Here is a 133,573-nt window from a genome sequence, read left to right on the forward strand (position 1 = left end):
TGACAGTTGGGACCTGCAGGATCCTACCCACAGGTTGCACCAACTCCATCTTGGTCCAAGGGTCCATGCCTGATCATGCTCATTTGAAATTACCATCAAAGAGGGCAATATTCCAAAGTTAATACGCATACTTTGCACCTTCTTCAAAGCAGATCATTTCCCCTGCCAGGCTTGAATTTTCAAAGAGAAACTCCATGGGGAGCTTACAGACTCCCAGGTATACAGATTCTCAATATCAAATACCCAAGTCTTGTGACACTTATTTACAGGATACAGGTGAACCTACTACATTCCACTTGCATGCAAATCCAGTGAGAGCATTATTTTTACTTTTTTGTCTTAAAAACAATAGCACTAAATATTTAAAGCAAGGAAAACAAAAACCCAGAGTCTAGAGTTCTCAATCGAGGTATTTCATCTTCCTATCCTGCTCTCCTCCAGTCACATTAGAAATGAATTAATTAGATTCATATTCATCCATGAAGCTGGAATAACCAGTGCATAGGAACAAAAAGTAGAGAAACACAACAGGGAACATAAGTCAGTCTCTGCAGAAACTGGTACCCTTCAGTTCTCTTTATCTCACTTCTGGAAAACATTGTAACTTCAACATCAGTTTAAACTGCAGAAACAAAACAGGTCAGTTTATGTGCCATGATCTCTGAGTCACAGCTTACAACTCACAGGTAAACCCAGTGGGAGGGGTTTGATTTCTCAACCTCTTGCCCATTTGGCAAAGTTCTGGTATCTGTCTGATGCAAACATTTTCCCTCCATCAGGCATTGTGTAAATGACTTTGCTTGTAAATGCTTCTTCCCACTTCTCAGGCTTTTATAGTTTTCTTCACATCCTGACTGAACATGGGATTTTCTACTGTAAGGAATCTCCAGGAAGCATCCTTTTTCAATGAGGTAATCACAGCATCTCTTACTCAATTATTTCTGTTTGCTTCAATGACTTCCGTACACCATACAGAGGTATAATGAAGGAGCAACGCTGAAGTATTTTCTCCGTCACTATCTAGTCAGCCTGGCTCAGTCTGGTTAATTGGTAAAGTATGGATAACCTGGTTGAAACCAAGGAGTCTCATCTCACAGAGATTTATTTATTTTATTTATTTATTTTTAACTTTTATATACCGAGGTTCCTGTATGAAGTACAAATCACCCCGGTTTACATACAACTGCAACTTCGCACAAAGGCAGTACATAAAACAAATGAAAACAAGAACTGGTACAAGGAACACGAACTGAATATTCTATAATATCAATAGGTCCAGGAGATCGCAACAGTGAATTAATAGGAGAGTAGATACTGGTATAGTTTTATTTATAGCTTTGTAGCTGTAAATACATTTGTAGCTTTGGCCACCCCTTGTATACTGAGTTAACATGCTTTGCGAGAATACCGTATTATTTTATTTATTTATTTAACAACTTTTCTATACCGACATTAAAATACACATCATATCGGTTTACATTGTAACAAAAGGTAGAAAATACAAATAACAGGGGGTGGGGTGGGGTGGGGGGAAAACTAAGAACGTGGGGTCAGAGGGGAGACCCCAAACTAAGATAGGAAAGGGGAGAAGGCGAGAGGAACAGTAACAGGTTAATTAAATGCAAAGGAGCACAAGATATACTATAAATAATATACATAATATACAAATGGAGCCAGGAATCGAAAGGGTGGAGGCAGTTATACGATTAAATGAATATACCGTTATACACATATGCAATTATACAAAGGGGGCGGGGAGAGGGTTACCGGGGGTCTGTAGGGGTGAGGGGGTGAGAATGTTAATCTGGGAAGGCTTGATGAAAGAGTATTAGAGAAGGACAACTAGGAAAACTAGGTCTGAATAAGGGGTAGTAGAGCTATTCTAATGAATCTTTTAGATATTCATCCTCTTCTATCCAGGTGATAATTCTGTTAGAATCTCCTTCAATTCCTTACAGACACATAACTGAACTATTAGATGGACATGCATGTGCAACTGAAATGTTGAGTCCTAAATAATATTACTGCATACATATAAGAACATAAGAACATAAGAAAATGCCATACTGGGTCAGACCAAGGGTCCATGAAGCCCAGCATCCTGTTTTCAACAGTGGCCAATCCAGGCCATAAGAACCTGGCAATTACCCAAAAACTAAGTATATTCCATGTTACCATTGCTAATGGCAGTGGCTATTCTCTAAGTGAACTTAATAGCAGGTAATGGACTTCTCCTCCAAGAACTTATCCAATCCTTTTTTAAACACAGCTATACTAACTGCATTAACCACATCCTCTGGCAACAAATTCCAGAGTTTAATTGTGCATTGAGTAAAAAAGAACTTTCTCCGATTAGTTTTAAATGTGCCCCATGCTAACTTCATGGAGTGCCCCCTAGTCTTTCTATTATCCGAAAGAGTAAATAACCGATTCACATCTACCCATTCTAGACCTCTCATGATTTTAAACACCTCTATCATATCCCCCCTTAGCCGTCTCTTCTCCAAGCTGAAAAGTCCTAACCTCTTTAGTCTTTCCTCATAGGGGAGCTGTTCCATGTCCCTTATCATTTTGGTAGCCCTTCTCTGTATCTTCTCCATCGCAATTATATCTTTTTTGAGATACGGCGACCAGAATTGTACACAGTATTCAAGGTGCGGTCTCACCATGGAGCGATACAGAGGCATTATGACATTTTCTGTTTTATTCACCATTCCCTTTCTAATAATTCCTAACATTCTGTTTGCTTTTTTGACTGCCGCAGCACACTGAACCGACGATTTCAATGTGTTATCCACTATGATACCTAGATCTCTTTCTTGGGTTGTAGCACCTAATATGGAACCCAACATTATGTAATTATAGCATGGGTTATTTTTTCCTATATGCATCACCTTGCACTTATCCACATTAAATTTCATCTGCCATTTGGATGCCCAATTTTCCAGTCTCACAAGGTCTTCCTGCAATTTATCACAATCTGCTTATGATTTAACTACTCTGAACAATTTTGTGTAATCTGCAAATTTGATTATCTCACTCGTCGTATTTCTTTCCAGATCATTTATAAATATATTGAAAAGTAAGGGTCCCAATACAGATCCCTGAGGCACTCCACTGTCCACTCCCTTCCACTGAGAAAATTGCCCATTTAATCCTACTGTCTGTTTCCTGTCTTTTAGCCAGTTTGCAATCCACGAAAGGACATCGCCACCTATCCCATGACTTTTTACTTTTCCTAGAAGCCTCTCATGAGGAACTTTGTCAAACGCCTTCTGAAAATCCAAGTATACTGTATCTACCGGTTCACCTTTATCCACATGCTTATTAACTCCTTCAAAAAAGTGAAGCAGATTTGTGAGGCAAGACTTGCCTTGGGTAAAGCCCTGCTGACTTTGTTCCATTAAACCATGTCTTTCTATATGTTCTGTGATTCTGATGTTTAGAACACTTTCCACTATTTTTCCTGGCACTGAAGTCAGGCTAACTGGTCTGTAGTTTCCCGGATCGCCCCTGGAGCCCTTTTTAAATATTGGGGTTACATTTGCTATCCTCGAGTCTTCAGGTACAATGGATGATTTTAATGATGTTACAAATTTTTACTAATAGGTCTGAAATTTCATTTTTTAGCTCCTTCAGAACTCTGGGGTGTATACCATCCGGTCCAGGTGATTTACTGCTCTTCAGTTTGTCAATCAGGCCTACCACATCTTCTAGGTTCACCGTGATTTGATTCAGTCCATCTGAATCATTGCCCATGAAAACCTTCTCCATTACGGGTACCTCCCCAACATCCTCTTCAGTAAATACCGAAGCAAAGAAATCATTTAATCTTTCAGCAATGGCCTTATCTTCTCTAAGTGCCCCTTTAACCCCTCGATCATCTAACGGTCCAACTGACTCCCTCACAGGCTTTCTGCTTCGGATATATTTTTAAAAGTTTTTACTGTGAGTTTTTGCCTCTACAGCCAACTTCTTTTCAAATTCTCTCTTAGCCTGTCTTATCAATGTCTTACATTTAACTTGCCAATGTTTATGCTTTACCCTATTTTCTTCTGTTGGATCCTTCTTCCAATTTTTGAATGAAGATCTTTTGGCTAAAATAGCTTCTTTCACCTCCCCTTTTAACCATGCCGGTAATCGTTTTGCCTTCTTTCCACCTTTCTTAATGTGTGGAATACATTTGGACTGTGCTTCTAGAATGGTATTTTTTAACAATGAGAACGTCTCTTGGACATTTTTTACTTTTGTAGCTGCTCCTTTCAGTTTTTTTCTAACAATTTTTCTCATTTTATCAAAGTTTCCCTTTTGAAAGTTTAGCACAAGAGCCTTGGATTTGCACACTGTTCCTTTTCCAGTCATTAAATCAAATTTGATCATATTATGATCACTATTGCCAAGCGGCCCCACCACCGTTACCTCTCTCACCAAGTCCTGTGCTCCACTAAAAATGCTCCCTCCACTAAAAATGCTCCCTCTCTCGTCGGTTCCTGAACCAATTGCTCCATAAAGCTATCATTTATTCCATCCAGGAACATTATCTCTCTAGCGTGACCCGATGATACATTTACCCAGTCTATATTGGGGTAATTGAAGTCTCACATCAGACAGAAAGTGCAGGTGGAGGGTCAATCCTGACGAAAGACTCCAAATGGATTTCAAAGTTAATAAGTATTTTTATTCATTTATTAGGCAACTCCACTGATTTAAATCCCAAGCAATGCTTTATGGCGGCCCCCGACACGGTCCCGTGTTTCGCCTAGGGCTGCATCGGGAGGGTAGCGCCAACAGGGTTTCTCAATAGGAAAGCTGACAGCTTGATGTGCTGAATTCTGACAGGGAGCGCTCCCTGTCAGAATTCAGCACATCAAGCTGTCAGCTTTCCTATTGAGAAACCCTGTTGGCGCTACCCTCCCGATGCAGCCCTAGGCGAAACACGGGACCGTGTCGGGGGCCGCCATAAAGCATTGCTTGGGATTTAAATCAGTGGAGTTGCCTAATAAATGAATAAAAATACTTATTAACTTTGAAATCCATTTGGAGTCTTTCGTCAGGATTGACCCTCCACCTGCACTTTCTGTCTGATGTGAGATTATTTCAAAGTGCAGTTTGCTCTGATATATTTTTGGTAATTGAAGTCTCCCATTATTACTGCACTACCAATTTGGTTAGCTTCCCTAATTTCTCTTAGCATTTCACTGTCCGTCTCACCATCTTGACCAGGCGGACGGTAGTATACCCCTATCACTATAGTCTTCCCCGACACACAAGGAATTTCTACCCATAAGGATTCAATTTTGTATTTAGTCTCATGCAGGATGTTTATCCTGTTGGACTCATAGAAACATAGAAACATAGTAATGATGGCAGAAGAAGACCAAACGGCCCATCAAGTCTGCCCAGCAAGCTACGCACTTTATCCATTTTTTTTCCCTTTTTCTCTCTCCCACCTGTTACTATTGGCTTTCAGTACCCTCCAGCCCTAATTCCCCTCCACCCTACCACCAATTTAGAGAGCAGCTCCATATCTGCATCCAAGTGACATCCAGCTCAATTAGGGGTAGCAACCGCTGTAACAAGCAGGCCACCCCCTTGCCCCATACTCTTACCCACCCCTGTTTTTATTTTTTTGTTTGTTTTTTTATTTTCTTTTTTTTTTGGAGATAGCAGCCCTCCATCCTTCCGCTCCGTTAAGGTGGAACACCAACTACTGGCCACTGGCATCCCGCTCCGTGAATGCCTCTGTGGCTACTGCCGCTCCGTGCAGTGTTTGAATGCCTCCACTTTATTCACGCCCTCTAGACTTGATGGATCCACAGTGTTTATCCCACGCCCCTTTGAAGTCGTTCCCAGTTTTAAACACCACTTCCTCTGGAAGGGCATTCCAGGCATCCACCACCCTTTCCGTGAGGAAATACTTCCTGACATTGGTTCTTAGTCTTCCTCCCTGGAGCCTCAGCTCGTGACCTCTGGTTCTGCTGATTTTTTTCTGACAGAAAATGTTTGTCGTTGTCTTTGGATCATTAAAGTTTTTCAAGTATCTGAAAGTCTGAATCATATCACCCCTGCTCCTCCTTTCCTCCAGGGAGTACATATTTAGATTCTTCAATCTCTCCTCGTATGTCATCCTATGAAGACCCTCCACCTTCCTGGTCGCCCTTCTCTGTACCGCTTCCATCTTGTCCTTGTCTCTTTGTAGATACGGTCTCCAGAACTGAACACAGTACTCCAGGTGAGGCCTCACCAAGGACCTGTACAAGGGGATAATCACTTCCCTTTTCTTACTCGATATTCCTCTCTCTATGCATCCCAGCATTCTTCTGGCTTTTGCTATCGCCTTGTCGCATTGTTTCGCAGACTTCATATCATTAGACACTATCACCCCAAGGTCTCTCTCCTGCTCCGTGCACATCAGCCTTTCCCCCCCATCGAATACGGTTCATTCGGATTTCCACTCCCCATATGCATGACTTTGCACTTCTTGGCATTGAATCTCAGCTGCCATATCTTCGACCACTCTTCCAGTTTCCTTAAATCCCGTCTCATTCTCTCCACTCCTTCCGGCGTGTCCACTCTGTTGCAGATCTTAGTGTCATCCGCAAAAAGACAAACCTTACCTTCTATCCCGTCCGCAATGTCACTCACAAAGATATTGAACAGGACCGGTCCCAACACCGATCCTTGCGGTACACCACTTAAAACCGCTCTCTCTTCAGAGAAAGTTCCATTTACCATCACGCATTGTCTTCTGTCCGTCAACCAGTTTTCAATCCAGGTCACCACCTTGGCACTCACTCCTAAGCTTCTCGTTTTATTCACCAGTCTCCTGTGCGGAACCGTATCAAAAGACTCTATGCCATCTTGGAGATAAAGTGCCACACCTCCTCCCGAGTGCTCCTCTCTGTCATTGCGATATAATTTGTACCCCGGTATAGCAGTGTCCCATTGGTTATCCTCTTTCCACCATGTCTCTGAGATGCGAATTAAGTCTATGTCATCATTTACTGCTATACATTCTAATTCTCCCATCTTACTTCTTGCATTAGCATACAAACATTTCAAAGTTTGTTTTTTGTTTGTATTTTCATTCTGCTTTTTAATTGATAGGGATAAGTTAGAATTTTTTAGCTCAGGTGAGTTTTTAGTTACAGGCACTTGGACTACTTTTCTAATTATTGGAACCTCACTGTCGGGATGTTCTAATTCTAATGCATCATTAGTATCCTTTAAAGATACCTCTCTCCGAACCATGCGCTGCTGAGCGACTGTCGGCTTTCCCCTTTGTTCTAGTTTAAAAGCTGCTCTATCTCATTTTTAAAGGTTAGCGCCAGCAGTCTGGTTCCACCCTGGTTAAGGTGCAGCCCATCCCTTCGGAAGAGACTCCCCCTTCCCCAAAAGGTTCCCCAGTTCCTAACAAAACTGAATCCCTCTTCCTTGCACCATTGTCTCATCCACGCATTGAGACTCCGGAGCTCTGCCTGCCTCTGGTGACCTGTGTGTGGAACAGGGAGCATTTCAGAGAATGCTACCCTGGAGGTTCTGGATTTAAGCTTTCTACCTAAGATCCTAAATTTGGCTTCCAGAACCTCCCTCCCACATTTTCCTATGTCGTTGGTGCCCACATGTACCACGACAGCCGGCTCCTCCCCAGCACTGTCTAAAATCTTATCTAGGTGACGCGTGAGGTCCGCCACCTTCGCACCAGGTAGGCATGTTACCAGGCGATCCTCACGCCCACCAGCCACCCAGCTATCTACATTCCTAATAATCGAATCACCAACTATGACGGCCGACCTAACCCTTCCCTCCTGGGCAGTAGGCCTTGGGGAGATATCCTCAGTGCGAAAGGATAATGCATCACCTGGAGAGCAGGTCCTTGCTACAGGATCCTTTCCTGCTACACCTGGTTGGTGCTCTCCCATCATGAGACCTTCTTCCTCCAAGGCAGCACCAAGGCTGCCAGTCTGAAGTTGGGACTTGACTACTATGTCCCTGAAGGTCTCATCTATATACCTCTCTGTCTGCCTCAGCTCTTCCAGGTCTGCCACTCTAGCCTCCAGAGATCGGAGTCGTTCTCTGAGAGCCAGGAGCTCTTTGCATCGCATGCACATGTGCAACTTCTCACCGGTGGGTAAAAATCATACATGTGACACTCGATGCAAAAGACTGGGAAGCCCCCCTCTTGCTGCTGGACTGCTGCCTTCATCTCAATTTTGATCAGTTCCTAGTTAAGTTTTAGGTTGCTATGGGAGTAGGAATGTGTCTAACTTCCTTTAAATGTATTAGTGAATTCACTATGGGGGTCATTTTCAAAGGAGTTACGCATGTAAATGTGACATACTATCGTAGCAATTTTCAAAAGCTATTTACTCGAGTAAAGTGCACTTACTTGAGTAAATCCTATGGACAATTCAATGGCATATATTGTAGCAATTTTGAAAAGCCCACTTACTCAAGTAAAGTGCATTTACTCGAGTAAAACCCTGTTTTACTCGAGTAAATGCTTTTTAAAATCAGGCCCTATGTGTCTGGTAGTGGCCTACCGGGGTCTGATCGAATTCTCAATAAAGTTTTTGTTGATGCTTCTTTTTTTTTTTTTTGTGAAAGTGGCACCTGCCTATAAATTAAGGGATGAGCTAGGGGTGGGTAGGAGGGTTGGGAAATACAAACAGTCTAACTTCAGTTAGTCAGCCTGAGTGACTCACTGCTCCCTTGATTAACAAATGTTGGTCCCTATTCAAACCCAATCACACTACCTCAACACCTTTCCAAGGTGAGTAACTGAGCTGAACTATTCAACTTTTTTACTTTGGTATACACTGCTCCTAGCTTATTTCTAGCTTCTGGCTACTTTTTGGGTTGGTTTTTTTTTTTTTGGTGGTTTTTTTTTTTTTCAATACAAGCACTCAGTTAGTATTAAATACAAACACTCAGCTCTTTAAAAGTCTGGAGAACACTCAGTTCTGCAGACTTTTTAAAAATAAACACACTACCTACTGCTACCTTATTGACTGACTAAAAATACAAACAGTCTAACTTGTTTATTCAATGCCTTTCTGACTATTAAAGGCACAAACACACAAACACACTAAATAATATCCCCAAATAGTTAACTTTGCCCGAATACTTTTAAAAAAGACAATGTCCCAAGCAAAAACTTACTGATTCCTTTCAGCCACCAGCAAGGTGATCCTCTCCTCTCGGTGTTCCCACTGGAATATCTTTCTGGTGCCCAAGAATAAGTTTGTTTTCTGCCAAATTCAGATGCATCTGGACTTTAACTATCTTAACTACCAGCTTAGTGTGGCATGATCACCATTTGTGTCCCTATATAATGTAATATTTCAAGGAATTTTGGGTGAGTAAGACCCTGGACTGTCCTTGATCTTAAGTTCTACAAGAAAAAGTGTTGATTGGGCATGCAGTACTGTTAGATAGCCACTTTATTGCACCAAGCATAGTGATAAACTGTGGAATGTACTATGTTTATTTAGATATTTTAACCTGAAGTTCCAAGAAATTTTTCTGGTGTGGGCTTCCCCTTAAAAGGATTAGGGGAGATGATTCTTTTGGAAGTAGCCTAGGAGAGTATAAAGGATGGATAACTTTGGTGGGAGCTCTCATTTTTCCTAGAGTTGCTACCAATGAACAGAGGGACCTCCAGGATGTAGAGATCCTGGAGAGGCCAGCCTGTGGATGGTGGGCCCAATAGCATCCCCACCCCCAGTGAGGAGTGGGCTCTGCTGGGGGCGCTTCCCTTCATGGAGAGAGGCCCAAGGCCAAGGATTGGAAGAGGAGTTTTCTCCCTGAGCAGAGAGAGAGATGAAAGAGATGGGAGTCTTCCAATATGAGGAATGCCTCCCAGAGGACTTCAATGTGGAAGAGACTGTGGAAATCTCTCCACTGTGGGAAGGAGGGACACAGGACCAATGAGGAGTGTTATCTGTTGGTTCAGGAACCGTGAGTAAAAGCAAGGGATGGAGTTGGTGGGGTGCGCTGAGTGATTCCAGAGGAATTTTGGGATGTGAGCCCCATCTCCCATGCAGGAATTTGTGGAAGATTTAAAAGGTGATCCTCATTTTTCTACAGGTGAGTTGAAATAGAAAAGATACAGAATAGTAGTCTCGAAACTGGTATAAGGATAAGAACATAAGAAACTGCCTTACTGGGTCAGACCAAGAGTCCATCAAGCCCAGCATTATGTTTCCAATAGTGGCGAATCCAGGTTACAAGCATCTGGCGCAAGTATTCAAACATTAAATAGATCATATGATACTGATGCCAGTAACAAGCCCTAAGTCAACATGAATAATGGTTTATGGATTTCTCCACCAAGAACTTATCCAAATTTTTTTTAACACAGCTATACTAACTGCTTTAACCACATCCTCTGGCAATGAGTTTAATTGTGCATTGAGTGAAAAAAGAATTTTCTCTGATTTGTTTTAGATGTGCTACTTGCTAACTTAATAGAGTGCCCCCTAGTTCTTGTATTATCTGAAAGAGTAAATAACCAATTCACTTTACCCATTCTAGACCTCTCATGATTTTATAGAGAACTATCATATCCCACCTCAGCCATCTCTTCTCCAAACTGAAAATCCCTAACCTCTTTAGCTTTTGCTCATTGGGGAACTATTCCATTCCCTTTATAGTTTTTGTTACTCTTCTCTGTATCTTCTCCAGTGCAACTATATCTTTTTTACGATGTGGAAAGCAGAATTGCACATAGTATTCAAGGTGCAGTCTCACTATGGAGTGATGCAGAGGCAATATGGCATTCTCTGTTTTATTCACAATTCCTTTTCTAATAATTCCTAACACTGAGTCAATGATTTCAAAGTATTAACTCCTATGAAGCCTACAACTTTTTCTTGGATGGTAATTCCTAATATGGAACCTAATATCATGTTATCGTAAGCCTTGTGATACAATATAATCAACATTTGTATTTCATACCTTGAACAAGGAGCCAATAGACTCTGAATTATTTAGCAATATTGTCTACCCTCTATATTTTGTATGTAGTTGCTGGTTTATGTTGTGGGAGTGGATCCTTGAGCCAAGGGGGAGTTGGCACAACCTGCAGGGAGAAGACTGCAGGCCCCCATAGTCAGCAGGCAGAGTTGGTTGAAAGGGGAAAGCAGACAGTCGCTCAGCAGCACATGGTTCGGAGAGAGGTATTTTCAAAGGATACTAATGATGCATTAGAATTAGGGCATCCCGACAGTGAGGTTCCAATTATAAGAAAAGTAGTCCAAGTGCCTGTAACTAAAAACTCAGCTGAGCTAAAAAATTCTAACTTATCCCTATCAATTAAAAAGCAGAATGAAAATACAAACAAAAAACAAACTTTGAAATGTTTGTATGCTAATGCCAGAAGTCTAAGAAGTAAGATAGGAGAATTAGAACGTATAGCAGTGAATGATGACAGACTTAATTGTCATCTCAGAGACATGGTGGAAGGAAGACAACCAATGGGACAGTGCTATACCGGGGTACAAATTATGTCGCAATGACAGAGAGGAGCACTCGGGAAGCGGTGTGGTGCTTTATGTCCGGGATGGCATAGAGTCCAATAGGATAAACATCCTGCATGAGACTCCAAATACTACACCTCTCAAGTCAGGCGAGAATCCCCAGTCTCATACTAGACCCAAATTTGACAGTTTCGAATCAATCTCCACTAAAGAGATGGAATCCCTTCTAAAAAGACAGAAACCATCAAGCCATCCGGCGGATAACATCCCATCGAGACTTCTGCTTCTCATCCCAAATGCGATCTCAGGACCTCTGACCAGTATCATAAACAGCCTTCTAACGCAGGGAAGCTACCCAGACAGTCTAAAAACCGCCTCACTCAAGCCCCTCCTCAAGAAACACAACTTAGACCCTAATGTATTAGCTAATTTCAGACCCATCTCTAACCTCCCATTTGTTGCCAAACTAACGGAGAAACTGGTAAACACCCAGCTCTCCGAATATCTTGAAGACCACAAGATCCTATACCCCTCGCAATATGGTTTCCGTAAATCACGCAACACGGAAACCCTCCTCATTTCACTTACTGACCACATCATCATGGGGTTAGACAAAGGACACTCCTTTTTGTTAGTCCTGTTAGACATCTCGGCGGCATTTGACACCGTCAACCATACCATCTTGCTGGATCGCCTAGCAGATATCGGCATTTCCGGATCTGCCCACAATTGGTTCAAGTCCTTCCTCAGCAATAGGACTTTTAAAGTCAAAATCAACAATAAAGAGTCACCCCTAACAAAATCAACTCTTGGTGTACCTCAGGGTTCCTCCTTATCTCCAACCCTCTTTAACATATACCTCCTCCCCCTCTGCCAACTGTTAACAGACCTCAACCTAATTCATTATCTGTACGCTGACGATGTGCAGATTCTAATCCCGATAACAGAATCAATCTCAAAAGCGCTCACCCATTGGAATAACTGCCTTCTATCCATCACTAATCTGCTCAACAGCTTAAACCTGGTTCTCAACGCCTCTAAGACAGAGCTGCTCCACATCTCCTCAAATGAAAACAATATCTCCCCACCATCACCACACATCTCTCTCATTACCTGTAAGCAGGTTAGAGACCTTGGGGTAATACTAGACAACCGACCAAACCTTAAGAAAATGGTCAACACAACCTCCAAAGACTGTTTCTTCAGATTACAGGTTCTAAAACGACTTAAACCACTCTTATTCTTCCATGACTTCAGGACAGTCCTCCAAGCGCTACTGTTCGCCAAAATAGACTACTGCAGTGCCCTTTTCCTAGGCCTACCCAAAGCTACTACCAAACCACTGCAGATGATACAAAATGCGGCTGCGAGATTGCTGACCAGTACCAGACGCTGCGAACACATCTCACCCATCCTCAGGAACCTACACTGGTTGCCAGTTAATTTCAGAATTCTATACAAATCAATCACCATAATTCATAAAACCATCCATCAGCATCTTCAACTCGACCTGGAAATCCCATTCAAACTCCACTCCTCTAACAGACCAACTAAAGATATTCTCAAAGGCACTCTGAATTTTCCCCCTACTAAAGCCTCACGCCTCTCGACGACCAAAGACAGAGCTTTTTCGATAGCTGGCCCATCTATCTGGAACAGCATCCCTTCAAATCTTAGATTGGAGCCTTGCCTTTTAACTTTTAGAAAAAGACTTAAAACCTGGCTCTTTCACCAAGCCTTCGCCGACCCTCCAGACAATCACTAGTTGTCCTTCACACTTACCCGCTCTGGCATGTATACTCTCGAATGGACTCTGACTCTTCCAGGTTAAAGCACCATTAAGCTTTAACCCGTACGCTCTATGGTATCACTTTATTTTGTATCACTTTATTTTATTTCCTGCCTTATCTTCTTTCCAGCTTGTTCAAGCTTCCAAGTTCCCTTTCCCTGTTGATTGTAACTTTGACTTATTCCTACCTATTGTTTATCTTTCGTTTACTTGAATTGTGACCCCAGTTATACCCTTGTTAATTGTAAACCGATCTGATATGGTTATTTACTATGAAGGTCGGTATAAAAAACTGTTAAATAAATAAATAAATAAATAAATGCACAATTGAATCTTTATGGGTAGAAATCCCTTGTGTGTCGGGGAAGACTATAGTGATAGGAGTATACTACCGTCCACCTGGTCTAGATGGTGAGATTGATAGTGAAATGCTGAGAAATTAGGGAAGCTAACCAAATTGGTAGTGAGGTAACAATGGGAGACTTCAATTACCCCAATATTGACTGGGTAAATGTATCATCGGTACATGCTAGAGATATAAAGTTCCTGGATGGAATAAATGACATTTTTATGGAGCAATTGGTCCAGGAACCAACAAGAGAGGGAGCAATTTTAGATCTAATTCTTAGTGGAGGACGGGATTTGGTGAGAGAGATAACGGTGGTGGGGCCGCTTGGCAATAGTGATCATAATATGATCAAATTTGAATTAATGACTGGAAGGGGGACAGTAAGCAAATTCTCATCTCTCGTGCTAAACTTTCAAAAGGGAAACTTTGAGAAAATGAGAAAAATTGTAAGAAAAAAACTGAAAGAAGCAGCTACAAAGGTAAAAAGTGTGCAAAAGGCGTGGTCATTGTTAAAAAATACCATCCTAGAAGCACAGTCCAGATGTATTCCACACATTAAAATAAGGTGGAAAGAAGGCAAAATGATTACTGGCATGGTTAAAAGGGGAGGTGAAAGAAGCTATTTTAGTCGAAAGATCTTCATTCAAAATTGAAAGAAGGATCCAACAGAAAAAAATATGATAATGCATAAGCGTTGGCAAGTTAAATGTAAGACATTGATAAGACAGGCTAAGAGAGAATTTGAAAAGAAGTTGGCCATACAGGCAAAAACTCTCAATAAAAACTTTTTAAAATATATCTGAAGCAGAAAGCCTGTGAGGGAATCAGTTGGACCATTAGATGATCGAGGGGTTAAAGGGGCACCTAGAGAAGATAAGGCCATCGTGGAAAGATTAAATGATTTAATTGCTTCGGTGTTTACTAAAGAGTATGTTGGACAGATAGCCGTTCCCGGAGAAGGTTTTCATGGGAAATGATTCAGATGGACTGAACCAAATCACGGTGAACCTAGAAGATGTGGTAGGCCTGATTGACAAACTGAAGAGTAGTAAATCACCTGGACCGGATGGTATACACCCCAGGGTTCTAAAGGAACTAAAAAATGAAATTTCAGACCTATTAGTAAAAATTTGTAACCTATCATTAAAATCATTCATTGTACCTGAAGACTGGAGGATAGCTAATGTAACCCCCATATTTAAAAAGGGCTCCAGGGGCGAGCCGGGAAACTACAGACCGGTTAGCCTGACTTCAGTGCCAGGAAAAATAGTGGAACGTATTCTAAGCATCAAAATCACAGAACATATAGAAAGACATGGTTTAATGGAACAAAATCAGCATGGCTTTACCCAAGACAAGTCTTGCCTCACAAATCTGCTTCACTTTTTTGAAGGAGTTAATAAACAAGTGGATAAAGGTGAACCGGTAGATGTAGTGTACTTGGATTTTCAGAAGGCATTTGATAAAGTTTCTCATGAGAGGCTTCTAGGAAAAGTAAAAAGTCATGGTATAGGAGGCAATGTCCTTTCGTGGATTACAAACTGGCTAAAAGACAGGAAACAGAAAGCAGGATTAAATGAACAATTTTCTCAGTGGAAGGGAGTGGGCAGTGGAGTGCTTCAGGGATCTGTATTGGGACCCTTACTTTTTCAATATATTTATAAATGATGGGCGGAGTCAAGATGGCGTCTCGATCGGTCGCACGTTGAGGCAGCTCTGGCGTTTCTGTGTTTTTTTCTAAAGATTTCCTCAGAACTATGCCTCCAAAACGAAAAGGGAAACAGAGGACATTTCCCTCAATGTCCTCGCTACCTCCGGACAGAAAACTATCCCTCAAACCTAAAGAGGAGGGCTTGAGTGTGCCGGCTGTCGGGCCATTGGAAGGAGACCACGACTCGACTTCGGAAGTATCCCTCAGCCCATTAGATCAGAGGCTACCCCCGGCTGAACGGAACACTCCGACTCTGTGCCAGACAGGAACCCCCGATGTGGAGATTCGTGCTGTTTTGGATGAGGGGGAAGTTTCGGAAGGGAGCTCCGTTCATATATCCAGAGAATCCGGAGACAATACCGCCAGAGATATTGCGCTTGGGCCGGCAGAAAATAAAGCCAGTGGATGTGGTGAGAACCTAGATTCCATTACCCCAATTAAACCTGGCGAGGTGATAAATATTCAGAGGCCGGAGGTAGTAACTTTAGATTCCCTGTGGGGTTTAACATCTACCCTGGTTAAGTCTCTTACGGCATGCTCGGCTAATATAAGTGTTTTGTCCTCTCAGATGTGCTTGTTAAATGAGAACTTTCAAAAAACAAAACAGGATACTAGGGAGAAATTTCAACAAACTGAAGAAGAGATTAAACAAATTAAATCGGTGCAATCGACCATGATACAGAATTATGGAGTTTTAGATAGAAAAATTGAGTATCTGGAGAATGCGAGGAGACATCTAAATCTTAGAATTTTGAACTTTCCCAGAGTTATAGGAGAATTGCCGCGTATTACTATAAAGAGGTACTTCATGGAAGTACTAGAAATTTCCTCTGAGAAAACTCCGCCTCTGGACAAAGTGTACTTTCTCCCGATACGAAAAGAACAAAAAAAGCAAACAACTCCTAATACATTTGAAAATTTGACTGAATTTCTTGAATCTTCAGCATATGAAATAGCAGAAAGAACAACACTTCTTATTTCCTTCTTTAATGAAAAAGATCAAGGCGATATTATGCGGGCCTACTTTAAAAAATCTAAAGCAAATTTTATGGGAGCCATGGTTACAATATATCCTGATGTCACCAAGAGCACTCAACAAAGGAGAAAAGCATTTTTTGATTTAAAACAAGAGACTTTAGCAATTGGAGCTTCCTTTTATTTACGTTTCCCATGTAAATGTACTGTAAAGTTTAAGAGGACACTTTTATATTCTATCAGCCAGGACACCTGAAGAGCTTTGTGGAAGGGAAAAAAGCTCTGTTACAACTGAGCAATTAGTAAACTCTGATATATATATAAATATTGGTTTAGCGAGACCTTTATGTTGATAATAATGTGTTTCCTTTTTTGATTTCCTATGTATGCAGATACTCCGCCCCCTTTTACTAGGGGTCTAATGGGCTTTATATAATGGAAAAAGAATTATTTCCTAGTTATGTATTTCTTTATTATTTTAATTGCTTGTCCGGATTAATATTGCCATATTTCCTGTTCAAAGTGGATACTTTGTAAGTTTATCTTTGAAAATTTAATAAAGAGATAATTTTAAAAAAATGATCTGGAAAGAAAGACGACAAGTGAGGTAATCAAATTTGCAGATGATACAAAATTGTTCAGAGTAGTTAAATCACAAGCAGATTGTGATAAATTGCAGGAAGACCTTCTGAGACTGGAAAATTGGGCATCCAAATGGCAGATGAAATTTAATGTGGATAAATGCAAGGTGATGCATATAGGGAAAAATAACCCTTGCTATAGTTAAACAATGTTAGATTCCATATTAGGTGCTACCACCCAAGAAAGAGATCTAGGCGTCATAGTGGATAACACATTGAAATAGTCAGTTCAGTGTGCTGCGGCAGTCAAAAAAGCAAAAAAAATGTTAGGAATTAGTAGGAAGGGAATGGTGAATAAAATGGAAAATGTCATAATGCCTCTGTATCGCTCCATGGTGAGACCCCACCTTGAATACTGTGTACAATTCTGGTTGCCACATCTCAAAAAAGATATAATTGTGATGGAGAAGGTACAGAGAAGGGCGACCAAAATGATAAGGGGAATGGAACAGCTCCCCTACGAGGAAAGACTAAAGAGGTTAGGACTTTTCAGCTTGGAGAAGAGACGGCTGAGGGGGGATATGATAGAGGTGTTTAAAATCATGAGAGGTCTAGAACGGGTAGATGTGAATTGGTTTTTTACTCTTTCGGATAATAGAAAGACTAGGGGGCACTCCATGAAGTTAGCATGTGGCACATTTAAAACTAATCAGAGAAAGTTCTTCTTCACTCAACGCACAATTAAACTCTGGAATTTGTTGCCAGAGGACGTGGTTAGTTCAGTTAGTATAGCTATGTTTAAAAAAGGATTGGATAAGTTCTTGGAGGTCCATTACCTGTTATTAATTAAATTGACTTAGAAAATAGCCACTGATATTACTGCATCAGTAGCATGGGACAAACTTATTTTTGGGGTACTTGCCAGGTTCTTATGGCCTGGATTGGCCACTGTTGGAAACAGGATGCTGGGCTTGATGGACCCTTGGTCTGACCCATTATGGCATGTTCTTATGTTCTTAATACCAGCCCTCGTTCCCCTTAGGTTGAGCCCTCAGGTGTCAAAAAGAGCTGGACTTAGGTGTGGGCCTCTGTGGAGGTGAAGATTGGATGATCCATTGTTTAGAAGATGTTGCGGGCCAGCACAGAGAAAGTGGAGGCCAGTCAAGAAGCAGTCGGGACAGGCGACAGACATTCAAAGTCAGATTCAGACTGTGATTGGGACAGGCAGCAGGTGAACAGAGTCAGGTTCAGGCTGTAGTCGAGGCAGGCGGAGTTCAGTCAATAGCAGTAAACAGGCAGTGGTCAGTGGCAGGTGGAGGTCAGCAGCATTGAGGTCCAAATTGCCTATAGCTGGGTCCACCACCATCTGCATTACCCAAGTTGCTAAAGCCACCAAATGTAGAGCTGCTGACTCTTAGTGCCAAATAGTGTCATATCCTCTCTTTATGTTGTCTGCTCCATAAGGGAGTTACATTAACATACTCTCTGGTCACTTTGTCCTCTAACTCTGCTGAAACTGCACTGGAAAACAACCTTAGATACTTGGCATGTAGAACTTTGTCCTCAGAGGTATTAGGGGCCACAAACACAATAAGATTTCAATTTTTTTGTCCTTCTTGGTAAAAGTGGTTCCAGCCTCTTTCCCTCAGAGTACCTTCTGTTTTCCCAGGCACAGGAAGTCAGTGCAACTATGCACCTTTCTACTAGACCTCTGCTATGTAAGTTGGTTATGGTGAAATAGATCTTTATGGCTTTCTCCCAACTTGGGTGAAAATACTAAAATCAATTAGTTTCTGATATGCTGCTACCACTGTCCTGGTCTCAGGGTCAAGTACATAAGCAGTCACTATCCCACCATCACCAGGCCCTTCTTCCTAAATGGCTTCTATCTCCACGACCCCTTTCTCCATTCCCTTGAAAAGAGACTTACTTGTGGTTTCCAGGTAGGTTTGGATGCCTGGTTACTCTGGAACAACTCATGATTTCAGAACTTGAGATAATTGCCAAAAATAAAGAGTGCTGTAAAATTTGCAATATAGCTCAGCTGAAATAGCTTTGCTTGGTATGTTAACTGCCATATATTGGAATCTTAGGACAGATCGTCTCTGTCTGTGTATTCCACGGCAATTCTTGTACTGTCAATGATGCTTTTGTCTCTATTTTGGCACACTCAAGCAGCAGCCATGTCCTTTTCTGGCATTCTCCATGTGCTTGTTTCCAGTGCAGTCTTGCATGTGCTGTCTCTTGTGTATGGTCCTGCATGAGCACCTAGTCCTCATTCTCAGACCCACAAGTTTGATTTGCCACACTGGATGAATTACTGATCGATGGTTCAATCCATGCCTGATTGCACAAGCTCACTGAACACTTTTCAGGGCAAGTTGATGCACTTTCTCCCACTGAAGCAAAACAGTGGGAACAAGGACTATTTTATGCAGCTCATAAAGCAAATCTAGCCAGAACTAAAACAGAAAATAACAAAGAGTAGTAATGCTAAATAGCTCTTAAAATAGCAGCCAGGTCTCACATTGTGTACGAATTTTATGTAACCCTTCCCATCCCAGTACTAAAGGCAATTGGGGCATGAATGCCTGTTATAGGACCATGAAGATATCGGCTTTAACACTCCATAGAGAGGAACCTCTAGTAGAAACAATAATACACATCATCCACCAGGTTGGAGTTTCCATGGACTTGCATGTACTTCGCTCATTAGCAGTAATTCCACAAAATCACAGGATTCAGCAATCACAAAAGAACAATAAATGATGTACAATACAGTGAATATTTAATTAATTTCCTTTTATTGAGGTGCTCACAGTTCCAAAGCCAAAATTATATTGTTTATAATTGGACAAATTCTTGCTCCTCACGTGATTTCTCACTGCAATACAGCAATTCTGGTTTCACTGCCTATTGAGGTAACATCAGGAGATTCCATCTCTTTCTAGCTCAGAGGGTCAAGTCCATTAACACTTCATTGTCTAACCAGACCATTACTACTGGACATTTACCTTCTGCCTGCCACAGTACCATCAGGGATGCTTCCAGCGTCAATATTTCCTTTATTCGCTCTTCCCATATCACTTGTAGACAGAAATCCTCAGGCAGCTCTTCTTTTTCTGGTATGATGCTTACTACATATTTCAGGTGGAGGCTTCTATATCTTGGAGTAAAGAAGGAGTTACATAGTAATATAGTAGCATAGTAATGATGACAGAAAAAGACCAAATGGTCCAAACAGTCTGCCCAACATGTTTCTTATGGTAGTTAATTGCCACTCCGTGCAGATTACCCCATATTTCTGTTAAGATTAGTAACTGCCACTCTATGCAGGTTGCACCCAAACCTTACTTTAATTGTTGCAATTTTTGCAAAATTGCTGTTAGCAATATTTTTATGGGATGAGCAGCCTTCTTAATAATTCAGACTATGCTGTTTGAACGTGTTTTGCTTTTAGCCTTGGCCATAGAAGCATTCCTGTGCTTTTTTATCCCTAATGTCTGCTTATCAGTACCCGGACCATAAAAGTCGGCGCCCCATATTGGCTATCTTCTGAATCCAGTTACCTTTCTGACTCATGATCAAAGCAAAGAGTGATGTTACAGTTGCATCACAAGAATCAAGTCTAATTAGTTAAGGGTAGTAATCTCCATACCTTCTGTTAAGAGTAGTAACTGCCACTCCGTGCAGGTTACTCCCATGCATCCTTTCCTTCATTTCCAACCTCTAGCCTTTAGAGATCCATGATGTTTATCCCATGCCCTTTAGAATTTGTTTACTGTTTTCATCCTCATCACCTCTTCTAGAAGAGCTGTCCATACATCCACCATGAAGAAATCTTTCCTGATGTTGCTTCTGAGTCTTCTCTCATGAATTTTCATTTTGTGTCCCCTAGTTCTACTGTTTCCTTTCCAAGGTAAAAGGTTCAAAGTTTGCACATCGTTCAATCCTTTTAGGTATCTGAAGGTCTGTATCATATCTCCCCTGCACCTCCTCTCTTCCAGGGTTTACATATTCAGATCCTTCAGCCTTTCCTCATAAGTCTTCCAATACAGACCCCCACACTATTTTGGTCATCCTTTTCTGGACCCCCTCCATCCTGTCCTTATCCTTTTTGAGATACGGGCTCCAGAACTGAACACAGTATTCCAAGTGAGGCCTCACTAAGGACCTGTGCAAGGGTATTTTCACCTACTTTTACTTACTGGTTATTCCTCTCTCTATGCAGCCAAGCATCCATCTGGCTTTAGCTATCACCTTGTCACATTGCTTCAGTGTCTTCAGATCACCAAAAACTGTTGTCCCAAGTTCGCTTTCCTAGTCTGTGTACATTAATCTTTCATCCCCCATCACATACAGCTCTTTAGGATTACCATACCCCAGATATATGACTCTGCATTTCTTGGCATTGAATCCTAGCTGCCAAATCTTCGACCACTCTTCAAGCTTATTTTTCATTCTTTCTACTCCTTCAGGCATATCAAAGAATGAAAAAAGGCAAATCTTTGTGTTTTCTTAGTACCGTCCACTCCTGTATTAGGGTTACAGGGATCGCACATGGAATAAACTAATGATATCCAGTCTGGTTTTCAGTATTTCCTTAACTGTACTTGCATGGAGTTGTTTGAAGCATTGGGTTAATTTGCATATTTTGGTTACCCAGAAAACCAAACCTGGCAGAGACCACAGTGAATGCCCCTGAGTGCATTCCTGGCCTGGCTAGATTAATAAAAGACAATCAGAGTTATACATGTTGCGGTACTGCTCGCGAGAGGGCCCCACAAGCGGCCTCACTCATCTCCCAACACCACCTGGTTGGTGTTGTCACTTGTGTCCTGCACAGCCTGGATCACAGCTCACCCTGACACTGTTAAGTGCTGCCAATGCCTGCTCCATCGTGTCCTTCTGAGGCCCCTGGAGCACATCTGCCGCTGTCCTGGTCTTTGAGACATGGAACACTGCCGACTTCTGTCAGGCCTCTCAGTCAGTGTCTTCCCATGTGTACGTGTGACTTCTTTGTATTTAATGGGCTCATGGCATGAAAGGCCTATAGAACCCTCAAATGACGTCCTTTCTGCTAGCCCTATAAAGGGCACCTCAGTCTGCTCAGCCTAGCTGTCACAAAGGCCCTTCATGGTCTTCATGTCCTGTGGTGCTCCTGGTCTCCTGTCTTGTCTTCATCTCCAGTGGTCCAGTTCAAGTCCTCATCTCCTGAGTTCCAGTTCCTATCTTTATCTTCTGAGTTTCAGTGTTCCAGATCTTCTGTTCCTCTTCTTCAGCTCAGCATTCTGTGACTTCAGTTCTTAGTCCTGATCCTGGTTTCAAGCCTTCAAGTCTATCTTCACTGGTTCGTCCTCGGAGTCCTTCCTTGTTTTAGAGCCTTGTTCCAAGTTCCGAGTTCCTAGTTTGAGTCCTTGTTCCTGGACTTGGTGAGCTCGTCCATCCTGCAGTCTGTCTTTGTCCTTAGTCCTCACCTGAACCTTGTTGTCAGTCCCAGCCTGATTCCTCATCCTTGTTTGGATCCTTGTTTTCACTCTTAATCTGGATCCCAGTCCTCAGTCCTTGCCTGGTTCTTTGTCATAGTCTGGACCTCCATCTTCAACTGTGTCTATGCTTCAGTCTTCAGCCATGCTTCAGTCCTCAGCTATGTTTCTGCCTTATTCATGCCCTATTTTTCAGCATCATGACCAAGTCTTCAGCATCATGTCCACATCTTCAGAGTCATCTTCAAAGTCCTCAGCCTCCAACTGTCCTCATGCACAAACCACTTCCAAGCATCAGTCTGAAAGGACTTCTGGAGTGGCTGGAGGGCTACCCCAGAGACCAGTGTGGGTTACTGGTTCTTGTCTGAAGTCTCCCAGTTCCTGGTTCGTCTGTTTCCATTCCAAGTATCAAGTGTTCTTGTTCCAAGTCTTCAGCTCCACTTGAGCCTTCCATCTGTCCCAAGTCTCCAGCCTTCAGCTTCAACCTAGCTCATGCCTGGATGCGCTCACCCACCAGCAGCATGGACCACAGCCTGGATGCGCTCACCCACCAGCAGCAAGGACCACAGCCTGGGGTTGTGTTGGTCGCATTATAGCACAAAGGCTCAAGCTCTCGCCATCCATCTCACAACAATACAGACAATTAGTGGGACCTCAAGAAGCATATAAAAGGGCAGAGTGTCAGGTGAAAAGTAGATACAGGCTCTTCAGTTTCATTCATTTATCCATATCACATTGAGCAGTAACAAGGGAATGAGGATAACAAATTCAGCATATGTTTAATCCTCTAAATGTCCATAGCTACCTTCAATAGATAATTGAATTGTGATGTGTCTCAGGTGAGTTTTGGGTATTTTTCTAACTTTAATAACCAACTATAACAATGGACATCCAAAAACAGCAGGCAATCCTGACTCTCCATCTACAGATACAGCCCTCCCCGCCCCCTAGCAGTGAAACTGGTATAAGTGGTGAGCCAATGGCACAGGAATAACATGATCATGGGCTCCCTGTCCCAACAGTGGCTCTTCTCCATGAGCACAATTTTTTTCTAAACAGGAAGTGTACAAAGAAGGGAAGGATACTAGGGATGTGAATCGTTTTTTGACGATTTAAAATATCGTCCGATATATTTTAAATCATCAAAAAATCGTTAGGGCCACGATACAATACCAATTCCCCCGATTTATCGTTAAAAAATCGTAAATCGGGGGAACTGGGAGGGCAGGAAAACCGGCACACTAAAACCCCCTAAAACCCACCCCCGACCCTTTAAATTAAATCCCCCACCCTCCCGAACCCCCCCCCCCCAATGCTTTAAATTACCTGGGGATCCGGCGGTGGTCCAGAACGGCGGCGGTCCGGAACGGCCCCCCTCAATAGAATCGTGTTGTCTTCAGCCGGCGCCATTTTTCAAAATGGCCGCCGCAAAATGGCGGCGGCCATAGACAAAAACGATTCGACGGAGGAGGTTGTTCCGGACCCCCGCTGGACTTTTGGCAAGTCTTGTGGGGGTCAGGAGGCCCCCCCAAGCTGGCCAAAAGTTTCCTGGGAGTCCAGCGGGGTTCCGGGAGCGATTTCTTGCCGTGAATCGTTTTCGTACGGAAAATGGCGCCGGCAGGAGATCGACTGCAGGAGGTCGTTCAGCGGGGGTTATGCTGGATATGTGTGAAGTATCAGTTTTTCTTTTCCCCTGCCGTTGAAGCAGAGAGCTATGCTGGAAATTCGTGATGTATCAGTCTTTCTCCCATGCCGTTGAAGCAGAGAGCCATGCTGGATATGCGTCGAGAGTGAAGTATCAGGTACATTTGATTTGGGGTAGTAACCGCCGTAACAAGCCAGCTACTCCCTGCTTTGTGAGTGCGAACCCTTTTTTCTTCTCCCCTGCCGTTGAAGCAGAGAGCTCTGCTGGATGTGTGAAGTAACAGTTTTTCTTCTCCCCTGCCGTTGAAGCAGAGAACTATGCTGGATATGCATTGAAAGTGAAGTATAAGAATGGAGTGATCAAGCTAGTTGAAATGCATCAGGAATAGAGGAAGGTGGAGGTAGTAATTTGGTTATTTGGTTTGGGGTAGTAACCGCCGTAACAAGCCAGCTACTCCTGTCTTTGTGAGTGCAAATCCTTTTTTCCACATTTCCTCTTGCTGTTGAAGCTTAGAGTGATGTTGGAGTCACAGTAACCATGTGTATGTTTATTGAATAAGGGTATTGTCTCCAGGCAGTAGCCATCATTCTGGCGAGTCACCTACTCTTCATTGGCGGCCTCTTGACTTTATGGATCCACAGTGTTTATCCCACGCCCCTTTGAAGTCCTTCACAGTTCTGGTCTTCACCACTTCCTCCGGAAGGGCATTCCAGGCATCCACCACCCTCTCCGTGAAGAAATACTTCCTGACATTGGTTCTGAATCTTCCTCCCTGGAGCTTCAAATCGTGACCCCTGGTTCTGCTGATTTTTTTCTTATGGTAAAGGTTTGTCGTTGCCTTTGGATCATTAAAACCTTTCAAGTATCTGAAAGTCTGTATCATATCACCTCTGCTCCTCCTTTCCTCCAGGGTGTACATATTTAGATTCTTCAATCTCTCCTCGTACGTCATCCGATGAAGATCCTCCACCTTCCTGGTCGCCCTTCTCTGTACCGCTTCCATCTTGTCTTTGTCTTTTTGTAGATACGGTCTCCAGAACTGAACACAGTACTCCAGGTGAGGCCTCACCAAGGACCTGTACAAGGGAATAATCACTTCCCTTTTCTTACTCGATATTCCTCTCTCTATGCAGCCCAGCATTCTTCTGGCTTTTGCTATCGCCTTGTTGCATTGTTTCGCAGACTTCATATCATTTGACATTGACACTATCACCCCAAGGTCCCTCTCCTGCTCCGTGCACATCAGCCTTTCCCCCCCCCCCCCCCCCCCCCATCGAATACAGTTCATTCGGATTTCCACTCCCCATATGCATGACTTTGCACTTCTTGGCATTGAATCTCAGCTGCCATATCTTCGACCACTCTTCCAGTTTCCTTAGATCCCGTCTCATTCTCTCCACTCCTTCCGGCGTGTCCACTCTGTTGCAGATCTTAGTGTCATCCGCAAAAAGACAAACCTTACCTTCTATCCCGTCCGCAATGTCACTCACAAAGATATTGAACAGGACCGGTCCCAACACCGATCCTTGCGGTACACCACTTAAAACCGCTCTCTCTTCAGAGAAGGTTCCATTTACCATCACACATTGTCTTCTGTCCGTCAACCAATTTGCAATCCAGGTCACCACCTCGGCACTCACTCCTAAGCTTCTCGTTTTATTCACCAGTCTCCTGTGCGGAACCGTATCAAAAGCTTTGCTGAAATCCAAGTATATGACATCGAGCGCTCTTCCTTGATCCAATTCCTTGGTTACCCAGTCAAAAAAGTCGATCAGATTTGTCTGACAGGATCTTCCCCTGGTGAATCCATGTTGCCTCTGGTCCATCAATTCTCCGGACTGTAGATAGTTCACTATTCTCTCTTTCAGCAGAGACTCCATTACTTTTCCCACCACCGAAGTGAGGATAACCGGTCTGTAGTTGCCAGCCTCCTCCCTGTTCCCACTCTTGTGAAGCGGGACCACCACCGCTCTTCTCCAATCTCTCGGCACCACTCCCGTTTCTAGGGATCTATTGAACAGGTCACACAGCGGACCCGCCAGAACATCTCTGAGCTCCCTCAATATCCTTGGATGAATCCCATCAGGCCCCATGGCTTTGTCCACTTTCAGGTTCTTTAGCTCTTCCCACACATTTTCTACTGTAAAAGGATTTTCATCTATTCCACTTCCCTCCAGTTTTTTGTTGTGTAGAGATGGTCCTTCTCCAGGGTCTTCTTTAGTGAACACAGAGCTGAAGTATTCGTTTAATATTTCTACCATTTCTTCGTCTGTCTCCACACATTGATCATCATTACCACCTTTCAATTTCACTATACCACTTTGGACCTTTCTCTTTTCGCTGATGTATCTGAAAAATGTTTTGTCACCATTTTTTATCTCCTTGGCAATCCTCTCTTCCGCTTGATTTTTTGCCAACTTGATTGTTTTCTTCGTCTCCCTCAGTTGATACAAATATTCTTCTTTGTGCTCCTCCCTTTGGGATCCTTTATATTTCTTGAAAGCTGTTCTTTTAGCTTTAATTTTGTCAGCCACCTCCTTTGAGAACCAGATAGGTTTCAATTTTCTTTTGCTTTTCTTTACATTTCTAACATATAGAGCAGTTGCCTTGGTGATTGCTCCTTTTAGATTGGTCCACTGTTGATCCACATCTCTCGTTCTCCCATCCTTTAAGTTCTTCCTCCAGGTACTTTCCCATTTCCTCAAAGTCTGTGTTTTTGAACTGTAAAACTCGGGTCTTTGTGGTTCTTTTCCCTATTCTATTAGTGATATTAAACCATACCGTTTGATGATCACTGCTGCTGAGGTGGGCGCCCACCTGGACATCTGAGACATTATCTGCATTAGTGAGCAATAAGTCGAGTATAGCACCTTCTCTCGTGGGTTCCAACACCATTTGTTTGAACAAAGATTCTTGCATGGCATCCATTATTGCTCTACTATTTTTAGTTTCTGCAGATGGGATTTTCCAGTCTACATCTGGCATATTAAAGTCACCCACGATCACCACTTCTCCCTTCCTACCTATCTTATGGATGTCTTCAATCAGATCTCTGTCCAGCTCTTCCTTTTGGTTTGGAGGCCTGTAAACCACTCCAATATAAATGGACACTCCGTCATCTTTTTTTAGGTCGACCCATAGAGCTTCTTCTTTACCCCAACTTCCTTGTAGCTCAGATGCTTGGATGTTGTTTCTGACATAAAGAGCCACACCTCCCCCTTTTCTATCCTTTCTGTCCTTCCTTAACAAGTTGTAGCCTGGTATTGTTGTATCCCATTCATGAGATTCTGTGAACCATGTTTCTGTGATAGCAACAATGTCCAATTCTGCCTCAGCCATTAGGGCCTGCAGATCTGGGATTTTATTTCCCAAACTATGAGCATTTGTGGTCATAGCCTTCCAGGTACTCTCTTTTAGGTTATTGCTTTTCCTGGACTCCTTATGAGATATTAGTTGAGATTTGTTATTCACTTTACTCTTTCTGTTTGTAGTTGTGCCACTGTTGACAGAGTTATCCATCTCAATTAGATTTTTCTTTTGGTTATGGATCTTGAAATACTGCATGCATTGTGTTTTTTCTCTCTTTTCTGGTAATACTGCAATGTTTTTCTCAAGAACTTCCTCAGTTTTTAATATAGAGAAGGCTTGTTCTTTTTGCATTTGGTACATTGTGTGTCTCCTCATCACAGGTCTAATTCTACCAGAGCCCACTGTCTTCCTGGATTTTAAAGAATTTTTTAATGACTTGTTTGAGTGGGGGGGTATACCTGTTGGCTGCTCATCTGTCAAGAATGGGTGACTGTGGGTTCTACCTGAGCCTAATGGATCTCCTTTTCTTGACTCCTGGTTTTTCCGTGATATTGGGGAATTATTATCTGAGTAATGCAATGTGGGTGTACTACCTTTAATTGAAGCTAATTGAGCTTTTATCTCAGTCAGCTCCAATTTCAAGGAAGAGAGTTGTGCACAAATTGGGCAAGATCTAAGTTTCCAGATGCTTGGAAAAGATATTACTGAGAGGGAAGATGATAGAGGTTTATAAAATCATGAATAGTTGGAAAAGGTAAATAGGGAATGATTATTTATCCTTTCAAATAGTTCTAAGACTAGGGGGCCTTTCCATGAAACTAAAAAGTAGCAAATTCAAAGAAAATCAGAAAACTTATTTTTTCACTCAGGGCCGGATTTTATAAAGTTGCGCGAGCGCGTACTTTTGTTCGCGCACCAGGCGCGAACAAAAGTACGCTGGATTTTATAAGATACGCGCGTAGCCGCGCGTATCTTATAAATTCTGGTGTCAGCGCGCGCAAGGGGGTGCACATTTGTGCAACTTGCGCGCGCCGAGCCCAGCGCGCATTGCCTGTTCCCTCCAAGGCCGCTCCGAAATCGGAGCGGCCTCGGAGGGAACTTTCTTTCCACCCCCCCGCACTTTCCCCTCCCTTCCACTCCCTAACCCATCCCCCTGGCCCTATCTAAATCCCCCTACCTTTGTTGGCAGATTTACGCCTGCTTTAGCAGGCGTAAATCTGCGCGCGCCAGAGGGCTGCTGACGTGCCATCACCCGACCCGGGGGCTGGTCCGGAGGCCTCAACCACGCCCCCGGGCTGGCGCCACGCCCCGGCCACGCCCCAAACCGCCCCTGCCCCCTGGACACGCCCCCTCCCTGCCCCCTCCCCGCCCCTTTTACGAAGCCCCGGAACTTATGCGCGTCCCGGGGCTTGCATGTGCCGCCGAGCCTATGCAAAGTAGGCTCGGCGCACGCAGGGGGGGTTTGGGGTAGGTTTTCGGGGGGTACGCACGTATCTTACACACGTACCCCTTTGAAAATCTACCCCTCAGTGCATAATTGTAAGGATCCATTGCCGGATTCCCCTCCAGCCTGCAGCTATTTTGTGAGCTATTTTGGACTATCCAGTCCTCCCAGGCCAGCTTCCCCTTGCTTCCAGTATAAATTTGTATTTATACTGAGGCAGTTTCATCAGTCAGTTACCAGAGTTTGGTCCTACCTTCTTGAAGAAATTTCTAGCAAAGCAATGCAAGGGGCCATCTGGAGGCTTAACCTGAAAGAACCAGAGTGGGGTACACCGAAGTAGTCTCTCCAAAGTGGTGATGCGGTAGTGGCCTGCAGCGCAGGGTACACTGAGGGATTCCTCACTCAGAGAAGATGAAGTAGTGGCCCGGGTACGGGTACAACGGCGCGGAACCTGTAGCGATGATGTGCAATGACCTGCAGCACAGGGTACAACAAAGTGGCTCCTCACAAGTGTTGGCATGGTAGTGGCCCGAGGTACAGGGTACACTGGAGAGAGTCTCACAATAAAGCTGGTTCAGTAGTAGTCTGTGGAGTCAAGGTACTCACAGAGAGATAGTTCCAGAAGAGGTCCCAGGGTACAGGAACAGACTGCAGTCCAAGGCAGAAGGCCCTCCAAGCAGTGGATAGCCAGAGACGAGGAAGGGCCCCTGAGGAGCGGGTACCCAGAGCGTCTCACGCCAAAGTTCAGGAACTGGAACAGGAGGTCCGTACGCAAGAAGCAGATTCAGCAATGAGGGAACTCCTTGCTAACTCGTTGATAGGCAGGGCCAGGGAGCTTAAGTACAGCAGAGTGTAGACATCATCCGGAGGGGACGCCCCCAAGGTTCCTGCCATGATGTGCTTAATACTGGCCGTGCGCGCGCACCTAAGTGATCCCATGAGCAAGATGGAGGTCGGCAGTGCCCACGCTGTCCCAGGAAAGCCAGGGATGTCGGCGGTAGTTGGCAGAGGCCGCCACTTTCCCCAATGATGTTAGGGCTGCATAAAAAGAGGTGAGCATTAGTGGTCGTAGCCGTCTGCGACTGACGGGAGTAACACCTGGATGCCATCTTGTTTCCTGTATAGTGACCAGTCACTAACATTATCCCAGGCTGATTTTTGCTATCTAAGGGCAGTAGAAGGAGTTTGGACATTTTTTATTCTTCCCATTGCTATAACCCCCACCTTTTTGGAGGATAGGCTTTTTTGGGGTATAAAGACCATTGGAGCATGCCCAGTACTTTAGTAGGTGAGAAGGAGATAGAGGAAGAACAAGGAGCTTGAACCATTGCTAGATTTCATGAGAGAGATGACTGGAGAGCTAAAGATTTCCCTAGGATCTCAAAGCAAGGTGGACGGAAAGCTGGAGATTCACCAAGGATCTCACAAATGGCAATTCGTGCATTTGGTGAAGAGGTTTTAAGGAAGAGATTTTTTAGATTTTTTTTCCGGAATTTGATTGACCAGTGACTGAGGCAAAGGCATATCCCTGGTATCCCAAGGGACTGAATTATTGATCTTTTCACCCAGGCAACCAGAAATAGTTGGGTGAAGAGAAAGACTAAGGCTTTTGAGCCAAGACCTCAAGAGATTTGAAGATATTGCAGTTGGATTACAGTTGAAATGTTTGACTTTTTGGACCCAATTTAGTAGAAGAGGACCGGAAAGCTCATCTGCATACTGTTCCCAGCATCCCCAGGGAGAGGACTGCAGAGGTCACAGCAAGCAATCCAGACTTCGAACTCTACAGCCCCAGCTTCCAGAGGCCCCACACCCTTTGCAGTAGAAAAGGAATTGAAGCGTGTACCATTACCTCTCAATCCATTGAGAGAAGATCAACTTGCTGATTTTAGAGGATCAGCAAGTATAGCTTTGGGAAATCTTAGGACTTAAAAAACTTTGGAGTTTAGAGTTTGTGCATGTCTGAGATAATAAGCAAGACAGAGGGAATTAATTCAAGTGTCTGTCTTTCTGGAAGCCAAATTTAAGATTTTAGGAAGAGGCAAGAATCACTTTCTCATTAAAAATCATCAGGCCCTTATCTAAATCATACTATTGTACCAGCCCTTATTGAGAGTTTAATCATCCCCTTGTAGGTCACTACCAGATTAATACTAGTAACTCAACAAAATTAAGATGAAGGCAACAGTCTAGCAGCAAGAGGGGGCTTTCCAGTCTTTTGCAATGAGTGTCACATGTATGATTTTTTTATCCACCAGTGAGAGGTTGTATATGTGCACCCAGTGCAAACAGCTTCTGGCTCTCAGAGAACAAGTCTGATATATGGTGGCTAGAGTGGCAGACCTAGAGGAGCTGAGGCAGATAGAGGACATAGTAGCCAAGTCCCAAATCCAGTCTGGCAGCCCCAGTGCTGCCATAGATTAGAAAGGTCTTCCGGTCAGAAAGCATCACCCTGCTGTAGCAGAAAGTGATCCTGTAGCAAGTACCTGCTCTCCAGGTAATGCATTGTCCTCTCGCACAAAGGATGAGTCTCCCAGGGCTACTGCCCAGGAGGGAAGGGTTAGGTTGGCCTTCATAGTTGGTGATTTGATTATTTGAAATGTAGATATTTGAGTAGCTGGTGGACGTGAGGACTACCTGGTAACTTGCCTGCCTGGTTCAAAAGTGTGGACCTCACACATCACCTAGATAGGATTTCAGACAGTGCTGGGGAGGAGCTAGCTATCGTGGTACATGTGGGCACCAATGACATAGGAAAATGTGGGAGGGAGGTTCTGGAAGCCAAATTTAGGATTTTAGGAAGAAAGCTGAAACCCAGAACCTCCAGGGTGATATTCTCTGAAATGTTCCCTGTTACATGAGCAGGTCCCCAGAGGCAGACAGAGCTCCGGAGTCTCAATGCATGGATGAGATGATGTGCAGGGAAGAGGGACTCAGTTTTGTAAGGAACTGGGCAATCTTCTGGGGAAGGGGGAAACTTTTCTGAAAGGACAGGCTCCACCTTAACCAGAGTGGGACCAGGCTGTTAGTGCTAACTTATAAAAAAGAGATAAAGTAGCTTTTAAACTAGAAGAAGGGGGAAAGCTGACAATCACTCAGCAGTGCATGTTCAGAGGACGGTATCTTCAAAGGATACTAATGAAACAAGAGAGTTGGGCATCCTAATAAAAGCAAAAGTAGCCCATGTGCCTCTAAATAAAGTATCATCTGAGCTAAAGAATTCCAAATTATTCCTATCAACTGAAAAGCAGGTTGTTAATATAAACAAAAAACACACTTTAAAATGTCTGTATGCCAATGCCAGAAATTTTAAGATGGGAGAGTTAGAGTGTACAGCAGTGAATGATGAGACAGAAATAACTGGCATCTCAGAGACCTGGTGGAAGGAGGATAACCAATGGAACAGTGCTATATCAGGGTACAAATTATATCGCAATGATAGGGAAGATCAATTTGGCGGGGCTGTGGCACTTTATGTACCGGAGAGCATACAGTCTAACAGGATAAAGACCATACAAGAGACTAAATGCACAATAGAATCTATATGGGCAGAAATCCCATGTGTGTTGGGTAACAGTATAGTGATAGGAATATATTACCATCCACTTGGTCAAAATGATCAGACAGATGATGAAATGCTAAGATAAATTGGGAAGCTAACCAATTTGGCAGTGTAGTATTAATGGGAGATTTCAATTAACCGTAAAAGAGAGTTATATTGGCTAAAGATAAATTATTCCCCTAAAACAATATCGGAGGTGCGATCGCTGCCGGCGTCGCGCCAAATAACTATACCATAAAAGGTGTAATTATTCGGCATGAAACTGACAGAGATAAAGGTGTTTACCTTTCACTGTCGGCGCAGTCTTCACGGCGTCAACCCGATGCCTCTCCGACTCCTCCTCTTTCAGGGCTGACACTACCCTGACTCCGCCCCCATCTTGGTATCACATGCGATCCACTTGGAAAATGACCCCCTATGTCTTCATCAGCTGAATCATAAAAGGCGGTAAACCATTATTGTACAAAAACTGTCAGGAAAATTTAAGCCGCCATTTATCGAAAAGCAAAAACCTCCAAAGGACCTTCTACATCGCTTTCCCCACTGACAATATCACTCGCTGTTTACCACAGGAGAATAAATAAAGAGAGCCTTCATCAGGCAAGAAACCTTATATTGCCGAGATAGAACAGGAGAGCCACTACTTCGTCAAAGCGCTCCAAATGGCTAAGAGTATCACAATGTCGCAAGCCGCACCAAACTTGCCTGACCAGAGCTTCTGCAATTACCCCAGTATTTACTGGGTAAATGTAACATCAGGACATGCTAGAGACGTAAAGTTCCTGGGTGGAATAAACAACTGCTTCATGGAAAAATTAGTTCAGGAACCGATAAGAGAACTAATTCTTAATGGAACACAGGATTTGGTGAGAGAGGTAATGGTGGTGGGGCTACTTGGCAACAGTGATCATAACATGATCAAATTTGAACTAATGACTGGAAGGGGGACAATATGTAAATCTACATCTCTAAAACTATAGGGGTAGATTTTTTAAAAAAGCGCGATCGCGTACTTTTGTTTGCGCCCTCCGAGAGCCCTCCGAGGGCCCTCCGAGCGGCCTCGGAGGGAACTTTCTTTCGCCCTCCCCTCACCTTCCCCTCCCTTCCCCTACCTAACCCACCCCCCCCCCCCCGGCCCTATCTAAACCCCCCCCCCCCCACCTTTATCCATGGATTTACGCCTCCCGGAGGGAGACGTAAATCCATGCGCGCCAGCAGGCTGCTGGAGCGCCGAGACCCGACCCGGGGGCGGTTCCGGAGGGCGCGGCCATGCCCCCGGAATGCCCCGGGCAGAAACCACGCCCCCGGGGCCCGCCCCCAAAACGCCGCGTCATTCGGCCCCGCCCCTGACACGCCCGACACGCCCCCTTCTAAAAACCCCGGGACTTACGCGCGTCCCGGGGCTCTGCGCGCGCCGGCGGCCTATGCAAAATAGGCGCGCCGGCGCGCGAGGGCCCTGCTTGCGTAAATCCGGGCGGATTTACGCGAGCAGGGCTTTGAAAATCTGCCCGATATTTTTTAGGGGAAACTTTGATAAAATGAGGAAAATAGAAAAAAAACTGAAAGGTGCAGCTGCAAAGGTTAAAAGTGTACAAAAGGCAGGAATTTCTTTAAAAATACAATATTAGAAGCACAGTCCAGATGTATTCCATGCATTAAGAAAAGTGGAAGGAAGGCAAAATGATTATCGACATGGTTAAAAGGTGAGGTGAAAGAGGCTATTTTAGCCCAAAATAATCCTTCAAAAAATGGAAGAAGGATCCATCTGAAGAAAATAGGAAAAAACATAAGGATTGTCAAGTAAAACATTGATTAAACATGCTAAGAGAGAATTTGCAATGAAGTTGGTCGTAGAAGCAAAAACTCATAATAAAAACTTTTTAAAAGCAGAAAACCTGTAAGGGAGTTGGTTAGACCATTAGATGACCAATGGGTTAAAGGGGCTCTTAGGGATGATAAGGCCATTACAGAAAGACTAAATGAATTCTTTGCATCTGTATTTACTAATGAGCATGTTGAGGGAGATACCGGTTCCAGAGATGGTTTTCAAGGGTGAACTGAACTGAACAAAATAATTGTGAACCCCGAAGATGTAGTAGACCAGATTGACAAACTAAAGAGTAACAAATCACCTGAACTGGATGGTATGCACCCCAGGGTTCTGAAGGAACTAAAAAATGAAATTTCAGATTTATTAGTTAAAATTTGTAACCTATCATTAAAATCATCCATTGTACCTGAAGACTGGAGGGGGGGCCAATGTAACCCCGATATTTAAAAAGGGCTCCAGGGGTGATCCAGGAAACTATAGACCTGGGAAAAATAGTAGAAACTATTCTAAAGATCAAAATTACAGAGCATATAGAAAGACATGGTTTAATGGAACATAGTCAGCATGGATTTACCCAAGGGAAATCTTGCTTTACAAATCTGCTTCATTTTTTTGAAGGGGTTAATAAACAAGTGGATAAAGCTGAACCAGTAGATGCAGTGTATTTGAATTTTCAGAAGGTTTTCTGACAAAGTCCCTCATGAGAGGCTTCTAAGAAAACTAAAAAGTCATGGAATAGGAGCCATTGTCATTTCGTGCATTACAAACTGGTTAAAAGACAGGAAACAGAGAGTAGGATTAAATGGTCAATTTCTCAGTGGAAAAGGGTAAACAATGGAGTGCCTCAGGGATCTGTACTTGGACAGGTGCTTTTCAATATATTTATAAATGTTCTGGAAAGGAATTCGAGTGAGGTAATCAAATTTGCAGATAATACAAAATTATTCAGAGTAGTTAAATCACAAGCGGATTGTGATAAATTGCAGGAGGACCTTGCGAGACTGGAAGATTGGGCATCTAAATTGCAGATGAAATTTAATGTGGACAAGTACAAGGTGATGCATATAGGGAAAAATAACCTATGCTGTAGTTACACAATGATAGGTTCCATATTAAGAGCTACCTCCCAGGAAAAAGATATAGGTGTCATAGTGGATAATACATTGAAATTGTCAGCTCTGTGGCAGTCAAAAAAGCAAACAGAATGTTAGGAATTATTAAGAAGGGAATGGCAAATAAAATGGAGGATGTCATAATGCTTCTGTATCGCTCCATGGTGAGACCGCACTTTGAGTACTGTGTGCAATTCTGGTTGCCGCATCTTAAAAAAGATATAGTTCCTCTGGAGAAGGAAAAGAAAAGGGCAACCAAAATGTAAAAGGGGATAGAACAGCTCCCCTATGAGGAAAGGCTAAAGAGGTTAGGGCTGTTCAGCTTGGAGAAGAGACGGCTGAGGGGGAATATGATAGAGGTCAACAAAATCATGAGAGGTCTAGAATGGGTAAATATGAATCAGTTATTTACTCTTTTAGATAATAATAGGACTAGGGGGCACTCCATGAAGTTAGCAAGTAGCACATTTAAAACTAATCGGAGAAAATTCTTTTTCACTCAACGCATAACTAAGCTATTGAATTTGTTGCCAAAGGTTGTGGCTAGGGCAGTTAGTATAGCTGGGTTTAAAAAAGGTTTGAATAAGTTCTTGGAGGAGAGGTCCATTAACTGCTATGAAGCAAGTTGACTTAGCGAATAGTCACTGGTATTATTGGCATTAGTAGCATGGGATCTACTTAGTGTTTGGGTACTTGCCAGGTACTTGTAACCTGGATTAGCCACTATTGGAAACAGGATGTTGGGCTTCATGGACCCTTGTCTGACCCAGTATGGCAACTTCTTATGTTCTTAGTATTTTTGCTTGCGGATATTTTTCTTTCTTTTAGCTTAGTTCATGCCAGAACTGGAACTACACTCTAGTTATCCCACTCTTACTGGCAAGGATATTTTCTATTAGAATGAAAGTGTAAGAGCAGAAAGGGAAATAAACAGAAGGAGGACAGAGAAATCATTTGCTTTTTATGGATCATTGGATGTCTGTTGATTCTTATTTTTGATGTGGATCCTCTTCTTTGTTACAGTAAACAACAATATTTTATTTGGACACCAACCAAGGACTCCAGTGTTTTTTCTTTCAGTGTATCCCAGTGTGGACTTACTATAGGATGGTTGGACCCTTTTGTGTTTCCTGGTTTCTTTCTGCACGGAATTCCTATGTGAAACAATCCTGCACAGATGTCCGTTGTTGACATTGATGGTCGGCCCTTGAACCAAAGAGAGACACAACAGGTCACTCTTTTTTTTTTTTTACTTAGTAATGTTTCACAAGTCCTCATTAAGAAGAGAAAAAAAGAAAAGCAAAAATAAAGGAAAAATATTATACAAATGGCAACACAATGCAAACTACCTACTGGGCTCCCCTGAACATGATGGCTTATCTACAAAGATCATGATGGACTTGAATCTTCTAGTGGGTACGAGGCACTCTGAAACCATTTTATTCCTGCATGGTTCTTTTGGAGTTATCATGGCTTCAGTTACATAACCATTCATCGAATGGCATTCAAAACAAATTGTCTCTTGATCTTCTTCTTGCTTTTCTTCTTCTATTCCTGATCCAAGGTCTATAGCTTCAGCTCTCATGGCCTCTGTAGTGGAAATACCCCTAGGCCTTCCAAAACAGTACCATGATTTTGCAGATGTTTTTATCAAAAAGCAAGCAGAAAAGCCCTGAAAGCATTGGGAGTACAATTGCACCATTGAACTGCTTCCTGGAATCATGCCACTATGTGGCTGGACATATCATTTGTCAGGCCCAGAAAGTAAGGCTATGTCTGAATATATTCAAAAACATCTGGCTTGAGTCTTCATTAGACCATCAAAGTCCTCTGCCAGTGAAGGATTCTTCTTCATACAAAAGAAGGATGGATCCCTTAGGCCCTGTATTGATTATCGGGGCCTCAATAAGATCACAGTTATAGTTATCCTCAGCCGCTAATCACCGAACTCTTTGATAGACTTCAGGGTACCCAGATTTTTACCAAGCTGGACTTGCCAGGGGGGATGACATATAATCTCATTCAGATCCAATAGGATGACAAGTGGAATACTGCCTTCAATATCAAGGATGAGTGCTATAAGTATTTGGTCCTGTTGTTTGGACTCTGTAATGCTCCTGCCTTTGTCAATGATGTTTTTCAAGACCGTCTCTCTTCTCTCCAGATTTGGCCACCCATAGGTAGCATGTAATGAAGAATCTTTCTCCTCTTTGCCAGCACCAGTTTTACACCAAGAAGCAAGTCCACTTCTGGGATATATATTCACTGATCAAGGATTTGAGATGGATAAGGCAATAGTACTACTTAATTGCCTTTGAGTCTCAAGGCACTCCAATGATTTCTGGGCTTTGCTAACTAGTATTGGTGCTTCATTCAAAACTTCCCCAAGGTAGGGGATCCACTTACTGCCCTTACATGTAAGGGCACACTAAAGAATTCTTGAAATCCCCAAGCTCAGCAGGTGTAATATGTTGCTAACTAGAGGGTGCTGCACTGTGGTCGGCATCCTTTATATCACAGTTCTGGATCCAGTGCTGTGTTCTGCAACCTGCTGGGACTTCCCAGCATGGCTTCCAGCATCCTGCCCCTCTGTTGCATCCTGCTGATCCAAATTAGGGCCTGTAGAACTCATCAGCTTTATAGGGCCAGCTCCCAGGATTTCCTATGGCACAGACTGATGACATCATCAACACTGCTCTAACATAAAAGGAAGTTAACTCCTCTGGGCAGGTGCCTGAGCAACAGGTTCTGTTTCTGCTTTTCTCTGCATTTGGCTGTTCCTGATTCTGACTTCTGATTGAGACCTGGCCTGGTTCCTGACCTTGCTTCTGTCTGCTGCCTGACCTGACCACTGCTTGTCTCTTGTTTCTGAACAGACTCCGCCTGCCTTGACTTTGCCTGCCTGCCCATGTCTCTACCTCACGATTCTGTACCGTGCCTTGGCCCTGTCAGTCAGCTGTCCCAGGGTCTACTCATCCAAGCCCGTGACAGTGGGCATTTGAAAACCTGAAGTAACTCTTTGCATCAGCTTCCATCCTGCATCACCCTTATCCAGCCACACCTTTTGTCTTAGAGATAGATGCCTCTGAATTTGATGCAAGGGCAGACTTGTCTCAAAGACCTGATCTCCATCTCAGTGAAAGAAGACTTCTTGTCAGGTATGGAATTTTATACCTGATAAAATCTGCACCTAACTTCACCCACCAGGTGGCGAGATTGTTTACAACTTAAATGTCATGTAATATTTGCTGCACTTCTTATCACAGTTTTATACATGCCACAGGAATACTTTAATGCTGTCATAATTTTGCATTTACATACAAATTTGCATAATCTTATGACATGTTTGATAATATTTATCACAGACCAGAAATACCAGTTTAGCTCACACACACACAGCCATGATAATACGTTATTTTATACCATGGGATAAACACCTTATTGTGGTTTTGTATATATGCTGCTTTCTGTACAAGGTGTACTCTCAGAATCTCTGAGAGATGCAATATCTCCAAACGTCTCACTCTCTAAGAGACCTAAGGCCTTAGTCAAAAAATATTTTTACTTTTGATACTCCCCTCGCCCTTTCACACACATACACATATACTATCTCCTCTGAGGAGGGAAGCAATGGCGGTGGTTTGTTCCAAACAGGAGGGAAGCTTTACTTCAAGGTCCTTTGGGTGTAAATGCTTTTTCGAACCCAAAAAAACATATTTCACACAGAAGGACTGTGTTTCAATAAAGTCTCTACTGTAAATAAACTTCTTTAATGGTAACAATTTTGTGAGGAGAGGAATCAGAATTCTCCATTTCACACCACAACAATCACTCTGAAAAGATCCTCTATTCCTGAAATGGGGTTTTTGATACTCCAGTACCTGGAAATCCTCTTGCTCTGAGATGCTCACCCTACACTAAGGACGCTTTGTCCTGCTGCTGTTACGTAGTGCCTCGCTGGCACTGTTTGCACTGATTGTCAGGTTTCTCCTCTTCATTCTTTAATTTTGGTAGGCTGCTGTTTTGGTTCCAGAGCCATTTTTTGATATCCTACTGGATCTCTCTCTTCCTTAGGCATAGAGACTTTTCTTTCCCTGAAAATAGTTTAGGAAAGAGATTTCTCCCACCTTTTTTGGGAAAACTCTTACACTGTTGTCCTCTTCCTTAAGACACTTCAAAACTTTTGAGGAGAAAGGCTTCTGCTCTCTTCTCCTCCCTAAATACGTTCTAGGTCTCCTTTGGCAAGGTCCTCTTTCTTCTGCGGGAGAAAATGTGCACCTTCCTCTACTCCAGAGGAGCATTTTAGAATTCCTACTAAATTTAGGGATATCTCTTTCTCCTTAAGGGGCATTAAACTACTGCACACTCACAAAGGGGTTTCTCAGTAAAATGAAATATACCAAGTTATTCCCTAATCCAGACAGGACCTTGAACTAAGGACTCCTATATAGTGGGAAAATTAAGGGCTCATTATTTTGTGGAAAGAATCTTTATTGAATGAAGCTCTTAGTCTCTCCGACTCTCCAGAGCCATAGCCAGTCTATGACCAATGTGGCCACTGCCCTAAGGGAGCTTAGCTATATCACTGTTCCAGAAATTTTCAGGATGAGGGGAAGGAAGGGGAGGTGAGAGGAGCACCTGCTCCAAGTGCTCATTTCTCTTCATGGCCCAGCACAAGCCAGAAGAAAAATTGAGCTGGTGCCTTTCCCTCCCTCTCCTGTTGTTTAGAGTTTGAGGTACCATTTGAACCATATGGAACTCCCTAGAAATCTAAAATCAATCTCACGGTTCAAACTGCTTCGTATACTATGAACCATGTAGGAAGAAGGGAAAGGCATGAGCTTCACGCTTCTTCCAGCTTGAAAAGGGCCATGGGGAGGGAGGCAGGGAGAGCAGAGCCTGGGAATTAGGAGGGGGGAGAGAAACACCAAAGGTCTTTGGTTGGGGGAGCATGGGAATAGGGAGATAGGGTGGGAGGAGATTTATGGGACTGGAAGATTGAGGGTGGGAGAGCAGCAACTGGGAGGTCAGTGGTGGTAGTTGAGGACTTAGGTCAGTGCGAACTGGAGTGAGCTGGGGTTGGCAAAACTGGGGCATGAGTCTGAAGGGTCTGAGACTAAGAACTGGGATTATGAGTGAGGATAGATAGCCCAGGGAGCAGGTAGTGTGAGTAGGGGATATGATATGCAGCTAGGGGGTGTTATACAGTTATGATGTGCAGGGAGAGGGCACACTGTTTCACATGGCCATAGATGCCGAATTGCTTGTCTCCCATACTCTCATGCACACTATCAGAGATACAATCTCATACATTTTGAAAGAGGTGCAATTTCTTTCACAATCTTAAAGAGGTGTACTCAGTCTCTGTGGAAAAGATGCAGTCTCTCACACTGTCCTGGGATGCAGTCTCCCAAGCTCTCTGGAAGAGATGTAATCTCTGTGTAGGCAGTATAGTTGCTCACACTCTCTCTCTATAATATGTATTCTCTCAGACTCTGTTGATGAGATGCAGTCTCTGATTGTCTTGAAGAAGTGCTGTCTCTCAAACGTTCTATCTTAGGAGAAGTTTTTCAGGCTCTTTCTGTTAGAAATACAGTCTGAAAACCTCTATCATAGATATGCAATCTCAAATTCTTTCAGTCACAGTAGCAGTCTCTCCTTCCTGTCATTGCCATCATGCAGCTTGCAAGGGTTGAACTTTAGGACAATTATTCTAAGAGTGAGTATCTTTCTGTCTCACTAGCAATGCCTCTTATTCCTATTATGCTGAGAAGGATTGGACATTGCAGTTACTGGCAGTGGGGATCTCTCTCCCTATCTCAGAGGCTATCTTATTCTCTCTCTGTTTTTCAGAGACTGCTTCCCCAAGTCATTTATTTCTTTCAATTATACTGACAAAAGTTTGGATTGTACTATCATTACGTCTCTCTCTCTCTCTCTCTTTCTCTCAAAATCCATCTCACCAAGTCTCTCTTTTTGATGCCTGTTTTAGTGAGGAAAAGTTGGACTCTGGCAGTTACCATCAGGTTCCTCTTTATTTCAGCAGTGGTGTCTCTCACTACCTCTCTCAAACACAGTTTCTATGGGTCTCAGCAGCAGTCTCTCTTTCTGACTGTCATTCCCATTGTATTTTCAGTGGCAGTTCTTGCTCTCTCTGCAGGAATTGCTCCTTCCCTCAGGGATAGTTTCTCTCTGATTCCCGTTATGCTGAGGAAAGGTTGGACTTTCATACAGCTACTGTCCAGCTTACGTCACTGGATTTTCTGCCTTTACCTGCCTGTCTGCTGTGCCATTCAAACAGTTCCTTACTCAGATCCACTCCTCACACCTGCTGCTCCTGCCACTGCTGCTGCTAATCCTGACAGTCTCCCCTGCTCTCCTGCCATGTCTGTCATCGTAGAGGCTGCTGGATTTTTCTTTGGTGTCATCGGCTCTGTGTTCCTGGGAATCACACTATTTAACCAGAACTGGCGGGTTTCCACGGTAGAAGGCAACGTCATCACCACATCCACGCTGTTTGAGAACCTGTGGCAGAGTTGTGCCACCGATTCCACGGGGGTGTACAACTGTCGGGACTTTCCATCCATGCTGGCACTGTCAGGTCAGTCGCTGCCCCCCCCCCCCCCCCTGCACAGTGGCTATAGAAGGAATTGTGCTTCTTTTGAGTTCCAAATCCCTTGCAATATATCCTGGTAAGGTGACAACATTTTCAGTTAACAGTATATCTCTTACAGTAACAGTCTCCTGGTTTTAGTGAGGCAGCTTCTCTGTCATAGTGACAGTCTCCCTTTCTGCTACGCGAGATCTATGGGAGAAAAATACCGGGGAATAGATTTTATTCCCTGCATGATATAATGAAAGAAGGGATTAAAAACATGTGGGGATGGCTTTTATTTCCTGCACCATGTGATACAGTGCGATAGAAGAGATAAAAATGCCTGGGGGTGATCTTTATTCCCTGCACCACGTGATACAGTGAGACAGAAGGGATAGAAATGCCTGGGAGTAATCTTTATTCCCTACACCATGTGATACAGTGATATAGAAGGGATAGAAATGCCTGGGGGTGATCTTTATTCCCTGCACCGTGTGATACAGTGATATAGAAGGGATGGAATGCCTGGGGGTGATCTTTATTCCCTGCGATGTGTGATACAGTGATATAGAAGGTATGGAATGCCTGGGGGTGATCTTTATTCCCTGCACCATGTGATACAGTGATATAGAAGGGATAGATATGCCTGGAGATGATCTTTATTCCATGCACTGTGTGATACAGTGAGATAGATGGGATAGAAATGCCTGGGGGTGATCTTTATTCCCTGCACTGTGATTCAGTGAGATAGAAGGGATAGGAGTGATCTTTATTCCCTGCACCATGTGATACAGTGAGAAAGAAGGGATAGAAATACCTGGCTGTGATTTTTATTCCCTGCACCAAATAATACAGTGATATAGAAGGGATGGAATGCCTGGGGGTGATCTTTATTCGCTGCACCGTGCGATACAGTGCGATAGAAGGGATAGAAATGCCTGGGGGTGATCTTTATTCCCTGCACCAAATAATGCAGTGATATAGAAGGGATGGAATGCCTGGGGATGATCTTTATTCCCTGCACCGTGTGATACAGTGAGCTAGAAGGTTAGAAATGCCTGGGGGTGGTCTTCATTTCCTGCATTGTGTGATACAGTGAGATAGAAGGGTTAGAAATGCCTGGGGATGATCTTTATTCCCTGCACCATGTGATACAGTGAGAAAGAAGGGATAGAAATACCTGGGTGTGATCTTTATTTCCTGCACCATGTGATCACTGAGATAGAAGGGATAGAAATACCTGGGTGTGATCTTTATTCCCTGCACCATGTGATGCAATGATATAGAAGGGGTAGAAATACATGGGGGTGATCTTTATTTCCTGCACCATGTGATACAGTGAGATAGAAGGGTTAGAAATAACTGAGGATGATCTTTATTCTCTGCACCATGTGATACAGTGACATAGAAGGGATAGAAATACCTGGGGGTGATCTTTATTCCCTGCACCATGTGATACCGTGAGCTAGAAGGGATAGATATGCCTGGAGATGATCTTTATTCCCTGCACTGTGTGATACAGTGAGAGCAACAGTACACAATAAGCAACCAAATGTCCGATCTTGTAGAGGTTTATTGTGTGCAAATATGCGCAATAGAGCACGACTCCAGCCGAGTTTGGTCCTCTTTCAGTAGGGCTGCATCAGGGGCTAAAACATACAATAAATGACATTAAAAATATAAAAATGAATAAAACTGATAAAAACATATAAAAAACAAACATTTATGCCTGGGGGTGATCTTTATTCCCTGCACTGTGTGATACAGTGACATAGAAGGGATAGATATGCCTGGAGATGATCTTTATTCCCTGCACTGTGTGATACAGTGAGATAGAAGGGATAGAAATGCCTGGGGGTGATCTTTATTCCCTGCGATGTGTGATACAGTGATATAGAAGGTATGGAATGCCTGGGGGTGATCTTTATTCCCTGCACCGTGTGATACAGTGATATAGAAGGGATGGAATGCCTGGGGGTGATCTTTATTCCCTGCACTGTGTGATACAGTGACATAGAAGGGATAGATATGCCTGGGGGTGATCTTTATTCCCTGCACTGTGTGATACAGTGACATAGAAGGGATAGATATGCCTGGGGGTGATCTTTATTCCCTGCACTGTGTGATACAGTGACATAAAAGGGATAGATATGCCTGGAGATGATCTTTATTCCCTGCACTGTGTGATACAGTGAAATAGAAGGGATAGAAATACCTGGGGGTGATCTTTATTCCCTGCACTGTGTGATACAGTGACATAGAAGGGATAGATATGCCTGGGGGTGATCTTTATTCCCTGCACTGTGTGATACAGTGACTTAGAAGGGATAGAAATGCCTGGAGATGATCTTTATTCCCTGCACTGTGTGATACAGTGACATAGAAGGGATAGATATGCCTGGAGATGATCTTTATTCCCTGCACTGTGTGATACAGTGACATAGAAGGGATAGAAATATATGGGGATGCTTTGTATTCTCTGAAGCATATGATATAGTGAGATAGAAGGGATTTTTCTGGGAATCATGTTTACTCCCCAAACCTTGTGTTATGGTTAGCTAGAAGGGATATATAGGTCTTGCACCTGTTGATACTATGATACTTTGTTTCCTGAAGCATGTGATACAATAATGATAATAGGGATACAAATGAGTGGAAACAGTCTCTATTAAAATTTGGGTGTGATGTATGGATACCATAAGATAGAAGTATAGAGATGCCTTGGAATTAGCTTTATTCCTTGCACCTTTTGATACAGTGAGAGAGAAGATTCAGAAATACCTTGGGATACTTTTTGTTCCCTGCAGCATGATGAGGTAAGATAGAATGGGTAGAAACACCTGAAGAAGATGTTTATTCACTGCAGCCTGTGATACAGGGAGACAGAAAGAACAGAAACAGCTGAGGATAACTTATTACCCACAGGTCAGGTTGCATGAAGTGCCTAAAAACAGTGAAAGTTAAATTATTTTTTTTAATTCAGGGTACACAATCTTTTATTATTACATATTTTTTTTTAATGAAAAAGGACTATGAGTGCTTTCTATTGGCAATGAGTAGCCTATTTAGCCAGCTAAATTATGTTCATTTTCAGCCACAACATAGCTGGCTAGGCTTAAAGCTAGCTAAATTTAAGTCAGTTATAACTAGCACAGAGAAAACTAGCTCAGTTAAGCAGCTAATGCTCAAAATGTGTCCTTACAGACTAACTTTCATCTCCCAACCTATTCCTGCCCTCAAATCAAACCAGAATTTGAAGGATGGGGGAATTGAGGGGGAGGTGAAAATGAAACCTATTTAGGGAAACCAAGCAGCTATATTATATTTGGCCACTCAGTGAGAGTAGATTTTCAGATGGCTCTAGATAGCTAACTCCTTACTTAGCCAGTTAAATACATTTGAAAATCTACCCTTAAATGAAAGTGGTTAAGTGAAGGTCTTGTTGCCCTTTACACAAAGGTGTTGGGTGATTTCCCTTCTTCCTTTTTTTTCTTCTTAGCAATTTTTAGACAGGTTTTGGTGAGAATCTGGACTCCAGAGATCTCGGGTCTTCACAGAAGACCAGAATCCCTGCAAGCTTATAAGCACTGACCCAAGACCCAAGCATTTTAGATGGGCCTCAAAAACCTGCAGTGAAGGAAAGGGTTAAACAGAGCTATTGCACCATCTCCCCAGCCGTCCGTGACTGTGTCTTGGGCGATGTTGGGACTGAGGCTGCCAGGAGACGAGAGGATGGGCTACTGCTGAGTGCCTGTGCCAAGCTGGGAGGGGTCGGTAAGCTCAGTGCCTGGAGATGAGTGATGAGGGGAATATATTAAAACAGTGTGGACAAAGGGATTCAAACATGTAAGCGTGTCAGAGAAAGAGAGAGAGAATAGACTCTCAGTACCGGATCGTCGGGTTTCACAGGCTGGGTAAGACATGCAGAAACAGAACCTATACACACTCTGTACCCACACTGTACACTTTTCTACAGCGGCATCATATTTACTGCGGGGGGGACGACACACACGCACACACACAGTGTATAAGCTGGGACACTCCAATGGTGTATGTACTGTAGACTGCACAATGAATGTATGATAAATACTGAACTGTACAGGGCTGCAAACTGTTTATGCCACACATAGGGGTTGAGTTTAAAAGAAGCGCATGCGCATCCATGTGCACGCAGTTCCCGACACACACACGTGGATGTGCTGATTTTATAACGTGCGCGCCAGCGAGTGCATGTTATAAAATCTGATAGCTGCACGCGCATGTGCGCGCCCAGGGGAGGAATTTTAAAAGGTCATGCGCAGTGATGGAAATAGGGCTTCCCCAGTTCCATCCCAGTCCACTCCAATTAAGGAGTGGACTGGGAGGGAACTTCCCTATACCCCTACCTAACCTTCCTACCCTTTCCCTAGTGCCTAACCCCTTCCTAGCTACTTACTTTGATTTTTGTCCAATTACTTACTGCTCCTCGGGACAGAAGTAATCTCCATGCACTGGCCGGCTGCCAGCGCCAGGACAGCGTCAAATGGTGCTGTCCTGACCCATCCCCTGCACCGCCCCTCCCCATCTAGACCGTGCCCCCTGGCCCGCCCCTTTGGAGAGGCCCGGCACTTTGGCGCTTAGCACGGTTTATACATGTGGCTGGGTCCTTCAGAAAATGCATGCGGCAGGCCTGGCCACATGCATAATCCCCCATTTTTATGCACGTGACCCTTTTAAAATTGGGCTGATAATGTGCAGACAATGTACCCACTTTCTCATATACAGGCCGATGCAATATAGTGCGCTCAGCCGAGCGCATGACTTTACAGGTGCTTGGACGCACGTTTTGGACACGAGTCCAAAACCCCTCATGCAATAAGGGGATTACCACATCCAAAATGCATGTCCAAACCAGCACATAGCTAATAGCGCTCATCACCTATAAATTCATGATGATGAGTCTATTAGCTATTACTCCCAATGCAAAAAAAAACATTTGCACCAAACGCACACATTTTTACTCTCAAAAATGAATGCCTACCCCGGAGCAAGCGTTCATTCTTGAGGGGTCTGAGAAGTAAACAGAGAAGTAGATAATACTGCTTTTCTGTAGTTCCTTCTACTTAATATTGTGGCAATATTAAGTCGGAGGAACCAAAAAAAGGAGAACCAGCAAAAAAAAAAATGTCACCGGCGGTCAGGTTAGAAAAACAGACGCTCAATTAACAACCATTTTCCTAACCCGCTGACAGCCATCTCTCCTGGGCACCTGATGCCAAGGAGGTGCTAGGAACACACAGTTTTCCCTAGAACCTCCTTTTTACCACAGCAGCCCATTTAAATATTGAATTGGGTGCCCAGGACAGGTGGATCAGCGAGCGTTAAGAGAGCGGATGCTCAATCATGAGCACCCATTTAACGTGTGCTGATATTGCATCGACCTGATACTAAATGCTATGCTCTAGGCACTATAAGATTTTTCACACTGCACATACTGTACACATACCACACCAGATACCCTACATATACATATACAATAAACAAGCACTGCACAATGTATACAATATTGTGCATCTGATACACACTGAACACTGCATATCATATTGTACACAATAGGCACACAGTCCATGTGTTCATGTTACTATTATTATATACATGGGACACATACTCTACTCATATTGTAAACTATGCATAGTACTCATAAATACTATATGTGTATTTTAAGCAGTGAATGAATATACACACCATATTCACATTGAATATATATTGCGCACATTGCTTAAATGCAGATTTTACATAGTACACATATTACATATAGTGCTGAAATACAGCATGCACACACTTATATACAATGTGCATAAACATATTATACTCATACTGCACACATATACTGCATATAGAGAACACACATACTGTAATCATATGACACATACTTTACACAATGTGCAACATGCTGATAAATATTGTAATATTTAGTCACTTGTCTAATTGCAAAGTTAGCCAGATAACTCATCCAGCTAACTTTGGAAGGATATTCAGTGATGCAGCTGTATTGTCCTTTAAGATAAAAAGGAAACTTTTCCCACATCTGCAAATGGGCTCCACTGCTCTCATGCTTCTCTCTCCTTTGCATGACCCGCCATGGAAACAATGCAATGACACGCCTGAAACTGCAGAGGCGCTATGGTGTGTGCACTAATCAGAGGCAGGTACACATTGTAAATGAACTGAGTGGGTGGAGCAACATGAAGAATGGGAAGGTGGCGCACAGCTTTTGCCATCTGTGGATGGGCTTAAGTACTAGTTGAATATAGCTCACTATCTTTAGGACTACTGTATGGCACAACTAGAGTTAGTTGAATAATTTATCCAGATAATTTAATTCCACCTTGGAAAACCCCTACATAATCTGGCTAAATTTTAATCACATAATGAGTTATCCATCAACTTTGGCTGGATATGTGGGAGAAAATATTGAAAAGTCATCTGTGAGTCAATATTGTGAGTTATCAGGTTAAATGCTGCTGAATGTTGATCCAGTACTGAATACAGTGTGCATATAATTTCTGGCGAACGTATGTGCAGTGTCAGAGCTGGCATTAGGAGAGTGTAGGGACCGGGACAAATCAACCACAGCGAGGACCTGGAACACTGATTTGCATGGCTCCACCCCCAAGCTGACAGGAAATGTTGACAGGGCCCCCCAAAGTGCATGGTTCAGGGCAGTCTCCACTATTTGTTTCCCCCCTCCCCAAGGATGGCCCTGTGCAACGTTGAAAAATTACCCCCATAGTGTTTACAGGTTGCACACACACATATTTAACCCACGTTGCACACATATATATTGTTCTCACACTGCACAGAGAGCAATTTTCAAAGCCATTTCCACACTATGGGCCTTATTTTCTAAGGCTATCGCAGGCTTGCGCTAACAGCGCTACCTACATTGGGGCGGAGTCGGCCCTGGAAGAGGAGGAGTCAGGGCGTCACCGGGGCCGACTCTGCGAGGACGGCGCGGACAGCGAAAAGGTAAGGGGCATTTCGCTGCCTATTTCGCGCCCAATAACTACACCTTCTATGGTGTACTTATTGGGCGCGATGCCGGCAGCAATCGCACGCGGAGGTGCAATCACTGCCGGCTAGTGCAGGACCGCCCCCCGCCCCTCATTACCGCATTTTTCTAAAGTACCGCAGGCCTGCGATACTTTAGAAAATGAGGCCCTATATTAGCTGTGAAAATGATCCTTTTGAAAACTGCCCACTCTTTACGCAGATAAATGTACATACAATTTTCAATAATGTGCAGACTTTTACCCTCATATTGTGGAGGCAATTCCATCGGCCAAGGGAACACTTTGCCTAGTTTAAGATTTTTAAAACTACATGCACTGTTTTGCCTGGAAACAGTACCTGTAGAAAAAGCAGGCACAGATCTCTGGGGGTACTTTTTACTGAGTCAATAATCAAAGCAAATCTGCCTACCTAGTTGTGCATGGATTACTGGTCAAACACTGTGTGTAAGAAGTACTTGCTAAGTGTGCACCAATACGAGCAGTTCAAGCATTGCGCCAATACAGTACACAATGTGCATACATGCTGAACTCATAATGGATCTATGGAGCAACATTCACAAGTTGTTCTGCAGGCAAATGTGCATTTCCCTGCATCCACCCGTGCTCTTTACAGTGTGTGCGCCTTTATCCACCAGAAAAAGTGGGCGAGGCTGGGTCATTGGAGGGAAAGAGCATGTGGCACGTATTGTCCACCTGCCTCCCTGCTGTATACAGAGTGCACATACATACTGCAGTCACACTGCATATACAGGCATGGTAAATTAAATGCCTTGCAGCTCTCTTCTGTGTGGTCTGGAAGTTGAAAGATTCTGTAGCTCCAGTTTGCAGGAGACTTCCCTTATTGGCCAGGCTCTAGAAGGCCGGCTTTCATCAGGTCTTGTGTTTCTCTACGTTGTAGAAGTGCTGCAGGTACATCCCCTCTCTATAAAGCCAGAGCTCTCAGCTCAAGGGTCCCCATATACTGGGAGTGGTGTTAACACTTGTGGGATTGTGGGTGACACAGCTCTGTGCTCTTAGCACTAGCTCACACACAGTGAGGTTGGTGGCAGTGCTGGGACTGCAACCTGAGTCTGCAAAGGTCTGTAATACATTGAGTGTGTGCAGGAAGCATACAAGCTCTTAGAATAATCCTGCCGTTTCATGTCATCTGAGAGATTCAATCCTATCTGCTGTAACCCACAGGTAATATAACAAAAACCAAGGCACACTGCCAGAGATTTCACAAAACCAGTTTTCTTCTCATTCAGGAAAACATTGCATAAGCTTCCACATCAGCCACCTGCTTACAGCTGGGGGAGCTGCCTCTTGGAAGTTCTGAGGAGTGACACAGCACTCGCTCCTGAGAAGATGAGGGGGCTGAGCTCCTGCGCTGATCTTGTGGCACAGCACTCGCTCCTGAGAAGATGAGGGGGCTGAGCTCCTGCGCTGATCTTGTGGCATTGGCCTTCAGGTCCTCCTGTGCACCACACAGCTATTCATCATGAGCTCTGGCAGACTATTCGACTGAGTCCCCACCCTCTCTGATGAGCATTGTTTCTAAACATAGTCTCTGCTAGTGGATAAGAAGCGCAAGACCCATCTAGTTGGCCCGATTTTTGAGTAGGTAGATTTACTTAAGAATTGCTATGCTTGATGCAATCAAGCCCAGTATCTTGTCTCCAAAAATGGCCAATCAGGTCACAAGTACCTGGCAGATCCCTTAAAGTTGATCAAATTTCTGTTACTCACTCCCAGGGAAAGCAATAGCTTTCTTTGGTCTACCTGGCTAATAATGTGTTATGGACTTTCCTCCAAAAACTTGTCCAATTCTCTTTTAATCCCCACTGGTCACCTTGCTGGAAACCATGATCACATCCTTTGAAATGAGATTCCAAAGCTTGATAGCCAAGTATACAGCCACACAAATAGCCAGGTAAGTCTGTCTGAAAATCCATGTAAAGATAACCAGTTACATTTACCCAGGCAGTGGGGTTTATGAATATCAACTCCTAAAGGAATTAGGATAGATCTAGGGATCTGTAAGCAATCATTTTATAGACCCAGGATCAGGGGTATCTGTAGGCAAAAGTTCTATAGATACAGGATCAAGTTTATCTGTAACTGATCTCTCTATAAACACAGGATGACCTGTAACTAATCAGTCTAAAGAGGCAGGATCAGAGAGCTTTGGAACCAATCACTCCATACAGACCATATCTGTGGCCTATAACCGATTGTCCCATAGATTCAGGATCAAGGAAATCTGTAATTGATTGTCCTATAGCCACAAGGCCTGGAAATGCATGATCAGTTAAAGATCCCCAGATCCTGAAGCTACAGAGCAATTACCTTTGCTCAATATTTGGTATATTGAGTGTCCTTCTTGGCGTGCACCAGCAGTTGGTAAATCAATCTTTCTATAGACACGTGATCTAGGAGATTCTCTAATCATAATCATTCTATAAATGCAGGACCTGCAGACCTGTTACTAATCACTCTAAAAATGTAGGAGGCTCTGTAAATGATCACTCTATAAATGCAGGACCTGGAGATATTTAAATGATTGCTCTATAAATATTGGGGATCTATAATTAGTTATGCCATAAACACTAGATCTGGGAGATCAGTGATTCATAGTCATTCCATAGATGCAGGATCTGGGCAATCTAGAGACACAGCATCAGGGAGATCCATACTTGATCACTATAGGTGCAGAATTGGGGGAATCTGTAATCAATTGCTATATATACATGATTGAGAGGGATCTGTAACTGATTGCTCCATAGATAGAGGAGCCTTTTAATTAATCCTCGCTCATGCTGCCATCAAGATATTTTCTCTTCCTCTCTCTTATATTTCTCTGCTTCTCACACATCCAAGCAATGCAGAGCCTAGAAACGTGACTGGCCTCTCATTTTCACAGGACTACGCCTGTTTGTCACTCAGATATCATGACACTTATGATGAAGGGGACAAATCACTACTGACCCCCACCCTGCTCTGGAATTGGGAAAAGAATGTGCCAAGGTATTCTCCACCCAAAAACAGTGTCAGGGAAGCCTGTGACAGGAGGAAGCAGGAAGGAGGAAGATAGAATCAATAGCAGTGTTACACCTTCCCTCTCACCTATTGTGACATGAGATACAGAGATGTGCTCTCTTCTATCCCTTTCTCCCAGAAAGACTGCAGATTCACAAAAGGTACAGCCTCTCCTATTCCCCCTCTCTTCCAGAGAATCCACAATGTCACAAGAAGTAGAGCAGTGGTCTCTCTCCCTCCCATCCCTGCCTCTCTGAGAGGCCATGCTGTCATTAGAGGTAGAGCAATGGGCTCTCTCCTTTCCCAGCCTCTCACAGAGAGACCACAGTATAAGATAACATAGAATTATGGGCTCTCTTCTTCCCCCCACCCCCACCTTCCAGAGAAGTTGTGGTGTGTCAAAGTAGAGCAATGGGTTCTCTCCTATCCCTGTCTGCCCAGAGAGGCTGCCGTATAACAGAAGATAGGATAAGGGAGTCTCTCCTACAGAAGCCACAGTGTGGCAGGAGGAAGGGCTCTGGGCTTCTCTCCTATTCCCGTCTTTTCCAGAGACACCACAGTAATAAAAGGCAGGGAAATGGCCTCTCTCCTATCCCTTTCTCCCCCAAGGAGGCTGCATTGTGACAGGAGGTAGAGCAATGGGCTTTTAGAAAAGGTTTCTGCACTCATTAAAACTACTATTATCTGTAATGTGATTTTACTAATGAATTCACACAAATAATCCCTTCAATTAATTCTCATGATTTTTGATTAATGGCAAGAAGAGTCTTCATATATAAACTAAGGATCTTGAGCATTACCTGAATACCTCTAACCTGATCCCATAAAGTTGCTGAGGAAATCAGAAGCACTGACATACTATGAAGAAGAAACATTTGTCTTGTGGCAGATGCAATACACTTTCAGAAACATGGTCAGTGCCTACAGTTGGACATACAAGAAAGGTGAACAGGTTTGCTCATCGGGCACATGATGGAGCTTATCTTTTATAAGGTAATGATGATTCACTGTTGACACTGGGACCCTGCCCCAGATATTACATTAAGCTCCTGACCAGGAGCTCCAAAGGTGGCCTATGAAATCTAATCTGTGCTTGTCCACACTGACAGTTTGCTGGCGCTTGGGATATTCAAGTCCCTTTTCATTGCAGGTTTCTGTTACCCAGCTGTTTTCCTCCTGCACCTTCAGGCTTCCAATTCAGTCAGAGCTGGAACTAGGATCCAGCATAATGAACCTGATTTAGAACTACCCAGGAATTTTCCCATTTACTTTCCCTCCCAAGTCACCTTGAGCAGTCCCTTTCAGAACCCTACAATCATGTCCAGCCACTAGCTTTCACCACTGTGTAACGTCTGGGACTTTCACCACACCCCCTGCCCTGACCCAGAGGTTGTGAGTGCTACCTCCACAGCATCCCTAGCCCCAGCCAATCCATGGAGCAGAATATCAGCCCTAAGAATCGAACCCAGGCCCTCTGCATGGCAGTGGACAGGACTGCTTAAAGGGTTCACAAGTCAATACAGTTTGGGGGGTTAGGACATAAGCAATAAGAACATAAGACTTGCTTTACTGGGTCAGATCAAAGGTCCATCAAGCCTAGTATCCTGTTTCCAACAGTGGCTAATCCAGGTCACAAGTACTTGGCAGGATCCCAAGGGGTAAATAGATAATAATGATGATATAAATAATTTTCATGCATATGGGAAGTAAGATTGGTTTTCCAGCTATAAACAAGTGATAAGAAGATGATAGATTTATGCGTGGAGTATGGAGATCACACATCTCAGCATTCGTTACATAATTGATTATGCTGAAAGAAGACTAAACATCCATGAAGTGCAGCTGCCTTCTTCCAGCAGTCTGACAACTCTCACACACTAGGCTAGACTGGAAAGGTGTACCCCACACACAATTTCCCAAGGTGCTCCTTACATTGGGCCTGCACATGTCTGCACCAGAGTACGTGTGAGTGGTGTGTGTGGTATGTGGTGTGGTGTGTTATGTGTGGTGCATGTGTCTGCCTGCTAAACTTACAAGCACAACTTGCCGCCTCAGAAAAGGTATGCGGATACGTTTCTGCACATGAGCAATTGTAAAAGGCCACAGACGGACAAATGCGCAGGAATAAAAAGTGTTCCACTACTTAAGAGTTCTTACCATCAAGAATACCTAAAAAGACAACCGCCACACACCTATAGACAATTCTGCAGCTCACTCAAAAGAAAAAATTTCCTAATCTCCAAATCTGGTGTTCATCTTACGTTCCTAGATCAATGCTTTTCTCTCTAGCCTAACTGCATTTTCCTACAACTGCCTATCACTATATCCTTTGGAAACTTATTCAGGTTTCTTGATCAATTAACTTTTTAACGGTACAAAAGGTTTGGAAATCCCACAGATAGGTTTAATCTACAGGGTTTGCCACAGTAATAAAAGTAAAACTTCACGGGTAGTTTTGCTTTTATTATTGCCTAAGGAAAAATCTACACAAAAAGTTGTGCCTGCATTCTCTGTGGGTAATTTTTCCATCAAAAAAATAAACATACTTTTGTATAATCAAAACTGCACATTGATCCAATCCCTACCCTCTCTCCACTCCTGGTATCACTTCAGTCCACAGATAAAATCAGGAACATTGTTGAGCCCTGCTTTTCATGGGCAAAATGCCATTTTACCCTCAGACAAGGTTTTCATTATTGCCCTCTCTGTGCCCTAACCATGAAAGCACACCTTCTCCTTGATGGGTGTGGGTGAGAAGCTGATGGTGACATGGCAAGGTACCAGTGCTGCAGTTGCATCCAGTAACACTCGTGCTTCCAAATCTTTCATAGAGCCATAGGCACAAAGAACAGACAGATGGATCCACCCAGGAGAATATTGCCCTGCACCACATTATTTTAGACTAAAACTAGAATATCTATTGTAATCCACCTGTATAATAAGAGAATAGCAATTGTTGGTGTATCTTACTTTTTACAAGTGTCAGCATACACAGGTTTAACATTTGGTTGGATCATTCCAGCTGACATACTAAATGACGGAAGATAAAGACCAGCAAATGCTTAGGGTTGTAACTGCCACTCCGTGCAGAAAAATTATACCAAGAGTTATTACAGGTTCTGTTCTCAATTTCCATCCTCTGTGTTTATTCCATACCATTTTGAATTCTCTTACCGTTCTTGTCTTTGCCATCTCTTCTGAAAGGAGTTCCAAGCTTCCACCATCATTTCTGTGAAAAAATACTTCCTTAATGTTGTTTTTGGGTCTACCCCTTTGGAGCTTGATATCATTGCCCCTGGTTCTACAGTTTTCTTTGTATTGGAACAAGTTTGATTCTAATGCATTATTGATATCTTTCAACTATTTCAAAGTATGCATCATATCCCACCATCTTTTCTCTTCTCCAGGTCCTCAAGTGTCCTCTCATATATCGTTTGCTGCAGACCCCTACACCATTTTGGTTACCTTTCTCTTATCCGCTTCTCACTCAGGGCTTCCCAAACCTGTCCTGGGGACTCTACAGCCAGTCTGGTTTTCAGGATATCCATAATGAATATTCATAAAATAAAGCAAATGTTGCTTACCTATAACAGGTGTTCTCACAGGATAGCAGGATGTTAGTCCTCACATATGGGTGACATCACAGGATGGAGCCCAATCACGGAACACTTTTGTCAAAGTTTCTAGAACTTTGACTGGCCCCTACTGAGCATGCCCTACTAACCCTGCAGCCAGTGGGGGTCCCCCTTCAGTCTTGTTTAAAAGCTACAGGTAGTGCCAAAAAATAAAATAAGAAAACGTTACAAACCCAACACCACAGGGTGGCGGGCGGGTTTCGTGAGGACTAACATCCTGCTGTCCTGTGAGAACACCTGTTACAGGTAAGCAACATTTGCTTTCTCACAGGACAAGCAGAATGGTAGTCCTCACATATGGGTGAGTACCAAGCTGAGGATGTCCGAGTATGCACCAAATGTACCCAAGACGTGCAACAGGCACAACAACTGGGGTGGAATTTGGCCGAGGGCATCCTGAACCCTAACAGGCAGGCGGAAGGGTGTTGGTACGTCAAGTTGTGAATATGTGGATTGCAAACTGGCTAAAAGACAGGAAACAGAGAGTAGGATTAAATGGATAATTTTATTATTATTATTATTATTATTTTTAGGTTTTTATATACCGGAAGTTCCTGTATACAATACATATCACTCCGGTTCACAATTAACAGAGAAAACTATCGCCGGGAAGGCGGTTTACATGGAACATACATGGAACATGGAACATGTATGGAACATTTTCTCAGTGGAAGGGAGTGGACAGTGGAGTGCCTCAGGGATCTGTATTGGGACCCTTACTTTTCAATATATTTATAAATGATCTGGAAAGAAATACGACGAGTGAGATAATCAAATTTGCAGATGACACAAAATTGTTCAAAGTAGTTAAATCACAAGCAGATTGTGATAAATTGCAGGAAGACCTTGTGAGACTGGAAAATTGGGCATCCAAATGGCAGATGAAATTTAATGTGGATAAGTGCAAGGTGATGCATATAGGGAAAAATAACCCATGCTATAATTACACAATGTTGGGTTCCATATTAGGTGCTACAACCCAAGAAAGAGATCTAGGTGTCATAGTGGATAACACATTGAAATCGTCGGTACAGTGTGCTGCGGCAGTCAAAAAAGCAAACAGAATGTTGGGAATTATTAGAAAGGGAATGGTGAATAAAACGGAAAATGTCACAATGCCTCTGTATCGCTCCATGGTGACACCGCACCTTGAATACTGTGTACAATTCTGGTCGTCGCATCTCAAAAAAGATATAATTGCGATGGAGAAGGTACAGAGAAGGACTACCAAAATGATAAGGGGAATGGAACAGCTCCCCTATGAGGAAAGACTAAAGAGGTTAGGACTTTTCAGCTTGGAGAAGAGACGGCTGAGGGGGGATATGATAGAGATGTTTAAAATTATGAGAGGTCTAGAACGGGTAGATGTGAATCGGTTATTTACTCTTTCGGATAATAGAAAGACTAGGGTTCACTCCATGAAGTTAGCATGGGGCACATTTAAAACTAATCGGAGAAAGTTCTTTTTTACTCAACGCACAATTAAACTCTGGAATTTGTTGCCAGAGGATGTGGTTAGTGCAGTTAGTATAGCTGTGTTTAAAAAAGGATTGGATAAGTTTTTGGAGGAGAAGTCCATTACCTGCTATTAAGTTCACTTAGAGAATAGCCACTGCCATTAGCAATGGTAACATGGAATAGACTTAGCTTTTGGGTACTTTCCAGGTTCTTATGGCCTGGATTGGCCACTGTTGGAAACAGGATGCTGGGCTTGATGGACCCTTGGTCTGACCCAGTATGGCATTTTCTTATGTTCTTATGTTACGCAGGACAGATTGGCCGAAAATGGAATCTTGTCTTCCAGCTTTGTCCAAGCAATAGTGGGCTGTAAAAGTATGGAGAGAACTCCAGGTGGCAGCCCTGCAAATGTCAGGAAGCGGCACCGATCGTAGGTGTGCTACTGAAGTCGCCATGGCCCTCATGGAGTGTGCTTTAACACGGTCTTGAAGTTGAATGCCCGCTTGCTGATAGCAAAAGGATATGCAGTCCGCCAATTAGGAGGAGTCTGTTTACCCACAGGCTGCCCCAATTTGAAAGGATGGAAAGAGACAAACAATTGAGTGCTTTTCCTGTGGGCAGCTGTATGGTCTAGGTAGAACGCTAGAGCCTGTTTGCAGTCAAGGGTATGCAGAGCCTGCTCTTCTGGATTGGAATGGGGCATGGGAAAAAAAGGTAAGTAGTATAATGGATTGATTGAGATGAAAGTTCAAAACTACCTTAGGCAAAATTTAGAGTGAGTGCGGAGTACTGCCCGGTCCTGCAGAAGTTTAGTGTAAGGCGGATAGGTAACTGGTGTTACGCTTGGGCTGTGTTCTGGTGTTGTGAACACCACCTTCTGGAGTGACTCCAGGTAGAGAGAGATAGGGATGGCTGGAAAGTCTCTTCAGAACAGACTAATCACACAACCTGTGAAATCCGTTCTGAGGAAACGTGCATTATCCACAGCAGGCCCTTCACTTTGGAACTCGCTCCCTCCAGACCTTCGTTTAGAACCATGCCACTCTACATTTAAAGGGAAACTTAAGACTTGGCTTTTCAAACAAGCTTTCCCCTAGAGCCAAGAACACGAAGAAAAGTCTTTTCAAGCCCACAACGAGTTATTCAGATCTATTTTTTTCTTCCTTTGTTAATCAGAAATTTACACATGCTGACTTCAATGTAAAACTTATTACTTTGTTTTTGTTCAATGTAAAACTTCTTTTATTCTGTTCTATGTAAACCGCTATTTGTAGCGATAGTTACTGTTCTTTGTGAACCGGGGTGATATGTATATTATACAGGAACCTCCGGTATATAAATTAATTTAAATAAATAAATAAATGATGATGACAGTGGAGCAGAGTAAGGCTGGAAGCAGTGTCAAATTCCAGGCTGGGTCAGGGCAGGCGACAGGCAACAGTGTCAGAGTCCAGGCTGGGACAGGGCAGGTGGCAGCCAACAGTGTCAGAGTCCAGGCTGGGTCAGGGCAGGCGGCAGGGAACAGTGTCAGAGTCCAGGCTGGGTCAAAGGTACCTAGTAGTAAGGCAGAGGGCCCGAAGGCCACACACGCACACAGTAGGACAGCGGACCCGAAGGCCTCACTCACACGGCAGAGCAAAGGGCCCGAAGGCCTCACTCACATGGCAGGGCAGAGGGCCTGAAGGCCACACACACACGGCAGGGCAGAGGGCCTGAAGGCCACACACATACAGCAGGGCTGGGAGCCCGAAGGCCACACACTCACAGCAGGGCAGAGGGCCCGAAGGCCACACACATACGGCAGGGCAGATGGCCCGAAGGCCACACACACACACATGGCAAGGCAGAGAGCCCGAAGGCTGCACACAGCGCAAGACAAGGCAAAGCAGGGTAGAAGGCCTGAAGGCCACACACAGCGCAAGGCAAGGCAAGCAGGGTAGAAGGCCCGAAGGCCCCACACAGCGCAAGGCAAGGCAAGCAGGGTAGAAGGCCCGAAGGCCACACACAGCGCAAGGCAAGGCAAAGCAGGGTAGCAGGCCCGAAGGCCACACACAGCGCAAGGCAAGGCAAAGCAGGGTAGAAGGCCCGAAGGCCACACACAGCGCAAGGCAAAGCAGGGCCCAAAGACCACATGCACAGCAAAGCAAGGAAGGCTAGAGAAGGGAGCCCAGGCGAGCTCGATGCCGAAGCACCGAGAGACCTGCCAGGCAGGGTTATAAAGGGCAGTCCAGAACATAGAGTGAACAAGGAAGATGGACAGGGCCCGTCAGGAGAGCCTGCTCTAGAAGGACCCCTGGTGGTGAGGCGGTTGCACAACAGCCATAGCCATAACAACTGGAGCCTGTAATTCACTAACTCTGCAAGCCAAAGTGATTGCCAGAAGGAAAATCACTTTCCATGTGAGATAGCGAAGATCACAGGATTGAAGAGGCTCGAATGGTGGTTTCATGAGCTTACCCAAAACCGGATTGAGGTCGCAAGAAGGGACCGGAGGACGCAGTGGAGGCTTGAGGTGAAGCAAGCCCTTCAGAAAACGTGTTACAAGGGGTTGTACTGATGTGGGTACATCCCCGACACCTTTATGGAAGGTGGCTACCGCATTGACATGCATTCTGATGGAAGAAGTTTTGAGACCTGACTCTGATAAGTACCAGAGGTAGTCCAAAAACTTTGTGATTGACAGGTAAAGGGGTCAAGGGACTGAGAAGAGCACCATGACGTAAACCTGTTCCATTTGTAAGAGTAAGATTTTCTCGTGGAAGGCTTCCATGAAACAATCAGGACACGGGAAACTGGGTAAGAAAGGTTAAGTGGCTGAAGGATTAACCTTTCAACATCCATGCCATCAGGGACAAGGCTTGAAGATTGGGGTGGCGGAGGCACCCGCCGTTTTGAGTGATCAGAAGCGGGTCCTTTCCTAAGGGAATGTGCCTGCGAATGGAGAGATCCTGAAGTATTGGAAACCACACTTGGCGTGGCCAGTGAGGTGCTATCAGGATCATGGTTCCCTTATCCTGACGTAACTTCACGAGAGTCTTTGAGAGAAGAGGCAGTGAAGGAAATCCAAAAAGTAGACCGGTTGCCCACAAGAGGGAGAATGCGTCTCTGGGCTGAGAGTGTTTGCTGTGAATGAGAGAGCAGAAGTTCTCTACTTTGCGGTTTTGAGGAGACGCAAAGAGGTCTATCTGAGGATATCCCCATTGTTGGAAGATGAAGTTCGCTACTGAGGGGTTGAGAGACCACTCTTGCGGTTGAAAGATGCGACTCAGCTTGTCTGCCAACACATTGTCCACTCCTGGCAAGTAGATGGCCCTGAGGTACATCGAATGGGAGAGAGCTTCCGCCCATATCTGCGCAGCTTCCTGACACAGAAGGAAGGAGCCCATGCCTTCCTGTTTGTTGATGTACCACATGGCCACCTGGTTGTCCATCTGGATCAGGATAACTTGATTTGAGAGGTGATCCTGAAAAGCTCTGAGAGCATATCTGATTGCTCGAAGCTCCAGGAAATTTATTTGGTGTTTGGCTTCCTCTGGAGACCAAGATCCTTGTGTCTGCAGATTGGCCACATAGGCTCCCCAGCCGAGGTTGGAAGCATCGGTGGTGAGAGTTAATTGAGGGTTTGGAGCCTGAAAGGGCAAGCCTTGGAGGAGATTGATCTGATTTTTCCACCAGGCAAGAGACTGAAGGAGTGAGTCAGTTACATGGACAATGGGCGACAGGGGCTGAATGCGTCCATTGAGACCTTAGAATCCACTGCATGACTCTCATGGCCAAACGGGCCATTGGTGTGACCTGAACTGAGGACGCCATGTGTCCCAGGAGGATGAGAAATTGGCGTGCAGTCGCGGAGTGCTGGGACTGCAGCTGGTATGCAAGAGGCATGAGGGTGAGAGCTCGCTGTTGAGGCAGAAAAGCCTTTGCCTGCAAGATGTCCAAGTCTGCCCCAATGAACGACAAGGTTTGAGATGGGACTAAGTAGGATTTGTCGTAGTTGACGAGAAATCCTAATGAAATTAGAGTGTGTAAGGTTAGATTGAGGGACGACAGAGCAGCTTGTTGAGTGGGAGCCCTAATTAACCAATCATCTAGATAGGGGTAGACGTGAACACCTTGAGTCCTGAGGAAGGCTGCAACTACTACGAGGCATTTTGTGAAGACTCGTGTCGCAGATGCTAGGCCGAATGGAAGCACTCGGTACTGATAATGCTTGGGGCCTACTAAAAACCTCAGGTATTTGCGATGAGATGGAGTTATCACAATATGAGTGTATGCGTCCTGGAGGTCCAGAGAGCAGAGCCAGTCTCCTCTTTGTAGAAGAGGAAGAAGCGAGCCCAAGGTTACCATCTTGAATTTTTCTCGCTGGAGGTACTTGTTGAGGGCCCGTAGGTCCAGAAGAGGACGAACGCCTCCCGATTTTTTGGGGATTAGAAAGTACCGGGAATAGAAACTTAGGCCGTGCTGAGAGTAGGGTATGGGTTCTATTGCCTTGGACTGGAGAAGGAGGGAGACCTCCTGATCCAGAAGGATGGAGTGATTGGATGTTCTCCATGTCGGTAGAGGTGGGGAGTCCGGTGGCATGGAGAGAAAGTTCAGATGGTAACCTTGAGCAATTATCCCCAGGACCCATTGGTCTGAGGTGATTGAGTGCCATATGTTGTTGAAGTGGCACAGACGACCTCCCACTGGTATGTGAGGTAATGGAAGCTGGCTGCTGCTCTCTAGGTAGAAGTCAAAAACCTGAAGCAGGACCTGGTTGAGAAGCTTCTTGCGGTTTTTGTTTCTGTGTCTGATGAGACTGGGCTTTTTGAAAAGGTCTCGTAGAATGGGATTTGGTTGGTGGCGGGTAGGACTTCTTCGGGTGGAAGAATGACTTCTTAGAGTCCTTTCAGAAGGGCTGTTTTGAAGAGTAGTCAGAAGGCATCAGAGAGAGCTGTCTTAGGGTCGCATGATGGTCCTTACGTTCCGCCACTGTCCATTGAATCTGTTCGCCAGATTATCTCCTACACAGGGTAGGTCGGATAACCTGTCTTGTACCTCAGGGCAAAGGTCGGAAGACTTGAGCCAGGCTCATCTCCTTTCCGAAATAGCGGCTGCAGATACCCTAGTAGCAGTGTCAAAGATATCGTAAGATGATCTGATCTCATGCTTGCCTGCCTCAAAACCCTTTTTACTAGGGTCTGGAGCTGATCTTGAAATTGCTGAGGCAGAGAGTCTGTCAAATCTTGTATCTGCTTAAAAATGACACTATTATATTGGGTCATATAGAGCTGATAAGCGGCAATTCGGGAGATGAGCATTGATCCTTGGAAGACAGCGACCAATGGCATCTAGAAACTTCTGTTCCTTGCCAGGGGGAAAAGAAGTGTGAGGCTTTGATCTCTTTGCTCTTTTCTGTGCAGATTCTACCACTACAGATTGGTGATCCAATTCAGGTTTCTGAAAACCCGGCGCTGACTGCACCAAATAGGTAGTGTCAGCTTTTCTGTGGACTGGAGCAATGGAGCCAGGATGTTCCCAGTTCTTCTTGAGGAGATCCAGAAGAACCTGGTGGATAGGGATGGAGGTTATTTGCTTGGGAGCATCCAGGAATTGTAGCAACTCCATCATCTGATTTCTATCATTCTGTTCGGTCTGTAATTGGAAGGGAACCAATTCAGACATTTCCTTCCTTCTGCAGAGCTCCTTAACCGCGAGGCTACTGCTACGTGGAAAAAAGAAGACTGAGAGGGGACCCCTGCTGGCTGCAGGGTTAGTGCCATGCTGGGCATGCCCAGTAGGGGCCAGTCAAAGTTCTGGAAACTTTGACAAAAGTGTTCAGTGATTGGGCTCCATCCTGTGATGTCACCCATATGTGAGGACTACCATCCTGCTTGTCCTGTGAGAAATCTGCATATCATAGAGACTAAGTATATGCAGATATGCATATTCATTGTGGATATCCTGAAAATGTGACTGGCTGTGGGGTCCCCAGGGCAGGTTCGGGAAGTTCTGCTTAACCTATTTGAGATACTGTCTCAAGAAGTAAACATAGTACTCCAGGTGAGTCCTCACCAATGACCAGTACAGGGGTATTATCACTTCCTTTTTTCTGCTGGTTATGACTCTATGCAGCCCATATCCCTCTGGCCCTCATCACTGCTTTGTCACATTGCTGTGCTTTAGATCATTAGAAAATTTTCACCCCAAGGTCTCTCTCCTGGTCTGTGGACATCAGTCTCTCACTCCCGTCACATACTCCTCAAGAGCGACATACAAGCCAGGTTTTCAGGATTTCCACAATGAATATGCATGATATAGATTTACACATAAAGGAGGCAATGCATGAAAATGTAACTCATGCATATTGATTGCGGATCTGCTGAAAATCTGTTCTGTTTGTGGCTCTCCAGGACCAGAGTTGGCCACCCCAAATGCATGAATATGCACTTCTTTGCACTGAATCTTAGCTGCCAAACCTTCAACCACTGCTCAAGCTTTCTTAGATCGTTTCTCATTATCTCTACTCCTTCTGGCAGGTCCACTAGTAAATATCTCAGTGTCATCTGCGAAAAGACAAATTTTTCCTTCTAATCTCCTGCACTATCATTCACAAAGATATTTAACAAAATCACTCCCAAAATCAATCCCTGAGGCACTCCACTAACCACCCTTCTTTCCTCAGAGTGATTTCAATTTACCACTATCTGCTATTGTCTATAGTCAACCAATTTTTAATCCATTGCACCACCTTAAGACCCACTCCCAGGTTTCTTTTTTTTTCTTGAACCTCTTATGAAGGACATATCAAAAGCTTTGCTGAAATCCAATTTAAACCACATCAAGTGCCTGCATTTGATTTAATTCTCTATTCACCCAATCAAAAAAAAAATCAATCAGATTCATCTGAAACATTCTCTGGTGAAAGCCATGTTGCTCTGGATCTTGCAACTCGCTGGATTGTAGATAATACATTGTACTTTCCTTCGGCAAAGCCTCCATTAATTTTTCCTCCACTGAGGTATGGCTAACCTAGCAATAGTTTATAACGTCCTCTCTGCCTCTGCTTTTGTGTCATCACTCCATCTCAACAGATCTAATGAACAAGCCCCTCGGCGGATCCGCCAGCACCTCTCTGAGCTTCCTTAGAATCCTGGGATGTATCTCAGCCAGTCCCATGGCATTGTACACTTACATGTTTAAATGTAACTTATTATTGTACAATTTTCAAAATTGATTCAATGGCAAATATTGTAGCAATTTTCAAAAGTCCACTTACATAGGTAAAGTGCATTTACACATATAAAACCCAGTTTTATGCATATAAATCCTTTTTTAAATTACCACCTTTCAGTAGTGCCATACAAGCATTCTCTTCTGTTAATGGGATGGTATCTCAGGGTTACACTCTTAAATAGTATGATACACCAACAATACCACTTATTAGCCGATACTATGGCTTATGATAAGATTGGTATGCATACAAGTATCATAATTTCTTTTGCCCTTTTCTGCCAATGTGCTTCTCAAAGACATTGATCTCTTAATCTACTGAGCCAACAGTCAGCATATTGAGATTTTTGTGACCTACTCATATTTACAAGGGCAACATTACTGAAGTCTATAGAGTTGAATGACTTGGGGAAGAGATACAGTACTTAAAGGGGTGATGCCATTAAAGTCCATGGGGGTGAATGAAGCAAGGAAGAAATATTTAAGGGTGCAAAACTTTGAAATCTCTGGAAATGAGTGATGTGGAGAAGAGGTATATAAAAGGGCAATGCCATTGAAGTGCCTGGAAATGAATGATGTGGGCAAGAGATATTTAAGAGAGTATTGTTATTGTAGTCTGGAAGGAATGACCAAGGGAAGAGATATTTAAAGGGGTAATGCCATTAAACACACTGGAAGTGAATGACTTCATCTGGAGTATGACTGCCTTTCTAAAAGGATATCATACACTAAAAGTGAGTACAAGGCAGAAAAATTCATGCACCTAATAGAGCAGTGAGTCAGAACATGAAACCAGGAGTGAATTTCTTTGTAGTATTGTTGTGTATGCTAGCTTGTGTTTGTATGCCTTGTGTGTGTCTGTGTGTGTCTATGCTCATATGTTTAAATGTGTTTGCCAGTGGGAAAAACAAGGTCAGGGTTAAGTTAAGATGAGAGAGTTTTACTTTACTACTTCTCTTCTAAGCTGTTATCTTAATTACTGGCTATAAGCATTTCCTTAAGCTGTGCATACACAATGCCCCTTGTTCCTAGCTGGGTTACGTGTCACAGCCCACAGGATTCCTTAGCTGTTTAACTGGCTGCTACGCTTTCCACTGAATAGGCTGCTAAACCCAAGAGAACACAAAGAAACTCCTAGAAGTGTGTATAATCTCCGAGCCAGGAGAGAGGAACTGAAAGAGGTATGAGAGCAGTTAGAGGCGCACAGTGGAGGGTGGGCTTTACCTTCCCCCTGGCTTAGGAAAGCGGAAGTTCATCCTCAGTGGACTTCTGCTCTAGGATCCAAGGGGTCAGATGCTTGAAAGTGGTGTTGCTTAATTGCTGGTGGTGCTAACTTCATTTTGCATTTCCACCTCATTTTTGCATGGGGCACCCAATGCCACAATTTGAGACATTTGAAGCTAAATACTGTTAACATGTCAATATTCACCTTGAACAGCAGATGCAATAGACAAAGAAAGGCTGTAGACCTGTTAATATATATCTGGTAAGAAGAATCAATACAGTCGGGTGAAAAAAAAGCACAGACACAGCAAGAGAAACACTATAAAACAAGAAGGAAACAGAGAAACTAAGATAAGAAATACAGTCTCTGTCCCTGCTGCAAAATACCACAGATCCTGCTTGGTTATCAGTCTTTATCATTCACTCAGTGCCTATCCCAGGCTTGATCCTTTGGCCTTCATATCCTCCCACTGAGGATCCTCTGTGCTATTCCATGTTTAGCCCTTGCTCCTCCACCACTGAGGAGTCTTTGTGCCTGTCCCAGGCTTTACCTCTTCTTGTTCCACCATCATGGAGAGCATCGCTCCTCCACCACTGAGGATCCTCTGTGCTATTCCATGTTTAGCCCTCGCTCCTCCACCACTGAGGAGTCTTTGTGCCTGTCCCAGGCTTTTCCTCTTCTTGTTCCACCATCATGGAGAGCATCGCTCCTCCACCACTGAGGATCCTCTGTGCTATTCCATGTTTAGCCCTCACTCCTCCACCACTGAGAATCCTCTATGCCCATCCCAGGTCATCCCCTTTGCTTCCCCCACTGCTGTGGATCTTCTGTGCCTGTCCCAAGCTTTCCACCTCACTCCCCATTATTGCTTATTCTCTGGGCCAGGCTTTCTTGAATTCTGTTACCATTTCTGCATCCACTGGTAAGATTTTCCATGCATTTACCACCCATTTTGTAAAGAAAAACTTCTTTATTTGATTCCTGAGTCTACCCCCTTTGGGCCTCTTGTTCTAGAGCTTCTTTTCCAATTAGATTTTCTTCTTGTGAAGTATTTGAATGTCTCTGCTATTCACTTGCTTCACTCCTCCTCACCTTTTCCTTAGATATATATTTTTAGGTTACTTAGGTCTCAGTTCAGATGCGGCACCATTTTTAGTAGCCCCATAACTGTTCATTGTGGGGAGTGGGGCGTAAGGCCTGGAGCGAATCAGCCAGGGTGGAGCCCTCCATCATGAGGAAGAGGAGCCAAGTGAAGGTGGAGGGCTGCACCAATTCTCTGCCTCCCCCTTCCTCCATCCAAGGCTAGCCCTGACCCCCAACCTTGTCCTTCAGCCTTCTCCCGCCTTCTCCTCACACGCAGACCTCTTCCAGCCTCCTAGGGGGCATCTCCCTCCCTCACTTCAGTCAGCAGAAGAGTAGGGCTTCCCAGCTGCATCTGCCAGCTCCTCTCTCTCCTGTTTGACCGGTGATGGAAGCAGGAGTGGCTTAGAAGTGCTGCACTTGCTGATCAGGCCATGAAGGGGAAAGCTTCCCGTCTCCTTTTCTCCAGTGGGACACATTCTTCACCTCACATGTGATACAAAATGGGGCAGGGAAGAGAAGCAGTCTCACCCCAGAGAAAGCCCTGGGTAGCTCTTCTCTGCACTGCTGCTTTCTCTATCCTTTCTGAGATGCAGCCTCCAGGTGGGGTCTCACCAGTGATTTGTTCAGAGGCATTATCACCTTTTTTCCTACTGCTTTTGCCTCTTCCTATGCACCCCTGAATTTTTCTGTCTCTGCCCACTAGCTTGTCACATTATTTTGCAATCTTGAGATCATCAGATATGATCACCTTGACATCTCCTGTTTAATCAACATCATTATCTCACCCCTTCCTTCAGTTGCTCCCATAGGTTTGTGGGAACAAGAACCTAAACAGACCAGTAGGACAAACAAGCATGAAAATAGGAGCAATTTAACAAGCAGATAAATAAAAAAAAGATTTGAATGAATAAATCCAATTTTTATTTAATTTAAAAATTCAGAGAGGGATCATTTGAGTTTCCCAAAGGGTTTTATAGGATAGAACAGTGTCCCTATTTGAAGTAAAGGTGTAACATTTAGAACATTGATCCTCAGCAGGAACAGATACATTCAATCTTCTTTTAATACTCAAATAACCTACAAGAAAAAATGAACCCATTTTGGTGTCATAGTGCCATCTTGTGGACACTGCGCAGATTTCATGTGTTTCTGAACCAAATCTTTCACTTTTGAATGCTCCCTCTCATACAGTGGAGGCAGAAGGTCAAAAGAAAATATGTTTGCTTTAAAAATCTCAGTTATTCCCTCTTCCATACAAGCAAGTTATATACATTTAATATTTTACTTCTCAGCTATTATTTTTTAGTTCTTTAAAGTTGCCATCTTCTGAATGCCTGGGAGTAGGTGAGGAGGCCTCACCTGGAGTACTGTGTTCAATTCTGGAGACCGTATCTACAAAGAGACAAGGACAAGTTGGAAGCGGTACAGAGAAGGGCGACCAGGAAGGTGGAGGGTCTTCATCGGTTGACATACGAGGAGAGATTGAAGAATCTAAATATGTACACCCTGGAGGAAAGGAGGAGCAGGGGTGATATGATTCAAACTTTCAGATACTTGAAAAACTTTAACGATCCAAAGACAACGACAAACCTTTTCCAACAGAAAAAAATCAGCAGAACCAGAGGTCACGAGCTGAGGCTCCAAGGAGGAAGACTAAGAACCAATGTCAGGAAGAATTTCTTCACGGAGAGAGTGGTGGATGCCTGGAATGCCCTTCCGGAGGAAGTGGTGAAGTCCAAAACTGTGAAGCACTTCAAAGGGGCATGGGATAAACATTGTGGATCCATCAAGTCTAGAGGACGCATATAAAGAGCAGATAGTAAAATACTGCACGGAGCGGCAGTAGCCACAGAGGCATTCACGGAGCGGGATGCCAGTGGCCAGTGGTAGGTGTCCACCTTCATGGAGCGGAAGGATGTAGGGCTGTCATCTCCCAATTAAATAAAAAAAAAACAAAAAACAAAACAGGGATGGGATCCATCAGGTCTAGAGGACACATATAAAGAGCAGGTAGTAAAATACTGCACGGAGCGGCAGTAGCCACAGAGGCATTCACGGAGCGGGATGCCAGTGGCCAGTGGTAGGTGTCCACCTTCACAGAGTAGAAGGATGAAGGGCATCCATCTCCCAATTAAAAAAAAAAAAGAAAAAAAGAAAAAAACAGGGATGGGTTCATGGGCTATAGGTATTACCAATTATTAGGCTTTTCAATATTTGATGATAGTTAATGTGACTTTCAAGGCATGCTTCACTTTCGGTGCATGTCCGGCATGACTCCCTGCTTCAATGACAGGGGAAAAGAAAAACTGATACTTCACACATTTCCAGCATTGCCCTCTGCTTCATGGCAGAGAGCTATGCTGCCGCTTACCCAACTAATCAAACTTAATATTTCACTTGGAAGCAGCTCCATCACTGCTCTCTACTTTAATAGTGGGGGTGAAAAGGGAATTAGAACATAAGGTTACTAAGAGCCAAGAGAAACAGTTAAGTATGAGAAAAATAAGTGTAAGGCTTGCTGGGCAGACTGGATGGACCGGTTGGTCTTCTTCTGCCGTCATTTCTATGTTTCTATGTTTCTATGAGTAGCCACCAGCCCCTAGACAACAAGGGGGAGCTCTTGCTAGACACACTTGATTAACTTCTTAATAAGGTGAAAAAGTGGTAGATCAGGGAGGCCTAATGGATGTGGCCTATCTGGATTTCAGTATGGATTTTATCACTATTCCACACAAAAGACTTTTAAATAAACTAGCCAGTATGAGACTCACATAGAAAGTTGTTAACTGGATGAGGGGCAGAACTCAGAAAGTAGTGTCAATGGAGTCAACTTTGATGAAGAGAGAGTGGGGTACCTCAGGGCTTGGTGCTAGGGGTGGCTCTGTTTAATATCTTTATTAGTGACAATGCAGACAGACTTGGAGGGGGAAATATGTCTGCAGATTATACAAAAATCTGTAACAGTGTAGAATAAACTAGGAAGACAGAAAAAAATCAAAGGGGGATCTTGAAAAAATTGAAAGAATGGTCACTGCAAACACAGTGTAAAATTATGCATCTGAAGAACAACAATTCATTTGCCACTTATCAATAAGGTGGACATGAACTGGTAACTTCCAAACAGAAAAGAGACCTAGGACTAATTATCTCATATGGTCTGAAGGATGGTACTGAAGTACTGGGGTAACCTGCACAGCGCAGCAGTTATAACCCTAAATGTATGCTGGGCAGACTGGATGAACCATTTTGGTCTTTATCTACCATCATTTACTATGTGTCTATTATACAATGTAACCTGCTCGGACCAGCAATTACAACCTACCTAAAACAGCAGTACTATGATTGCATCAGGCCTCCAAGAAGGCAGGGGTAACCTGCATGAAGTGACAGTTACAACCCAAAACACCAGAAGTACTAGTGAATTGTGCTTCCAGAAAGGCCAGCGTGACCTGCATGGAGAACCATGGTTTAAATGAACATGGAGAGGCCAAATATATTTTTGATAGCAGCTTCACTAACATCGATGGCTGTGGGGATTATTATAAAATTTGATAAATCATAGAGTGTTGGCTTAAAACCCAGGCCTCCTTCCGTAGCTTATTAACAACTTTGAAATACTCAGTGTTGAAGATGGCAATGGCGATGCCAGAAAGGGCCTGCCAAAACAGGTGATGGAGGCGACTACAGGAAGAGACTTTGGGCATGCATAGGACAGACATGGAAGGCAGTGCTAGACACAGAATTGATAAGTCAGATAAAAGACGTGGGGGGGGGGGGGGAGGTTGTGTTGCTTATGGAAATGTGTATGCACATCTACCCAAAGTGGACAAATTTCAACTGTGCAGATGGGATGGGCATTTTATTTTGTTTTTTTTCTACTTTAAACTTATATGCTGCTTTCCTCCCCCAAAGGGGACACAAAGTGGTTTTAACATGTTTTACTAATTTCACAAGTACATAATATAGCAATATTTTTGAGGTTGATATTCAAAGGGTTTTATCCGGAAAATGTTGTTATCCGGATAAAGCCTAAGGTCTGAATCTCTTCGCCACTTATGCGGATAACTTGGAGGTGTTTCAGAAGTGTTCCAAAGCAGAGTTCACTTATCCAGCTAACTCTGATATTTAGAAATAAATGAATAAGCTATTTGCTAAATCTAAACATGGCCAAGAGTTAGGTTTAAATTATTGGGGAAAGTGTTCCCTGCTAACTTTAACCTTAACTGGCTGTATTCAAAGAATATGTTCAAAGGTTAAATACTAGTGACAAAAAAAAAATTAAAGCTAGTGGGCCTGCTGGCAGTGTCCCCTACCCCACAGACAATCCAGTGTCCCCTACCCCACAGACAATCCAGCCCAATCCATCCCTTCCCAATAAAGTCCCCCCCAAAGATAGTCCCAAAAAAAAGCAACTTATCTCCGGGCCTCTTTCTCTCCCGCCCTACACAGCTCCCTTCAAAACTCTGGGAGTCAAGCTACGTTGGGGAGGGGACTCAGAGGTAGGCTTTTTTGACAAACTGCAGCTAATTTCTTTCTTTTATTTTTGTGCTTGATCATGGCCCAATCCAAGTCATATCGCCTGAGTGTTTTGAGATTTTTCTTTATTGACAGAACGCCTGATCTAGGCAACATCACAGCAATATGCTGCCCCACCCCCAGGTGCATGGGCTGTACAGAAACAGACCCCTCTATCACCTGTCTTTGCCCCCCCCCCCCCCCCACGAGAATTTGACTTTTTTTGCTTTAAGAAAAAGAATGTGCACAAGAGCTGCTCTTATGACAACAGGACATCCTGCCAGAGCCCAAGTACCACAGAGAAAGGGCTCTGCAAACAGTGGAGAGCCTGAGAAAAGGAAATACATAGACCAAGGAGCAGCTGAGTCAGGTGCATGGCTAGAAACCACACCAGACAATGAGAGATCAGCTAGTCATAAGTTAATTATTTTGCTCATTAATAAAGGTAAATAAAAAGAATGCTGAAATCAATGCAAATTATCCACAGAATATCATTGTGTTAACTGCAAAGTATTTCAACATAGAAAACACAATTTCACAGTCACTGATAAGATGGAAATGAAAAATTAATTAGAATATAAATTGTAATAACATTGCATTTATAATTACTGATTCAAATCTACTCATTCAAGACCTCTCATGATCTTAAAGACCTCTATCATATCCCCCCTCAGCCGTCTCTTCTCCAAGCTGAACAGCCCTAACCTTTTCAGCCTTTCCTCATAGGGGAGCTGTTCCATCCCCTTTATCATTCTGGTTGCCCTTCTCTGTACCTTCTCCATTGCAACTACATCTTTTTTGAGATGCGGCGACCAAAATTGTACACAGTATTCAAGGTGTGGTCTCACCATGGAGCAATACAGATGGGCAGGGGAAGGCTGCAGGAAAATATCAGCCCAGGGGTGTTAGCGCTCTCCTCCTCCAGAGGGAAGGAGTAGCAATCTGTTAGTTCTCTCCTCCTCCAGGGGGGAGGAATCAGCAATCTGCTGTCACTCACCCTGCCAGGAGGATGGAGTAGCAACTGTTCTGCTTTTCTCTTGAAAGGAGGAGGAGTAGCAATCTGTCATGATCTGCTCCTCCAGAAGGGAGGAGTTAGCTATCTGTAGTGCTGACCCCGCCAGGAGGGCAGAGTTAGTAATCTGTAGCAAACTACTGTTAGATGTTCCTGTAAGAAAGGAAGGTAGCAAGCTGTTATGGACCAACTCCCCAGGGAAGAGGAGTTGGCAATCTGCTCTAAGATATTCTTCTGAGGAGAGGAGCTAACAATAAGATATTGTACTTCGCTACAGAGATAGCAATCAATCATGCCTCCACTACGGAGTAGTAATCTGTTATATATAGGCTGCTGGCAAGTCCCAAAGAAAGAGAAGGTAGTTGTCTATATAATACTTCCGTGAGCGGTGTTAATGGTCTGTAGTGGTTGGCTCCCACAGAGTGATAGTAGTGTAAGGAATGACCACTAGGAGGAAATGGTGAATTCCTGGGCCAATGGCAGATGACAGCGCCCCCAGGAGGAGATCGTGAGAGGAACCACCGGCTAGGCTAGAATATGAAGTAAACACAAATAGTTCTTTATTAAGCTGGAAGCTGGACCACCAGAGGTGGCAATAGAGAGTCGAGGTGTCCGGTAGGGCTGAAGTCCTTCTGATACTGGAATGTAATCTCTGGGTCGCTGAGCTGTAGAGAGAGACTAAAAGGAGTGAGAAGACAAGGTATACTGGATACAAGATGGTACACTCACAATACTAGATGTCTGCAATGGTCTCTATGCCACAGAGAGTCTTCAGTATATTCAGGAACAGGCGCCGTAGGCGAGCACTGGTTCCTCTACACAGTCTGTAATAAGAACTCACAATAGCTGTATATGAAATGGCTTCTAGCGTAGAAGAGATTCTGTAAAGGATTCTAGGAACATAGGCCCTCGTGGAGCGAGTACCGGTTCCTATCTGCAATCTTGCCAATCTAACTCTCGATCTCCATACCTGCGATAACGTCTTGGATGGAAGGGAGTCTTCAGAGCTATAGGAATGTAGGCCCTCGTGGAGCGAGTACCGATTCCTATGTACAATAGAACTCACTGTGTTCACATCCACGATTGCCTCTAGGCAATGAGGAGTCTTCTGAGTATTCCGGCAATCTGAAATCAAGAATAGAGAGCGAAGCCCCCATGGAGCGGGTACTCCTGGTAAGTTTGAAAAGGCCGAGCAGTAGGGACGGATTCCCCCGGCTGACTCGGATCGTTGTTGCAAGTATCGTGGACTGCCGAAGCAAGTCCCATTGGAGTTCATTGAGTCCATCAGGGCAGGAATCTGAACTGTAGCTGGTTCGCAGATCATGGAGACTGAAAGAGAGAGCGGAGGGGAAAATGCAGTATGGCCCAAGAACATTCCTCCCGCGGGACTTAGGCCCGTCCGTTTCCCGGACGAATGGGGCATGTAGAGACATCATGGCCGGGCTGACCACAGTACATGCACAGGCCGTGTTTCTTCCGAAATCTTCTCTCCTTCGAGGTCAAGTGTCCATGACCAAGTTGCATCGGTTCATCTTTATCAGTAGCAGAAGTTATTGGAAACAACCGAGGTGCAGTGGTAATACTAGCCTGTTTCAACCCAAGTAACACCTTAGGCCGGAGTTCCTTCACCTTGTCTCAGAGCCAGTAACCAATCCGAGTGGCCAAGGCTATTAATTCATCCAACGAGTCAGGTGTCTGGCAAGTGGCCAGCTCGTCCTTTAAGCGGGTATCCAGGCCTCTGCAGAAGAGAGTCTTGAGACATTTGGGGTCCCAGCTAAGTTCCGCTGCAAGAGTCTTGAATTCTATGGCGAATTCACCAGTGATCTGTTGCCTTGCTTCAAGTCCACCAAAGCAAAACCAGCAACAGAATTATGAGCAAGGTCATCAAAGACGGATTTAAACAAGTCTATAAATCCTTCTATGTCTTGCAAAATAGGGTCCTTACATTCCCACAAGGTAGATGCCCACGACAGGGCTGTAGTCCCTCAGGTACTGGAACAGCGATCCAGGATGGCTGAACTGTTGAGGAACTGTAGAAAGTGAGTAGGCAGAGTAGGCAGAGTTCATGAACAGAACTAGATGACAAAACTCACATAAGGTCTCAAGGAAGCTCAGGTGCTGGAAAGGTTTAGACCCTTGAGGAGCGAGTACCTGGTTTTTATTTTAACAGCTTTTAATATACTGGTGTTCGTGCAAGCACATCACGCCGGTTTACAATAAACTTGAGAAAGGAGGAAATTACAAAAAACAGGGAGTGGGGGAGTGGAGCAGGAGCGAAAAGAGGGGGGGGGAGAGGGGGGAGAGAGGTAAAGGAGGAAAGACAGCAGCTGAGAAAGGTACAAGGAACGTATCAGTATTTACAGGATAGGTTGCTTAACGAGGTTAGAACATGGTTGATTATTACAGCGGTTAATGAGGAATAAATAGATTATATAATGATATATATTAAAGCTTAATTACAGCAGTTATGGTGGATTATATTGATAACTTATTAAACAATTAAACACATATATATAAAATATTAGCTTATTTACAGCAGTTACAGCAGGTAATAACGGTGTCTTGATTTCGACATATAGGTTGTAAGTTTTAACTGGGGTTACAGTGGAGTACGGTAGGAAGGTGGCGGTGGGGTGAGAGGTGGGCGGGGGTATAGGGAAAGGGTGAGGGGAGGGAGGGTGGGGGTATGGGTGGGTTGAAGGGTGAGACTCGGGTGGTTTCAGGGTGGTGAGGCAGGGGAGAGACAGGGGGGAGCGATAGGGGGGGTTCCAGGGAAAGCTCTGAGAGAGCGATGGTAACTCACAATTGTTTGTAGCAGCGATAGATTCCAAGCAGTAGAGAATCTTCAGAGTGTCCTGGAACATGGGCCCTCAAGGAGCGAGTACCGGTTCCTATCTGTAATCTGAAAGAAAAAAGAGCGAGGTCCCCAAGGAGCGGGTACCTCTAGTAAGTGCAAGGAGGCAGAATAGCTTGGGAGGTGTAGCCACGGCAATCCCCTTCCTTGCTAACTCAGTTAGATAGTGAAAATAGACACCTTTAAATATTGGAAGCGGATGACGTCATCTCAGGGGAACGCCCCCTGAGGTTCGCGCTCTTGCTGGTACATAAGAACATAAGAACATAAGAAATTGCCATGCTCGGTCAGCCCAAGTGTCCATCAAGCCCAGCATCCTGTTTCCAACAGAGGCCAAAACCAGGCCACAAGAACCTGGCAAATACCCAAACACTAAGAAGATCCCATGTTACTGATGCAATTAATAGCAGTGGCTATTCCCTAAGTATAATTGATTAATAGCCATTAATGGACTTCTCCTCCAAGAACTTATCCAAACCTTTTTTGAACCCAGCTACACCAACTGCACTAACCACCTCCTCTGGCAACAAATTCCAGAGCTTTATTGTGCGTTGAGTGAAAAGGAATTTTCTCCGATTAGTCTTAAATGTGTTACTTGCTAACTTCATGGAATGCCCCCTGGTCCTTCTATTATTCGAAAGTGTAAATAACCGAGTCACATCTACTCATTCAAGACCTCTCATGATCTTAGAGACCTCTATCATATCCCCCCTCAGCCGTCTTTTCTCCAAGCTGAACTGCCCTAACCTCGTCAGCCTTTCCTCATAGGGGAGCTGTTCCATCCCCTTTATCATTTTGGTTGCCCTTCTCTGTACCTTCTCCATCTCAACTATATCTTTTTTGAGATGCGGCAACCAGAATTGTACACAGTATTCAAGGTGCGGTCTCACCATGGAGCGATACAGAGGCATTATGACATTTTCCATTCTATTAACCATTCCCTTCCTAATAATTCCTAACATTCTATTTGCTTTTTTGACTGCTGCAGCACACTGAGCCAACGATTTTAAAGTATTATCCACTATGATGCCTAGATCTTTCTCCTGGGTGGTAGCTCCTAATATGGAACCTAACATCATGTAACTACAGCAAGGGTTATTTTTCCCTATATGCAACACCTTGCACTTGTCCACATTAAATTTCATCTGCCATTTGGATGCCCAATCTTCCAGTCTTGCAAGGTCCTCCTGTAATGTATCACAGTCTGCTTGTGATACATTACGTCTTCACTTCAATCAGAGCGCACGCGTCCTTGGTCTTCAGGAAACATAGCGGATCTGCAACATCGAGCCAGTCCAGGGACACCGGAGGGAGATGGCATGGAGACGCCGCGGCATCCAGCCGTCCATCAGACCCAGAGGGAGTCGCCACAGAGGTAAAGGGGGCGGAGTGAGGACGTCGAGCAGCAACGGTCGCAACACTTCTCATGGTGTCCGGGACGTCGCCACCACCCACACCGACTCCGTTCTTCCTAGGCACGCATGCGCGTCACCAGCTTCTCCTTTGAAGACCCAAGGGCAGGAACCTCAGGGGCGTCCCCAGCTGATGATGTCACCAGGCCGGGATTTTTAAGCACTGCCTTCGCCCCTTGCTAGCCGGCTTCTCGGACCCGTGGTTCTAGTATTGGTTCTACCTGCCTCTGGACTCTGCTCGGGTACCCGCTCCTGGGGGCCCTGCCGTGCTCTTGTGTGAGACCTTGTCTCCTGACTTCCCCCGCTCCTCAGGCTAGAATTGCGCCTCCCAGAGTTCCAGTCTACCGGCCTCCCTGCTCCTCAGGGTCGCCCTTTGGAACCACCTCCTACTTGGAGTCTGGACCCGCTCTTCCCCACTCCTCGGGGCAGTGCCTACGTTCTACAACAAAGACTGTTCCTGCACCCCCCGCTTCTCCGAGCAGTGTCTTCGTTGTACAGCAGAGACTATACTTGCGCTTCCCCACTCTTCAGGTAGCGCCTACGTTCTACACAGAAACTGTGCCTGTGCTTCTCCGCTCTGCGGGGCAGCGCAGGCGCAGTGACTCGACTCGGCACCCCAGCTCCTCGAGGTGGTGCCTCATTTCTCTGCCAGAGATTCAATCGTGTGCACTTTTATCACTACTGCAGAAATTCACCCGGGCTTCCCTGCTCCATGGGTTAGCCTACGTCACCACACCAGAGCCTCTCTTGCTGCGCAGCCCTGCCCCTCGGGTCTCTCTCCGCTGCGGACCTCCAGACATTCCTGTCTCATCCTCTCTGCTCCGCGGGGCCTGCCCAGCACTTCTCTCTCTCAGAGGACCCTGCTCTGGTAGGTGTGGGTTCTCCCTGAACTGTGTATCTCACCCCGCTCCTCAGGATCCCCCACAGTATTCCCTTTACTGCACCTATGATCACGTGGCTGTGACGCAGGATGCTCCATTCCTCTACACTACTGAATCTCCTACCACAGCTAACCTTGCCTCCTGACAGTGGGGACCTGTTGGGCTCCTCCCCATAGGTGGTACCAACCCTCACCATGGGGCAAGGGCCCACGAATCCTAACAGATTGCCAAGTCCATGGACCCAGCAGAGGTCTCAGCTATCCAGGCCATTCCTGGCCTGGCATAGAGGATCAGTGAGCAACAAAGGTTCCTGGAAACACTGGCAGCAGCCATTGATATCTTGAGCTCTCATTTAGATGCTACCGTGATTGCCACAACGATGTCTACCAAGCTCACTTCTTCCACCTCTATGCCAGTTCCCCGGCCCACCATGCCCTTGCCGGTACCTCCACGCTATATGAGGAATCCCCTCATGTGCAAGGGTTTTTTTAATCAATGTAATATGCACTTCTGCCTGCAACCAGCTTACTTCCCAGATGTATTCACCAAGATGACCTACATCCTGTCCCTTCTGAATGGTAAGGCCTGGGCTTCACCCCTCTGGGAGCGTGCAACCCAGTTCTGCGAGACCTGCCAGGTTTCTCGCCCTATTTCGCTCCATCTTCGGCGATCCAGGACAGAGCTGTCTCCGGAACATCTCTTCTCCATCTCCAACAAGGTTTTCGAACATTAACTGATTACGTCATAGAATTCAGGCCCCTTGCATCGGAACTTCGCTGGGACTCCAACTGCTTACGATCCATCTTTCTCTATGGGCTAAGTTTGCGGATTAAGGACGGTTTAGCGGCTTGCAAACTATTTATTTATTTATTTAACTCTTTTCTATACCGACCTTCATGACAAATGTCATATCACATCGGTTCACACAGAACAAGGGGTAAAACAACTTTAACTTTAAAAACAAACCATTTTACGAGAAGCAAAGTTACATTAAACAAGGGGGTAGAACTTGGGAGGCTGAGGTAGCCAGAAAACAAAGGATAGACAAGCTAACTAGCAACTAGACTGGCAGCGGGTGCCGGACTGTATGAGTATGACTGGGTATAGCTAGGTATGGCTAGGTGGCATTTTGAGCTACCAGCATCACTGGACTCTTTGATAGATTTAGCTGGTCACATCGATCGTCGTCTGCAAGAGCATTCACAGGAGACCAGAGCGATTAAGAAATCTACGCCAGGCTCATCCCGGACTCGACGTTCATCTTCACCCAGGTTGAATGCAGCCCAGAGCAAAGTTGAGGATGAACCAATGCAGATGGGCCGCAGCCGACTTTCTCCCAAGGAATGATGCCATCGTCAGCAATCCAGCCTCTGCCTATACTGTGACCAATCCGGACATGCCATAGCCTCCTGCCCTGCCTGTCTGGGAACTCTCAGGCCTAGGTCCAGCGGGAGGACTGCTCCTAGGCCTGACTTCACCTTCTCCTCCGTTGACAGAACCTGTCTCCATTAAGATGGATAGTATTTCCACTCGCTGGCTTTGGTGGATTCTGGGGCCGGCGGGAACTTTATTTTAAAACAACTTACTGACCATCTCTGGATCTCCACCATCCACTCCCCAGTGCCCTTACTCCTCTCATCCATCCATGGAGAACCTCTACCTGGTGAGGTTACTCACACCATGGCTCCCATTCAGCTCCATACAGGATCTTTGCACGTTGAAACCATTTCATTTCACATTCTGGACAAGGCCATACATCCAGTTGTTCTGGGACTGCCGTGGCTGCAGCAACACACACCGCAGTTCGACTGGGCCACCTTACAGCTCTCTCATTGGGGCTCCTCCTGCCATGATCACTGCCTGGAGTCTGTCTCACCCCTGCCCTGTCTGAATGCTTCACTCTCTCCTCCCAGCCTTCCACTACAATACGCCATTTTTGAGTGGCAGCCAAATGGCGCCGATGGACCGAGAGCGGGAGATTGGTCCCCGCACCCCCACTGGAACACCAGGTACTCGTAAAAAGTTATGGGGGGGGGTTCGGGAGGGTGGGGGAAGGTAAGGGATTCATTTTATAGGGTCGGGGTGGGTTTAGGGTTTTTTTTGGTGTGCCGGTTTTCCCCGCCCTCCCCCCTCCTCCGATTTACGATTTTTCACGATAAATCGGGGGAATTTCTATTGTATCGCGACTCTTAACGATTTTTGACGATTTAAAATATATCTGACGATTGTTTTAAATCGTCAAAAAACGTCAATACGCTTCAGTTGCTGATGTCTTCTTGAAGAAGGCCACGGACACCTTACCCCCACATCGTTCCTATGACTGTGCAATCAACTTGTTGCCCAACACAGAGCCTCCTTGGGGTAGGATCTATCCATTATCGCTAACAGAGAGTCAGGCCATGTCGGAATACGGCCGCGAGAATCTGGCCAAAGGCTTCATTCGGCTCTCTAAGTCTCCCCCAGGAGCAGGATTTTTCTTTGTAGGGAAGAAAGACAGCTCCCTTCATCCCTGCATCGATTACCGAGGCCTAAATGAGATCACCCAAAAGGACCGCTACCCGTTACCTTTGATCTCGGAGCTTTTCGATAGACTTCAGGGGGCAAAAATCTTTTCCAAATTGGACCTCAGAGGAGCTTTCAATTTTGTCCATATTCGCAAGGGTGATGAATGGAAAACCATGTTTAACACACATGACGGCCACTTTGAATACCTTGTGATGCCGTTTGGCCTTTACAACGCCCCTGCGGTTTTTCAGAATCTTATGAAAGAGGTCTTCAGAGATATGCTTTACCAATGTGTGGTAATGTACCTTGATGACATCCTAGTCTTCTCCCAAGACTTACAAAGCCACCGCCAGGATGTCCCAGTTATGGTTATGAGGTGTTGCAGTGGATTCTTGGGTACTGCGGTGATGGCCACCTCTATGGGGAGGAGCCCCGTGAGGAACCGCAGTACCAGGCTAGACTCTATACACGCAGACACAGAGAAGTTGTATTTATTGTACAGCTCAATGGTACTGCCCGGGGAGCGGGCAGCAGTGGAGGTAACCCAGTGAAGTAGTCCAGGGGTTCTCAGCAGAGGAGAACAGTCTCACATTCGAGTAGGTGATAGGCAGTGCGGCATAGCAGGGACAGGTCCCAGATGTAAACACAGAGCGCTGAAGCTGAAGCTGAGACAGACTGAAAGGATTAGAACTCACTGAAGCAGAAGCTGTATAGTTGAAGGTTCAGGCAGGCAGAAGTTGTTCAGTGGCAGGCACCAGATTAGGAAAAGCAGGCCCTCAAGGAGCGAGTATCCGGTATCCCAAGATAGGTACCTGAAATAGAGCAGAAGGGCCCCTGAGGAGCAGGTACCCAGGTTAGTGAAGAAATACCCCGAAGGGCAGAGAGAGCTTCCTGCGGCAGCTGGGAATCAGCAGAGCAACTTAGACCGGAGGCAATCCAATCCAATCCAATCCTTGCTAACTCAGTTTGTTAGCAAACGAAGGGCAGGCACCAGGATGTGATGACATCACTCAGAGGGGACGCCCCTGAGGTTCCCGCCATGACATGGATATAGACGTGGGTGGCGTGCGTGCGTGCACCCTAGAAGGCCCTCAGGAAAATCAGCTACATGAAACAACCCTAGAGAATTATATGCCTCCATAAAGAAAGTAATTAACCACAGCACAGCCCCCTCTACTCTCCCTCCCAGAGATGAACATTGCAGAAACTATCACCTCTCACTTTACTAAGACAGCATCTGTCAACAGCACCTTTAATAATTCCTGTACTGAAGAATCTAACGATGATTTGAACACAGATGGCCCAACATGGGAATGCTTTGATGACGTCACAGCATTCTACACCACTAAGATTATCAATAACCTGAATCCATCTAATTCCCTTAAACCATGCCATATTTCACTTCTTAAACTGCCATATTTCACATCTTCACTGCTCCATTTATCACTAAGTTCATCAACTCATCACTACAACACGGCGTCATCCCTGACCTTCTCAAACAAGCCTTAGTCCGACCCTTAATCAAAAATCCTTCAGATTGCCTCAATTCAGAGTGTTCAATCTAATTTAGTTCAAAGTGTAATTATCCAAGCCAATAAATTTGAGAATTTGGAAAATGCCTTAAGATACTTAAACCGTAGACTGGTGAATTTTCCTAAAGTTTTTATTCTTTCACCTTTTGATGTGTTTAAAAGATATGCTTCTGAGATTCTAAAAATTTCCCCTGAAACTATGCTACCATTAGCCAAGGCTTATTTTCTTCCAATCGAACCTTGTGGTCACGATATGGGAAGTGGCCAAGGAGAACCTCTCAATCTGACTAATTTCTTTGAAAATTCTTCCGATGCTCATGTCACATTTAGAGGGACCCTTTTGGTTTCTTTGTCTTTTCCAAGGACCATGATTATATATTAAGATCGTTTTTTTTATAATCGTGCTACTCTCTTTTTTGGTCAAAAAAATTGGATTTATCTAGACATAACTCATGTGACTCAAGAATGTAGGAAAATGTTTCGTGCCATGTACCAAGAAGTTTTGGCTTCTGTTGCTCAATTCTTTCTTCATTACCCATGTAAATGTGTGGTGAAATATTCTTCTAGGAAGTATTTATATTCTGAACCATCTCAATTAAGATTTTTTTTGGACTCTTATGCAGATAGCAGCTAATTTTGTTGATTTAGGTATAAATTGTATAAGATGTATAAGATGTGTTTACCTCTCAGTTTAATACTTTTTACCAATTCCTGTATCTCGCTCCTAAAATCCTCTGCCTCCTCCATTTTTCCTGTATATTTGAGGGTTTTTTCTTTAATATTTTTGGAATTTATACCTTAATGTTATGTTGTGTCTCTCATGTTACTGTACAAGATATTCTTGTGTTATCATTTAAATAGCACAAATAAAAATAATTTTAAAAACACCTTCTTCTGATCCTACCATCATTTCCAATTACTGCCTTATCTCTGCCTTATCCTTCATGGCCAAAGGACTAGAAACAGCAGCTCTCCACCAACTCTGAAAATTCATTGATGCTAATAATATCTTCGACTAATATCAGTTTACATTCAGGAAACACCATTGCAGCAAATTACTGCTGCTCTCCAGTTTTGATACGGTGAGACAGGGCTTTGATCAAGGATCATCATTCCTTCTTTGTCTTCTCGACATCTCCGCTGCATTTGACACAGTCAATCACTCCATCTTACTCTCAAGACTGTGCTCCATTGATATAACTGGCTCTATGTTGGCATGGTTCTCTTCATACCTCAATAACAGGACCCAAGTCCAAATTGATTCCTTTACCTCCTCCTTGACTCCTCTGAGCTCTGGAGTGCCCCAAAGTACTGCCCTATCTGCTGTATTATTTAACCTCTACCTAACTCCTTCATGCCACACCCTTAATGACCTTGGAGTACCCTATAAAATGTATGCCAATGATATTCAATTCTTCTATCCCCTCAAGGAAACATGGGCCCATGCAGAAGCTTTCCTCACCCATTGTCTTTCAACCATCCAAAGATGGCTTCACAGCAACAAATTAGCTCTCAACTTATCTAAAATGGACATCATTATTCTATGACAACATCCTGTCGTTGACACTACCAAATACTACTCTTTTGAGTCCCATTCCATCACCCAACGTTATGAAATCTGAAGTCACAATTGACCCTCTCTCTCCATATGCAACCACATAAGAACATAAGAAAATGCCATACTGGGTCAGACCAAGGGTCCATCAAGCCCAGCATCCTGTTTCCAACAGTGGCCAATCCAGGCCATAAGAACCTGGCAAGTACCCAAAAACTAAGTCTATTCCATGTAACCATTGCTAATGGCAGTGGCTATTCTCTAAGTGAACTTAATAGCAGGTAATGGACTTCTCCTCCAAGAACTTATCCAATCCTTTTTTAAACACAGCTATACTAACTGCACGAACCACATTCTCTGGCAACAAATTCCAGAGTTTAATTGTGCGTTGAGTAAAAAAGAACTTTCTCCGATTAGTTTTAAATGTGCCCCATGCTAACTTCATGGAGTGTCCCCTAGTCTTTCTACTATCCGAAAGAGTAAATAACCGATTCACATCTACCCGTTCTAGACCTCTCATGATTTTAAACACCTCTATCATATCCCCCCTCAGTCGTCTCTTCTCCAAGCTGAAAAGTCCTAACCTCTTTAGTCTTTCCTCATAGGGGAGCTGTTCCATTCCCCTTATCATTTTGGTAGCCCTTCTCTGTACCTTCTCCATCGCAATTATATCTTTTTGAGATGCGGCGACCAGAATTGTACACAGTATTCAAGGTGCGGTCTCACCATGGAGCGATACAGAGGCATTATGACATTTTCCGTTTTATTCATCATTCCTTTTCTAATAATTCCCAACATTCTGTTTGCTTTTTTGACTGCCGCAGCACACTGAACCGACGATTTCAATGTGTTATCCACTATGACACCTAGATCTCTTTCTTGGGTTGTAGCACCTAATATGGAACCCAACATCGTGTAATTATAGCATGGGTTATTTTTCCCTATATGCATCACCTTGCACTTATCCACATTAAATTTCATCTGCCATTTGGATGCCCAATTTTCCAGTCTCACAAGGTCTTCCTGCAATTTATCACAATCTGCTTGTGATTTAACTACTCTGAACAATTTTGTGTAATCTGCAAATTTGATTATCTCACTCGTCGTATTTCTTTCCAGATCATTTATAAATATATTGAACAGTAAGGGTCCCAATACAGATCCCTGAGGCACTCCACTGTCCACTCCCTTCCACTGAGAAAATTGCCCATTTAATCCTACTCTCTGTTTCCTGTCTTTTAGCCAGTTTGCAATCCACGAAAGGACATCGCCACCTATCCCATGACTTTTTACTTTTCCTAGAAGCCTCTCATGAGGAACTTTGTCAAACGCCTTCTGAAAATCCAAGTATACCATATCTACCGGTTCACCTTTATCCACATGTTTATTAACTCCTTCAAAAAAGTGAAGCTGATTTGTGAGGCAAGACTTGCCCTGGGTAAAGCCATGCTGACTTTGTTCCATTAAACCATGTCTTTCTATATGTTCTGTGATTTTGATGTTTAGAACACTTTCCACTATTTTTCCTGGCACTGAAGTCAGGCTAACCGGTCTGTAGTTTCCCGGATCGCCCCTGGAGCCCTTTTTAAATATTGGGGTTACATTTGCTATCCTCCAGTCTTCAGGTACAATGGATGATTTTAATGATAAGTTACAAATTTTTACTAATAGGTCTGAATTTCATTTTTTAGTTCCTTCAGAACTCTGGGGTGTATACCATCTGGTCCAGGTGATTTACTACTCTTCAGTTTGTCAATCAGGCCTACCACATTCAGTCCATCTGAATCATTACCCATGAAAACCTTCTCCATTACGGGTACCTCCCCAACATCCTCTTCAGTAAACACCGAAGCAAAGAAATCATTTAATCTTTCCGCGATGGCCTTATCTTCTCTAAGTGCCCCTTTAACCCCTCGATCATCTAACGGTCCAACTGACTCCCTCACAGGCTTTCTGCTTCGGATATATTTAAAAAGGTTTTTTACTGTGAGTTTTTGCCTCTACAGCCAACTTCTTTTCAAATTCTCTCTTAGCCTGTCTTATCAATGTCTTACATTTAACTTGCCAATGTTTATGCTTTATCCTATTTTCTTCTGTTGGATCCTTCTTCCAATTTTTGAATGAAGATCTTTTGGCTAAAATAGCTTCTTTCACCTCCCCTTTTAACCATGCCGGTAATCGTTTTGCCTTCTTTCCACCTTTCTTAATGTGTGGAATACATCTGGACTGTGCTTCTAGAATGGTATTTTTTAACAATGACCACGCCTCTTGGACATTTTTTACTTTTGTAGCTGCTCCTTTCAGTTTTTTTCTAACAATTTTTCTCATTTTATCAAAGTTTCCCTTTTGAAAGTTTAGCACGAGAGCCTTGGATTTGCACCACTGTTCCTTTTCCAGTCATTAAATCAAATTTGATCAATATTATGATCACTATTGCCAAGCGGCCCCACCACCGTTACCCTCTCTCACCAAGTCCTGTGCTCCACTGAGAATTAGATCTAAATTGCTCCCTCTCTCGTCGGTTCCTGAACCAATTGCTCCATAAAGCTATCATTTATTCCATCCAGGAACGTTATCTCTCTAGCGTGACGCGGATGATACATTTACCCAGTCTATATTGGGGTAATTGAAGTCTCCCATTATTACTGCACTACCAATTTGGTTAGCTTCCCTAATTTCTCTTAGCATTTCACTGTCCATCTCACCATCTTGACCAGGTGGACGGTAGTATACCCCTATCACTGTAGTCTTCCCTGATACACAAGGGATTTCTACCCATAAAGATTCAATTTTGTATTTAGTCTCATGCAGGATGTTTATCCTGTTGGACTCTATGCCATCCCGGACATAAAGCGCCACACCTCCTCCCGACTGCTCCTCTCTGTCACTGCGATATAATTTGTACCCCGGTATAGCACTGTCCCATTGGTTATCCTCTTTCCACCATGAGATGCCAATTAAGTCAATGTCATCATTTACTGCTATACATTCTAATTCTCCCATCTTACTTCTTAGACTTCTGGCATTAGCATACTAAGAACTATTACCAACTCTGGCATTAGCATACTAAGAACTATTACCAACTCCTGCTATTACAAACTTCACTTGCTCCGTCATCTTAAGGCTTTCTTGAATACTCTGATTTTAGGTCGGTTCTTCAATCACTACTATTCTCTGGGATAGACTACTGCAACTCCCGCCTGACAGATCTACCTGTCTACGCATCCCGCTCACTACAGATCATACAAAACTTGGCTCCTGACCAGCACCCCCATGCATAATCACTTCTTCCCTGTACTCAAAGCTGTACACTGGCTGTCTATCTCTTACTGAGTACAATACAAGCTTGCCAAGATCATAAACTCATCTATCCATAACGTACACTCCCCCTGGTTTACCTCAACAATAAAAAATCCACTCCTCCGCTCGACAACTCAGATTGTCTAACCTAATGCTACTAGATGCCCCACCTCCTAAGCTCACCCAACTTGAGGAAACCAGAGAACGAGCATTCTTCACAGGACCGCTACTATGGAACAGTCTACCTAAGGAACTCCGAGAAAGGAATTTTCTCCGAGAAAGGAACTTTTTCATAAAAGCCTTAAAACTTTTCTCTTCAAGAAAGCGTTCCCAAACCCTAATGATAATGGTACACCTCCAACTTGTCCCTCCTCGGATGGTTCTACATAGCAGACTATAGCCCCCAGCTCTGGCCCCAATTTCAGAAATGTACTCATTAGGTGTTTATTTGTTTCTCCCCCTTCCTGAAGAACTATGTTACTCCCCTTTTTTGTAAGTTTGATGCAATGTCTTGTTCTTTCTGTTCATTTGACTGTATATGTTTTTATTGTACCTCGCTCTGAGCGTAGAAAGGGTGGGTAATAAATGTTTTAAAATAAATAAATAAACAAATAAATAAACAGAGGCCCCTGGAATCATGGCTGCAGCCATGTAAAAAGAAAAAAATAGAGAAATGAGCAGAGAGCTTCGTTGGAGGCTCCCATTCTGCCAGAACAGCCTCCTGTGGGGCTTGGTGGCTCCACAGCAACACCAGTGTCAAGTGACTATGCTGACCAGCCCAGCAGGGCATGCCCAAAGCCCTGATAGGCCCAATCCATCCCCAGGTATCCTTAGTCAGCATAACCTTCAGCTTCTCAAGATAACAATTCAGGGCATAACAAAGACAGTGTTTAATAATTTATTGCCAAGGTGAGATGATAACTTGTAGATATTCTATCCATAAATAGATAAAGCTTTGCAATGTGACTCCAGTAAAGGTTGATATATCTGAGAATGCTATGGATTTTACCCAGAGACTCTGAAAATTTATAAATTTTCCAGCCTCTGGGAAACACTAGACAGTTCCAGGCAAGGACCTCACTGTTAACTGCTCCAGCCTGTCCCTTTCAAGCAGTGCTGGGAAGAGGAGAGAAGGAGCTGGAGAAAGGAACAGAATAGAGCACCAAGTGGGGAGAAACAGGAGAGATGGGGCTATAGCAGATACAGTCTGCAGCTCTCTATCAGGCCGATGCAATACCATCACATAAAATGTGTGTGCCCAAACTGGGCATACGTTTTTTGAATGCACGCACATCCACCTCTCCTGGGCACTCGATGAAATAGGCAAATGAGCTGCCATGCTAAAAGGGACGATCAATGGGTAATTTGTGCTTCCCTAGTGCTCTGCATCGGGTACCCAGGATGCTTGGCTGTATGCCCACAACAGTCTGGCCAGCGCTCCCTCCCCACCTCGGCAGGGCTGTTCCCAATTAGTCCTTTTCACTGCCACTTGTCAGTGAAAAGACCAATCCCCTTTCAGGACAGCCTTCTGAAAGGGGATTGGTCCTTTCACTGACATGTGATAGTGAATGGACCAATCGGTAGTAAGTGAAGGAGTGAATAAATGAATATTAAGTGCCCGACACAATAGTAATTTATTCACACTTTCACTTACTGCTTTCACTTACTGCAGGCAGAGGTTCAATTGGGTCAGACCTTGGGGATGCTGCTTTCTGTGGTTCCCCCTATGAGGAATTTTTTTTTGTTCAGCCCCTGAAAGTGGCATGATTCTGCTTTCTGTAGTTCCTCTTACTTAGTATTGCGATGATACTAATAGGAGGAATCACATAAAGCAGTATTTTTTGTTTTTTTTCAGTCAGCCCTTGAGTGCGGCATGCTTTAACACCAGCTCCTATGCAGGCATTAAATTTGCCACATTAAAATGGGTGCCTTCACTGCACGGCAATTTTTGGCATCACAGGGTAATAGTTAATAGCTGCATCTACATGGAATTTGCATGTGATGAGTGCTATTAGCTATGTGCTCATTTGGATGCGTGTTTTGGATGTGCTAATCCCTGTATTGCATCGGGGGTTATTTTAGCGCGTCCAAAACGCATGTCCAAGAATGTTACCCAGTGCTCTAGTCTAAGCGCACTAAATTACATGGGCCTGTATGATTCCAGGATTCTGTACTCAGCTGAGAACTGAATTGGGAAGAGGCAGCCCAGAGCACAAGTCATGGAGCTATGAGTGAGGATAAGGAAGAAGAGTGCTGAGGTTATCACTGGAAGGTGGGATGAGTGCAGAGAGAGAGTGTGTGAGAAAGTGTGGATTAGCAGTCTCATGGTGACCACAACTCAAAAATTCCCAGGTATGCCTATGGACATTTTTAAGAAAAGACTGGATCAGTTCCTGGAAGAATCAAAGATCTAGGAATATCCTCTGATTCTAGATGGTTCCTGAGGCTCTTCTAGTCCTGCTCTCTATGGTTCTGGTAGACTTACATGAGACCTCTTCTAACCTGTCTTTCTTGGATTCTAAATGACCTGGGGTACCTACAATTTTAAATTTGTATGAGTTTTTGTGTTAGAAAAGAGAAGAAAGGTTTGATTGTGCTCTGAACCCCAGCTAGCACAACTGGGCCTAGAAGTTGGTTGGGAGTCAGTTGACCTTTTTCCATAGGAAAAGGGCATCAATAGTCAGGCAATGAAGGAACAGGGCAGGGACTCCAGCTCTGAAGTCAGCACAGCATCTACTAACTCTTGCCTGACCAAGCACACATGGCTGCCATACTCACACAGGTGCACCTTAGGTAAGGAAGTTGCCCAAAACCGATTTTGCTCATATGGAAATATGCAATGTGTGTCCACATCTCATCTCTTCAATCCTATGGTTTCCTCAGCATAGATTAACAACTACCACTCACTGATAGCTCTGCCAAAAAGACATACCTATCCTAATTACAAAATGTATCCTTAAAGGCCATACACTCAGAGGGGAGAATCTCTGATGACAAATAGGTGGGAAAAAGTCAGGAGAGAATCAGATGGGGAGGAGTAATGGAAGATATATCTCAAGGGAGGGTTCCATATTAGGAGTTACCATCCAAAAAAAGGATCTTGTATCAGGGCCAGTACTAGGGACCCTAGGTGAATCTTACAGACTTGCACCACCTACCACCCCACCCCTCCCCACATACAATAAAAAATTATGCATTTATAAAAGATTTTACATGAAATAGGACAAAGTATTGTCTTCTGAGGAAAAATGATCACTTACAACTTGTATATTATATTTACATGCACTACTGTGGTACCCAACCAGAAAACCCTGTAATAAAAAGATGCTTTGAACCCATATAGTATTAGCCTTATTGTAATGCATGTTGGGTTTGGGCTTGGCCCTCAGAAAGCCATGAGTAAACTGAATTACAATTACAATATATTAAACCTCCCATATTAAAACAGCACTAACTGCCAGAACTCAAAACAGTACAACTATCTATGAAAAGGCAACACTGCATATATTACATTGGGCCCTAAAACACCATTATTCATCCTATTAGGAAAACAAAATAAGCCAAGCTGCTGTAGATACCTATACAGAAACCACATACTAGCAGAATACCGTACCTCAGTCACACATGCAGAACACAGAAGAACTTCAACAGATATAGAAAAGACCATATAGTAAACATGCAGTCAAAAACTGAACTAGAAAGCGCAACAAGCCAAACTATATTCAAGGGGTAGACAATTCTGATCCTCGAGTGCCACAACAGGTGGTTTTCAGAATATCTAAAATGAATATGCATAAGATATAATGCATATTGTGGAGACAGTGCATGCAAATATATATCGAATTGCAAAGGAGTCTATAGGAAGTTTTCCCAAAACAACAAAGAAAAGACAAGGCCATCATGGAAAGATTAAACGATTTCTTTGCTTCGGTGTTTACTGAAGAGGATGTTGGGGAGATACCCAATCTGGAGAAGGTTTTCATAGGTAATGATTCAGATGGACTGAACCAAATCACGGTGAACCTAGAAGATGTGGTAGGCCTGATTAACAAACTAAAGAGTAGTAAATCACCTGGACCGGATGGTATACACCCCAGGGTTCTGAAGGAACTAAAAAATGAAATTTCAGATCTATTAGTAAAAATTTGTATCCTATCATTAAAATCATTCATTGTACCTGAAGTCTGGAGGGTGGCTAATGTAACCCCAATATTTTAAAAGGGCTCCAGGGGTGATCCAGGAAACAACAGAGAGTAGGATTAAATGGACAATTTTCTCAGTGGAAGGGAGTGGGCAGTGGAGTGACTCAGGGATCTGTATTGGGACCCTTACTTTTCAATATATTTATAAATGATCTGGAAAGAAATATGACGAGTGAGATAATCAAATTTGCAGATGTCACAAAATTGTTCAGAGAAGTTAAATCACAAGCAGATTGTGATAAATTGCAGGAAGACCTTGTGAGACTGGAAAATTGGGCATCCAAATGGCAGATGAAATTTAATGTGGATAAGTGCAAGGTGATGCATATAGGGAAAAATAACCCATGCTATAATTACACAATGTTGGGTTCCATTTTAGGTGATACAACCCAAGAAAAAGATCTAGGCGTCATAGTGGATAACACATTGAAATCGTTGGTTCAGTGTGCTGTTCTTGGTTTGTTCTTATGTTCTTATGACCAGTTAGTCTGACTTCAGTGCCAGGAAAAATAGTGGAAAGTATTCTAAATATCTAAATCACAGAACATATAGAAAGACATGGCTCAATGGAACAAAGTCAGTATGACTTTACCCAAGGCAAGACTTGTCTCACAAATCTGCTTCACTTTTTTGAAGGAGTTAATAAACATGTAGATAAAGGTGAATTGGTAGATGTAGTGTATTTGGATTTTCAGAAGGCAATTGACAAAGTTCCTCATGGGAGGCTTGTAGAAAAAGTAAAAAGTCATGGGATAGGTGGCGATGTCCTTTCGTGGATTACGTACAAACGGGCTAAAAGACAGGAAAAAGAGAGTATGATTAAATGGACAATTTTCTCAGTGGAGGTGAGTGGGCAGTGGAGTGCCTCAGGGATCTGTATTGGGACCTATGTTTTTCAAAATATTTATAAATGATCTGGAAAGGAATACGACGAGTGAGGTAATCAAATTTGCAGATGATACAAAATTATTCAGAGTAGTTTAATCACAAGCAGATTGTTATAAATTGCAGGAAGACCTTGTGAGACTGGAAAATTGGTCATCCAAATGGCAGATGAAATTTAATGTGGATAAGTGCAAGGTGATGCATATAGGGAAAAATAACCCATTCTATAATTACACAATGTTAGGTTCCATATTAGGAGCTACCACCCAAGAAAGAGATCTAAGCATCATAGTGGATTGTTACGAGCGCGCGCGGGCGCGGTCGTCTCGGGCAGGTGGTGAGCCCTTGGGCCACGGCAGGACCCCAGGAGGAGCCCAAGGCCACACCGTGGGAGGTGAGCTGAGCAGGCATGGTGAGCCAGGCAGGCAGGAACAGAAGCAGGGAGTCCGACCCTCAGCCGGACCTGCATGCCCATGGTAGCCAACACGGGGAAGTTGACTAATGAACGGTCCTCCGACTGTTCCCGGCCCTTCGGACCTGCCGCAGGGAACGGCAATGGGCAGCAGGCCGGACAGAGGCGAGGGCAGCCAGAGTCCTTAAACAGCAGACATCAGACGGGGCAGAAGCAGGCTGAAGCAAGACGGAGACATCAGGACAAGAGCTGAAACGAGACACTGGAAAGATCCAGGCGAGCAGGAACTTCGATGCTGGGATACTCTCATCCGAAGCCCCCTCGGCTGGCAGAGGAAGACATTCGGGCAAGGGCTGAAGCAGACACTGTAGACAAGGCTGGACGGAAACATTGCACTGTCCATCAGGGCGCCCTACTCAGCCCACCCGTGGGACTGAGTCGCGGACCACCCTGTCCCAGACGCGCCCTACACAGCCCAGGAAGGCTGGTCGCGGACCACGCTGAGAAGGAGGGTGCGGGGAAGACCCAGGCGAAGAGGAACTCCGATGCTGGGATACTCACATCCGAAGTCCTTACGGCTGGCAGGCACAGGAACAAACATCTAGGCAGAGACACTGGACTAGGAACCATGGAAGACCTGGATCAGCACGGTTACAGCCAACTGTAAGGCCTGATCGAAGGCCCGGTGCAAATGAACAGACAGTCCTTAAATACTGGAGGTAGAAGGCAACTCCCTGGGAGGAGCTTGCCAGGACCGCCCACCGCTGGTCCTATAACTAGGGTAGAGAGCTGCGGGCCAGCCCCTAGAGAAACGGGCGTGGCTGGAAGCAGGAAGTCCAAACGCTGAGGCTTGCAAGCCACAGGCATGCCTCAGGAGCAGCTAGGCCTCTCAGGCCCTGGAGCAAGTCCTGGATGATGCGCAGGCGAGGCCCTGGCTTCAGAGCGGCCTCTGGGGGAAGGTAAGAGACCTCCTGCAGCGCAGCAGCAGGGGGGATCGCAACATGGATAACACATTGAAATCGTCGGTTCAGTGTGCTGCGGCAGTCAAAAAAGCAAACAGAATGTTGAGAATTATTAGAAAGGGAATGGTGAATAAAACAGAAAATGTCATAGTGCCTCTGTATCGCTCCATGGTGAGACCGCACCTTGAATACTGTGTACAATTCTGGTCACCGCATCTCAAAAAAGATATAATTGCAATGGAGAAGATATAGAGAAGGGTGACCCTAATGATAAAGGAGATGGAACAGCTCCCCTATGAGGAAAGACTAAAGAGGTTAGGACTGTTCAGCTTGGAGAAGAGACGGTTGAGGGGGGATATGATAGAGGTGTTTAAATACATGAGAGGTCTAGAACGGGTAAATGTGAATCGGTTATTTACTCTTTCGGATAATAGAAGGACTAGGGGGCACTCCATGAAGTTAGCATGTGGCACATTTAAAACTAATCACAGAAAGTTCTTTTTCACTCAATGCACAATTAAACTCTGGAATTTGTTGCCAGGGGATGTGGTTAGTGCAGTTAGTGTAGCTGGGTTTAAAAAAGGATTGGATAAGTTCTTGGAGGAGAAGTCCATTACCTGCTATTAATTAAGTTGACTTAGAAGAAAGCCACTGCTATTACCAGCAGCAGTAACATGGGATATACTTAGTTTTTGGGTTCTTGCCAGGTTCTTATGGCCTGGTTTGGCCTCTGTTGAAAACAGGATGCTGGGCTTGATGGACCCTTGGTCTGACCCAGTATGGCATGTTCGTATGTTCTTAGGACCGGTCACAGCTATCTGGCCTGGTCTTATATAAGAAATGACCTAGCAAAGAATTCTGGTCAAAGGGAGCCTCCTTTTCCTAGGAGATAAGAAATCAGAACTAGAAGGGTTAGAGAAGCCCGGGAAAAGAAGGAACTTAGGGAAGGCCCACATTGAGAAGCTGTAAAATACATAGCAGATCTTAAACAGGAAAAACAGCAAAGAGAATCAGAGCTGGTTTTCTGTTATTAATAAAGGTTTATGAAAGACAAGCCAGTCTAGCCAGTTTATTGTGCCACACTCCTGCATATTCATCATGGATATCCTGAAAACCAGACCTGTTGGTTGCGCTCATGGAATGGAGCTGCCTCCTCCTGCTGTATGCAGTGCAACAATGGAAAACCGAAACATCACCATTCTTCACAAAACATCAAACAAAATCAATATTAATAAACAAATAAAAGTAAAACCATACTAATAAAATCAATAAATACTTCAATAATAACATCCAAAAATTAAAACTCATATACAAATTTTCCAAATACCAATAAAATATTTCAAAACAGTAAACATAGTAAATAACACACAATCATTAACACTTTTCTCTCCTCACTTAAATACCTGGGTTTCAAACAGATCATAGACAATCCAACGCATAAAGCAGGACACACGCTGGATCTAATTTTCCTTAACGAAGGCCTTACCTCCGCTGCTAAACCCATTTGCACACCCATCCCTTGGCCAGACCACCGGTTGATTACCACGACCCTAGAGTTCACCAAAACCACTCCCCAACCATCTCACAAGTCCACAATCCAATTTAGGAAACTGTGCACTTTAGACAACCTCAGCTCCCACCTCTGTAAAGAATTAGATCATCTTGATCTCTCAGATGCAGATGCGGCCATCACCTCATGGTTCAAGATAACCAATAAAGTAGCAGATCTAACCAGCCCTACAATCTCCAAAGTACTACACCCGAACACTGACAACAGGAAACCTTGGTTCACATCTGAATCGAAATCCTTCAAACAAGAATTAAGAAGCAAAGAACACAGATGGTGGAAAAACCCTTCCATAATGACGCAAGCGGCCTACAAAGATACTATGCACCGTTACAGGAACACGATCCTCCGAACAAAGAGAGACTTCTTCGCACAAAAAATTCACTTCATCTTTGACTCTAATGTTGAGATTACTTACCTGATAATCTCCTTTTCCTTAGTGTATGCAGATGGACTCAAAACAAATGGGTATAGTGTGCTCGTGCTAGCAGTTGGAGACGGATCTGACGTCAGCACGGGTACATATACCCCCACAGGAAGTGCAGCAAATCAGTAATCTTCCTTGCAAAAGCTTTTATGGATATATGTGTGACTGACCGATCGATTAATCAACAGGATTACCCTGACCAATTGATGGTAGCTGGAGACCGCCAGTGTACTCAGCCGGAAGGCGTCGACACCCGGCAGGGTGGATGCCCTATATAAGAAACATGGCTTACCGTGAGTCGGCGAATCCCCATGTATACCGGCAGCCGGGCGGGATGCTGAGTCCATCTGCATACACTAAGGAAAAGGAGATTATCAGGTAAGTAATCTCAACATTTCCTAGCGTGTAGCAGATGGACTCAAAACAAATGGGATGTACAAAAGCTACTCCCGGACTGGGCGGGAGGCTGCCCGAGGACCGTTTAGGATTGCCCTCACAAATGCTGTGTCCTCCCGGGCCTGGACGTCCAGACGGTAGAATCTGGAGAAGGTATGGAGGAAGGACCACGTCGCCGCTTTACATATCTCTGCAGGTGACAGCAGCTTAGTTTCTGCCCAAGAGGCCAATTGTGCTCTGGTAGAATGAGCCTTGACCTGTAGAGGCGGTGGTTTTCCCGCCTCTATGTAGGCTGCCTTGATAACTTCTTTAATCCAGTGGGCGATGGTCGGCCGTGAGGCCGCTTCCCCTTGCTTCTTCCCGCTGTGCAGGACGAACAGGTGGTCCGTCTTTCGTACTGTTTCTGACATTTCCAGGTATCTGGACAGTAATCTGCCGATGTCGAGATGGCGTATTATTCGACCTTCTTCCGATTTCTTCAAACCTTCCGTGGTAGGCAAGGATATGGTTTGGTTGAGGTGAAAGTGTGAGACCACTTTGGGTAAAAAGGAAGGAACCGTGCGAAGATGGATAGCCTCTGGAGTGATTCTGAGAAACGGATCACGGCAGGACAGTGCTTGTAGCTCTGAGATGCGGCGTGCTGAACATACGGCCAGCAAGAACACCATCTTCAAGGTTAACAAACGGAGAGACAGGCCTTGAAGGGGCCTGAAGGCGGATCCCGCTAGAAATTCCAATACTAGGTTGAGGTTCCACAAGGGCACTGGCCACTTCAGTGGCGGGCGAATGTGTTTGACCCCTTTCAGGAAGCGTAAAACGTCTGGGTGTTTGGCAATGGAGTTGCCGTCACTCCTGGGACCGTAGCAAGACAGCGTTGCTACCTGAACCTTGATGGAGCTGAGGGACAAACCCTTCTGAAGTCCATCTTGTAGGAAGTCCAAAATGAGAGGGATCTTAGCGGTATGCGAATTGGTGCTGTGAGAGTCGCACCAGGCTTCAAAAACTCTCCAGATCCTTATATATGTTAGTGATGTGGAGAACTTGCGTGCTCGGAGGAGTGTATCGATTACCGGCTCCGAGTATCCTCTTTTCTTCAGTCTAGCCCTCTCAATGGCCAGACCGTAAGAGAGAATTGAGCTGGATCCTCGTGGAGGATGGGACCTTGCTGCAGCAGGTCCCTGTGCGGAGGCAGGTGTAGAGGAGTCCCTGCCAGTAGTCTTCTCATGTCTGCGTACTAGGGTCTTCTTGGCCAGTCCGGGGCCACTAGAACTAGGCCTCTGTGTCGCTGAATCCTGTGTACAATGGCGCCCAGCAGGGGCCACGGAGGAAAGGCGTATAGCAGGATTCCCTGAGGCCATGGTTGTACCAGGGCATCGATCCCCTGGGCTCGAGGATCCCGTCTGCGGCTGAAATATCTGGGAACTTGAGCGTTGGCCCTGTCCGATAATAGGTCCATGGCTGGCGTCCCCCATTGATCCACAATTATCTGAAAAACTGTGGGTGACAGCTGCCACTCCCCCGGGTTTAGGCTTTCTCTGCTGAGGAACAGACACCAACTGAACCCACTCTCAACTTAAGCAACTAAGAACTCCCGTCAGAGTAATCAACAACCTTTGACAACTCAATAATGTTCTCTCTTTTTTAATGAGGCAGGTTTATTTACCTTGGTTCTATTTACCTTGGTCATTCTTTTGTTATCTCAGTGTTAATCTCTCTTTTGCCTTCTCTTCATTCCAAGTTGCATTTTATCCCTGTTTTATTGTAACTGCTACCTTATTCTTCTATCACATGTTAATTTTTTTAAGTTATTAAGTATTTATTCTGTTGTCACACCTTGTTATTTGTAAACCGGCATGATGCGACTCCCATCGCGAATGCCGGTATATAAGAAATTTAAATAAATAAATAAATAAATGTTGTCCTTCCTGGCAATGTGGACAGTGGAGATGTCCTGAAGGTTTGCTTCTGCCCAAATCATTAGGGGAGATATTTCCAGGGACACTTGGTAGCTTCTGGTTCCGCCTTGTCGATTGATGTATGCCACCGTGGTGGCGTTGTCTGACATCACTCTGACCGCTCTGTTGCGAAGTCTGTGGGCAAATCGCAGGCACACTAGCCTGACTGCCCGTGCCTCTAATCGGTTGATGTTCCACCTTGACTCTTCTCTGGTCCACCGCCCTTGGGCGGTGAGTTCCTCGCAGTGTGCTCCCCATCCGTTCAGGCTGGCATCTGTGGTGAACAGAATCCAGGTTGGGGAGGACATTCTTGACCCCCGGCTTATGTGGCCGGGCTGTAACCACCACCGTAGCTGATTCCACACTCTGGCCGGCAGAGGTAGGTGTATGGTGTAGTTCTGCGATCATGGACTCCATCGAGATAGAAGGGCACGTTGCAATGGTCTCATATGAGCCTGCGCCCAAGGCACCACTTCCAGAGTGGACGCCATGAGGCCGAGGACTTGTAGGTAATCCCGAGCTGTGGGCCGGCTGGCGCTCAGCACGACCTGCAGATGATTCCGGAGTTTTGACTGTCTCTTGGAGGTCAGGCTGACCTTTTCGTCTTGGGTGTCGAATTCCAGTGACTGGGACGGCTGTAGGGAGCTCTTGCTTATGTTGACTACCCATCCGAGGCTTTCCAGAAGAGCTATAACTCTGTTGGTGCCCGGTGGCTCTCCTCCGGTGACTTTGCCCTGATCAGCCAATCGTCCAGGTAGGGATGGACGAGAATTCCTTCCTTCCTGAGTGTCGCCGCCACTACTGCTATGACCTTGGTAAAGATCCGCGGCACGGTGGCTAGCCCGAAGGGTAAAGCTCGGAACTGGAAGTGCTGATTCAGGACTTTGAAGCGTAAATAGCGCTGGTGGTCCCGATGGATTGGGATATGTAAATAGGCTTCCAACAGATCTAGGGAGGTGAGAAACTCCCCTGGCTGTACTGAATTCTTGACAGACCGTAGAGTTTCCATGCGAAAGCTGGGGACCCGTAGGTGTCGGTTGACTGACTTGAGGTCCAGGACGGGCCTGAAAGTGCCCTCCTTCTTGGGTACTATGAAATAAATGGAATAATGCCCAGAATTTATCTCTTCTGCAGGTACTGGGATTATGGCTTTTAGGGCCAGGAGCCTCTGTAAGGTCACTTCTAGTGCCGCTGCCTTGAGCGGTGAACAAGGAGATTCCACAAACTTTTTCGGCGGAAGCCGAAGGAAATCCAGGTAATATCCTTGTCGGATGATGGCGAGGACCCACTGGTCCGAAGTGATCTCGACCCACCTGCGGTAGAAGAGGGTTAGCCTGCCCCCTATGGCTGCTACCCCCAGATGGGTCGGCTGATTGTCATTGTGGGTTGCGGCCGGGGCCAGAGCCGGTTCTCTTCTTGTTGTGCTTAGTCCGAAAGGGCTGGTTCCTGGCCTGGGAACGAGGCGCTCGATAGCGAGTCCTGTAAGGGTTGAAGCGCTGAGAATTTCTACCTCTGGAAGGTCTAGAAAAGGACCGCTGGCTCCTCCTCGGCCTGTCTTCTGGTAGACGGGGTAATGGAGAGGCACCCCATTTAGTAGCCCAGCTCTCGAGATCGCTGCCGAACAGTAGGGAACCCTTAAAGGGCATTCTTGTGAGTCGTGTCTTGGAGGACGAGTCGGCCGCCCAATTACGTAGCCAAAGCTGTCTCCTGGCTGCCACTGAGGAGGACACTCCCTTGGCTGCCGTACAGACGAGGTCGGAGGCTGCGTCAGTGAGAAATGCGAGAGCTGATTCCATGTCTGCTCCCTGGGTGTTGTTTCTCGCCTGTGATAAACAGGAGCGCGTCACCACGGTGCAGCAGGTCGCGATTCGTAGGGACATGGCTGCTACCTCAAAAGCTTGTTTCAGAATGGTGTCCATGCGTCGGTCATGCGTGTCCTTGAGGGCCGCTCCCCCCTCAACCGGAATGGTGGTGTGCTTCACTATTGCGTTAACTATGGCGTCTACCTTGGGGCATGCCAGTAGCTCCTTGGACGCCGGATCCAGAGGGTACATGCCTGCCAAGGCCCGACCCCCTTTGAATGAGGCCTCCGGTGCCTTCCATTCCAGATCGATTAGCTGCTGTGCTGCTTGTAGGAGGAGAAAATGGTGAGCCGGTTGGGGCAGGCCCTCTAACAGGGGGTTCATTTTAGGGTCCCCTGGGGTATCCTGGCCCGGAATGGCCAGTTCCGATAGGCATTGTGAGACCAGGCCTGAAAGATCCTCTTTCCGAAAGAAGCGCCTCATGGTCCGATATGGCTCTATCTCCGAGGGAAGTTCACCCTCCTCAGGGGGCTCCTCACTTTCCTGGGAGCAATCCGAATCCCCATAATCGGGGCTGTCGGGTGGCGAGTGGCCGCGCCTAGGTCTCGAGGGACCAGGGGCCGGATCAACCGGGATGGAAAGACCCATTCGAGGAGCAGACTGCATCTGGACAAAGGCGTGAATCCCCTTGAATAATTCCACCCAGCAAAGCGAAGCCGGATCTGGCCATAGGGGCACCAGGTCTCTCGGGTTCCCTGGCTGCTCGCCGCGGCCTGCTAAGTCTGGTGTGCTCCCTGAGGAACCGCTGGGCTGGGACCGGTCCTGTCCTGGAACTCCCATGGCCTCCTCACATTGGGCACCTAGTGAGTCTGCTTCTTCGCTCTGTGTGGCTCTGAGATTGCATGCTGAGCAGAGGCTTAGAGCTTTCATGCCAGGTTCTGGAGGTGCCGGCTCTGCGGCCGCATGGGCTCTCTTATGCTCCATTCGCCTGAAATTCGGTGTCGCCCAATGATGTGCGCCTAACAAGTGCGCTTAACAGCATGCGCCTAGAACGGGCGTCTTATAATGTGCGCCTATGAACGGGCGCCTTATAATGTGCGCCTATGCCCGGGCGTCTTATAATGTGTGCTTAGTCAACTTGCGCCTATCGCGTGCGCTAACAACGTGCGCCTAGCCTTAGTTGGCGAAGGCGAGTAGGCAAGCAAAATGGCGACCTCTTTGGCGGGCTGCCTCGTAGGCAGGCCCAGTTAGCCCACAATTCCTCGGAGACCAAGTAAAGATGTACGCCTTACCTTGTCTTCGGCGCTTCCCGGCTGCGACCCGGGCGGTCTCCGGCTGCGGGAGGAGAGGGTGAGTATCTTCACCGCCGCGCATAAGGAAGTGCACCCGCTGCCTCTAGGCCGCGCCTGAACCCGTCTCGCTCGGGGGCCAAGTCCACGCCGGGACCGAGGCTGCCTCTAGGCCGCGCCCGAACTCATCTCGCTCGGGGGCCAAGCCGCGCCCGAGCCCTTCTCACTCGGGGGCTAGGTCCCTGCCGCGAACCGGCCACCGGACCGAGGCTCTTACCTCCGAGGGACCACGGAAGTCAGCTCGGGAAACCTCAACTGGGTGAGTGACCGCCTGGTATCACCACAGGAATGCGGGGCTCGTCTTCAGTAGGATTCTTCTATAAATTTAGTCTAGAATTTGGAAACACGCTCAGCGAGCGTGAGGTAGCTCCAAACTGCTTTGGAGACGGAAATTACTGATTTGCTGCACTTCCTGTGGGGGTATATGTACCCGTGCTGACGTCAGATCCGTCTCCAACTGCTAGCACGAGCACACTATACCCATTTGTTTTGAGTCCATCTGCTACACGCTAGGAAAAGCTCTGTTTTCGTACGTCTCATCTCTTACAAAATCTTCCCCACCTTCTATTCCAGATGACCAAGCTTTAACTAAGGCCACAGAATTAGCTACATACTTTGAAAAAAAAATCACCAACCTGGTAGCACCGCTTATTTCCAACAATAACCAACCCTATCTCCCTTACAACACCACAATTCAGCAAAACTCCAGACTTGAAACATTCGAGCCCACATTTTCATTGGAGATTGAAATCCTGCTCAAGAAGCTCAAGCCATCCTCACACCCCTCCCACCCTATACCATCTAATCTCCTCATCTCTATCCCAAAAATCATTGCCAAGCCGATTTCTGAAATCATTAACTGCTCGCTCACACAAGGCCTAGTACCAGACACTCTAAAGATCGCGATTCTCAAGCCGCTGTTAAAAAACCCAAACCTGTCACCAGCAGACCCAGCCAACTTTCGCCCGATTGCCAACTTACCGCTCATTGCGAAACTATTAGAGAAAATTGTCAACAAGCAACTCTCAGAATACCTGGATGTTCACAAGATTCTTGCTCCAGCACAATTCGGTTTTCGCAAATTGCTAAATACGGAATCCCTTTTAATCTCACTCTCAGACTCCATCATCCTCAGCCTAGAAAAAAGACAACCGTACCTTCTCGCTCTTCTAGATCTTTCTGCGGCATTCGATACAATGAACCATTCAATTCTATTAGATCGCCTCTCTGACATAGGTATTTCTGGTAAGGCACACAGATGGTTCAAGTCATTCCTGAATAACAGATGCTCAAAGGTCAAAATTAACAACAAAGAATCTCACTCCGTCAGCTACACCCTGGGTGTCCCACAAGGTTCATCTCTCTCTCCAACCCTCTTCAACATTTACCTCCTTCCCCTCTGCCAGCTTCTTACCAAACTTCTTACTAATCTCAAGCACAGAGTCCCTTCTGCTTTCTCTCACGGATACCTTACTTCTGAATCTGGAAAAAAAACAATCATACCTACTGGTTCTCCTAGATTTATCCGCAGCATTCGACACGGTAAATCACTCACAACTCTTAGACCAACTATCAAACATAGGAATTAAAGGCACGGCTCTCAGTTGGTTTAAATCATTCTTATCAAACAGGTTCTACAAAGTCAGAATAAACAACAAGGAATCTGAACCCATCCTATCAGACCAAGGCGTTCCACAAGGTTCATCTCTATCTCCCACCCTGTTCAACATTTACCTCCTCCCCCTCTGCCATCTGCTATCAAAACTCAAGCTTACCCACTACCTCTACGCAGACGACATCCAGATCCTCTTACCCATCTCAGAATCTATTCAAAAAACTTTATCCTTCTGGGAGGACTGTTTACAACCAATTAAACAACTACTCTCCAACCTTAACTTGATTTTAAACTCCAGCAAAACAGAGATGCTACTTATCTCACACGACCCACACATCAACTCACCTTACCTTTATCAATCCACCTCATTAAATATTGATCTCTCTTCAGACGTCAGAGATCTAGGAGCATGGCTTGACAATCAACTTAACTTGAAAAAATTTATAAATACCACCACCAAAGACTGTTTCTATAAATTACAAGTCCTCAAAAAGTTAAAACCTCTCCTTCACTTTAATGATTTTCGCCTTGTCCTACAATCCATTATTTTTTCAAAACTCGACTACTGCAATGCAATCCTGCTTGGCCTCCCCGCTAACAGTATCAAACCCCTTCAGATGGTACAGAACGCCGCCGCCAGAATCCTAACAAACACCAATAAAAAAGAACATATCTCCCCTATCCTGAGCAACCTCCACTGGCTACCCATCAAACAGAGAATCCTTTTTAAAACCCTTACCATTATTCACAAATCAATAAACAACATCGCCCCTATATCTCTCCAAATGCAACTTCGTCCACACCTATCCTCCAGACCCATCAGAAGCGCCTACAGAGGCACACTTTTCGCCCCACCAGCAACATCTTTACTAAGAAAAAGAGCACTCTCAACCGCAGGACCACACCATTGGAATGCTCTCCCCCCAGACCTACGCCTTGAACCCAGTCTGCCAGAGTTCAAAAAAAAGTTAAAAACCTGGCTCTTCAGACAAGCGTTCCAATTTACAGAATCCAACTAAGCACCTTATCCTGATTGAACCTTAAATTTATTGTTTTATACAGTTAACAATATTCAACATATATATATGCAATATTTAACTTTTTAATTATTTTAATTTAATTTAGGTCACGAAAACATTCAATGTTTAATTGTTAATTGTTATTTTTCAATGTTATTTTTTCAATGTTCATTGTTCGATGTAAACAACCCCGGTCTGACCTCCCAGACTGGGGCAATCTTTTCGTTTATTGTAAACCGGACTGATTTGTATTGTATACAGGAATTCCGGTATATAAAAATTAAAAATAAATAAATAAATAAATAACCCACTACATCTATGCTGATGACGTTCAGGTACTCATCCCCATCAAGGACTCCCTAACCAAAACCCTCAATATCTGGAACAATTGCCTCCAAGCAATTGCCTCCAAGCAATCAACAACCTACTCACTAGTCTTAACGTAGTCCTTAACACCAATAAGACGGAGATTCTTATCATCTCCCAAGACGACAATTATGGACTAACCAACATACCAATCATTTCCCAATTGAATTTCTCCCCGCATGTCAGAGACCTGGGCGTAATTCTGGATAACCAGTTTAACCTAAAAAAAATTCGTCAACACAACAACAAAGGACTGTTTCTTCAAATTACAGGTTCTGAAAAAGCTAAGACCCCTCCTCCACTTCCATGACTTGACTACTGTAACTTCCACTTCCATGACTCGACTACTGTAACTCTCTCCTCCTAGGTCTCCCAGCAAACACAATCAGACCTCTGCAGATGGTACAGAACTTCGCCGCGAGGATCCTGACCAACACCAACCGAAGAGAGCACATCACACCCATACTTTGCGACTTATATTGGCTACCAATCAAATTTAGAATTCTTTACAAAGTCCTTATGATAATTCACAAAGCCACGCACAATCTTGATCTTAACTTACCTCTTCGTTTCCACAAATCCTCCAGACCTGTAAGATCTGCCTACAAAGGTTCTCTCTACGCCCCCCCCAATTAAGACTGCCCTAAGGAAATGTGCCCTGTCCACTGCTGGTCCCTCTCTATGGAACATTCTTCACCCAGATCTCCGGCTTGAATCATGCCCACTAACTTTCGAAAAAAAACTTAAAACCTGGCTTTTCAAACAAGCCTTTCCTCAACCAGACGATCCTCCCTCAAAATCAGGAAGATCCATCCCGGATCACTAATCGATACTGTCTCACACACACAAGGAAGTACGTGCTCCCTCTCTTCTTGGTCATTCGTCTCCATTCTTGCCTGGAATGGACTCTGCCATCTGGCTTGGTCTAGACTGAACATTTTCTCTGACTTCCTTTGTTACGCCTGGGCTGAGTTCAGGGGTAGTGAACACCACCCAAAGGGGTGGCTCCAGGTGGAGAGAGACAGGGATGGCTGGAAACCGTGGCTGGGTCAGGGCAGACAGCAAGAAGCAGTGTCTGGGTCTAGGCTGGGTCAGGGCAGGCGGCAGAGCAAGGCAGGTCAGAAGGCCCATAGGCCACACACCGTAAGCGGGGCAAGGCAGGCCAGAAGGCCCGTAGGCCACACACACACAGAAGGCCCGTAGGCCACACACCTGTAAGCGGGGCAAGGCAGGTCAGAAGGCCCGTAGGCCACACACACACACACAGAAGGCCCGTAGGCCACACACCGTAAGCGGGGCAAGGCAGGTCAGTAGGCCCGTAGGCCACACACACACAGAAGGCCACACACACACAGAAGGCCCGTAGGCCACACACCGTAAGCGGGGCAAGGCAGGTCAGTAGGCCCGTAGGCCACACACACACAGAAGGCCACACACACACAGAAGGCCCGTGGGCCACACACCGTAAGCGGGGCAAGGCAGGTCAGTAGGCCCGTAGGCCACACACACACAGAAGGCCCGTAGGCCACACACAGTAAGCAGGGCAGAGAGCCCGTAGGCCAAACACACACAGACAATAGAGCAGAGGGCCCGTAGGACCGCATGCACAGTAAGCAAGGCAGGGTAGGGCAGAAGGTCCGAAGACCATACACAGCACAAGGTAGAAGGCCCGAAGGCCGCGCAGGGCAAGGCAAGACAAGACAAGGTAAAAGGCCCGAAGGCCGCGCAGGGCAAGGCAAGACAAGACAAGGTAAAAGGCCCGAAGGCCGCGCAAGGCAAGGCAAGACAAGACAAGACAAGGTAAAAGGCCCGGAGGCCGCGCAAGGCAAGGCAAGACAGAAGGCCCGGAGGCCGCGCAAGGCAAGGCAAGACAGAAGGCCCGGAGGCCGCGCAAGGCAAGGCAAGACAGAAGGCCCGGAGGCCGCGCAAGGCAAGGCAAGACAGAAGGCCCGGAGGCCGCGCAAGGCAAGGCAAGACAGAAGGCCCGAAGGCCGCGCAAGGCAAGGCAAGACAGAAGGCCCGGAGGCCGCGCAAGGCAAGGCAAGACAGAAGGCCCGGAGGCCGCGCAAGGCAAGGCAAGACAGAAGGCCCAAAGGCCGCGCAAGGCAAGGCAAGACAGAAGGCCCAAAGGCCGCGCAAGGCAAGGCAAGACAGAAGGCCCAAAGGCCGCGCAAGGCAAGGCAAGACAGAAGGCCCAAAGGCCGCGCAAGGCAAGGCAAGGAAAGGCCCGAAGGCCACGCAAGGCAAGGAAAGGAAAGGCCCGAAGGCAGGGCAAGGCAAGACAAGACAAGGTAGAAGGCCCGAAGGCCACGCAAGGCAGGCTAGAGCAGGGAGCCCAGGTGAGCTCGATGCCGAAGCACCGAGGCAACTGTCAGGCAGGGTTATAAGGGCACACCCAGAGCATAGAGTGGACAGAGGAGATGGACTGGGCCTGTCAGGAAAGCCAGCTCTAGAGGGACCCCTGGTGGTGAGGCGGTTGCACAGCAGCCACAGCCGTAACAGTACCCCCCCCTCAAGGCCTCCCCCTCCTCCAGGGTCCCATTTTTGCAGGGGGTACTCAATAATAAAGTCAGACCCCTCCGGGGGCGATGCAGCAGGTTCAACTCCTTTCTGAGGCAGCAAGGCAGTCCATAACCCCTCCTGGGGTGATAAGGCAGGCACAACCCCAACCTGGGGCAGCAAAATCATCCATAACCCCTCCTGGGACAAGGCGGCAGGTTCCATTCCTTCCTGAGGCAACAAAACAGTCCATAACCCCTTCTGGGGTGACAAGGGGAACACAAACCCCACCTGGGGCAGTGAAATAGTTCATAACCCCTCTTGAGACGACAAGGCAGGTGCTAACCCCTCCTGTGACGACAGCAGGGACGGTCCGGACCCTTCCAGGGTCGGCATCAGGGCCGGCACAGACTCCTCCCGAGTCGGCAGCTGGATCGGTACAGCAGGCTCAGATGGTTGAACAACAAAGTCTGTTGGCAGGACCGGTTCGGACCCCTCCGGGGACTGCAACAGGGCCGGTTTGGACCCCTCCGGGGACTGCAACAGGGCCGGTTCAGTAGGCTCGGATGGCTGAGTCAGAAAGTCTGTCAGTAGGACCGGTTCAGACCCCTCCGGGGACGGCAGCAGGACCGGTTCAGTAGGCTCAGATGGCTGAATCAAAAAGTCTGTTGGCAGGACCGGTTCGGACCCCTCCGGGGACTGCAACAGGGCCGGTTTGGACCCCTCCGGGGACTGCAACAGGGCCGGTTCAGTAGGCTCGGATGGCTGAGTCAGAAAGTCTGTCAGTAGGACCGGTTCAGACCCCTCCGGGGACGGCAGCAGGACCGGTTCAGTAGGCTCAGATGGCTGAATCAAAAAGTCTGTTGGCAGGACCGGTTCGGACCCCTCCGGGGACTGCAACAGGGCCAGTTTGGACCCCTCCGGGGACTGCAACAGGGCCGGTTCAGTAGGCTCGGATGGCTGAGTCAGAAAGTCTGTCAGTAGGACCGGTTCGGACCCCTCCGGGGACTGCAACAGGGCCGGTTCGAGCCCCTCCGGGGGCGGAAGCAGGACCGGTTCAGACCCCTCCAGGGGCAGCAGCAAAACCGGTTCGGACCCCTCCGAGGACGGCAGCAAGGCCGGTTCGAGCCCCTCCGGGGGCGGAAGCAGGACCGGTTCAGACCCCTCCAGGGGCAGCAGCAAAACCGGTTCGGACCCCTCCGAGGACGGCAGCAAGGCCGGTTCGAGCCCCTCTGGGGGTGAAGCAGCGGGCTCGGACTCCACTCGAAGCGATGAAGCAGGCTCGAACACCTCTCCGGGCGTTGTAGCCGGTTCGGACCCCTCTCGGGGCGATGAAGCAGGCTCGGCGCCTTCTCGGGGCGATGAAGCAGGCTCGGCACCTTCTCGGGGCGATGAAGCAGGCTCGCACACCTCTCCGGGCGTTGTAGCAGGTTCGGACCCCTCTCGGGGCGATGAAGCAGGCTTGGCCCCCTCTTGGGGTGAGACAGCAGGCTTGGATCCCTCTTGGGGCGATGAAACAGGTTCAGGCCCCTCTCGGGGTGATGAAACAGGCTTGGACCCCTCGCAGGGTGATGCAGCAGAGTTGGACCCCTCTTGGGGTGATGAAACAGACTTGGAACCCTCTCGGGGTGATGAAACAGGTTCAGACCCCTCGCGGGGTGATGAAACAGGCTTGGACCCCTCGCGGGGTGATGAAACAGGCTTGGACCCCTCGCGGGGTGATGAAACAGGTTCAGGCCCCTCTCGGGATGATGAAACAGGCGTGGACCCCTTGCGGGGAGATGCAGCAGACTTGGACCCCTCTTGGGGTGATGAAACAGGTTCAGGCCTCTCATGGGGTAATGCAGCACGCTTGGAAGGCAGAGCAACAAGGTTAGAATTAAGGCGCAGGGAGGACAAAGATTGTACTGCCGTGGGCTTGATACTTTGAGCCAGAAGCTCCTGCTTTTGTTTCTGGAGGAGCTGCTTAGAGAGGGCACAGGCAGTTCTAGGACGTCTAGGGAAGGTGCTCGTTAGTGTCTTAAGTGCAGCTGTGGGAAGCAGAGCTCTGCTAGAGTTAATTACTTCTCTCAGCTTTCGTTTCTGAGGCTCTAGCGTGGAAGTTATAGAAGGCTTCTTAACCCGGTGAGTTCTAAGATTTTCAGAATTAATACTTGTTTCCTGGTAGCAAGTTTTTTCAAAAGTGTCCAGAGATGAAGTGCTAGAATGCTTAATCCACAAACTGCTACATGAAATAATGTTGCTAACTGGGCCAGAAGCTGAACGCCCGGTAGTAGAACTAGCTGAGCTTTTGGGAGAAACAGATGGCCCGTTAGCTTTGCAGCGGGGGCAGGGTTCGCCTGGAGGCAAAAGGCACGGAAGACAGGAACATTTCCACCATCCTGGCTGTGGAGTAGAACAGTTTAAACACTCTTGATAAACAGAGACATTTCTCTTATTGCAGTTACTGCACAACCAGTGTTCCTGACCAGCAAGTTGACAGGCTAGACAGTTCTGATAGCTTAGGTAATTCAAGGTCTGACAGGAATTGCAGGTATAAAACTTTGAAGGAGGCATCTTGTAATAGGGAAAAAAAAAAGGTTGACTCACCGGTTTAGCACACAGAGCTATCTCTTCCCCTGGAAATTTATGGCTTCGGCATACTGTTACGCCTGGGCTGAGTTCAGGGGTAGTGAACACCACCCAAAGGGGTGGCTCCAGGTGGAGAGAGACAGGGATGGCTGGAAACCGTGGCTGGGTCAGGGCAGACAGCAAGAAGCAGTGTCTGGGTCTAGGCTGGGTCAGGGCAGGCGGCAGAGCAAGGCAGGTCAGAAGGCCCATAGGCCACACACCGTAAGCGGGGCAAGGCAGGCCAGAAGGCCCGTAGGCCACACACACACAGAAGGCCCGTAGGCCACACACCTGTAAGCGGGGCAAGGCAGGTCAGAAGGCCCGTAGGCCACACACACACACACAGAAGGCCCGTAGGCCACACACCGTAAGCGGGGCAAGGCAGGTCAGTAGGCCCGTAGGCCACACACACACAGAAGGCCACACACACACAGAAGGCCCGTGGGCCACACACCGTAAGCGGGGCAAGGCAGGTCAGTAGGCCCGTAGGCCACACACACACAGAAGGCCACACACACACAGAAGGCCACACACACACAGAAGGCCCGTGGGCCACACACCGTAAGCGGGGCAAGGCAGGTCAGTAGGCCCGTAGGCCACACACACACAGAAGGCCCGTAGGCCACACACAGTAAGCAGGGCAGAGAGCCCGTAGGCCAAACACACACAGACAATAGAGCAGAGGGCCCGTAGGACCGCATGCACAGTAAGCAAGGCAGGGTAGGGCAGAAGGTCCGAAGACCATACACAGCACAAGGTAGAAGGCCCGAAGGCCGCGCAGGGCAAGGCAAGACAAGACAAGGTAAAAGGCCCGAAGGCCGCGCAAGGCAAGGCAAGACAGAAGGCCCAAAGGCCACGCAAGGCAAGGCAAGACAGAAGGCCCAAAGGCCGCGCAAGGCAAGGCAAGACAGAAGGCCCAAAGGCCGCGCAAGGCAAGGCAAGACAGAAGGCCCAAAGGCCGCGCAAGGCAAGGCAGAAGGCCCGAAGGCCGAGCAAGGCAAGACAGAAGGCCCAAAGGCCACACAAGGCAAGGCAAGACAGAAGGCCCGGAGGCCGCGCAAGGCAAGGCAAGACAGAAGGCCCGGAGGCCGCGCAAGGCAAGGCAAGACAGAAGGCCCGGAGGCTGCGCAAGGCAAGGCAAGACAGAAGGCCCGGAGGCCGCGCAAGGCAAGGCAAGACAGAAGGCCCAAAGGCCACACAAGGCAAGGCAAGACAGAAGGCCCGGAGGCCGCGCAAGGCAAGGCAAGACAGAAGGCCCGGAGGCCGCGCAAGGCAAGGCAAGGAAAGGCCCGAAGGCCACGCAAGGAAAGGAAAGGCCCGAAGGCAGGGCAAGGCAAGACAAGACAAGGTAGAAGGCCACGCAAGGCAGGCTAGAGCAGGGAGCCCAGGTGAGCTCGATGCCGAAGCACCGAGGCAACTGTCAGGCAGGGTTATAAGGGTACACCCAGAGCATAGAGTGGACAGAGGAGATGGACTGGGCCTGTCAGGAAAGCCAGCTCTAGAGGGACCCCTGGTGGTGAGGCGGTTGCACAGCAGCCACAGCCGTAACATCCTTATGGGCTTATTATCATCGTATATTTATTCTCATTGCTTTAGTATATTGAAATGAACATACTATTTGATTACCTTATAGGCTTTTATCATTGCTTCTTTATTCTCATATGTTTTCTCTGGATTCAATATTGTTTAAGATTCATTCCAATCCTCTCGTGGCTCACACTTTTTCAGTTGTCAATATTTACCTTGTTTTTATCCCTTGTTCCCAGTTCCATGTTAACTTTGTTCTATGTAATGCTCTTTGCAACTTTTGTGTTTCTCTGTAAACCGATATGATATGTAATTTTCCACATGAATGTCGGTATATAAAGTCTAAATTAAATAAATAAATAAATAAATAAAAAGGATTTTTAAATATCCTCCTGTGCTCCATACCTGGAAACTTTTGATTTCCAAGGACCCAGAGATTGTCAAGGATTAGCAAGGGGAAGGGTGGGAGATAGTTGTGTACACATTTTCTCCTATTTCACTCACACACATGCATGCATGTGTTTTTACTCACTAGATTTTCCTCCCTCTGGAAGCACAAACATCAGGAGCAGTCTCCTCCTTCAGCCCCCATGACCGAGAGACTCTTTACTCTTTCTTCCAGCCACAAGGGCACATGCTGCCTTCTGCTCCCATGGGCTATGAGGGTTGGTTGTTCCTCCTGCTAGGTGTGTGACTCAATAATGCTCCTCACTGCCACAGGGCCAAATCAGCAGCATGCTTTTGTGCCTAAGGGTGATGGCACCTCCTTCTTCTCACCTGCTTCGGCTCATGCTACACAACCTCCTCTTTTAAGCCATGGGGGCAAGAAGGAAGAGATGCCTTTGTGCCACTCCCAGAATGATGTCACTCTAGGTGGCCACCTAATCTGCTTAGTTCTTCCATAGCTCTGTCTCGGAGTCATTAGGTACAATATGTTGAAATCCTCAGCTCAGTATTGCGGAAGTGAACCCTTGGACCGAGGTGGAGTTGGCACAACATGCAGGGAGGGGCCCTGCTGGTCTCCAGTCAGCTGGTGGAGCTAGCTGTGGCAGAGGCCCAACTGGAGCTTCACCTATATCAGCTCTCGTTCCCCTTAGGTTGAGCACTCGGGTGCCGGGGCTAGCAGGACTTAGGTGTGAGCCTATGTTGACAAGGTGGAGATTCATTGGGAAGGCCAAGTCGCAAGTCAGGGTAAAGGGCAGGTGGAGCAGCAGTGTAGTCAAAGACAGGCAGCAGTCAGCGTTCAGGCTTGGTCTAAGGTCAGGCGGTGGTCAATGGCAGGTGAAGTTCAGTCATAGATGAGAATCAGGCAGTGGTCAGTTGCAGGCAGAGTTTAATCATGGTCGAGAATCAGGCAGTGGTCAGTGGCATGTGGAATTCAGTTGTAGTCGAGAGTTAAGCAAACCAATGTCAGAACCAGAGATCTGTCTGAGGGAAGATGAGACGGATAGGCAGGCATGGTGGTGAGGAATAGCACACGTGAGCGGAGAAGACACTGAAGAACTGAAGACTGACTATAGGGCAAAGAGGAAGAACTGAAGACACCACAGGATGAAAATGAAGAACTCAGGAACAAAGACCAGGGGCTGCAAGATGAAGACCAGGAACATAGGAATGAAGACCAGGAACATGCTGAGGCAACTTGTTCTACCAAAGGTAGTCGACCTATTGCCGAGGCATGGATTGATGGGAGCCAGGCCCTTTTAAGGGCTGGTTGCAATGACATCATCAGTGGGTGCTGCAGGGGATTTCCTGCTGTGGGCCCCTTATGGGGCAAACACACATGCACCTAGAGACAGCATTGGGCAGAGTCAGTGGCATACTGCCACAGGCGGCAACAGCCTTGCCGAAGCGTGGCAGTTGGCCACTTCATCATCCGGGGTAACTGTAATGGAGTCGGTACTGGAAGTAAGTACACCGGTCCACCAGCCTGATCCACGGACTGCTGAATGCAGCACTCAGTATGCGGCAGCAAGCAGAAAAAGCAATAGAATGTTAAGAATGATTCGTAAAGGAATGGAGAATAAAACAGATACCTCTGTATTGACCTATGGTGCAACTGTATCTTCTCAAAAAGATATAGTGCAACTAGAAAAGATACAAAGAAGAGCAACAAAAATGATATGGGGATGGACTGGCTCCCTTATGAAGAATGGCTTAACAGCTCTTCAGTTTAGAGAAGCGACAACTGAGAGCAGATATAACAGATTTATAAAATCATGAGCAGGGTGGACCAAGTAAATAATGAATGAACCAGTTATTTACTCTCTCAAATAGTACTAGGACTAGGGTTCACTCAGTGAAACTAGCAGGTAGCAGATTTAAAACTAACTGGAGAAAGTATTTTTTTCACTCAGTGTGCAACTGACCATGGCATTCTTTCCCCGAGAATGGGATCAAGGCATCTTGTATAGCAGGGTTTAAAATGTATTTGAACAAGTTCCTAGAGGAAGAGTCCCTAAACAATTATTGGTCAGGTAGATTTTCAGAAAGCTATTACTTATCCCAGGGAGTGAGCAAAAAGGAATGGATCTATTCTTTCAGTATTTGCCAGAAACTTCCTAGTGATCTGGATTGTCGGAGACAGGATGCTGGGCTTGATGGACCTTTGGTCTGATCTCTAAGCAGATTCTTATCTCTGATGAAAGCCAGGTGGGAAGAGATAGTTTTGGGGCTTCTAGTGCAATTGTACACAGGACAGCCTGAGGAGTGCCTCAGGAGGCAGAGTCTCCCTCCCCACCTTCAGCCCAGGTGAAAAGAAGCAAATGACTGAAGAAATATCACAGACCCAAAAGGAGTCTAACACAGTGAGAAATTCAGCATTCTTAGTATTAATATAAACATGGAGCAGGCTAACCAATAATGACCACCTTAATCATTTCAACTTTTATGGAAGAATTAGACCTTCTAGAATTCTCACAGCCAACCCTGCAGACCTTCCTCAAAAGATCTCTAGTTTCGGAGTGTCCATAATGAAAATATATGGAACCTGTTTGTTTGCATACATTTGGTTACAAAGGTAGGTTGATTTTCCAATAATTTTTGTTAGTTCGAAATGCCAGACCTGTTTAGCAGGACAAGAGCTTTGAAAATCCGCTGGCTACCAGGCAGGGAAGATTAATGCACTTAAAAGCCAAAGGGAAAGTAAATGAAGGGAAGATGGATTTTTAAATGAAGCATTGTTTAAGTGTGCATTCAGCCTGAGAACAGAACCTTTAACAGTGGATGAGTCTGGCAGGTCAAGGCAGTCTGTCCTGATTGTGGATTTGCATTTGAATAGTACAGTTACATATCCTTCCCTTCCCCCACTACCAGAACAAGGATAGCATTTAAAGAAAAGCAAGCGAAGTCCAATGACTGGATTACTTATTAATAGTTAAGTCCCTGTAATAACATGGTTTTCGGTATCTAATTAGTGAAAAATGTTCCCTTCCATGCACAAGGATGTTTTCCACTGTTTAAATACAGCATATTTAAACACAGACAGGCCGATACAGTAATCTGGGCATTAAGAATCTGCACTGGTTTTCAGTGCACATTTTTGACGCTCAGATTAATTTTGTTTTTAACTCCTAATGCAGTAAGCTAATGCTATGCAAATGCATGGGGGATTTTTTTTTTTTTTTAAAGCACATTCTGTGGTAAAATGTGCATTCTCCCAAGCCCAGCAGATAGAGTCAGTGGACTGATCCACCCCACCTTCCCTGCAGCCACCATAAGGTAAATAAATGGGTGGCAGGAAACCCAGCCCGAGACAAAAGTGTGGTGTTTGTGCATGTCATCTGCACAAATGGTTGAAATATGATTTTAGCCCTCCCTCCCCACTGAAAACTGGAATTTGTAATTCTGCTTTCACAAAGAAAATAGTTTAAAAAAATAATTAAATAAGAAACAAAGACAAGTCCATGAAGGCAATGGTGGGAGAAGGAGTAAAACCAGACCTGGATCAGCCTGAGAAACAGAAATGGAGGCAGCTAACAACTCTGTTTTCCACACTCAAAAATTCCCAAACTGCTTTTGCAACAGCCAAAATGGAAATAAGAAACAAGGACTGCCTGGCTTGGCCTCCCTCCTAATCTCAAGAGAGATGGTCACTTTATAGGTACAGAGAGTGGGAGCAAGTGCTAGATGAACTTCTTTGGTTGGATAGAGGCCAAAAAAAGAACATTTTTGTAACAAGATTCAGGACAAATTATCTCTCTGGAGCCCATAATGTTCTCCCTGTCATCTAAAAACAGAGATCACCTCCTACTGGCCTTTCTTATCACCACCAGCAGGGGTTCATACTCCAAAAGGCCATCCATTGCTTCCACCCTTGGAGCAATGTTCTCTCCAAGGCGTGACTGGGTGCGTGCCAATTTCTTTTCGTATGAGCAACAATTTTTTTTAACCAACAATTTTTCAGTGTCAGTATTAGCATTACATTTCTGTATTATAGCACAAAGAAAAATGTATGTGAGTGACCTGAAATGAAATGTATGAGCAATCACATGCCTTGGAGCCCTCCAAAAAATGGGCCCCTGATCCATTGTTCGCAGGATTGCACTGATCCTTCTCTCTCACTCTCTGTCTCCACAGGGTACCTGCAAGCATGCCGAGCCTTGATGATCAGTGCGCTGCTGCTGGGATTCCTGGGGACACTCTGTGGCATGGTGGGGATGCAGTGCACTAAAGTGGCTGATGGGAATCCAGTCTTCAAGGCTAAATTTGCAACAACAGGAGGAGGAATGTTCATTTTGGCAGGTAAAACCTTTGGGGCGGATTTTAAAACCCCTGCGCCGGCGCGCCTATTTTGCATAGGCCGCTGGCGCGCGCAGAGCCCCAGGACACGCGTAAGTCCCGGGGCTTTTAAAAAGGGGCGTGTCGGGGGCATTGCCGAATGATGCAGCGTTTCGGGGGCGTGACGCGGCATTTTGGGGGCGGCAACACGGGCGTGGTTTTGACCCGGGGGCGTTCCGGAGGCGTTGCCACGGCCTCCGGACCAGCCCCCGGGACCGGAACACGGAGCGGGGCAGCCGGCCGGTGCGCGCTGATTTACGTCTGCTTTTCACAGGCATAAATCATGAAACAAAGGTAAGGGGGGGTTTAGAAAGGGCCGGGGGGTGGGTTAGGTAGGGGAAGGAAGGGGAAGGTGAAGGGAGGGCGAAGGAAAGTTCCCTCCGAGGCCGCTCCGAAATCGGAGCGGCCTTGGAGGGAACAGGCAGCGCGCGCTGGGCTCGGCGCGCGCAGTTTGCACAAATGTGCACCCCCTTGCACGCACCGACCCCAGATTTTATAAGATACGTGCGGCTACGCGCGTATCTTATAAAATCCAGCGTACTTTTGTTTGCGCCTGGTGCGCGAACAAAAGTACGTGATCGCGTATTTTTTTAAGATCTACCTCCCAGTGTCTCATGTGAGCCAAGGAGAATTACTGGGTGGGGAAGCACTTCTTTCCTGCTCCTCCAACTAGGAAGCAATAAATATTTTGGTTCATGGAGGAAGGTGCTGCTGCTGCCTGTCTCCAGGTTGTCCACATGGTAGCAGCCCTTGCAAGTAAGAAGCAATTTGTCAACTGCTGTGTAGCCAATGAATTGTGAAACTCAGTCTGTGTTTTCCTGCTTCTGACAATAGCCAAAAAAATCTGGCAAAGTTGAGAAGTTTTTTCCACCTTGTCGGAGATTCTTTCCTCTCCTCAGATACTTATTGCTCTCTTCTTAGAGATCCCTGGCCTCCCTCAGAGGTTCTTGCAGTTCTTGAAGGCCTCCCTGCCTCTCCTTAGAGACTTCATATGTTCTCCATGAAACATTGTTCAGCTCTGGGCCTAGTTCTGTACCCGAGATATTGTACCAGAGACCTCTTTTTTCCTAGGCCAAGCTGACATCTAGTGTTTTCTATAGAAATAGCACTTCCCTCAACACCACCAACACACTTACCCCTACAATAATGATGGTTATCAGTGGAGGGATATGATTTTCCAGAGCTGTTTGGAAAGCTATTCCAGGACAGACATAGGTGGTAATGAGGGATGCTTCATAAAAATACCCACTGAAATGCACTAGCAGAAGACAATTTTTCTTTTTATAGAGCAAAATGCTATCTAGTTTTGACTCCATTCTAATTGTCTAGAAAAATGCTGTTTACCAGACTTCTAATTTCATATCTGTATGATGGGAGGGGACAGGTAGGAAAAAAATCCCATTCCAATCTTCTTCATCAATTTTCCATCACCTTTCTCAACATTCCTGCCTGGCTAAAACTGACCTTTCATTTCTAGGTTTAAAACTTTACATTTCCATTGCATTGTGGGAGTTGTAGTCTTGCTCATTTCTATTGGAAATCAGCATTACAGGTATAAAAATGCAACATTGGCAGGGGCTGTCAAAAAATGGGACTAGCATTGCCAAAATCTCTAGGTTACAAGGAATAGAAAGAGGCAGGCTTGGTTTTCCTCTCATTACAGTTGTAGACTTATAGCCCCTTTCTTTCTTAGAAAAGCTAGAACTAGTCCATAAATATAGTTAGGAGCAAAATGAAACCTGACTCAGTAGGGTTGCTTCTTCATTCAGGTCAACCTAAACAGACTGATCCAGTCCTGGTTTACCCCATTGCATGGGAAATCAGAACTATATCTCCATTCAGTGGGGGCAAGACCAGGACTGATTAACTTGTTTGAGTTGACTTGGTTGAGATGGCAACCCTATGGCTCAGCCTGTAACCCTAGCCAAAACTGACCTATAGTCTGCCCTTCTGCTCTATTTGCGCATTCCCACCATGACTCAGCAGAAATTTCATTGCTTCACCATTATAGCAACTTCTAGCTACCAGAATCAGAAAAAAAAGAGCATGTGCCTTATTTCCTGACTAGCTAGATGGACCATGGCCTACTTCCAATGCAAGCAAACAAATATCAGATCCAGATCTTTCAGAATGTGAATGTTTTCAATGTTTGAAAACTCTCTTTCCATCAAAGTTCCCTCTTGATATTTTGGGAACATTTAACATTACTCTTGGTCTACTATCTTTTACAAACATGGATTGGGAGGAACTGGCAAAGTGACTCAGATTAGCAGGCATGAGTCAATACTGGTCTGTTCTTCTGTTCTGCATTTTCTGTATGGACTGACTCAATTGTAGCGTGCTGTGCCAAAAGCCAAACAGTACTCTAGCCCTTTGCAAAATTGCTTCTCTTCAACCCAGTGGTCCATGTGCTAAAATATGGGCTAGTTAAGCTCAACCATTTAAAATTTTGTCCTAATAACCCCTATCCTGGTACAGTCCAATCATCAGTGTCCTACAGAAAGCACTGGCATGAGAATTATAGGGAAAAAAAAAGGCTAGATATATGTCAGTCCTGAAAACAGAAGCAATCAAAGGCATAACCCAATGTCCTTCTATTTCACAGGTGTGTGCGGAGGGATTGCCCTTTCCTGGTACGCCTTTAACATCACAAAAGAATTCTTTGATCCACTCTACCCAGGAACAAAGTAAGTCATCCCAGCCTCCGGGATACTATAGCCTACAATAACTGTAGTAGAAACCACACATCAAAATAATATTAGCAACGATTCCCAGAATAACATCAGCACCTACTATGATATGTTTGCTTTGATTTTGTGCACTGACGCGCAATAACTTTTTCTAGGTATGAGATTGGACCTGCACTATACCTGGGGTGGTCCGGATGCCTTCTAGATGTAGTTGGAGGAGGCTTCCTGTGCTGCTCCTACCGGGCTCAGACATCCAAAGGCATAGGGTAAGTGTATCATTTCAGCTGTCTGTGCTGCATTGTAGGACTCGGTCCCTGTTTATTTCCAAGATAATTAGAGCTTTGGCAGCCAGCTATAATTTGACACTTTTCTCAGCCTGGATTATTAGTGCTTCCTTCAAGAAAAACAAGTTAACTGCAAGCAAAGCAGAACTGAGCTTCTTTCTCTGCTGTCCATTAACGGCTATTAATCAAGTTTACTTAGGGAATAGCCACTGCTATTAACTGCATCAGTGGCATGGGATCTTCTTAGTGTTTGGGTAATTGCCAGGTTCTTGTGGCCTGGTTTGGCCTCTGTTGGAAACAGGATGCTGGGCTTGATGGACCCTTGACCTGACCCAGCATGGCAATTTCTTATGTTCTTATGTGGGTCTGAGCTTGTGGGTGAAATTATCTAAGAATTAGAGATGTGAATCGGAACCGGAATCTGATCGGTTCCGGTTCCGATTCAAATCTTAAAATTTTTATCGTCCGGCCCAATTGGGTTTTTGTTTATCAGCTGCGCTCGATCCGATAAACAAAAAACCCACCCCGAACCTTAAAAACCGACCCCCTTAGCTTCCCCCACCCTCCCGACCCCCCCAAAAACATTTTAAAATTACCTGGTGGTCCAGTGGGGGCGCGGGGAGCGATCTCCCGCTCTCAGGCCATCGACTGCGCTAATAAAAATGGCGCCAATGGCCCTTTGCCCTTACCATGTGACAGGGTGTCCGTGCCATTGGCCGGCCCCTGTCACATGGTAGGAGCACTGGACATGCCCTTACCATGTGACAGGGGGCCTGCCAATGGCACGGACACCCTGTCACATGGTAAGGGCAAAGGGCCATCTGCGCCATTTTTATTAGTGGCAGTCGATGGCCTGAGAGCGGGAGATCGCTCCCCGCGCCCTCACTGGAGCACCAGGTAATTTTTAAACGTTTTTAGGGGGGTCGGGAGGGTGGGGGAAGCTAAGGGGTCGATTTTAAAGGGTCTGTGGGTTGTTTTTTTTTCAGGCCATCGGCGCCATTTTTATTAGTGGCATCAAAATGGCGCTGATGGCCTGAGAGCGGGAGATCGGGTCCCGGGGCTTTCACTGGACCACCAGGTACTCGTAAAACGTTTGGGGGGGTTCGGGAGGGTGGGGGAAGGGTAAGGGTTTAGTTTTAAAGGGTCGGGGTGGGTTTAGGGGTTGTTTTGGTGTGCCGGTTTTCCCGCCCTCCCCCAAATCCACGATTTACGATTTTTCACGATAAATCGGGGGAATTTCTATTGTATCGCGCACTCTAACGATTTTTGACGATTTAAAAAATATTGGACGATTTTTTAAATCGTCAAAAAACGATTCACATCCCTACTAAGAATATTAGTTTTCAATGGATTTGTTAAGCTTCCATAAGATAGTTAAAACATTTTGTTTCTGGAGGCTTTTCTTATTTCTTTAAAAATGTTTTTATTCTGCCTATAGTGATAACATTTGTGAAAAAAGTGGCTAACAATGAGGGAGAGATAGGTTTAGGCTGGCAGGGTACAGGCAGGGAGAGGTTGTTGGTTCAGATTGTGTAATTTTTAATTCTGTGCTTTGCTTTTGCAGTTTTTGAGCAGTGTTCTTATCTTTTAAAATTGTAACTCTCTTCGAGCACTATTACATGAGGAAGTAAGGCAAATATGTAACTATATAAATTCATGCCTTACAGTGCGACACCCTCATGGGGCTCTTGTGAAGGGCAGCTCTTCACCTATCCATGTTGTATTTCTGCTTTCCAGATTTGTAATGTAAATGGCTGTACTAAAATACACATAACCCTGTTACACTCTGCACATAACCCTGTTACACTCATAGTTTTATGCAAACTGAACAGAGGTATTCCAGGGGGCAGGGTCATTTTACTTGTAAAATGCATGGGTAAAAGTGTACACGCATAAGTTACACCCTCCCAAGAGGTGGTGTCATTTTATGCAAGTGAACGTGTGCATGTACTCAGCCAATTTCCCGAGTATTTTGAAAGCAAACTTATACGTTATATGGGCCCTTAGAAACTTACCCTTCCTATGTATCAGTGTAATGCCTGCATAGGGATCTGCTGATGATCTGTTCTTCAACTATTCATGCAAAATTAACTTTAAAATAATTAATCATTAATATAAGAGTAGAAGGAAAATATTGACTAGTAAGGGCATCTGTGGCCTTTTGCTTTACACAGACTCCAGCTAGAGGTGCAGAGGAGCACTAGGGGAATAACAGGAGAATATTATTTGCTGTTGGATATTCTTGGCCTTGTATTGCACATAGACTCCAGGTAACAGTGCTGAGGGCACTCATCAGTTAACCATTTCCATCTCTATTGGGTTCAACAGGTACATCTATAACTACCAGCCCCCAAAGGCTGCAACCATGGCAACAGCTGCTCCCCAAGCCGCTATCTCCCGTTATGATTCTGACACAAGCATCTGCAAATATGGGAAAAACGCCTATGTCTAGAAGCGGCCATCACATCGTCTAGGCCTCCAGGACTATCCCACCAAGTGAATTCACAAGGAGATTACAATCACCACTGAACTCCAGTGAAATGCCATTTCCATTCAAACTCAATGCCACCCAAAGACTTTGCAGGGTAACCCAAATATGCCATGTCTTGCAATGCCATCTTGTAGAAGCCACCAATGCTTCACACACTTGGAATGTGTGGACGCGCTCCTTCCTGTCCTCCTTTTTCTCAGGTGAGACTCTGACCAGAGCACTGTGGCACCCAAAAGAGAGAAATGCTGAGGAGCATTTACACAAGGAGAACCCCAAGCCACAGTGCATCATGAGTAACTTGGACTGGAATGTTGCTCTCTCTTCCTCTCACCCTATTCCTATATTACAAATTGAAATGCAGAATTATTCTTGGGTTGAGCAAATGAAGGTACTAGATGAAAGACCTCTGGGCTGGAGATGGTCCCTCATTCAGATCTTGCTTGGATAAGCATTTAACCAATGGATTAGGCTGACCAACAATGCTATATGTCAGCTGGACATGTTAATTCCATTGCAATTATAGCTGTCTAGTTCCATCTTTTCAGAGAGATAACTATGATGACCTGGAGCCAGTGGGTAACTCTAGAATCAATACTGTACCCTCCAAGATGGGCGGTATATAAGAATCTGTAAAATAAATAAATAAAATAATGTAATATTGCAGATATAGCCCGTCCAGTGTAACCAATTTAGATTCTTCCTCTGTGGTTTTCTGCCATTTTGTGTAGTCCAGCATACACACACCCACACCCAAAACAACACCAGCTACTCCCATGTCGCCCACCTAACATCTCCTCCCCCCAGTCTTTGGGATCCATTTGCAAAGTTATAGCTATAGCCTCTTGGTGGGGAGACCTCAGTAGCAGATAACATGTCCCCTGTATCAGGAGAAGGGCTCTGTTATCCAGACTGTTTTCTTGCCAGTATATTCAGGTAATAGAAGGGTAAACATCTCCCACAAAGAGACCCAAAGACCTGTTTTCATTTAAATTCTATGCACTGTACTAGAACGGGTAAATGTGAATCGGTTATTTATTCTTTCAGATAATAGAAAGACTAGGGAGCACTCCATGAAGTTACCATGTGGCACATTTAAAACTAATCAGAGAAAGTTCTTTTTCACTCCACACACAATTAAACTCTGGAATTTGTTGCCAGGGAGATGTGGTTAGTGCAGTTAGTGTAGCTGTGTTTAAAAAAGGATTGGATAAGTTCTTGGAGGAGAAGTCCATTACTTGCTATTAATTAAGTTGACTTAGAAAATAGCCACTACTATTACTAGCAACAGTAACTGGGTACTTGCCAGGTTCTTATGGCCTGGATTGGCCACTATTGGAAACAGGATGCTGGGCTTGATAGACCCTTGGTCTGACCCAGTATGGCATGTTCTTATGTTCTTAATTCATTTTGCAATGAGTAGGAGGCTAAGGGGAGAATGGGGAATGCTCATATAAACACTGATTATATAGATGTATAGATCCTGGGATTTAAAACAACACAGGAGTTGTGGGCACATAAGGTCCTCCAAGCCTACTCAGTGTTACGGTCCCGGGCCGTGCCCCGGGACCGTCAACTCACCTCCCGGCCCGGGCCGGCCGCGGGAGTTCCTCCACTTCAGCCCCAAAGGCATGAAACACGGCCTACCATGGCGCTCTCCTTGCGAGGGAGACGCCACCGCCGATCCGCAGCTGGCCCCGCCCCCTAGGCGAGCGTGTGCATGCCGGGGCTTCAGTCTTAAAGGGGCCAGCATGGGAAACTCAGGGACAGCCTCCCACTGACGTCAGACGCTGACGGGTTATTTAAACCCAGCAGTCACTGACATGCCTCGCCTTGCAACGAGGTTCATGCAGTCCCCTGAGTTGCTAGTTGCTGCGTTGGATCTTGGATCATCTCTTCTACTTCTGGCTTCCAACCCGGCTTCGTCCATTGACTTCGTCTTCGCTCCCGCTCCTGGTTTTGGTTTGGACTTCTGACTTCTGGCTTCTGACCTGGTTCCGTCCACGACTCTGTTTCCAGCTTCCGCCCCTAGCTTTGACTTCGGACCTCTGACTTCTGACCCTCCTTCGTTCCTGGACTCCGACTTCTGTTCCCTCAGCCTCTTTAGGTATCCGGTTCTTGCTGGCCCAGCGGCTTGGGCTCTCACGGGCTCCTCCTGGGGGAGCCACGGGTTTCCGAGGATGAAGACTCTTCCAGCCTCCTGGGCCCTACCGTCATCATCGAACATCTCTTCAACCGCTTCATGGATCCTTGGTCGCAGAGGGTCCCACCTAAGTCCAAGAGGTCCGAGTCCCTATGGGCTCCTCCTGGGAGGACCTCTGACTTCCAGTGGTGAAGTCTTCTCTGGAGTCTCTCGTCAGCACTGCCTCCCGGCGGCAACACTCACTGTGGGTCCCCACAGTGCAACATCTGCAGTCTCAGCCGGCCCAAGGGTCTACGACCATAACAGTTTGCAAGGCCATTGACCCGGTGGATCTCTCGACCTTGAAAGTCATTCCGGGAATTGCACAAAGGTTGCAACAGCAACAAACTTGCCTCGACTTGCTGATGGCAACTGTGCAGAGGCTAACGGACCGGGTGGAAGGAGCCACCGCTTCCGGTTCCCCAGTACTGGTAGCCATCCCTAATGCAGGGCCGTCTGCGCCCATACAGATGCCAGCACCTTCTCGGTACTCAGGGGATGCGAAATTATGTCGCGGATTCTTGAACCAATGTTATATCCGCTTAAACCTCCTACCAGCGCAATTTCCCACAGACCAGATTAAAACAAGCTACATTATCTCCCTGTTGGACGGGAGGCCGTTGTCCTGGGCCTCCGAATTGCTCCAGCTACGGCAGGGTAATTGTCCCTTGGCGGAGTACACCATAGAGTTCCAGACCCTTGCTGCCGAGCTGAACTGGAGAAGCGATAGCCTGCACGGCATATTCCTGGAGGGGCTCTCTCCACGACTTCAGGACGAGTTGGCAGCCAAAGATCTCCCGGACGACTTGAATGATCTGATTGACCTGGCTGGCCGCGTAGACTGCCGCATCCAACGCCGGTTCCGGGAGAGAGACCCGCTCAGGGATTTGGGGGCTCCGGAACCACGCTTCCTCGAACCAGGCTTTCTTGTCCTGCATCCCCGGGGCCACACGATGCTGAACCCATGCAGTTGGGCCAGGGTCCTACTTCCCAAGAAGAGAGGAGAAGGCGACGGTCCAAGGGCCTGTGTTTATTGCGGGGGCAAGGGACATTTCCTTGCCCGCTGTCACAAGCATCAGGGAAACGCTCAGACCTAGAGTCAGTCGGGGAGAACTCTAGGTAACACCACCTCCGCCTCCCCGTGTACCATTCCAGTAACCCTGATTCTCCCGGATGGAAACTTCGACACCCTAGCCCTGGTAGACTCCGGAGCCGAGGGGAACTTTATCCTCCAGGACCTGGTGCAGCAACTCCAGCTTGGAGTCCAACCTCAGGAACCCCCAATACGAGTGTCTTCGATCCAGGGGACCCCACTTCCGAGAACCATTTCCATATGTACTCAGCCACTAACGCTATGCACCGGCCTCCTACACGTTGATGAGATCTCGCGCCTCATCCTGGAGAAATCCATACACCCAGTCATGTTAGGACTGCCTTGGCTTCAGAAGCACTCTCCCATGATCAGTTGGGACTCCCTCCAGATTACATCCTGGGGTCCAACCTGTTTTAATGAGTGTCTGTCTGCCCGGACTCGACCACTGGTACCACTCTTCACAACTCCACTAGCGCTACCTCCCCAGTACCACACCTTCCGAGACATATTTTCGAAGGAGAAGGCCGAACTACTTCCCGAGCATCGGCCCTTCAATTGTGCGATCAACCTGATTCCCGGCACCATGCTGCCTCGAGGAAGGGTCTACCCGCTATCACTCTCGGAGACTCAGGCCATGTCTGCCTATATCAGAGAACTTGGACCAAGGGTTCATCAGATCATCCAACTCCCCGGCTGGAGCCGGGTTCTTCTTCGTAGCTAAGGACTGGTACCTTCAACCCTGTATCGATTACCGTGGCCTGAATAGCATTATGTGGCGTGACCGCTACCCGCTACCCTTGATCCCAGAACTATTGGATCGGCTACAGGGAGCCAAGGTCTTCACGAAGTTGGATCTCAGGGGGGGCATATAATCTGGTGAGAATTTGGCCCGATGACGAGTGGAAGACCACATTCAACACAAGAGATGGTCATTACGAATATCTCGTCATGCCCTTTGGTCTCTGCAATGCCCCGGCTGTGTTTCAGAACCTCACGAACGAGGTACTCAGGGAAATGCTGCACACCTCAGTGATTATTTACCTCGATGACGTGTTAATATATTCCAAGGACTTGGAGGCGCACCGCCAAGATGTCCGTCAAGTACTGCAGAAACTGCGAGAGAATCGGCTTTATGCCAAATTGGAGAAATGCCAATTTGAACAGGAGTCACTACCCTTTCTGGGGTACATCGTATCCTCCACGGGGTTCCATATGGACCCAGAGAAGGTCGCCGCCATCAAGAATTGGCCTCAGCCTGTGGGAGTCAAAGCGCTTCAGCGGTTCCTTGGTTTTGCCAATTTCTACTGGCAATTTATCCCACACTATTCCCAGATGGTGGCCCCGCTGATGGCACTCACCAGAAAGGGGGCCAACGCTAAGAACTGGCCGGCGACGGCCCTACGAGCCTTTCAGAAATTGAAGGACGCTTGCCTCCAGGACACATGCCTCCGACACCCAGACCCTCAACGCCAGTTCATCGTGGAGGTCGACGCCTCCTAAGTCAGTTATCCAATGGAGGTAAATCCCTGCCCTGCTCCTATTTTTCACGCAGATTCTCGCCCGCAGAGAGGAAATATGGCATAGGGGATAAAGAGTTGCTGGCCATCAAACTAGCATTCGAAGAATGGTGCCAGTGGTTGGAAGGGGCCCAGCACCCGGTGGTCGTGTATACAGACCACAAGAACTTGGAATACCTATGCCGCGCCCAGCATCTTAACCCCTGGCAGCAGACAAGAACATCCGGGTGGACACCCTTTCCCGTACAGCGGAGACGGAGGATACACCTAATCCACCACAGTACATCCTTGACCCGGCCAAAGTGTTCCTCGCGGCCTCTGACGTGGTCCCGATGGGGAAGACAGTGGTGCCTCTCCGACTTCAAAAAAAGGTCCTCTCTTGGGCCCACAACTCCCTGACTGCTGGTCATCCGGGAGTAGCTAGGACCCAGGAGCTACTCTCTGAGTTCTACTGGTGGCCTCAGTTTAAGAGGGACGTCTGTCTCTACGTCAGCTCCTGCCCGACCTGTGCCCGACAGAAGACTACCACAGGTCATCCCTGGGGTCTTCTTCAGCCTCTGCCTGTCCCCACTGAACCATGGACCCACTTATCCATGGATGTTATCGTAGATTTATCCACCTCTGAAGGGAAAATGGTGATCTGGGTCACAATAGACAGATTCTCTAAGATGGCTCACTTTATGCCCCTCAGTAAATTGCCCTCAGCACCCGAACTGGCGAACATGTTTACTCATCATATCTTTCACCTTCATGGACTCCCTCTACACATCGCCTCGAACAGGGGCTCCCAATTCACGGCGAAGTATTGGAGGGCGCTCTGTAAAACGTTTGGGGTCCAGCTAGACTTCACTACTGTGTTCCATCCCCAAGCTAACGGCCAAGTGGAATGCACGAACCGGACTTTGAAGACGTTCCTCAGGTCCTTCGTAGGAGACCTACAAAATGATTGGGTGGCCTTACTCCCATGGGCAGAGTTCTCTTACAACCACCACAAGCATTCCGCCACCGGTAGGTCTCCCTTCTACACGGTATATGGGAAACGTCTTCAACCTCCTTTGCCATGACCGTTGGAAGTGCCATTGCCAGCTGTACAGATCACGGCCTGACAGATGCGACAGGTCTGGAAATCCACTCGGGAGAAACTTCTCCGCACTGCAGTCATTGTGAAAAGATTTGCGGACTGCCTACGACGGCCAGCCTCAGTATTTCTGCCCGGGGAGAAGGTGTGGCTAAGCACCAGACACCTCCGCTTGTGGCTTCCTTCAATGCGTCTGGCTCCGAAGTACAATGACCCGTTCGCTATCAAGGAAAGGATAGGGGCAGTTTCCTACCACCTCCGTCTCCCAGCCACGCTCCTGGTACACAACGTCTTCCACATTTCCCTGTTGAAACCATTGGTTCTCTCTCCCTTCCATAGGAAGATGCCTGCACCAGCCACTCCTGAGGCACAAGAAAATACTGTTTATCAGGTTAAGGAGGTATTGGACGTGCGGTTCCGCCTAAGGCGTTGGGAGTACCTCCTCTCATGGGAAAGTAATGGCCCCGAAGAAAATTCCTGGGAGCCTGCCGTCTACATCTTGGGCAAGGACCTTCTCCACCAGTTTCACGCGGCTCATCCAGGTAAACCCAGGCCTCCAGGAAGAGGGTGTAGGAGCGGGGGCATTGTTACGGTCCCGGGCGGTGCCCTGGGACCTCCACTCACCTCCCGGTCCGGGCAAGCCGCGGGAGTCCCTCCACTTCAACCCCAAAGGCCCGAAACGCGGCCTACCATGGTGCTCTCCTGCGAGGGAGACGCCGCCGATGATCCGCGGCTGGCCCCGCCCCCTAGGCGCCCGCATCGGGGCTTCAATCTTAAAGGGGCCAGCGCGGGAAACTCAGGGACAGCCTCCCACTGACGTCAGATGCTACCGGGTTATTTAAACCCGGCAGTCACTGACATGCCTCGCCTTGCAACAAGGTTCACTCAGTCCCCTGAGTCGCTAGTTTCTGCGTTGGATCTTGGATCGTCTCTTCTACTTCTGGCTTCCGACCCAGCTTCGTCCATTGACTTTGTCTTCACTCCCGCTCCTGGTTTTGGTTTGGACTTCTGACTTCTGGCTTCTGACCCTGCTTCGTTCCTGGACTCCGACTTCTGTTCCCTCCGCCTCTTCAGGTATCCCGTTCTTGCTGGCCCAGGGGATTCTCGTAAGTCCCAGCGGTTCGGGCTCTCACGGGCTCCTCCCGGAGGAGCCACGGGCTTCTGAGGGTGAAGACCCAGCCTCCTGGGCCCCACCATCCTCATCGACCATCTCTTCGACCGCTTCCTGGATCCTTGGTCACAGGTCCAAGAGGTTCGGGTCCATATGGGCTCCTCCTGGGGGGGACCTCAGACTTCCAGTGGTGAAGTCTTCTCCGGAGTCTCTCATCAGCACTGCCTCCTGGCTGCAACACTCACTGTGGGTCCCCACAGTGCAACATCTGCAGTCTCAGCCGGCCCAAAGGTCCACAACCATAACACTCAGTCAGCCTGCTTGTCCTTGTTCACTCTATCACCACTCAGTCTCCAGTCCTCTTCATCTGTTCCAAGCACACTGAAATTTTGGTAGTTCCTACAACCTTTGCTGTCAGCTATTCCAAGCACCTACCATCCTCTTAGTAAAGAAGTATTTCCTCATATTTTCTCTGAGCCGTCTTCCTCTTGAACTTCGTATCATGACCCTTGTCCCTGAATTTCTTCTATAAAATGCCACCTTCTTGTTCCTTTTGGAAGCCCGCCAGATAATTGAATGTGATCATGTTGCCCCTGTCCCTTCATTTCTCCAGCAAATACATTTTGATTGTCTTAAGTCTCTTTCTCTAGGGTTTGTGTTACAGGTAGCCCTTCTCTGAAAGGCGTCATCCTTTTGATATACTGCAAACATATGGCCTAAACCTTAGACAGAGTACGGATAATCCAGAGAAGGAGTACCAAAACTTTGAAGAGCCAGTGCACTCTAAGCTCTATGAAGTGAGATTTAAGAACCTAAATATATACGGCTGGATTTTAAAACCCCGGAGCGCGTAAATCCCAGGGTTTACACGCATGGCCAGGCCAATTTTCAAACGGGCACAGCTATGTGCATAAACCCCGGTACACAAGTAGGTACCAGGGCCAGAAAAAGGGGGCAGACTGGGGGGCGGAAAGGGGTGGTCTGGGGGAGGGAATGGGCAGGGCTGGAGGAGCCGGACAGCGGTCATTTGCTGCTGTGCCGGGGGAGCATGTGCCAGCAGTCGGTCAACACACGCAAGTTGCTTCTGCTCCAGAAAAGCAGCAACTTAAAGAAAAAAAAAGGTACGGGAGATTAGGTTTAGGAGGTGGGGAGGCGAGAGGAAGGGGAAGGGAGGCTAGGGTAGGGAGTAGGAAAGTTCCCTCCCAGTCTGCTCCTTAATTGGAGCGGGCCGGGAGGAAACTGGGGAAGGATCTGATGCGTCGTCGTGCGAAAGTTACCAAAGTCGACCCCCCCCCCCTGCACGCGCCGCCCCCAATTTGATAACATGTGCGCACCGGCGCACGCATGTTAGAAAATCGCACATCCTTCTGTGCACACCTGGTAGCACGCACACACGTATTTTTTAAAAGTCTACCCCATATTGTATACTTGAGAGGAGAGGAGACATGAGGATATGATTGAAACATTCAAATACCTCAAAGGTACAAATAATGCACAGGAGACATAGTAACATAGCAAATGATGGCAGCTAGAAAACCGTTGGTCCAATCTAGATTGCTCCTGTCTGGTTCCCTACCACTTTGGATAGATATGTATACAAATTCCCATGCTTAAACCACATCAGCTCACCCTCTATGTCTATTGCTCAACCTCTCAATCTTTTTCTGCTACTGCCCTCCATATCTGTTCCAAGCTTCCACCATCTCTGCCAGAAAGCCACTTTAGTATTGTTGTCTTCTTTGATTCTTACAAGGCCAATAATTAATCCAACACCCAAACCCTCTTCCATATCTTACTACCAAGTTCTGCAACCGTCTACCCTGCCACCAAAGTTTGTGAGGGTTTTGTCCAAAGCCATCCCTGCTCCAGGCCAGTCACCCCAGCCTTGTAGGACGCCTGATGCGGTTGTATCACTGCTGTTAGGATTATAACCCTGGCAGCTTAATGCAGCTTGATGGAGTTGTATGAGTGCTCTCAGCCTATTGGCTTGTTTCTTTCTCTTAGGCTGTCTAAAGGGACTACTTGCCATGACCATAAATGGTCGATTCAAAATTCAAATATTTTCAAGGTATAACTCTTGAAGATATGCACATTGCACAACATTCAGCCCCACATGAATGGCTTGGATGGATTGGACAAGGCCCAGCTAAAGCAGACTTTTTGTTTATCTACAGGTATGCTAACTCCACCACAGAGTAGCAGGAATTTGCTAACTCTGTGAGAAAATCCCAGTATATGAACATAAGCAGGCTGTTCATTTTACAGTGAAAGGATGTTCTAGAACAAGGGTCACCATATGACGACGGAGAGGGCAGAAATATAGGAGATGCATAAGAAAATATTTCTTCAAAGAAAGGGTGGTTGGAGTATAGAACAGTCTGCCCTAGCAGAGGTGGTGACAAAAGAAGTATAAGCCTGGGGTAGACATAAAAGATCCTCAGTGGCAGGAAAGCAAGGGGTAAAACCAAGTAAGTTTCTTCTCTCCTTGGGCTTTCTCCTTCAAGATTCACCAGTCAGAAACCACATAGGGTCTGTTATCTTTTATTGGTCCAAATAAATAACTTCTATACACATAGGGGCGGATTTTCAGCGCCCTGCTCGCCTAAATCCGCCCAAAACCGGGCGGATTTAGGCGAGCAGGGCCCTGCGCGCCGGTAAGCCTATTTTACATAGGCCTACCGGCGCGCGCAGACCCCGGGACTCGCGTACGTCCCGGGGTTTTCGGAGGGGGGCGTGTCGGGGGCGTGTCGGGGAGCGGGCCCGGTCGACGCGGCGTTTCGGGGGCGTGTTGGCCGCGTTTTGGGGGCGGGTACGGGGCGTGGCTATGGCCCGGGGGCGTGGCCGCGCCCTCCGGACCCGCCCCCAGGTCGCGGCGCAGCAGGCCCGCTGGCGCGCGGGGATTTACGTCTCCCTCCGGGAGGCGTAAATCCCCCGACAACGGTAAGGGGGGGGTGTAGACAGGGCCGGGTGGGTGGGTTAGGTAGGGGAAGGGAGGGTAAGGTGAGGGGAGGGCAAAGGAAAGTTCCCTCCGAGGCCGCTCCGATTTCGGAGCGGCCTTGGAGGGAACGGGGGGAGGCAGCGCGGCTCGGCGCGCGCAGGCTATACAAAATCGATAGCCTTGCGCGCGCCGATCCAGGATTTTAGTGGATACGCGCGGCTGCGCGCGTATCTACTAAAATCCAGCGTACTTTTGCTTGAGTCTGATGCGCAAGCAAAAGTAGGCTGTTCGCGCGCCTCTTAAAATCTACCCCATTATATTGCATATACCTCTGAAGGTCTCAAGGATGTCTTCCCATGTTCCAGCTTACCAAAAAAAAAAAATGCTAATTTCTTTAGTCCAAAGTATACAGCCTTCCTTCCCAAGTGCAGAGCAGTCAATCTCTACAGCAGATAAAGGTACTGCGAGCTGTCAAGATTTCTGCTGTCCCTCCAAAGAAACTTTTAGCTTGGCAAAAGCTAGTAAATCCATTCTTTCATTTCCTGAAGCTCTCCTCTCTGAGGATGCAATCTCCTAGGTTCCGTACTCTCAGCTCCCAGATAAATGCCACTGCATCACTCCACTGCGGTTCTGTAAATAACTCCGATGCAAAGTTTCTGGCCTTCTTGGCTGGAGACAAAACAGAAACTGGACGTTTGCAATAAGTGTGTTGTAAAAAGTATGAAAATTTCGCTATATAAAAATGTGCCTTTTGAATGATTGTTCTGATAGGCTTTAAACAGGTTATTTTGTACAAATAAATGTGATTTTCAGGTGTCTTATGCTGGCTTTTTGAGTCATCCTGGCTTCAGCAATAGCCAGCCTGTGGGGGTTCCACACACCACCTGGCTTTTCCTTCACTCATGGACCCTAAATCTTTGCCATCTCATCCTATTTCCAGTCAAGAACCCAGAGCTTCTGGCCCTGACCCAAGAGATCTAGCATTGAGCTAGAAGAGAAATGACCCCAGTTGAACTGGTAGGAAGATTCTTGTCTGTTCTGTCCTGGTTCTTCATTTCCCTTCCCCTCATCACTTTTCCCATGTCGCACAGTCACAGCATGGACCTATTTCAGAAGGAAAAGTTTATGTTGGTATTAATTGTGGTTCCAAATTCTAAATATGGTTACATCCTAGAAGAAAGCCTGAGGCTCCTGTCTGTTGTAGCTAGGGAGCATTCAACCTAACACAAACTCCAGTGCCCAGTCTACAGCACAATCTCACACACACAGCATTTAGAGTGTGCAAGTGTGCATGTGAATGTCTGTATCTATGGTGGGACAGTATATTTATTTATTTATTTATTTATGGTTTTTATATACCGGTCTTCTTGCATTAGATGCAAATCAAATCGGTTTACATTGAACAATAAAACTTGCTTGAAAAAACATTACATGTAACAAAGAACATCAAAAACATGAAAACCTGTTGGAACAATAATAAAACACAGAGTTTGAATTGTTCATCTTTACCAGATGCCTTACAGGAAAACAAAAAATGGATTAAAAAATTAAAATTAAATAACATATGGAAGTAACGAGAGAAAATAGAGCATGGGAGCACTGAGTGAAAATTATGAGAGAGGAAGAGGAGAGGGAGCACTGAGTGAAAATGAGAGAGGAAGAGGAGAATATACACAAACATACCAAAGTTATGTGAGAAGGACAGATGAGAGAGTAGTTAGAATGGGTGCCAACATCAAAAGGAGAAGAGGAGGGGAGAAGCCCTATCCAGCAGCTCTCTCCCTCCCTCCAAGTAAGGAATTGTTATAGGACAGGAGATCCCATGAGGTGCTGCAGACTTATAAGAGGATGGAGGAGGAGCAGCAATTAGGCTGGGCTGCATCTTTTTCCTGGGAGAGATTCTTTTAGGCTTTTATTTCAATTAGAACTGCAGCTACCTGGTGATTTCCTCATTTTAATACCCCACTGCCACCTAGCGCAGCCAGCACAGTAAGAGCCCTGGGCCAGAGATGAGAGACCAAATGGTTCCTTCTGGGACCCGGTACACATGCACGCTGAGTCTGGAAAGGAAAACTAGTTCTTACCTGTTAATTTTCGTTCCTGTAGTACCAAGGATCAGTCCAGACAGTGGGTTGAACCTCCTGTCCAGCAGATGGAGACAGAGAAAAATTGAAAGGGTATATCAGAAAGGGTATATCAGAAAAGAGCCTACCCTGCGTCCCTTCAGTATAAACGTTATCAAAGCAGAACTCCAATTTAAAAATGAACCAGAGTAAGATCAAGCAAGTAACACAACTTTAACAATCAAATGGAACTTAAGGTTCAACAGGTAAGTAGACGCTCTTACATAGGAGATAGTATAATGAGTGCCTCCGGTGCCTTGTAGTTCAAGTAGGCAGAAACCAGTTCTAGATTCTGTGAAAGAAAACATTCGAGCGGACAAATCATGAGCAGACGTATCAAGGGAGGGAGTCTGGATTGATCCGTGGGACTACAGGAACGAAAATTAGCAGATAAGAACCAATTTTCCTTTCCCTGTATGCATGTACCCAGCTCAGTCCAGACAGTGGGATGTACCAAAGCTTCCCTAAACAGGGTGGGACTGAGACAGTCCCGCTCGAAGCACCTGCCTACTGAAGGAGCCCAATACTGGCGCCTGGACATCAAGGCGATAATGATGAGCAAATGTATGCAGAGATTTCAAAGTAGCTGCTCTGCAGATTTCTTGCAGACAGACCGACTAACTTTCCACCCAAGAAGTAGCCTGTGAACACAAAGAATGAGCTTTTAAGCCCTCCGGGATGGAAGGCCCCAACAGATATATGCCGACGCAATTAGCAAAATGAGCAATCGTAGTTTTAGAAGTCTTGTTTCCCTTGTTTGGACCACTCCATAGGACAAAGAGATGATCAGAAACTCAAAAGTCGTTCATAACCTGTAAATATTGCAGCAGAACTCTTTTTATGTCAAGACACCGCAGGTCACTGCCAGAGGTGCTCGCAACTTCCTCAGCGGAAAAAGCAGGGAGTTCCACCAACTGTTTGACGTGAAATGAAGACATGACCTTCAGCAAAAAAGATGGGACCGTCTTGAGGAAGACACCTGAATCAGAAAAGCGAAGAAAAGGCTCCCTACAAGACAGCGCCTGAGCTCGGACACCCTCCTGGCGGAACAGATAGAAATGAGGAAAACCGTTTTTTAAATTTATTTATTTATTTATTTATTTATTTATTTAGAGTTTTTATATACCGACCTTCTCGATATACATAATCGAATCAGGTCGGTTTCCATAAAACAAAACTTTCGCAAGTAAGGCGTTACATTAAACAATAAAACAGAGTATTGAACTAAAGCGTACAGCATAACATAAACAATAAACTGCGAATAGAACAATAAAACGTAAATCAATAAATATAAATCTTATATATAGATATATATACATAAATATATATATATAAATAAATATATAAAATATAAAATAAAAATGCTTATACATTTGTCAAATATCATGAGTAAGAGGTATTAACTGCAAATTATTGGTGGATGAAATGAGCTGGTAAAGGTAAACAGTTTTAAGGGTTAGATCTTTAAGTGTAGCCATGCGGAGGGGCTCGAAGGGTGCCTCTCAAAGGACCTGAAGCACCAAGTTGAGACTCCAAGAAGGACAAGTAGCCCGGCCAGGCGGATTCAAATGATTGGCCC

The 133,573-nt window shown here is 45.7% G+C and overlaps 1 protein-coding gene across 1 annotated transcript; it reads left to right on the plus strand.

The window, feature by feature from the left end:
* Positions 1-41,441: 41,441 nt before the first annotated feature.
* Positions 41,442-121,084, plus strand: CLDN15 (claudin 15). The gene is made up of 5 exons (XM_029581680.1): positions 41,442-41,875; positions 114,290-114,454; positions 117,096-117,177; positions 117,336-117,446; positions 119,793-121,084. Exons 1-5 carry the CDS (start codon positions 41,479-41,481, stop codon positions 119,914-119,916), a joined length of 879 nt encoding a protein of 292 aa, XP_029437540.1. The 5' UTR covers positions 41,442-41,478; the 3' UTR covers positions 119,917-121,084.
* Positions 121,085-133,573: the final 12,489 nt, after the last annotated feature.

The sequence above is a fragment of the Rhinatrema bivittatum genome, chromosome 16, assembly GCF_901001135.1.
Source record: "Rhinatrema bivittatum chromosome 16, aRhiBiv1.1, whole genome shotgun sequence".
NCBI lineage: Eukaryota > Metazoa > Chordata > Amphibia > Gymnophiona > Rhinatrematidae > Rhinatrema > Rhinatrema bivittatum.

Excerpts from the sequence above, each read along its gene's own strand:
- CLDN15 (XM_029581680.1), top strand. The coding sequence starts at position 41,479 with ATGCTGAGGAAAGGTTGGACTTTCATACAGCTACTGTCCAGCTTACGT. Across the intron at positions 41,876-114,289 it reads ATCCATGCTGGCACTGTCAG|GGTACCTGCAAGCATGCCGA; the intron begins GTCAGTCGCTGC and ends CTGTCTCCACAG. Across the intron at positions 114,455-117,095 it reads AGGAATGTTCATTTTGGCAG|GTGTGTGCGGAGGGATTGCC; the intron begins GTAAAACCTTTG and ends TCTATTTCACAG.